The 138,441-nt window shown below is 44.6% G+C and overlaps 1 protein-coding gene across 1 annotated transcript; it reads right to left on the bottom strand.

The window, feature by feature from the left end:
* Positions 1-37,809: 37,809 nt before the first annotated feature.
* FERMT1 (FERM domain containing kindlin 1) lies at positions 37,810-135,923 on the bottom strand. Its single transcript, XM_073553872.1, has 15 exons — positions 135,793-135,923; positions 113,922-114,081; positions 109,634-109,867; positions 87,503-87,643; positions 81,192-81,402; positions 73,198-73,300; positions 71,092-71,199; positions 68,050-68,181; positions 65,791-65,840; positions 63,773-63,897; positions 54,012-54,118; positions 49,476-49,697; positions 48,393-48,517; positions 42,392-42,533; positions 37,810-38,305 (listed from the first exon to the last, which is right to left on the bottom strand). The coding sequence occupies exons 2-15, from the start codon at positions 114,070-114,072 to the stop codon at positions 38,132-38,134; spliced, it is 2,025 nt and encodes a 674-aa protein (XP_073409973.1). The 5' UTR covers positions 114,073-114,081; positions 135,793-135,923; the 3' UTR covers positions 37,810-38,131.
* Between the last annotated feature and the right edge of the window lie 2,518 nt (positions 135,924-138,441).

Here is a 138,441-nt window from a genome sequence, read left to right as displayed (position 1 = left end):
GCTGTAATCACAGCAAAAGGTGGCGCAACAAAGTATTAAGATAAAGGGGCCGAATAATATTGCACACCCCACTTTTCAGTTTTTGAATTTCCACAAAAATTTAAAATAACCAATACATTTTGTTCAACTTCACAATTGTGTCCCACTTGTTGTTGATTCTTCACCAAAAATTTACATTTGCTCTCTTTATGTTTGACGTATGATATGTGGGAAAAGGTTGAAAAGTTCCAGGGGGCCGAATACTTTCGCAAGGCACTGTATATACAGTCATGGCCGAAACTTTTAGCATCCTCGAAATTGTTCCAGAAAATGAAGTATTTCTCACAGAAAATTATTGCAATTACATGTTTTGTTATACACATATTTATTTCTTTTGTGTGTATTGGAACAACACAAAAAAACAGAAAAAAAGGTAAATTGGACACAAATGTCACACAAAATCCCCAAACTGGGTTGGACAAAATTGTTTCCACCCTCAACTTAATATTTGGCTGCACACCCTTTGGAATAAATAATTGCAATCAATTGCTTCCTGTGTGGGGAAGGTGACTTGACGGACAGACTTGACTGAAGGAAGAGGGGATGGTTTGTGCACTATAGACGGGGATTGGCAATGACAGAAGGGTAACAACTGAGGAAGATAGAAAAGGGAGTGAAATACTTGGATTTGAGCACAAGATGGCAGGGGGGAGTGTAGTTTAGGACTTGACAGCAGCTTAAGGCTATAGAAACTGCTTAGTCATGGGGGGCGGGGAGATAGGAACCCAGGAGGGGATTTCCCAAGGAGGGAGATAAATAGAACAGGAGTGGGTTCCAGAGAGTTCTTGTCCCGGGAAGCATGCGACGGAAGTACCCCGAAGAACCTGAAAGGACTTGAATTGCTCACCTGTGGATTACAAATTTGAGACTTTGTTCCGGTCATTGGCTGTCATTAGAGGAGCGACGACGGGCCCCGCTGGAACAGCCACCGAAGGAATCTTCAGGGAGTCTCCCCGTGGAATCATCGGGCCTGGAGGCTGGCCCTGCCGGACAGCAGGGTGAAGATCCACAGCTGTTGAAGGAGTTGCGGGAAAGCCTGCTGGGAGCCGTGGCACCGGGGAAGGTGAGAGATCCCCGGCCTTGCCAGCGGCACCCCAGGCAGATCCTGTTCCCATGCTCCATGCACCAGATAGGCCTTGGGGCCCCGACACCGGCGCTCAGCCTCCCTGCCCGGCATCACACTCTTCGGTGACCCCGGCTCCGGACGACTACATGGTCCCCGCCAGGCCGACAGTCGCCACTGACAACGACCCCGAGCCACCCCGCTGTCCGTCACCTCATCCTGTGTCGCCAGCGAGGAACCAACCAGCGGCCATCCCTGCCACACTTTACACCCCGGCGGTGGCCTACCTGTCTGCCCCTGCCGCGACTTTGCTCTAGTCCGCCACGGAGGCTAGGCCATTTGTCTCCGCGGCCTCCTTGCTGACAGTTGCTGCTGCTCCATCTTCGGCCCTGGCTGCGGCCTGCTCCACGGCCATCTCCGGTTCACTCGCAGCGCTGGCCGCGGCCTGCTCGGCAGCACCCGTGGCTGCTTCTGCCGCCATGTCGACCCCGCTCCCGGTCACCGCTGCAACTGGGCCGCCGGCCACCGCAGCTGACTCGCTGGCCTCTGCGTTTGCCGCTGTTCCATCTGCGGCCTTGGCTGCAGTCGACTCGCCGGTGCCAGCGGCCACCTTGGTTCCGGTTGCAGCCTCCCCCGCGGTTACTATGCGGTAGCCGTGATCGCCGAGCCCGAAGGCCCCGAGCCCCGTGGAAGGACTCACAGAGACATTTCAATCACCCCAGGGACCTCACAGCTGTGGGGTTCCCCCTGCTGGTTTGACGCAACATCAGCCGTCAGGAGATGGCCCAGACTACCGGGATTTCGGTGCACCATTGTGCAGCCTAAAGGACAGGTTCACGTCCAAGTTAAGAAAAATGTTTTTTTGTTTATTGTTTTCTCCTGACACAGCGGGGATACATGGGAGGAAGTGCTAATGTAAAAGGAAGGGGGAGCACTTACACTTTGTTTTGAAATGTTGTGTTGGAAAAAAAAAAAAAAAAAAAAATAAAAAAAAAAAAAAGAGGGGGGTTACCCCTGTTGGGTAACTCACACTGTTATTAAAGTAGAGGTAACTATATATATGGTAGATTAAAAGTTGAATTAATGTGTAGTATGTATAAAAATGTGCGACAGGTCCCGGGTACGAGGTAGATGTGACAAAAACGCCAACCATGACTCTTTTGTAAGTGAAGGACAAAGAGCTGAGAGATATCGAACCAGACAGTGGTCCGGTAGTGAGGTCCCCGACACCACGGACACCCCAAAAGGAAGGGTGGGCGCCAACGATGACCTGGTAAGCGAAAGGCCTCGGTCATGGCGTTCCGGATAGTTGAAGGAAGTAGTAGGGAAGAGTAGTGGGAGGTACACGCCGTAGAGTAGTCCGGGTGGACCTCGCCAACCTGAAAGAAGTTGTCACGTGGCGTGCGCGCCGGCGAGTAGCAATAGGCTGCTCGGAGCATGGTGCTCCCAGTTTGGTTCGTCCCCCGCATGTGGCGGGTTTGGCCCAACAACCGGTCCGACAACAGACGGTGGACAAGCTTCAGGATGACGTAGGTAGGGAGTACGATTGTCGGGGATGACAATAGACAAAGGAAGGGGGAGTGTGGGGAAGGTGACTTGACGGACAGACTTGACTGGAGGAAGAGGGGATGGTTTGTGCACAATAGACGGGGATTGGCAATGACAGAAGGGTAACAACTGGGGAAGATAGAAAAGGGAGTGCAATACCTGGATTTGACCACAAGATGGCAGGGGGAGCGTAGTTTAGGACTTGACAGCAGCGTAAAGCTGAAGTCACACATAGCGACTCACCAGCGATCCCGACTATGATATCAATGTGTCAGGATCGCTGGTAAGTCGCTATGTGATCGCTGGTGAGTTGTCAAGCGAACAGCTTCACCAGCAATCAGCACAGCGACGCCGAGCTCCTGGCATCGCTGTGTACGTTAGTTACCAGCCCGCCGATGCAGGGAGCTGGTAACTAAGGTACACATTGAGTATCTAAGGGATATGCATCCCTTAGATACCCGATGTGTACATTAGTTACCAGCTGATCACTGGTCTCCCGCCTGTCACATGCAGCAATGCGTGCTGGCCAGCGGACGACCAGCGACCAAAAAAATGTCCAGGGCTTTCCTACAGCAATCAGCGATACCGGCAGGGGGGCCGGTCACTGATCGCTGTCACACACAGCGATCTCGCTGGTGAGATCACTGTTGTGTCACAAAACTTGTGACTCAGCAGCGATCTCGCTAGCGAGATCGCTATGTGTGACTGGGCCGTAAGGCTATAGAAACCGCTTAGTCATCGGGGGCGGGGATATAGGAACCCAGGAGGGGATTTCCCAAGGAGGGAGATAAATAGAACAGGAGTGGGTTCCAGAGAGTTCTAGTCCCGGGAGGAGCTCAGGAGCAGAAGACTGACAACGGTGGAGAACTCGACCAGGGGACTGATGGGAAGAGAGAGTCAGGGGGGTGGCCCTGACATCAGGAACCGTAGGACAGACGAGGCCCCAGGGGTACCGATTGGACGACGACCTCGGGCAGATGAAGCGCTGGCGGTAGATAGGTCTAGGACAGCCCCAGCGAAAGATCCGCGAGGAACGTCACTACGACGGAAGGAAGGTGAAGTTACCCGGGCCTGAGTACGGAGAGCTGTAAAGGAACTGCGGTGTATAGCTACGGTCGTCAGGGGGACGGCCAATAAAACCCGGACCTGTTGCAACTGAAATCTGCCTCCATCTCGTCTCTGTGTCGGCTGTGCGTGGTAAGCAGTGGACCACCCCCCCAATCCGGGCCCCTACCACACCTATAGCCATCAACCAGCTTCTTATACCTCTCAACTGGAATTTTGGACCACTCTTCTCTCATATTTGAAGGGTTCCATCTCTCAAAAGAAATTTTAAGATCTTTCCACAGGTGTTTAATAGGATTTTGATCTGGACTCATTGATGGCTACTCTCGAGTTTTGTTTCCATCCATTTCTGGGTGCTTCTTGAAGTATGTTTGTGGACATTGTCCTGCTGTAAGTCCCATGACCTGGGACACAAACCCAGTTTCTGTCAACGGGCACTACATTGCGTCCCAACATCCTTTCGTAATCTTCAGATTTCATGATGTCTTTCACACAGTCAATGCACTCAGTGCTAGGGGCAGCATACAACCCCAGAACATCTTTGAACCGCCACCATATTTGTCTGTAGGTGTGTTCTTTTCTTTGTAGACCTCATTCCGTTTTCAGTAAACATTAGAATCATGTGCTTTATCAAAAAGCTCTATCTTGCTCTCTTCTCTTCACAAGACGCTCTCCCTGAAGGATTTTGGCTTACTCACGTAAAATTTGGCAAACTGCTGCCTAGCTTTTTAATGTCTCTGTGGGGTCCTCCTGGGTCTCCTGCAATAGCGTTTCATTTCATTCAAATGTGGATGGATAGTTCACACTGACGCTGATGAAACCTGAGCCTGCAAGACAGCTTGAATTTCTTTGAACTTGATTAGGGCAAATTATCCACCATCCAGACTATCCTGCGTTGAAACCTTTAATCAATTTTTGTCTTCTGTCCATAGACAGGGAGATTAGCTACAGTGCTATAGGTTATAATCTTCTTGATTATGTTGCGCACTGTGGACAAAGGAACATCAAGATCTCTGGAGCTGGACTTGTGGCCAGATTGCTCTCATCATAAGTGGCATGTCAGGCAGGAGGGGGGCCAGGACACATTTCTTGCACAGAGGCCCCAAGCTGTCAGTTTCCACCTCTGTTGTACATGATATAAAAGTTATATGGCCACTTCTCATTGGTGTTCTGAGTGGCTAGAAAACAAGTGATCAAATCCTCTGACACATCTCAAATATAGGCCCATAATCAAGTGTTTAAAAAGAACCAATTACCGCTTGGGAAACGTTGTTTGATAAAAGATCAAAATGTAACCCTTTATCAAATATAAACTATATGATAAGGAAAATAAAAAAACAGTGCCTTTATAATTTAGTGACAAAAACTTTGGCCATCTTAGAAAGGGATACTAAAGTCTGTGTCATTATTTTGACAGCTGTGTGAGATTTCCTTCTTTTGATCTGGAGGATAACCCTGTGTCTGGGGAAGAGTGTGTACAGCATGAAAGTGCAGGGGAGACCTGTGCTGCTGTTGTTATGCTGGATGTAATGACATACTGTATAAAGCAATGCAAGATTCCTGTTTATTATGAACAGTAGGAGGAATGATGAAAAAGGTAAAGAGGTTAAACCTGTCATATCTTCTCCTTAGCCATCTTCTCCTTTTAGGAGAGACTCTGATAAACCCTTTAGAATTAGAAACAGTGTCATCCCCTAGTAGATTATTCTTTTATAAGAAGCTATGTCCTCTTCTAATAGTTTAACCCTTTAGAAGCAGACATGTCCGTCTGTTTCAGATTAACCCCTTAGAAGCATCTATTTATTTCTTTATCTGGGCTGCATAACACACAAAAAAATCATGTTAAATGTCTGATAAATACATTTTTTTCGATAAAGCTCATGCTCTTGGAAGTGATTGTGAGCAAAATTTCATTTTTTCACCATATTTGTATTTTGTGGATTTGCTGCCATTTAAGATGCATTAGCAAGCTATTTTTATCAAACTTATACTTTACTTTTTGTGAATTTATGAGAAAAAAAAAAACAAATTCAATCTCACATTGTATTCTATAGACTATTTACCAATCAGATGCAGTATAGCAACAGAGAAGAGGATCTCACCATATTTCCTTTGGTAAAATGAGAGTAAAATATCCATCTCTCTAATACTGAAAGAAATCATCTGTTATGTCAATTAGATTTATTTCAGTAAGGTTTTGAAACATCATCTTATGTCACTTGATCTATTTTTCTCAGGTGTGATAGGTCCTCTATAAGAGAACAACGTTTTAATGACATCCTGCCAGGACTATTCTTCTTTGCAACAAACTCACTTTACCTACAGTTTCTTTATTGGTTCCATAACTGGCTTGTAAATTTCTAGCCCTTTTGTTAGATTACCCATTTACAAATATGGATCCTAAAACTGTTTGTTGATGTTAAATTCTCTTTAAAAAAAATAAATAAATATATATATATATATATACCTGTATATATATATATCTATATATATATATCTATCATATTTACATGTGTGCTGCAGGGACAGAGTGAAGGAAGACATCCGGCTCATCTTTGCAAATTTTAATTATTCACATTTTTTTAGATTGCTATGACAGATATTTGGATAGATAGCTAGAAAGATACGAAGGTGGGCTCAGTGCCAGTGCTGAAGGCCGGTTCTGACTTCTTATCACCCTGATACCTGTCTTCTAAGGCTGGTTTCACATTAGCGCATTTTCAGCGCGCGCACGGCCGGGGGTAGCTCCGCCCCCGATCCGGCTCTCTGCCCGGCGTGCCCGCCCCTTCCTTGTAGCGCCGCCTCCTAGCGGACAGCGGCGCCTGCGATCGGCGCACCCTATCTTTAGCATAGGGTGCGCCGATCGTGCGCAGGCCGTGCGCTAGTTGCGCTTTGACCTGCGCTGCGCACTTTTGACGGTGCGCCGTGCGCGCCAAAATCAAACTTTTCGGATTTTGGCGCGCACGGCGCACCGTCAAAAGTGCGCAGCGCAGGTCAAAGCGCAACTAGCGCACGGCCTGCGCACGATCGGCGCACCCTATGCTAAAGATAGGGTGCGCCGATCGCAGGCGCCGCTGTCCGCTAGGAGGCGGCGCTACAAGGAAGGGGCGGGCACGCCGGGCAGAGAGCCGGCTCGGGGGCGGAGCTACCCCCGGCCGTGCGCGCGCTGAAAATGCGCTAATGTGAAACCGGCCTAAATGGGAATTTCCCATATGTGTGTTGTGCTGTGGGATTCTTTCTTTACTCACTTGTTGTTCAGGAGTCCTTGTTATCTCCCCATCCTTGGGACCAGAAACAGCTGCACATATAACAGGAGACATCTTTCAATCTCGCTGTGACCTGAACATAGTCTTCCACTTAAATTGAACCTGTCAGCAGGATTTTGCTGTCAGATAGATGCTACTGCACAAGAGCTGCCAGTGGCGTTATTTTGTTGAAGGAAAAAAAAATTTGGCTTCAGAAAAATGGCGGTGGCGCTTGCGTAGTAGCATCTATTAGGAAGAGAGAGATGCTACTGCACAAGCACTGCCACCTGTGCCATATTGTTGGCTGTAAATCAGGAAGCGATAGATGCTGCTGCGTATGTGCAGTGCCCCCTAGGGCCAGGGTACTCGGTCCGGGTCGAACAGTTACTTCGGGGAATGTCACGACAACAGCGACCTGGTTCGTGGCCCTGGGCGTGCAATAAAATAATGATGGAGGAAGTTATAGGAGAAAGGTTTGTGACGCCACCCATGGTGTTCAGCAATAAGAAGATGGCTGACGCTGCACTTCAGATCCACTGGGGCTGATGGTGATGCAGCAGAGTTGATACAGCTCTCCACAGGTAGAGCTAGGCCCCAGGGCAGATATGGTGTTAAATATCATGGTATTAGTTGTAGTGCAAGGCAGGTGACCCAGTAAATAAATCTGAGGACACAGGTGGGTGCAGTCTTCACACTTTTACTCACGGTTTTTCAGCTACAATCCCCAGCCGGGGTGCTGTGTCCTCCGGGTCGGTGGTCCAGCCAGCTCTCTGGTAATTTGGGTACACTGTACCAGAACCCCTTCTGATGTTCATTCTCTGGCTGTCTCACTGTGCTGGCTCCCGCCTCTCCTGCCCTGCACCTCACAGGCTGTGTCCCAAGCCAGCAGCCTCGGATCCTGTCGGGCGACATCCTCTAGGTCCCCTTGATCCTATGTGGCTGCCTTTTCGACGATTGTGTGTGAATATGGCTGTTGCACGTACAGATGCTTCAGCCTCTGGTTTTCTAGCTGAGTCCTCAGTTTCTCCACTAGTCAGGGGCCGGTCCCCTACTGTGACCTGGTCCCTCCACCCAACTATGGTTACCGTGGATTTGGGCACCACGGGTGGATTCTTCACTTCCCGTGCTGCCCTTCTGTCTCTCTCTGGAGCTTTTCTCTCACTTCTCACTCCTCTCTAGTCTAGGGACGAGCTCCTCTCTCCTCCAGTCCCCAGCACCAGCTGACTACTCTCCTTCAACTGTCACTCCCTTTAGCTCCTCCCCTTAACCAATTTCTCCACCCACATCCTCTACCTAGTTAGTTCCTCCCTGGCCTGGAGAGGTCTGGTGTTGGGTGCTAGGGTGTGGGTTCTGGGTAGTGCCCAAGAGCGGAGTACCACACCTCTGGCTGAGGTGCAGTACCTCTGTGGCGACTGGACCCTCAGGGGCGCCACATATGCGCTGCCACTGGTGCCATTTTGTAGGAGGAAAAAAACATTTGGCTGCAGCAAAATGGTGCTGGCTGCGCTTGCGCAGTAGCATCTTTCAGTAAGAGAAAGATGCTACTGAACAGGCGCCACCGCCGATGCCATTTTGCTGGATGTAATTTTTTTTAAGCCTCACAATAGCCAACAATATTATATGCATTATCAACAATAATATAGCATTGAGTAAAATAGGAGGCAGGTCAGTGAAGGATCAGTGATCTGTCATAAGCCCATACAGATGTATATGTAAGCAGAGCAGCACCCACAGCCCCACCCACAGCACTACACACAGGCCACTCTGGAGCATGAGCATCTCATTAACTGAAAACTATAAATAAAGATTAAACAACAACCACAAGACAGATTTCATCAACACAGGTATCATTTTAATCAATATAACAGCACCAACCTGACACTGTCTGAAGTTTTCTGTGCACAATACTGCTGACAGGCTCACTTTAAGGGAGAAAAAGCCATGGAATTCATTGCCTCTTCTGGGTCCTAGGGATTTGCGCGAAACTGCAGATGTCTCCTTACGCTGTTTGAGAGACTTGAGACTGCCAGAACACTTTGGCGCCTATGCATCCACTGACCTTGGACCTGTTACTCCTCCCTGTCACTGTCTAAGGCTTCCTTACTACTCTCTACTTCACCTCAACTAGGAAGTGTTTCCTCTTTTTATCTGAGCTAACCCCTCTCAGTATATGGGCAATTCCCAAACTGTTAATTATATCTTACCCTAACTACTACTAACATATATTTCTATGCCTTTTCAATGGTTCTCCTATGGACAGACCTTCTCAATCCCTGGGGATGGCCTTGAGGTAAAACCTCTAGGAAACAAAGACACAAACCAGCCATAAGGATAAAATGCAGATTTATATAAAACACCAATAATAAAAAAAATTACTTCACATTACTATACAATTCAGCTCCATCTTGACACAACGTCTTCGTCTCTCCCCCTTACAGATAGATGGATATATAAATAGATACATCACAGAAGAGTAAAAGAGTAAATAAGTGAAACATTTATGGAATTCTATGATTTGAAATTTAAAGAAATTTTATGACTTCTTTGCTCATTACTCAATGGATCTGAACAATATATATTTTTGGATGTTTAACCCCTTCACTACCAAGGGTGGTTTGCACGTTAACTACCGGGCCAATTTTTACAATTCTGACCACTGTACCTTTATGAGGTCATAACTCTGGAACGCTTTCATGGATCCCGGTGATTCTGACATTGTTTTCTCGTGACATATTGTACTTCATGTTAGTGGTAAAATTGCATTCAAATAACTTGCGTTTATTTGTGAAAAAAACGGAAATTTGGCGAAAATTTTGAAAATTTCGCAATTTTCCAACTTTGAATTTTTATGCCCTTAAATCACAGCGATACGGCACACAAAAAACTTAATACATAACATTTCCCACATGTTTACTTTACATCAGCACAGTTTTGGAACCAAAATTTTTTTTTGTCAGGAAGTTATAAGGGTTAAAAATTGACCAGCGATTTCTCATGTTTGCAACACCATTTTATTTTTAGGGACCACTTCACATTTGAAGCCACTTTGAGGGGTCTATATGATAGAAAATGCCCAAAAGTGACATCATTCTAAAAACTGCACCCCTTAAGGTGCTTAAAACCACATTCAAGAAGTTTATTAACCCTTTAGGTGCGTCACAGGAATTTTTTGAATATTAAAAAAAAAATGAACATTTAACTTTTTTTCACAAAAAAAATACTTCAGGTTCAATTTTCTTTATTTTACCAAGGGTAACAGGAGAAATTGGACTGCAAGACTTATTGTGCAATTTGTCCTGAGTACGCTGATACCTGATATGTGGGGGGGAACCACTGTTTCGGCGCATGGCAGAGCTCAGAATGGAAGGAGCGCCGTTTGACTTTTTCAATGCAAAATTGGCTGGAATTCAGATCGGACGCCATGTCACGTTTGGCGAGCCCCTGATGTACCTAAACAGTGGAAACCCCCCCAAGTGACCCCATTTTGGAAACTAGACCCCCCAAGGAACTTATCTAGATATGTGGTGAGAACTTTGAACCCACAAGGGCTTCACAGAAGTTTATAACGTAAAGCGGTACAATTAAAAAATCATATTTTTTCCACAAAAATGATCTTTTCACCCCCAATTTTTATTTTTCCAAGGGTAACAGGACCCTAAAAGTTATTGTGCAATTTGTCCTGAGTACGCTGATACCCCATATGTGGGTGTAAATGACTATTTGGGCGCATAGCAGAGCTCGGAAGGGAAGCAGCGCCATTTGACGTTTTTGGCTAGAATTGAGATCGGACACCATGTCGCGATTGGAAAACCCCTGATGTACCAAAACAGTGGAAACCCCCCCACAAATGACACCATTTTGGAATCTAGACCCCCCAAGGAACTTATCTAGATGTGTGGTGAGAACTTTGAACCCCCAAGGGCTTCACAGAAGTTTATAACGTACAGCAGTACAATTAAAAAATCATATTTTTTCCACAAAAATGATCTTTTCACCCTCAATTCTTATTTTTCCAAAAGTAACAGGACCCTAAAAGATATTGTGCAATTTATCCTGAGTACGCTGATACCCCACATGTGGGGGTAAACCACTATTTGGGCGTATGGCAGAGCTCGGAAGGGAAGCAGCGCCATTTGACGTTTTTGGCTGGAATTGAGATCGGACACCATGTCGCGTTAGGAAAGCCCCTGATGTACCAAAACAGTAGAAACCCCCCACAAATGACACCATTTTGGAAACTAGACCCCCCAAGGAACTTATCTAGATGTGTGGTGAGCACTTTGAACCCCCCAGTGCTTCACTGAAGTTTATAACGTCCGGGCGTGAAAATAAAAAAATCGTATTTTTTCCACAAACATGATCTTTTAGTCCCCATTTTTTTATTTTCCCAAGGGTAACAGGAGAAATTGGACCCCAAAAGTTGTTGTCCAATTTGTCCTGAGTACGCTGATACCTCATATGTGGGAGAAAACTACTGTATGGGCACACATCGGGGCTCGGAAGGGAAGTAGTGACGTTTTGGAATGCAGACTTTGATGGAATGGTCTGCGGGTGTCATGTTGCGTTTGGAGAGCCCCTGATGTACCTAAACAGTGGAAACCCCCCACAAGTGACCCCATTTTGGAAACTAGACCCCCTAATGAACTTATCTAGATGTGTGGTGAGCACTTTGAACCCCCCAGTGCTTCACAGAAGTTTATAACGACCGGGCGTGAAAATAAAAAAATCGTATTTTTTCCACAAACATGATCTTTTAGTCCCCATTTTTTTATTTTCCCAAGGGTAACAGGAGAAATTGGACCCCAAAAGTTGTTGTCCAATTTGTCCTGAGTACGCTGATACCTCATATGTGGGAGAAAACTACTGTATGGGCACATGTCGGGGCTCGGAAGGGAAGTAGTGACGTTTTGGAATGCAGACTTTGATGGAATGGTCTGCGGGTGTCATGTTGCGTTTGGAGAGCCCCTGATGTACCTAAACAGTGGAAACCCCCCACAAGTGACCCCATTTTGGAAACTAGACCCCCTAATGAACTTATCTAGATGTGTGGTGAGCACTTTGAACCCCCCAGTGCTTCACAGAAGTTTATAACGACCGGGCGTGAAAATAAAAATATCGTATTTTTTCAACAAACATCATCTTTTAGTCCCCATTTTTTTTATTTTCCCAAGGGTAACAGGAGAAATTGGACCCCAAAAGTTGTTGTCCAATTTGTCCTGAGTACGCTGATACCTCATATGTGGGAGAAAACTACTGTATGGGCACACGTCGGGGCTCGGAAGGGAAGTAGTGACGTTTTGGAATGCAGACTTTGATGGATTGGTATGCGGGTGTCATATGCGTTTGGAGAGCCCCTGATGTACCTAAACTATTGAAACTCCCCACAAGTGACCCCATTTTGGAAACTAGACCCCCCACGGAGCTTATCTAGATGTGTGGAGAGCACTTTGAACCCCCAAGTGCTTCACAGAAGTTTATAACGCCTGGGCGTGAAAATAAAAAAACATTTTTTTCCGCAAAATTATATTTTTGCCCCCAATTTTTTATTTTCCTAAGGGTAACAGGAGAAATTGGACCCCAAAAGTTGTTTTTTAATTTGTCCTGAGTAGGCTGATACCCTACATGTGGGGGTAAAACACTGTTTGGGCACATGGCAGAGCTTGGAAGGGAAGGAGCACCATTTGACTTTTTCAACGCAGAATTGGCTGGAATTGAGATCAGACGCCATGTTGCCTTTGGAGAGCACCTGATGTGCCCAAACAGTGGAAACCCCCAATTATAACTCCAACCCGAACCTCAACACACCCCTAACCCTAATCTGAGCCCTAGCCCTAACCCTAGCCCTAACCCTAGCCCTAACCCTAGCCCTAACCCTAACCCTAGCCCTAACCCTACCCTAACCCTAACCCTAGCGGGAAAATGGAAATAAATACATTTTCTTTTAGTTTTATTATTTTTCCCTAACTAAGGGGGTGATAACGGGGGGTTTGATTTACGATTTATGGCGGTTTTTATGTTTGGCGGCTGTCGCACGCTAAAAGACGCTTTTTATTGTAAAAATAGTTTTTGCATCACCACATATTGTGAGCTATAATTTTTTCGTATTTTGACCCACCGAGTCATGTGAGGTCTTATTTTTTGCGGGACGAGTTGACGTTTTTATTGGTACCATTTTCGGGCACGTGACATTTTTTGATCGCTTTTTATTCTGATTTTTGGGACGCAGAATGAACAAAAACCAGCGTTTCATGAATTTCTTTTGGGGGGTGCGTTTACACCGTTCCGCGTGCGGTAAAATTGATAACGCGTTTTTATTCTTCGGGTCAGTACGGTTACAGCGATACCTCATTTAGGTCGTTTTTTTATGTTTTGTCGGTTTTTTGCAATGAAAACTATTTTATATAAAAAATAATTATTTTTGTATCGCTTTATTCTGCGAGCTATAACTTTTTTATTTTTTTGCGGATGATGCTGTATGGTGGATCGTTTTTTGCGGGACAAGATGATATTTTCAGCGGTACCATGCATATTTATATGCGTCTTTTTGATAGCGCGTTATTGCACTTTTTGTTCGGTGGTATGATAATAAATCATTATTTTTTGCTTCGTTTTTTATTTTTATTTTTTAAGGGGTTCGCTAAAGGGGTTAACTAATGGGACAGTTTTATAGGGCAGGTCATTACGGACGCGGCGATACCAAATATGTGTACTTTTATTGTTTTTGTTTTTTTTTATTTTGAAAAAATGGATTTATTGGGGAAATTTTTTTTTTTTTTACTGATTTATTTAGCGATTTTTTTTAAATTATTTTTAACACTTTTTTTTTTTTTTTACTTTATTACCTTGTCCCAGGTGGGACATCACTGTCCTGTGACAGATCGCTGATCTGTCACATCACAGATCACTGTGACAGATCAGCGATCTGTCACAGGCACTGCTGCAGACTTCCTCATGCCTGCGCTTTGCAGGCAGTGAGGAAGTCAGCTCCCTGCAGGCCCCCGTCGCCATCTTGGATCCGGGGGCCTGTAGGGAAAGAGCCCCCCGCAGCAGCGCTGCACATTGCGCTGCCGTGGGGGGCTCAGGGAAGCACGGAGGGAGCCCCCTCCCTGCCGATGCTTCCCTTTAACCCCCGGTACACCGCGATCGCGTTTGATCGCGGTGTGCAAGGGGTTAACGTGTCGGGGGCGGTCCGTGACCGCCCCTGACACATTGTGCCGGGTGTCAGCTATGATAATTAGCTGACACTCGGCCGCGATCAGCGGCGCTCACCACGTGGGCGCCGCTGATCGCGATGACGTAATATTCCGTCCATGGTAATTAGGTCCATGGTCACATGGACGGAATATTACGTCAATTGTAGGTAAGGGGTTAATATGTTGTTTTTCTTGACATTTTAGAAATGAGATATGGAACAGCTGTGATGAGGAATGATGGGTGTAGCGGTCTGGGTCTGGCGCCTCCCATCTTCTAGCGATGACGTCCTCTTCCTTGCTTCTGTCATGGCTGCGCAGGCATAATTCTCTGCTCTGTTGAGGGCAGAGCAGAGTACTGCAGTGCACAGGCGCAGGGAAAGGTCAGAGAGGTCTGGCGCCTGTGCACTGCAGTACTATGCTTTGCCCTTGACAGGGCAGAGAATAACACCTGCGCAGGAGCTGCTACAGAAGCAAGGAGGACGACGTCATCACTAGTAGATGGGAGGCGCCGGACCCGGACCACGATGCTCATCTGACCGGACCGCCCCCCCGGTGAGTATAATCTAACTCGCTTTTCTTATCTTTCAGGTTACATCGGGGGCTTATCTACAGCATTACAGAATGCTGCAGATAAGCCCCTGATGGCGGTGGCCGCATCTCATAGGGGAAAAATGAGGTGACAGATTCTCTTTAAGTCACATGCTGTCCATTTCCTTGTGATCCTCCTTAAGATGGTTCTACTCCTTCATTGGAGTCCAGCTGTGTTTAATTAAACTAATAAGAATTGATTTGGAAAGGCACACACCTGTCTATATAAGATCTCAAAGCTCACAGTACATGTCAGACCAAATGAGAATCATGAGGTCAAAGGAACTGTCCAAGGAGCTCAGAGACAGAATTGTGGCAAGGCACACGTCTGGCCAAGGTTACAAAAGAATTTATGCAGTACTCAAGGTTCCTTAGAGCACAGTGGCCTCCATAATCCTTAAATGGAAGAAGTTTGGGACCACCAGAAGTATTCTGACTATTCAAGGCAGTATGAGTCTCTAAATCCTTAGCCATCAATCCCTTAGATAGTACTCGCATGCCAGGTGTCCTTAGATAGCACCAACTCAGCCAGCACTGACTTGTAATAAAAGTTCAGGAGAAACAGAGTTGATATTCTCTGAAATCTTGTATTAAGTAAAATGCAGCAGGTAGAAAGAGTAATCCCAAGCAGAGGATTATACATGTGAATCCAAAGATAGCTACAGCAAACTGATAATGCAGAAGGGAGGAGCAAAGCTAACATCATCAAATACAGGAGAGAAAGAGGAACAAACTTCAGAGGGCAGAGCTTCTCCACAGCAACAGTAAAATGAAATGCATCACATAGAAAATACATATCAAGTTGTTCCCATTCATGTGACACAACAAGAAGTGTTCCTAGATCTGGCCATCCAGCCAAACTGAGCAATCGTGGGAGAAGAGCCTTGGTGAGAGAGGTAAAGAAAAACCCCAAGATCACTGTGGCTGAGCTCCAAAGATGTAGTAGAGAGATGGGAGAAAGTTCCACAAAGTCAACTATCACTTCAGCTCTCCACCAGTCGGGCCTTTTTGGTAGAGTGGCCCGATGGAAGCCTCTCCTCAGTGCTAGACATAAGAAAGCCCGCATAGAGTTTGCTAAAAAACACATGGAGGACTTCCAGACTATGAGAAGTAAGATTTTCTGGTCTGATGAGACGAAGATAGACCTTTTTGGTGATAATTCTAAACGGTATATATGGAGAAAACCAGGCATTGCTCATCACCTGCCCAATACAATCCCAACAGTGAAACATGGTGGTGGCTGCATCATGCTATGGGGGTGTTTTTCAGCTGTAGGGACAGGATGACTGGTTGCAATTGAAGGAAACATGAATGCAGCCAAGAACAGAGATATCCTGTATGAAAACCTCTACTGGAATGCTCTGGACCTGAGACTTGGACGAAGGTTCACCTTCCAACGAGACAATGACTCTAAACACACAGCTAAAATAGCAAAGGAGTGGCTTCAGAACAACTCTGTAACCATTTTTGACTTGTGCAGCCAGGGTCCTGACCTAAACCCAATTGAGCGTCTCTGGAAAGACTTGAAATTGGCAGCCCACCAATGTTCACCATTCAACCTGACAGAACTGGAGAGGATCTGCAAGGAAGAATGGCAGAGGATCCCCAAATCCAGGTGTGAAAAACTTGTTGCATCATTCCCAAGAAGACTCATGACTGTACTATCTCCAAAGGGTGCTTCTACTCAACACTGAGCAAAGGGTCTGAATATTTATTGTCATGGTTGTGGACAGGGTTCCTTCCCTGTCCTTTTGGGTTAATTTTGTATGGCCTCCTTTTGGTTTGGGGAGGGCTATATTTATCCGCCTTCGTCTGGGGATCCTTGTCAGTTATACATCTGTCTTGGCTGTGTGTCTGACCCCCTGGTGCATACTGTTTAGTCCGATTGCTTTCTTGTGTATGACCTGGTCTGTTTTCTCGCTCTGTGCATTGCCTTGTGACTCTGTGCTTATTGTCTGTTTCTGGCTCTGACCTTCGGCTTGGTACTCTAACTTCCTGCCTGTCTGCCCCGTTTGTACTGCACTGCTAGCTTCGGCTTCCCGACCATTTTGCTACGTCCTGACCACTCTTAGCGTCTCACCCTTTGGCACTTCATCTACCTCCCGGCTTGACATCGGCACGTTCAGACTACTCTCCAGCTTCTCCGGTCACCACCGCTACTTGGCCTCTGGTTTCGCCTCCGGCCACTCGACCGGTTGTCACGTGTTTCAGGTCCTGCGCTCCGGTAGGTAAGCTCACCGCAGCGCTCTTCACACACTCTCTGTTCTTCTGTAACATGTGCACAGACTCCTGCTGTAAGTCTGCAGCAGGGTTCTTGATACTTATGACCATGTGATATTTCAGTTTTTCTTTTTTAATCAATTTGCAAAAATTTTTACATTTCTGTTTTTTTTTCAGTCAAGATGGAGTGCAGAGTATACATTAATGAGAAAAAAAATGAACTTTTGAATTTACCAAATGGCTGCAATGAAACAAAGAGTGAAAAATTTAAAGGGACCTGAATACTTTCCGTATCCACTGTAAATGCAATTTAGATTGTATTTATGTATATATTTGAATAAAGCCTGGGTCCCACTAGCATATCACATCCGATGTGAGAATATGACACTTGGCTCCTGCTCTGCTGCGATTGCGACCCGAGTGTCAGTTTACTGTGCTCCGATCCTCTCACATGAGAGGATCACAGCACAGCTGTGGAGGTGTCGGCAGGAATTGCACTGCACTCGGGTGATATCCGATATCCGATTTTTAATCGCATTGCATTCATCCGATTTAATTGCAAGCGGGAGCAAGCCCTAATCATCAAAATTTTTCTGGTGGCTTTTAGGGATGAGTAAGCACTAAAATGCCCGGATGCTTGTTACTCGAACCGAACAATTCCTAATGTTCGTATACCCATTTTGATTAACGAGTATAATAGGAGTCAAAGGGAAATGCAAGCATTTTTCAAGTAGACTCTACAGGGAGGTCTTGGGGCAGTGAAGATGTTGAAATGGATGGAAAAAAGTGGTGAATGGAAGGAGAACAGCATGGTGAAGACTCCAGGAAGCAAGATCACTGCAGAGAACAATGGTTCACACCTTTTACTTCACTTTAAGGACTGACAATAAAATATTCAAAATTGAAGAGAAATTGGAGTTTACAGGGAAAAAAGTGTTAAGAAACATTCTTTCTTGTATAATAACTTGTATATAAGGCAAAATTTAAAAAGGATTTTCAAAAAATATTAATTTAAGTAAACCAAAATTGAATTTTTTATTATAAAATTGGAAATTTCAGTGAAATTTATGAAGGAAGAAAGAACTGCCAAAAATTTGATGGAAAAGTGACTCTGACTCAGATACGCCCTGTATTTAACATAAAGGTGGGCCTCATACACATTATGTTCAATTTGTCATGTAGTGGTACTTCTAAACTCATAAAGACTATGTACTAAATCCCAAGCCTGCCAAAAATTGCAAGTAAGGTCATCCATACACTCTTGAAGGCACCAACTGTAGTGCCTCATTCAAATATTGTGAATATAGTGTAGTTGTGGTACTCCTACATTCATAAAAGATTTTCATACAGTGCCTAGCCTGCCAAAAATTACAAAATTACAAGCAGGGTTATCCATATGGATCGCCCTCGCACCCAGGGCGGCGGGGTACTCGGAACCGGGCCCGTTGGTTTCAATGGGAGATGTCACGGTAGCTGTTACCTGGTCCGTGGCCCTGGGCGTCCATTGTAAAAGGGGAATGTTGAACGTGTGGATGATGATTAAAGTTTATAAGTGAATGGTTCGTGACACCAATTGTGGTGTTCAGCAATGAAGGTGTTAAGCCGACGCTGCAGGCAGATCCTCTGGGACAGATGGTGTGGTGCAGCAATGATGTTGTGGCCCTCCACAGGTAGGGCAGTAGTCCCAGGGCAGTGTAGGTGAAGAGATAGGGAGGAGACGTATGGGTCGCCCTCCCAGCGCTGTGGGGCACTTGTTACCGGGCCGGTTTCAGTGGGATGTGTCACGGCAGCAAATTTATGACGAACTTTGACATTCTCAGTGCTGGAATGAATGTGTTGCATGGATTTATGTCTTTTTACATCAATTAAGGAATTTCCTTTTAAAACCTTGCGGGGCAACACAGAACTAGACCCCAATCAGAGGACCATAAAACATCCAGACTCCTTATCTATGAACTGGTTCAATGTTTATATTTATGTTTCTCCCTCTCCCATATTGATAGTTCTGCTTCACGTCACTTGTCTTATCTATTGCATTTTTTCTAGGCTGTATTGTGCATAAATATGTGACTTCAGATTTTGTATTAGTCTAGCCTGATGAAGAGACCTGAGTAGTCTCGAAAGCTTGCAATGTATTACCATCTTTTCAGTTAGCCATTAAAAGGTATCAACTACTGAGGACTCTCAATCCTGAATATTTTTCTTCACGGCAGCAGTGACCCGGTCCGTGGCCCTGGGCGCCCAATCAATAGGGGAGATTGAATGGTGGAAATACAATAGATCTAGATGAATAGTTCGTGACGCCACCTGTGGTGTTCGGCAATTAAGATGTTAAGCCGACGCTGCCTGCAGATCCTCTGGGACTGGTGGTGTGGTGCAGCCAAGATGTTGAAGCTCCCCACAGGTGGAGCTGTAGTCCCAGGGCAGTGAAAAGTGGATGATAACGGGGAGACGTGGATGGTGCAGAAATGTAGCAGTGTTGAGGATGTTGGCGCCGGAATGAATGGAGGACACAAGGGCTTGTAGTTCCAAAGCTTTACTCACAGTCTGTAGTACATACAGGTGCCTGCCTCCGTGCGGTGTCCTCCGGGTAAGGGGCCCAGTCAACCTCCAAGCAAGATGGAATGCTCCCTTCCAACACTCCGCCAACATGTGCCTTTCTGAACATCTCCTCTATAACGCCTTTGAGTGAAGTACTCCCAGTACTGAGTTACACTGGAGTTCCTCCTGTCAGATGTTCCCAAGAACTATACTTGTACGGCAGACAGCTGTAGCCTGCTTCGGGGACTCCTTACTCCTAAGTCCCGGCTCACTATCAAGGTTGCTGTTGTGCCCTCAAGTCTTAGTCTGTCTCTCTTTCTTTCCTTTCCCATGCCAGCAGACCCAGGTCACTCTGATCTGCTGCAGCACTTCCTTCTTCCATCCCTCTCCCAGGGATCTCCTCTCCTCCACTCTCTGTCTCACTCACTCCGACTGACTCTGACTGAACTCCTAACACTTCCTGCTCTTTCATGTATTCTAACTCCACCCGCCTCCCAGCACATTTCGTGTTCCAAGCAGGGAGCCACCAAAGGTGCTCTGCTACACTCCAAGCAGGGAGCCGCAATGTGGCTTTGCTACACTACTTTGTGATGATAGGTGCAGGTGTTGGACCGTGGTCAGGAGCCTCCAACTTACCTGGATGGTGGCGTACCACACCTCAGGAGGAGGTGCAGTACCTCTGTGATGACTGAACCCTCAGGGGCGCCACACGTAGATGGTGCAGTGTCAGGCACAGCGATGTAACAGTGCTGAGTGTGTTGGCGCAGGAATAAGTGGCGGACACCAGGGCATGTAGTTCCAAAGCTTTACTCACCATCTGTTGTGCATACAGGTGCCCGCCTCGATGCTGTGTCCTCCAGGTCAGGGGCTCAGCCAACCTCCAGGCAAGATGAAGTACTCCGTTCCAACACTCTGCCAACATATGTGCCTTTTCTGAACGTCTCCTTTCTAGCGCCTATTTGAAGTACTCACAGTACTGAGTTACACAGGAATTGCTCCTTCCAGATGTTCTTAGAACTCTAATTGTACGGCAGACCGCTGTAGCCTGCTTCGGGGACTCCTTGCTACTAAGTTCCGGCTCACTCACGTTGCTGTTGTGCCCCCAAGTCTTGTGTGAGAATAAAGTGGTGACAACTTCTATTCATTATTATTATTATTTATTATTATTTATTGTTATAGCGCCATTTATTCCATGGCGCTTTACATGTGAGGGGGGTATACATAAAAACAAGTACAATAGTCTTAAACAATACAAGTCATAACTGGTACAGGAGGAGAGAGGACCCTGCCCGCGAGGGCTCACAATCTTCAAGGGATGGGTGATAATACAGTAGGCGAGGGTAGAGCTGGTCGTGCAGCGGTTTGGTCGATCGGTGGTTACTGCAGGTTATAGGCTTGTCGGAAGAGGTGGGTCTTCAGGCTCTTTTTGAAGGTTTCGATGGTAGGTGAGAGTCTGATATGTTGTGGTAGAGAGTTCCAGAGTAGGGGAGATGCGCGAGAGAAATCTTGTATGCGATTGTGGGAAGAGGAGATAAGAGGGGAGTAGAGAAGGAGATCTTGTGAGGATCGGAGGTTGCGTGCAGGAAAGTACCGGGAGACGAGGTCACAGATGTATGGAGGAGACAAGTTGTGGATGGCTTTGTATGTCATGGTTAGGGTTTTGTAATGGAGTCTCTGGGCAATTGGGAGCCAGTGAAGGGATTGACAGAGGGGAGAAGCTGGGGAATAGCGGGGGGACAGGTGGATTAGTCGGGCAGCAGAGTTTAGAATAGATTGGAGGGGTGCGAGAGTGTTTGAGGGGAGGCCGCAGAGCATGAGGTTGCAGTAGTCAAGGCGAGAGATGATGAGGGCATGGACTAGGGTTTTTGCAGATTCTTGGGTGAGGAATGAACGGATGCGTGAAATATTTTTGAGTTGAAGTCGGCAGGAAGTGGAAAGGGTTTGGATATGTGGTTTGAAGGAGAGATCAGCATCAAGGATTACTCCGAGGCAGCGAGCTTGTGGGACTGGGGAGAGTGGGCAGTCATTTACTGTAATTGATAGGTTCGTAGGGGGGGTCACGTGAGATGGGGGAAAGATGATGAATTCTGTTTTGTCCATGTTGAGTTTCAGATATCTAGTGGAGAAGAAGGATGAAATAGTGGACAGACATTGAGGGATTCTGGTTAGTAGGGAGGTGATATCTGGTCCAGAGATGTAGATCTGTGTGTCATCAGCATAAAGATGATACTGAAAGCCATGAGATTCTATGAGCTGTCCCAGGCCAAAGGTGTAAATAGAGAACAGCAGGGGCCCTAGGACTGAACCTTGTGGGACTCCGACAGATAGGGGGCGAGGTGAGGAGGTGGTGTGTGAGTGGGAGACGCTGAATGTCCGGTCTGTTAGGTATGATGAGATCCAGGAGAGGGCCAAGTCTGTGATGCCGAGGGATGAGAGGGTCTGTAATAATAGGGAATGGTCCACTGTGTCAAAGGCAGCCGACAGGTCCAGGAGGAGGAGGACAGAGTAGTGTCGCTTGCTCTTGGCAGTTAAGAGGTCATTGGTGACCTTAGTAAGGGCAGTTTCAGTGGAGTGGTGTGACCGGAAGCCAGATTGTAAGCGGTCGAAGAGGGAGCAAGAAGAGAGATAGGAGGACAGTTCAAGGTAGACGTGTTGTTCCAGTAGCTTGGAGGCGTATGGGAGAAGTGATATAGGGCGATAGCTAGATACAGAGGATGGGTCAAGAGAGGGCTTTTTGAGGATAGGTGTGATGGAGGCATGTTTAAAGCTTGAGGGGAAAACACCAGTTGTTAGTGATAGGTTGAAGAGATGGGTTAGGGTTGGGATGAAGACTGTGGTGAGGTTTGGGATGAAGTGGGATGGGATCGGGTCGAGTGCACAGGTGGTGAGATGTGATCTTGAGAGTAGAGTGGAGAGTCGATCTTCTGTAATGGTGGAGAAGTTGGTTTTGAAGGTGGAGGGCTGGGAAGTCGGGAGGAAGGGCTCTGGGGGTTGTTGACCAAAACTGTCCCTGATGTTATCAATTTTCTGCTTGAAAAATGAGGCAAAGTCTTCAGCTGAGATGAGTGGGGAGGGAGGAGGTGCTGGGGGGCGGAGGAGAGAATTGAAGGTGTTGAATAACTGTTTAGGGTTGTGAGACAGGGAGGATATGAGAGATGAGAAGTAGGTTTGTTTAGCTGTGGCGAGTGTGGTCTTGAAAGTAGTGAGGGACTGTTTGAATGCGATGAAATGCTCGTTGGAGTGGGATCTTTTCCATCTGCGCTCAGCAGCCCTGGAAGCTCGCCTCAGCTCTTTGGTCAGGCTGGTGTGCCAGGGCTGTCTGTTGATTTTGCGAGTTTTGGTATGTGTAAGTGGGGCAGCGGATTCCAAAGCTACAGCTATTGTGGTGTTATATAGAGCGGCAGCGTCATCCGCATTGTGTAAGGAACTTATATCTGTAAGAGGGAGGAGGGATTCGGAGAATGAGTGTAGGTCAAGGTGTTTAAGATTCCTGCGAGGGTGTGAAAGTTTGTGGGGTGGGGATTGTAGACATGGAGTGAAGAGGGAAGAGAATGTGAGCAGGTTGTGGTCAGAGAGAGGAAGAGGTGAGTTAGAGAGGTTAGATAGGGAGCAGAGGCGGGTGAAGATGAGGTCCAGTGTGTGGCCATCTTTGTGAGTGGCTGTAGAAGACCATTGAGTGAGGCCGAAGGAGGAAGTGAGAGATAGAAGTTTAGTGGTGTCTGTCGCAGGACCATTAGTATCCATACAACCTCGGGCACCAGACCCCGGCCATGCGTTGAGAACTTGAGGAAGGGCTCTGCTCTAACCCTAATCCTTAGTTCTCCTCTTCTCCTTACGTTCCATACAAATCAATCTTTCTTATGGAGAATTAGGCTTTCTGAATGTCTCTTTCCTGTGCCAGCAGACTCAGGTCACTGAAGTCTGCTGCAGAACTTCCTTCCATCCATCCCACTCAGGGGATCTTCTCTCACAGACTGACTGACCTAGTCAGACTGACCTAGTCCTAAAGAACTCCCGTTCTCTTGTGCAAACTAAGCAAGCTCCACCCACCTCCCAGCACTCTTTGTGTTCCAAGCAGGGAGTCACCAAAGGTGCTTTGCTACACTACTATGATGTGTGGGATGCAGGTGTTGGAGTGTGGTCAGGTGCCTCCACCTTACCTGAATGGTGGGGTACCACACCTCAGGAGGAGGTGCAGTACCTCTGTGGCGACTGAACCCTCAGGGGCGCCTAACATACACCTTGCAAGGCACCAACTGTAATAACTCATTCAAATATTGTGGAAAAAATTGTAGTTGTAGTGGTCCTACACTCATATAAGCTCTGAACACAGTGCAAAGCCTGCCAAATATTACAAGCATGGTCATCCATACACCCTTCAAGGTACCAACTGGAGTGCCTCTTAAAAAATTAAGAAAGTTTAGTTGTGGCACTTTTACACTCATAAAGACTCTGTGTATAGTGCAAAGTCAGAAAAAAATTCTAGGGAGGGGCATCCATACACCCTTGAAGGCACCAAGTAGAGGGCCTCATTAAAATATTAAGAAAGTGTAGTTGTGGAACTTCTACACTTATAATGGCTCTGCACACAGTCCAGCATGCTGAGTGGAACTCTCACCATAGTCGCCACTCCACCAAGCCATGCAATCACTTCCTGCTGACACCATAAACTGCGACTCCACCACGCTATGCCAGCCCTTCTTGCAGACCACATCGTTGGACTCCCCCAATCCATGCCAGCACTCCATGCAGACTCCATAGCTGACTCAACCCCTCTGATTGGGCTGCCTTGGACTCTCATTCAGCTCCTTCATCACCCAGGCTTGCTTCCCAAATGACGAACTATCAATATCACCAACCGTGATCAAACACACCTGACACTCTTTTATAGAGCATCACACCTGTTTTATAATTACGTGCACATTAAACCAAAGAAACTAAAGTGCACTACCGCTCACCACCACCGGGCAACTTAGAATGAACGACACCATGTGTAATAATTCTAATGGCCACCGGGGGCAATCAACCCACTTTGGCACCAAGCCAAAGGAAAAAACGTTCACTTTGTCCATTTACTTGTCCGATCCACCTTGGATCATGACAGGCATAAAGGAACAGCTCATGCCAGGTGTCCAGCTTTGAGTTAAAGGGCGCAAAGGAATTAGGGAGTATGTTGGTATTGTCGGCCAAGTATTACTTGACCATCTTTAAAAACTTTTCCCTTTGCCAAAAATACCTGGTTACCAGGGACGGAACGCTGGGAGGGTGTCATGAAACTGTCCCAGGTCTTTGACAGTGTAACCCTGCCTCTGCTGTACCTGGTGTGTGTCTCTCTCACCTCGTCTCCTTGGATGGACAAGGAGGCTTGCCCATAGCAGCTAGCGCTGTCTGATGGGAATTTTTTCAATGTATTTTCCACAATGGCATTCTGGTAAAGCACCATTTTAGAAGGTGTCACCGTCTCAGTAAGAAGAGATGCAAGGATCTTCTTGTAGTGTGTGTCTAGTAGGGTGAACAACCATAACTCTGTTTTTTGCCATGATTAATATAACACGAGGGTCACGGGAAAGGCAGCGGTACAGAAAGTCAGCCATATGTGCCAAGGTCCCTACAGCCAACACTTCCCTGCCTCCACCATGATGACGACTCTTCTTCTCCTCCTCCCTCTCTTTCTCATCATTCCCCTCCTCAGCCCATTCACATAGGGGAGATGGGACGAAGCTTATGTGAGTATTAGCCTCTGTTGCGCTAGCAACCAGCTCTTGTCCTCCCTCCTTCTCCTCCTCAGCCGGCAACTAAATTTTTGGTACAAAAAATTTTATGAACTGTAGTAGTCCAAGCTATTTTTATAAATGTTAAATCACGACACTTTTACACAAAGCACGTTAAACTGTATGGATGATTGACAATAGTTAATTTTTGGACAAAAAAAGAAAACAAAGTGTGATCACCTGCAGCAGCTATATATTTAGCAATGAACTGCAATGCTCTAAGCCTGGCTAAAGGCTGTATTCAGCCATTCCCTTTGCTCCAGCAGTTGTCCCTAGGCTAAATGCAGAATGTATGGCATAGAAAAAGAAAAAGAAGATGACTAGCCCTCAGAAGGACTTTTAGCATGATGGTCCAGCATCAGCACCAGCAGCACTACTAGAGGACTTTGATTAATGACACTGTGCACACACAGACCTGGACAACTACTTTCCCCTTCAATCACAACTGTCCCTGAACTGTGCAATTGTGTCAGTGAACCAAGCACAGCGGCACCACTCCTTTTATAACCTCTGATGAGGTAATGTGGTCAGCCAACATGTTACTATCACGATGGCTACGGCATTACAGTGACTGACAGGCAATCCCCACATGTTTATTGACTGTGTAACAGGCGCCAAACATGCGGGGCAGGGATCCGAGCATCCATTCCGATCACCGGCCGATGCTCAACGAGTGCTGAGCACCCAGATAGTTGACTGATATCCGAGATTCACAGAGCACGTTCACTCATTCCTAGTGACTTTATCACTCTGACTCTTCGTAAGGCAATAGGCATGTAAGAGATGGTCAAGAGATCCCCTTTCAAGAAAACAATCACAGAATATGTGGAAAAACAAATTACAGATGCAGAACGTGCTCATTGACTACCATTCACAATTAGGAGTACATTAAGCTAAGCTGTTACATTGTACTACTTTCACAAAACTAGTAATACGTCAGAAATTTCGACAGGTGAGGGCACAGGTGACAAAAATTCACTAAAATGAAGGCGCAAAAAATGAAAAAACGAGTGCAATCTTTCTTTCTTAGCTGAAGACAGTTTCAGTGACTTGCCATCGAGCCTGTCTTCTGTCTCAGAAGAGAGCAGTGCTTGACCACTTCTTCTGCTATTCCTTTTTAATGATCCTTTGGTCTCATCAATGACTCTTCTACTGATTAAAAATGTTTTCATATTGATGAAATGTCAATGGTTTTGTGAAATTTGGCTACTTCTAATGGTTGCTGATTGAATGCATTAGCACGAAACACCTGAACATGTAAAAACTTTCACAAAAATCAACTTCTTTGTCTTATACACGTCCACCTCTTTTATTTGTGCTAAATGAAATATGACTTATAATTCTTTAATTGTAGTTACATTTAGGAATAGGCTCACTATTTACACACGCGTCGCCCAACCCCTGCAGTTCAGTCATACAACTTCCCCTTATGCTCAAGGGCAATATTACGGTAGACTAAACTTTACAGAAAACATTCCAGGCCACAGCGCAGTCAACCTCATGCTACATGTTGGTCACAAACCTTTCCCAGGTTGAAGTCTTTTTTGGCCTCTATTGACCTAGCTATTGCCTTCCTCCAAATTAAAGCTTCATTCCACTAAAGTGACTTTGGCCCACAGGACTGGCATCTCTCACAGCCCACATAGGATACCCCCTCAGTCTACCCGCCGCCTCAGCAGCTCCTAAACCACTTAGCAAGTCCCACCCACAGAAACCCTTGATTCAGAGCCAAATACAGTCAGGGTGAAGGTCTTCTCAGTCACACCTTTAACTGCTGTGGACTCAAGCCTACCAACACCTTAAGATGGAGAGGCCAACTCCTAATTCCAGTTCACTGACACCTTCATGAATGACAGCACTGCTCCATCCTCCAGGACACCAACACCATGTTTGACGAGCCAAATTTTATGATTTACATAAGCCAATACAGGTTTTCCAAGCTCCTCAAGCAATTTAACCACACTGTGCCATTTGACATGAAACTACTCCCATATGTACATTCTTTGGCTCCTCTTACCAACACACAGGCCTATGTCCTGGACTTATGTGGACGCTGTCACCTCCTCCTGTATGACTAATAGAAGGGAAGCAGACATCTCTGCTGTCAGTTAGTATGGCTGCACCATTGTGTACTGCAGCTCACAAAGTTGACCAAACCCTGGACTTCATAATACTGAACTGGCAAAGCAAAATAGCTAAAATTGGAATATACAGGTATGGCAAAAATAAGAGACCACTTTCAAATGTTCAGTTTCTCTGATTTTTCTCTTTATAGGTATATTTTTTAGTAAAATGTAAATTGTTCTTTTATTCTATAAACTACTGACAACATGTCTTCGAATCTCCAAGCAATAAATTAACCCCAGTGCTTTCAGACCTGAAATAATGCAAAGAAAACAAGTTCATAATCAATTAGAATCTACAATACTAATGTTTTAACTCAGGAAGTGTTCAGAAATCAATATTTTATGGAATAACCATGATTTTTAATCATAGCTTTCATGCGTCTTGGCATGCTTTCCACCAGTCTTTCACATTGCTCCTGGCGCAGCAATTTAAGTAGCTCTTCTTTGTTTGATGGCTTGTGACTATCCATCATCCTCTTGATTACATTCCAGAGGTTTTCATTGGGGTTCAGGTCTGGAGATTGGGCTGCCCATGATAGGGTTTTGATTTGGTGGTCTCTTAATTTTTGCCAGAACTGTTTATCTGTACAAAGTTTGAATGTCTAATAGATGCAAGTTTCACTTTTTTGACCCACATCAAACTTGAGAACAGGGCATATCCTCTGGAATTTTTACTTCTTTAGGCTTCCTCAACAAATATTACAACATTTCAAGTACCGTATTTTTTTCTTTGGCTTTGAAGAAACAAAATTAGGCTATGGTGTATTTTTTGTACCTACAATTTTACCATGCTTTTTTGTGTTTTTTCAAAACTTAGATTAAAATGTATGAAAAAAACCACAATACTCAATTGACTATAAGTAAACATCTAGTTAAAGGTTTTTTTTGCATAAAAAAGACACATTACCGAGAAGAACACCCCAATAAAGTTTATTTTTTTGCTTAAAGGAATTAGGCTACGCGCACACGTAGTTTTTTGGGTGTGCGGATTTTGGAGAGAAAACCGCAGGTAAATCCGCAGGACAAAAGTCCTGCGGTTTATCTGCGGTTTTGCCTGCGGTTTTACACCTCATAATGGATAAGGTGTAAAACTGTAGCGTTTCTGCACCAAACAATTGACATGCTGCGGATTGTAAACCGCAGCAAAACCGCGTGGAAAAATCCGCATGTGCACAGCGGGTTTTTTTTCCATTGGAAATAAAGGCATTGTACAGCGCTGCAGAATCTGCTGCGTTTCCGCAGAGCCAAAACCACTGCGGAAGCGCAGCAGATTTCACTGCGTGTGCACATACCCTTACTATGTTTCTAATTCATCAAGATGCTTTCAGGACCCTTTCAACACCTCAAAGTATCTCAAAGTTTTGGTGCCGTTCAAAGTTGCAACAAAATGTTCCGACTTTTGTCATTTCTTACTCCAGTCCTTTCCAGCTTGGCCAATGTGGGGCAGAGCTTGGGTGCAAGGAGGCATGGCAAAGCTGGAGCTTCAAATTCATCATAATTTGTACCACAAAAGTTCCTTAAATAAGGCCAGAAACTTACACCAGCCCCTAGCTGAAGTAATTGTTCTGTCAGAGGCGCACAACATTTGTAAGATATTACTTCTTCATTAAAGGTAATCAGTCACCGGGTTTTAGCCACGTAATCTGAGAGCAGTGTAATGTAGAGACAGAGACCCTGATTCCAGCGATGTGTCACTTACTCGACTGCTTAGTGTACTTTTGATAAAAGTAGGAGATCATCAGTGGAGGACATATCATTATCAGCAGGAGATTATCACTAGAGGACTAGTAAACCTGCTATATGGGTCATCCTCCCAGGGCTGTGGGGTACTCGGTACCGGGCCGGTCTCTCACAGGGGAATGTCACAGCAGCGGTGACCCGGTCCGTGGCCCTGGGCGCCCATGTAAAAGGGGTTGAGTTGGGAATAAAGTTTATAGATGAATGGTTCGTGACGCCACCTGTGGTGTTCGGCAAGGAAGATGTTAAGCCGACGCTCCCTGCAGATCCTCTGGGACAGATGGTGTAGCGCAGCTATGATGTGGTAGCCCTCCACAGGTAGGGCTGTTGTCCCAGGGCAGTGCAGATAAAAGGGTTAGGAAGAAGGTGCAGTGTTTGGCACAGAGATGTAGCAGTGCTGAGAATGTTGCAGGAAGGAGGCAAGGACACAACAGGGTGCAGTTTCTTTACCTTTACTTGGCAAACACAGTCCAGGGTCCTGATTACAGATGGCACAGGAGCAGGCTAGCCTGGTAGCAACTCAGGAATCTCTCTATCAGATGGGTTGTGTAGTCTTCTTCCTAGCGCTGGCTTGAGGTACATGCAGTACAGTGTTACACTGACGCTCCTCCTTCTTATCTTCTCTTAGAACTACCTCGTATGGCAGACAGCTGTAGCCCTCTATCTCTCGGCTCACCCGTCGCTGTTGTGCCTCCGAGTCTTAGTTGAGAATAGAGCATTTACAGCTTCCCATTCCTCTGGTTTCTGTTGCAGGACCTTCAGTATCCATACAACCGTGGAGACCAGGCTCCAGATCATGCGCTCTCACTGGGAGGGAGCTCTCTATCCTCAGCTCAACCTCCAGCTTCTCTCCATGCGTCTACACACGTTGCCCTCCTCACACTAACTACCTATTTCCCTCCCCGGCCCTCAGAGAGCACTCCTCCCCCAATTCTGGTTCAGAGCTCCCTCTGCTGGCCTGGAGTGGGAACGTGTTGCATGACACGGTTAACTGTCAGAGAGACCCTTCCTTGCTTCCAAGCATGACATCACCCTCCCTGGAGGAAGGCAATGCCATTGTGGAGACCATACTCCTGGGGGCGCCACATTTACAACCCCAATCTGCCAAATCAGATTGCCAGCTCTCTGTGTGCATGGGCAAGAAAGCTGCCAGTCAGGATTATGGGTGGTGTTACACAAAGCTCATGATTTAGTTAAAGGGAACCCATCATGTAATTTTTAGCATCTAAACTGTCTCCAGTGCATTGATAGTGATGCAATGTGCATCACTATCATGCTTTTTGGGCAACCACCCAATCTGCCCCCCCCCAGTAGCTACGCTACTGCTTTAACTCATTGGTGGGACTCTGAATTGGTCATGTATTGTTTACTTTTAACAAATATCACTAATTTAGTTAAGCTGTACTAATAAAATATGTCATGTTAGGAGACCAAGACATTGTGGTTTAAACTTAGGAAAATCACAAAAATAAAGGGCTTTCACATCTTGCCGTACCAGCGTTTTTTTTCATCAAAAACGTTGCGAAAACTGATGGCAGAGTTTTACTGCACTTTTGCCGCTTTTTGCACTTACTCATTGCTTTATATATGAAAAAAACGCTGTAAACACGCTGAAAGAAATGACATGCTGCAGTTTTAAAAAACTTAGCAGTTTTCCAAATCAGTCAGAAGAACACCAATGTGTGTGTATGAGATTTCTGAAATCCCATAGATTTTGCTGGTACTGAATAAAGCAGCTTTTAATTTGCATAAAATACGCAGCCAAAACACAACGTGAGAACATGGCCTTACAGTTTTATGAATGTAGATCTTTACAATATGTTCTCATTTACTTTTATATCATGTAAGAAGCACATTAACCTTGCAGCAAGGTGGTTTCGTGTTCTGTGATTTATCTTACTGTTGTTTGTGGGTCGATACACTGTGACACGTACATTTAAGGAAAGCTGAATCTGTGGAATGTTAAGGATGAGCCGAGCATTCCCGACTGACAGGAAGGATAAGCAAAGCCTGATATGAAACATTTGGGTGAATGGTACCAGGTTTTGGCATCTCCAGTCTGGAATCCCCCAAGAGTAACTAGAGACAAGTATATTTTCTGAAATAATGTGCACTTACGCATGTTTTTCATTGGTCATTTTTAATAAGGAATAAAAAAAAAATAATATTTTAAATAAGGACAAAAATATAACGAAAAAAACCAAAACCCCAAGCATTTGCATGGTTGCAGCCATGTATGCAGCTGGCATAAAGGTGCAGTGTACAGTGTCGGATTGGGGTGCCAAGGGCCCACCAGTAATATTGACTTTGGGGGTCCCATTTTTCACCTTCATACAAATATTCCTTTTCCCCGTTCACAAATTTACCTTTATTGCTATATAATAATAAACTGGGCAGTTTAGTTAATGAATGAACAGAGGCTGCTTTTTTCTGAATAGAGTGAATCAATTGAATTATGACAAATACTGCTCATACAGTGGGGCTGGGGGCCTAGATCTGCACAGGGGCCCATCGGGGGATTGCCCTGTTCCCCTATGGGCCAGTCCGAGCCTGGCAGTGTACATTTACTGCATCAGATGTTTTAGGTGCCAATTCATTCATCCAGAATGGCGTTTGCACACCAATCATGGTACAGAATCTACTAGGACTAGATGCGTCAACTTCAGTAAGACGTGTGCGCCTTTTCAAAGGCTGGAGCACATTTCCAGTATAATTTACACCACCTCTGTGGAATCAATGATAAGAAGTTCCCCCTGTCTCCCAATAAGCTCCGCTCACTTCAAATGGTTGGGAGAACTAGTGAAAAAAGTTTTGCGTTAAATCTTCATCTTGCGCAAATATATTGCTAAATTTTCAATAGATTTACTACAGTTTTGAGGCATAAAACAGCCTTATATTATAAAGAATTGAACTGACACATGAGAGAACGTTGTCTTACTGATGATTTAATATGGAAAAGTTGTTAATGAAGCACCAGTGAACTGTAATAGAAAGTATAATTATATCAATGTAAATTTAAATTTCATCTTTACTTTCACAAGATGTCTTAAATTATTGCAATCATCTGTAGGGAACAGTTGGGAGGCCCCATACTCACTAGATGGTAGGACGATCCCGCTGAAATTAGTGGGTTCAGTCTACTACAATTTAATGTGTAAATGGGCCTTTACAGGGCCACGACAAGGAGTAGGCAGGGTAGGCACCTGCCTTGAGTGCTGCCTCCTGCCTACCCAAGGGGGGTGCAGGAATGGAGGTGAGCATTCACGTCTATCTCAGTTGCATTATCAACTCAGTTGCATTCGCGTCTATCAGACAGCAGGGAAGCTGTCATCTCCCCTGGTCCGCTGAGATCTCCAGCAAGATGCAGGCCTCTTCTGGCCTGCACTCTGTTGGAGGTGCATATAGGTGATGTTGGATGGCGCGGTGCAGTGACGTCATCGCGCCATCCAGCGTTCACTACTGCACGCAGGAGACCGTGGACGGAAGCTGGGATTGGGCGAGTATGATCTTTTTTTTATTCTTCTTATATTGCTGTGCAGGGGGGCATAAAACGAGGGGAGGGGCTGTGTATATGGGGATAATAAACTAAGGGGCTGTGTATATGGGGATAATAAACTGACATGCTGAGCTGATAGAAATAAACTGACAGGTTGTGAAGATGGAAGCAATAAGCTGAGAAGCTGTTCAGAGGGGGAAATAAACTGAGGGGCTGTATAGATGGGGAAATAAATTTATGGGCTGTGCAGATGGGGGAGTAAGCTAAGGAGCTGTGCAGGGGGATATAAAATGAGGGGCTGTGCAGATGGGGAAATAAGCTGAGGGGCTGGGCAGATGGGAGGAATAAACTGAGGGATGATGCAGTGAGGAGAATAAACTGAGGATCTATGTAGATGGGGGAATAAACTGAGGCGCTGTGCATATGGGGAATAATAAGCTGATGGGCTGTGCAGATGGGGGAATAAAATGATGAAGGGCTGTTCAGATGGAGGGAAAAAGCTGAGGGGCTGGGCAGAGGGGGATAAAATAAGAGGCTATGCAGATATGGGAATAAACTGAGGAACAGTGCAGTGGTGGGAATAAACAGAAGAGTTGTGCTGATGAGGAAGAATAAAACTATATACTGCAGATGGGGAAAAATCTGTGGGGCTGTGTAGATGGGGAATAAGCTGAAGGGCTGTGCAGTCTTGGTGGGCCTTATAAAGGGCTTAGATCATAATCGCATGGGAGCACACCAAGTCACTTGCAAAATCTACTTAGAGCACAGCATAGAGCAGGGGCCATAGAAGGTGAGGAAGCCCTGCCTAGTCGGAGAAGATGTGTAGCATACAGTGGGTACGGAAAATATTCAGACCCTTTTAAGTTTTTCACTCTTTGTTTCATTGCAGCCATTTGGTAAATTCAGAAAAGTTCATTTTTTCTCATTAATGTACACTTTGCACCCCATCTTGCCTGAAAAAAAAAAACAGAAATGTAGAAATTTTTGCAAATTTATTAAAAAAGAAAAACTGAAATATCACATGTTCATAAGTATTCAGACCCTTTGCTCAGTATTGAGTAAAACAACCCTTTTGTGCTAGTGCAGCCATGAGTCTATAAGGGGGTGAAATAGAATTACCGCCTTGCTCCCCTTCCTCTTGTTGTTCTTAATGTGTGATATCTTATATGCTGATAGTTACGCATACTGGTGTTACTGCTACATAAAAAATATGTATTATCACCCATTGTTAATGGTATTGCCACGCTGAATTATGTGTTACCATTGTATGTAAATGTAGTATGTTCTGTTGTGTAGACTGTATATTAGATAGTGAAAGTGCAGTGCTCCCTTTGGGACACTAGAGGGGGGAACTTTAGTACATCCAGTTTGTAGCAGATAGGGTTAAGAATATGAGGGGCTGCTGGGAGGTAAGGCTAAGTGAGTAGGAAGGTCAGATGGGGCCAGGGTGCCTGAAGTGTCCACACAGGCTATAGGCTCAGGACGGCTCGGCAGTCACGCAAGTGTTAGTCCCAGCTATCCACAGTTATCGATCATAGTACAGTGTGACGGGAAGATGGACAAGTTGTGGCAACTCCTTACCTGGGTGGACACTCGTAGGCCCGGAGCTAGGCGGGCTGAGGAGCAACCAGTACCAGTGACTGAGGAAGAGGAAGGCACTGTAGCTTCACTAAGAGCGGTACAGATGGGTGGGATGCTTTTCCAGAGGCAAATGAACCAGTTGACTGATGATCTAGAGTCTGGGGCAAAACATGCAGAGGGAATTGTCATCGTGGCTAGGTTAAGCCAGGAGGAAGCTGGGAAGCAGTCTAAGACAGTCCGATCCAGGTTCGTGCCACATGGAAGCGACAGCAAAGTAGGGAAAGCTGAGGAGCCATGTAAAAAAGGATGTTTAAAAAACTAATGTGTCATCTGTGGATATGCTGTGTGCAGTTCTAAGTAAATAAACCATTCTAGTTACCATGGTTTGTGTCTCAGTTAATGGGGGTCGCCCTGGAGAGGAGCCACCACCCCTTCGGAAGCACTCAGATGGATCTGAACCTGGAAATGCAGGTATGCCGAGTAGAGGACTTTACTTTTCTGTGGGGGAAGGCCAGGACACTGGAATCCTAGTGTCCGTGGCCTCGACTACAGTCCTGGCAATCCCTTACAAGTCTTCTTGGGAATGATGCAACAAGTTTTCTCACCTGGATTTTGGGATCCTCTACCATTCTTCCTTGCAGATCTTCTCCAGTTCTGTCAAGTTGTTTGGTGAACAATGGTGGATAGCCATTTTCAGGTCTCTCCAGAGATGCTCAATTGGGTTTAGGTCAGGGCTCTCAACGCAAGCAATGAATAGCTAGGTCTTTCCCAGGGAAGGAACAACCACGGGAAGGGCAGTCTCCAATGAAGGAAACCACCTATGCCAAAACATGGTATCCATCTACAGACAGCTGTTTCGGGGTATTGGCCCTCATCAGTGTGGAGTAGGAAACTGGCCAGTAGGAGCAATGCCTAGCAGAAGACTGTGAAAAAAGAGGATGAATGAACTCATGGAGATCAACATCCAACACTGCGGAGACACCATCACATGTTTCTCAACGCAGTGATTCTAGAGCAATGCCCCCATCCCTTATGGGAAATATGCAAAAATATACACAAGCCACGGAGACACCATGACATGTTTCTCAACGCAAGCAATGACTAGCCAGGTCTTTCCCCGGGAAGGAACAACCACGGGAAGGGCAGTCTCCAATGAAGAAAACCACCTATGCCAAAGCATGGTATCCATCCACAGACAGCTGTTTCGGGGTATTGCCCCTCATGAGTGTGGAGTAGGAAACTGGCCAGTAGGAGCAATGCCTAGTAGAAGACTGTGAAAAAAGAGGATGAATGAACTCATGGAGATCAGCATACAACACTGTGGAGACACCATCACATGTTTCTCAACGCAGTGATTCTAGAGCAATGCCTCCATCCCTTATGGGAAATATGTAAAAACATACACAAGCCGCGGAGACACCATCACATGTTTCTCAACGCAAGCAATGACTAGCCAGGTCTTTCCCCGGAAGGAACAACCACGGGAAGGGCAGTCTCCAATGAAGGAAATCACCTATGCCAAAAGATGGTATCCATCCACAGACAGCTGTTTCGGGGAATTGCCCCTCATGAGTGTGGAGTAGGAAACTGGCCAGTAGGAGCAATGCCTAGTAGAAGACTGTGAAAAAAGAGGATGAATGAACTCATGGAGATCAACATCCAACACTGCGGAGACACCATCACATGTTTCTCAACGCAGTGATTCTAGAGCAATGCCCCCATCCCTTATGGGAAATATGCAAAAACATACGCAAGCCACGGAGACACCATGACATGTTTCTCAACGCAAGCAATGACTAGCCAGGTCTTTCCCAGGGAAGGAACAACCACGGGAAGGGCAGTCTCCAATGAAGGAAACCACCTATGCCAAAACATGGTATCCATCCACCGACAGCTGTTTTGGGGTATTGCCCCTCATGAGTGTGGAGTAGGAAACTGGCCAGTAGGAGCAATGCCTAGTAGAAGACTGTGAAAAAAGAGGATGAATGAACTCATGGAGATCAGCATCCAACACTGTGAAGACACCATCACATGTTTCTCAACGCAGTGATTCTAGAGCAATGCCCCCATCCCTTATGAGAAATATGTGTTGCGTTGAGAAACATGTGATGGTATCTTCGTGGCTTATGTATGTTTTTGCATATTTCCCATAAGGGATGGGGGCATTGCTCTAGAATCACTGCGTTGAGAAACATGTGAAGGTGTCGCCAGAGTGTTGGATGTTGATCTCCATGAGTTCATTCATCCTCTTTTTTCACAGTCTTCTACTAGGCATTGAGGAGAGACATCTATGTGATTCGACATCACAACTGTGTGATTGGCAAGAGTGAGGAGTAGGAGAGGAGGAGAGGTAAGAGGTCATGAGCTCTCGGCGACTCCAGATCTAAAAGAACATTCATGAGTAGAAACTTCAGAAATAGAGACGAGTACATACAGTATACAGCGACACCCGAGGTCCACACTAGACTAGTTAATTATCTTTGCTGGGTTATAATGAAGTTTGATTGACTTAAATTTTGTTTTGTTTAATAAAATGTAATTGATGTATTAAAATTGTTAGTAAATTTAAAAACGGATTAGTCAGTCATTTGATGGAGGGGTCCCAAGATTTCGACTGCCTAGGGACCTCCATAGGGTACTGCTGCCAAGGCTAAAGCCCCCTTCACACATAGCGAGATCACTAGCGATATCGCTAAAGCATCACCGATTTTGTGACGCAACAGCGATATCGGTAGCGATCTCGCTACATGTGACACTTACCTCCGACCCGGCTCCCCGCTGGATATCGCTGATCGTGCGAGAATGGGATGGTCCATTTCTCGTCGTTAGCTTCCTGCTGGCGCCGACGAGCGACTCCATGGGCGCAGGCGGAAGACGTCACCCTCGCTGCGTGTGACAGGTAAGTATCGACCGCCGACCGCTGCTGCATCGCTGGTGAGATCTGCCTGTTTGGCAGCTCACTAGCGACCATTTAGCGATGCACCAGTTATCCTGACCGGGTTGTATCGTTGTCGGGATCACTGGTGCAACTCTAAATGTAACGGGATCTTAAGATTACACATCCTACTGTCTATTGTAAGCACAGAATGATTACCCACCAGAGACATGGCAAGTAGCCCCTGAAGTACACCCAGGTTAAAGACTGAATCCCGAGGCTACTGAATGAAGACATTACTTGGACAAGGTGCAGCATAAACTTCCTTGGATGGATATAGCATGACGGCACAGCTAACCATGACCTGAAATTCCAGGAGGATGATTTACACTTTGTCTGGTTTATATATGGCAGGAGGAGATAATTTGCCAGTGTTGGATATGCAGGGAGGGGATAGTAAACCATGTTTTGCTATTGCAATACAGGGAGAGTTGCCCACTCTTGCTGTATATTTATATGGATGCTTATTATTATGGCAGTATCTATTAATGTGATTGCTTCATTATCCATTTGCCACATTATTATGATGAGATATGTTTTGGATTGAGTCTAACGAACATTCTTCAGCCTTGATTCCTTGCATTTCTTTAGTGGAATATTATTATTTTTAATTTTAGTGAGTTTTTTCTTGTAGTTTTAAAAGTAAAATTAAACCAGAAAATAGAAAAAAAAATCAGTTTATTGAACATCAGATGATGAAGTAAATGTAACATCAAGACAAATGATTAAGATGCAGTGAAACACGAGTAGGGATTTGATAGCTATTGCTGTTATGTACAACATACTAATATTAATGTAGAAGCCACGATGCCACATTTGGTATCAACCTGGGAAATCCATGTTCATCTGTTTTAAAAGTCTTTTACATAGCAGATCTGAAATAATAGATTTATTGGTTTTCTCAAATATCACATAATTACACACATACAGCCACACACTTTCACACCTGCACAGACACAAACCCTTGTAAAAATATGTAGTAATTATTCTTGGCCTCCAGTGAGTTTGTGGAATAGTTCTTCATCCAAAGTTTCATTCTGGTCCTTTGATCGAGTAGAAAGAAAGATGTATCCTCCTATGTATTCATGTACGACTTTGCAGCTTGCACTATTACATGTAAATGCGATAGCAATGTTGGGGTCAAACTCAATAGCAACCTGAAAGACAAATCATATAATTATAAATCCAGTATGATGATTTCTGCTGAACTAATCTTATAAATTTGTATTGTTAAAGACAAAACCTATTAAGTCTGTAATTTCAGTGACAACTCTTCTTGACATTCATAGTGGTATTAGTCAAAAATAGGTAATAAATAACATTTACTACATGTCTACTTTACATCATCATCATTTTTGGAACATAAATTTTTGTTAGTAAGTTAAAAGGGTTGAAAGCTAATCAGCAATTTTTTTTTTCTCCAACTAAAATGTCACACTGTGACGGTCTTCGGTAAGGAACGATGGGGCCTCAAACTGTCCTTGAAACCCCAACTATCCCTGTCCCGGGGGTACTCTTAAGGGCATGTCACACTAAGAGATATCGCTAGCAATATCGCTATATCTAGTGACGTTATAGCGATAATGCTAGCGATATCGCTGTGTCTGATACTTGCCTATGACCAGCTCCCCCGCTGGTTATCGCTGATCGCGCGAGAACAGGCTGGACTGTTTCTCGTTGTCAGCTTCCTGCGGCGCTTCCTGCTTTGACGACGAGCGACGCGTGGAGCCGGGCGGGCGGACGCAGGATCGCCTGGTGTGACAGGTAAGTAGTGACCCCCGTCCCCAGCGATGTCGCTAGTTAGATCTGCCTGTGTGGCAGCTCACTAGCGACCACTTAGCGATGGTCGGGATCGCTGGTACATCGCTAAGTGTGAAAGTACCTTTAAAGGTAGAGAGGCCTGAGTCTCTGATCTTACTATGCTCCTGTTAAAGTCCTAAGCTGTCCCCACACCCTCCCTCAGGAGGCTTGGGACAGAAATGTTAGTGTATATACACGTAAGACAAACAGGGTTAACAAAAAACAACTTACATACAAAAACACTCACCAATGGTAGAGAGGAATAAAGGGAAGGATATGAAGGTACAAATCAAATGGGAATAAGATAATAGAAAAATCATACACCTAAAAACAACAGACAACAATCTCCAGTAGCAACTACGAACTCCAACTTCAGCCCACCAATTTCAGCAAACAAAACCTTAACAGGCAGGAATGAGAACGTCTGGCCAGTTTTTATATAGAAAGAAAACAAGCAGCAGCTGTGAGATGGAGCTGCATGTCTCTAGTCAGCATACAAAGAGTTGATAACTTCTTCAGGAAAAAAGGAAACAAAGTACATTTAATATGAAGAACAAAAATGGAAGATCTATGATTCACAGTACCTAAAGATCGCCTAACCCTAGATCTCCCAGGAGGACGTGCCATAAATTTACAAAAACAATTTTTTAGGGATCACATCACATTTAAAGTGACTTTGTTACAGCAAATACCTAAAAGTGACACCATCTTTAAAACTGCACCCCTGAAAGTGCTCAGAACCACATTCATGAAGTCTTTTAACCCTTTAAGTGCTTCACAAGAATTAAAGCTATGTGGAAGGCATAAATGAAAATTTTAATTTTTCCCACAAAATTTTAGCCACAAATTTTTCATTTTCACAAGGGTAAAAGGAGCAAATGGACCAAATAGTTTGTTATGCAGTTTCTTCTGAGTATACTAATACCCTATAAGTGGTGGAAAATTACCGACTGAGTGCACGGAAGGGCTCAGAAAAGGAACAAACGCCAATTGAATTCTGGAGCGCAATTTTGACTGGAATAGATTGCGGATGCCATGTCACAATCAAAGAGCTCCTGACATGCCAAAACAAGAGAAGCTCCTACAAGTGACCCCATTTTGGAAACTACACCTCTTGAGGAATTCATCTAGAGGTGTAGTGAACATTTTTTTCCACTAAAAAGTTGCTTTGGCCCCAAGTTTTTAATTTTCAAAAGGGTTAATATGAGAAAATGAATGGTACAATTTGTTACACAATTTCTCCTGAGTACAGCAATACCCCATATGTGGTCAAAAACTGCCTTTGAGGCACAGTACGAAGCTCAGAAGGGACTGAGCACCATATTGGAATTTAGATTTTGGTTTGAGGGTGTCATGTGACATTGTCAAAGCTACTGAAGTGCCAGAACAGCAGAACCACCTCTTAAGTGATCCCACTTTATAAAGTACACCACTCAATGAATTCATCTAGGGGTGCAATGAGCCTGTTGACTCCACGTGTGCCTCACAGAATTTTATACCATTGGGTCGTGAAGAAACAATAATTACATCTTTACCACTAAAATGTTGTTTTAGCCCCATGTTCATTTACATATTAAATTACCTTGGGTCTAAAGTCCTCCGCTCATTTACATATTAAGAAAAATGTAGATTTATCTGGAATAAGATACGATCGCAGATATCAAGGTATAATTTTACTAAACTTTCTATGACCTGCATGGCTTAGGAGGGTTGATCCTAATGACAAATTCCATTTAAAATAATCTCTACTTTTTGCAGCAGTATTCAGTCTGCAGAACCTAGCAAACAGTAGCCGGAATAACTGGGATAAAGCATATTGCTTTCATTCTTGAAAATAATTGGATGATTGCTGTAGAGAAAAATTAAAGTTCATAAAGACATCTCCAGAGAGGGGACATATCAATCTCACATTGAACATTTTGTAACATCCTTGTATGTTTTCTTTTATAAAAACTGCCTACCTTCTGGATTAAATATATAAAATGTAATAGCTCTGATCCTCTTGTTCTGTAAATTGCACCTCAGAAGTCATATGCTACCTGTAACGGGTGTCCAATCGGCCTGTATAAATGATTGGTGGTGGCAGCTAGCAGTTCTTTTTGTTATTGTGGAGCTGTCAGTGACCGCATGAGGAATATATAAATTGCATTCATTGGAATCGGAGGTGGATATACCATATCCTCACTGTGAGCTCCCTCACAAAATGGTGACAGGGTGGGATCTACGGCTCTTAGGCCTGTATCACACTTGCTTTTTTTTGCAGCGCGTTTTTCCCGCAAAAAAACGCATTGAAAAACGCATACAAAAGCATACAAGTGCTGCGTTTTTTTCAAGCATTTTTATGAGCATGCATGAAAAAAACGCAGCGTTTTTATGCGTTTGTATGCGTTTTTAGTGCGTTTTTACCGCGTTTGCGTTTTTTTCCAACATTAGGTGGCCCCTCACACTAACCCAAACCATGACTTTACTAACCCTAACCCTGACCCTAACCCTAACCCTTAACCAAACCATACTTAACCCTAACCCTGACCCTAACCCTAACCCTAACCCTTAACCAAACCATACTTAACCCTAACCCTGACCCTAACCCTTAACCAAACCATACTTAACCTTAACCCTAACCCTAACCCTGACCCTAACCCTAACCCTAACCCTGACCCTAACCCTTAACCAAACCATACTTAACCCTAACCCTGACCCTAACCCTTAACCAAACCATACTTAACCTTAACCCTAACCCTAACCCTGACCCTAACCCTAACCCTAACCCTAACCCTGACCCTGACCCTAACCCTTAACCAAACCATACTTAACCCTAACCCTGACCCTAACCCTGACCCTAACCCTAACCCTAACCCTGACCCTAACCCTTAACCAAACCATACTTAACCCTAACCCTGACCCTAACCCTAACCCTAACCCTGACCCTAACCCTTAACCAAACCATACTTAACCCTAACCCTGACCCTAACCCTAACCCTAACCCTGACCCTAACCCTAACCCTAAACCCCCTTAACTAACCCTAACTTTACCCAAACCCCTAAATTCCATTGTCTAAACTAATGGTAAAAAAAAAAACGCATGTGCAAAAAAACGCATACATAAGCATGCCAATGCGCACATATGCTCACCATAGACTTATAATGGGTGTCTTGCTGTAAAAAAACGCATTGCGCGCGCATGCGTTTTTTTGAGGCAAATCGGACGCACAAAAAATGCAACAAGTTGCATTTTGTGCGCCCGAGCGCATACCGCAAAAAAACGCATGCGCGGTAAAACGCATACAAACGCATGTGTATGCGCACATAAGCGCATCCCATGCAAAGTATAGGGAAAAAAAACGCATGCGCTATTTAGCGCTAAATTACCGCGAAAAAAAACGCAAATGTGAAACCAGCCTTATCCTTGACATTGGTTTTGGAAGAAAAATATGTTTTTGTACCTGCTGTATTTCCCAGTTGACATTCCATTGTTTCATATTTGAAAATCTCCAAGTTGTAACAGGATCTCCAGTCGCAATGTCTATTCTGATCAGTCTGTTATAAGAGACCCCAAGCAGTTCTTCTTTCTTGCCATCTCTAAATCTGGAAAATAAAAATTAATAAACTTATCAAGCTTATAAATGATGGTTATTGTTAAAAGTATATGAATATGTGTGTTTATTATGTCTTGGCTCTTGGTTGCTTTTTAGCTGTGCTTGATTAGGACACATCTGTGACCTGTAACTGCTGCGTCTTTGCATGGAATTTCTGAGGCACTCTAATATCCACCTGCTCTATCTCTTATGTCTTTTTCCACTGCAGATCCACCTAGCTAGACTGCCTGCTGTGTATAAAAGATCCTCCGCTCTCCTTTAATAAATCTCACTTCCGGCAATACATTGACCATTACACACCAGTAGTGATGAGCGAGTATACTAGTTAGGCTGTGTTCACACACAGCGTTTTTTTAGTGGTTTTTACCATGGTTTTCACTATAAAACCACTATAAAACCGCTAAAAATAAGCTTCCCAGTCATTTCTATGCATTTTGCACTTTTTGTGCACATTGATGTGTTTTTTACCGCAAAAAAAAACGCATCGCAGTAAAAAACGCAGCATGCTCATTAATTTTGCAGATTTTTCCACGGTTTTGGCTTCTTCCATGCGGTTTGAAACCGCTGCGGAAAAAAACGCATCAAAACCGTGCAAAAAACTCGCAAAAACCGCCGCGGAAAAATAGGTGCGGTTTCTGGGAAGGGATTCAGGTTTTTGAGCAGAAATTTTCTGGAAAGTGTGGTTTTCCTGAGCATGCTCGGGTGATCTCTGAGTATTTTGGCATGCTCAGAGATTTAGTTTTCGTCATCTCAGCTGCATGATTTGCGACTTGTAGACAGGCTGAATACATGTGGGAATTCCCTAACAAACAGGCATTCCACACATGTATTCAGGCTGTCTAGCAGTCGCAAATCATGCAGCTGAGATGACGAAATCTAAATCTCTGAGCACGCCAAAATACTCAGAGGACACCCGAGCAACGAGTATACTCGCTCATCACTACTCACCAGGTGTCATTGGACATATGGCTGATTTGAACAGCTATAATGGACAAAATGAAGTAAAATGTTATGACTGCACCAGCAATGCGATCATTTAACCATTCGATCAATAACTATTCAACCATCCACCAACTGCTATCTAAAGTGTATGGCCACCTTTACACTCAGTAAGCAGTCACCATCTCTTTCATGTGTTATGAATATACAGAGAAGAACATTGAACACCATATAATGGCACATTATCTCCAGGGAGAACAAAATTAAAAAAAATAGAGAGCTTAAATCCAAAATGTGTCATCCATTGAGGAGAGACAACGTTCCTTAAACAGCTTAGATAGTTTGTCAGTTTCACCAAAATTGATTGGTTCGGCCATCTTTAATGGGTATGGTGGCCTTAAGTCATTTTTCAGTTTATTTCTTCTATTTTGGACTATATATTTTAGATTGTTATACTGATGGGTTGTGACACAGCACCAGGGAGGACACTCGTTCTGGGAAAAGTCTGGGTTTCCTGTACATTGCTTATACAGTGAAACTGGGAAAAATGGGGGGGGGGCGGGAGGCATATCTACCGAGTGTTGTGTGCAGCACTGAGGAATGAGAAGGATAAAAAAACAATAGGATAGGAGTATTAGTCTGCGCTACTCTGCTAGATTTAAGAAATCTGGAGGACATAGAAGGGAATTATTTGTATGTTAGCTCTCTGACCGAGAACACCACCCTCCAGTCTGTGGCGGTTTTATTTGCAGCACGATCCAACCTATCCATAAATTCAGGCTTTAACCTAAAAGAGGTGTTCATACTAGATAGGTTCCCAGCAAACCGGAGATCGCCTTGTCGTTGGCTGCTGGGCATGCATGAATTTGCCAAATTATGTGCTAAGTATCTCCATTTTTTCTTATCTAGAGCAGTAGTGCTATTAATATTTCGTATATTTAGTATTTACATGCCTTAGCACTACAGAGTGCAACTTTATTTGTTTGAATAGTAGGGTATTAGATCATGTGATTTATTCTCAACACGCTTCGAAGTTGAACCAACTTCTTCATCAGAAGTACTGCAATATATATTCTACCCTCCTATCTATTGTTCTACACGGTGGGATCTCTCGACTTGAGGGTACTGCAGCAGCTGTCATGCTTTGATTCCTCAAAAGTTGAGCATTTCCTATACATCACAGCTAGACCATTTTCACTACCGGATAAGATCCTAATGCGCATGGTATTCCTCCTCTTTTAGGGCTAGAAAATAGACTTTAACCCCTTTACTCCCAAGGGTGGCTTGCATGTTAATTCCCGGGCCAATTTTTACCATTCTGACCACTGTCCCTTTATGAGGTAATAACTCTGGAATGCTTCCATGGATTCCGGTGATTCGGTGATCTGACACTGTTTTCTCGTGACATATTGTACTTCATGTTAGTGGTAAAATTTAATTCATATAACTTGCGTTTATTTGCGAAAAAAATGGAAATTTGGAGAAAATTTTGAAAATTTTGCAATTTTCCAACTTTGAATTTTTATGCTCTTAAATCACAGAGATATGGCACTCAAAAAACTTAATAAGTAACATTTCCCACACGTTTACTTTACATCAGCACAATTTGGGAACCAAAATTTTCTTTTGTTAGGAAGTTATAAGGGTTAAAAGTTGACCAGCGATTTCTCATTTTTACAACACCATTTTATTTTTACGGACCACATCAGATTTGAAGTCACTTCGAGAGGTCTATATGATAGAAAATACCCAAACGTGACACCATTCTAAAAACTGCACCCCTCAAGGTGCTCAAAACCACATTCAAGAAGTTTATTAACCCTTCAGGTGCTTCACAGGAATTTTTTGAATGTTTAAAAAAAAATGAACATTTAACTTTTTTTCACAAAAAAATTTACTTCAGGTTCAATTTTTTTATTTTTTCCAAGGGTATCAGGAGAAATTGGACTGGAAAAGTTATTGTGCAATTTGTCTTGAGTATGCCGATACCTGACATGTGGGGGGAAACCACTGTTTGGGCGCATGGCAGAGCTCGGAAGGGAAGGAGCGCGTTTGACTTTTTCACTGCAAAATTGTCTGGAATTCAGATTGGAGGCCATGCCACGCTTGGAGAGCCCCTGTCACTAAACAGTGGAAGCCCCCCACAAGTGCCCCCATTTTGGAAACTAGACCCCCCAAGGAACTTGTCTAGATATATGGTGAGCACGTTGAACCCCCAAGGGCTTCACAGAAGTTTATAACGTACAGCCATACAATTAAAAAAATCATATTTTTTTCCACAAAAATGATATTTTCACCTCCAAATTTATTTTCCCAAGAGTAACAGGACCCCAAAACTTATTGTGCAATTTGTCCTGAGTACACTGATACCCCATATATGGGGGTAAACTACTATTTGGGCACATGGCAGAGCTCGGAAGGGAAGCAGCGCCATTTAACTTTTTTGGCTGGAATTGAGATCGGACGCCATGTCGCATTTGGAAAGCCCCTGATGTGCCAAACAGTGGAAACCCCCCAATTCTAACTCCAACCCTAACCCTAGCCCTAAACCTAGCCTTAACTCTAGCCCTAGCCCTTACCCTAGCTCTGACCCTAGCCCTAACCCTAACCCTAGCCCTAATGGGAAAATGGAAATAAATAATTTTTTTGAATTTTATTATTTTTCCCTAACTAAGGGGGTGATAACGGGGGGTTTGATTTACTATTTATGGCAGTTTTTATGTTTGGCAGCTGTCGCACGCTAAAAGACGCTTTTTATTGTAAAAATAGTTTATGCATCACCACATTTTGAGAGCTATAATTTTTCCATATTTTGACCCACCGAGTTATGTGAGGCCTTATTTTTTGAGGGACGAGTTGGCGTTTTTATGGGTACCATTTTCGGGCACGTGACATTTTTTGATCGCTTTTTATTCTGATTTTTGGGACGCAGAATGAGCAAAAACCAGCGTTTCATGAATTTCTTTTGGGGGGTGCGTTTACACCGTTCCGCGCGTGGTAAAATTGATAAAGCAGTTTTATTCTTCGGGTCAGTACGGTTACAGCGATACCTCATTTATGTCTTTTTTTATGTTTTGGCGGTTTTTATGCAATGAAAGCAATTTTATATAAAAAATAATTATTTTTGCATCGCTTTATTCTGCGAGCTATACCTTTTTTATTTTTTCGCTGATGACACTGTGTGGTGGCTCGTTTCTTGCGGGACAAGATGATGTTTTCAGCGGTACCATGGATATTTATATGCGTCTTTTTGATCACGCGTTATTGCACTTTTTGTTCGGCGGTATGATAATAAATCATTATTTTTTTGCTTCGTTTTTTTTTTTTTTTTTTAAGGGGTTCGCTAAAGGGGTTAACTAATGGGAAAGTTTTATAGGGTGGGTCATTATGGACGCGGCGATACCAAATTTGTGTACTTTTATTGTTTTTTTTGTTTTTTTATTTTCAAAAAATGAATTTATTAGAGAATTTTTTTTTTTTGTAATTTATTTAGCGATTTTTTTTTTAGTTATTTTTACACTTTTTTTTTTTTTACTTTATTATAATGTCCCATGGGGGACATCACTGTCCTGTGACAAGTCGCTGATCTGTCACATCACAGATCGCTGTGACAGATCAGCAGTCTGTCACAGGCACTGCTGCAGGCTTCCTCATGCCTGTGCTCTGCGGGCAGTGAAGAAGCCAGCTCCCTGCAGGCCCCCTAAGGTCCCCGTTGCCATATTGGATCCAGGGACCTGCAGGGAAGGCGACCCCCGCAGCAGCGCTACACATTATGCTGCTGTGGGGGTCGCAGGGAAGCACGGAGGGAGCCCCCTCCCTGCTGATGCTTCCTTTAACCCCCAGTACATCGTAATCATGTTTGATTGCGGTGTGCCAGGGGTTAACATGTCGGGGGCGGTCCATGACAGCCCCTGACTCATTGTGCCGGGTGTCAGCTGTGATAATCAGCTGACACCCGGCCGCGATCAGCTGCGCTCCCCCCGTGAGCGCAGCTGATTGCATTAGACGTACTATTCCGTCCTTGGGACTTAGGTCCCAGGTCACATGGACGGAATAGTACTTCTAATGTAGGAAAGGGGTTAAAAGAATACCTATTGTTTTTTTTCACTTAAAAAAGGTTGTGTATCGCAGTACTCATCAGACTGAAGCCCTGAGCTCCTGAGTGCATGCACAGAGCAATGTATGGCTCATTAGAAAGTCTATGGCCCCATACTCTACTACAGTGTTCCCTAACATTTCTGACCTTGAGAGCCACATTCAGCTTAGAGAGAGGGTCATGAGCCTCATTCAGCACTGAGAGAGGGTCGCAAGCCACATCCAGCTCCCACCCCCCTCAAAGTAGTGTCAACCAAAGCTCCATTGCAGGTATAATCATAACCAAAGCTTTTCCACATAAATTACTCCAAAGAAGAACACTGAGATCCAGGGGTTCTTCCCACAATACCCCTATTCAGTATCAGGGGTTCTTCCCACAATACCCCTATTCAGTATTCTGCCATTAAGGACTTCCAACGCACTGTTGCATCCAGCTTCAAGAACCTCCTCTAACAGGTAGTACCATCCTCCAGCGTACCTTACCTATAACATCTCTAAACCCCAAGACAGTATATGTGCATCCAGATCTGAACTTCTGTGTGGGCTACTCACAAAATTTACCATTTTGAAAAATTCTCTTCATACATGTTTCCTAGACTTGGAGCTAATGCACCAAGCTGGCAGACAGTTGCGAGCCACAATTCATGGGATCGCAAGCCACATGTGGCTCCCGAATTACAGGTTGGAGACCCCTGCTCTACTCCAAATACATACTCAGAGACCTTCTATTGAGCCTTTATATGTGTGTTTAAACTGGAATATGCGTGCAGCAACATATAAAATGCCACTATAATTACCATGTAAATATATTTACCTGACAATGTAGTAGGCTATGCCAAACTCAGGAAGAGATTGCCATGCCTGAATAAACCTCATTTTTGCTTCAATAAGAGGCATCTGTGATATATTCTGTTGCGCCTCCAAAATGCGGGAAGCTAACTGTAAAAAAAGAAAAAAGTGTTAATATCCTCTGGATGTGTGATCAATAAAGGCAATGCCAATATGATTCATAGAAACTTCAGTCCTGTAACATAAACCCACAGTTCACAGATGACTTTGCCTTGGCCAGGGACATGCATAGAAATCGGGGGTCCCATAGCAAAAGTCCTAATTGGCTCTACCCTCCCCCCAAAAAAAATTCAGCAATTCAGTAGGGTTACTGAAGAACATATCTCACAACTTTGCAGCCCTTAAATGGTAATTGTGCACCTATTAACCTTTGTAAGTGTTCCCATGCACTAAGATACTCCTTTCATGGCCCCCATAAAGTATGATGTCAACAAATGTGCCCTCCAAACACAATAGGATATTCCCACAATGAATGCCTACACTGCACTCTAGACGCACAGTATGATGACCCTACAGTACCACTTAACCTGCACAGTATGATACCCCCACAGTCACCCCAACACAGTATGATGGTGCCCATAGTCACCCTCACACAGTATAATGGACCTGACACAGCCCTTCAAACAATGATGTACCTGACATAGCCTTTCACATAATGATGGCCCCCACACAACCCTCCATATAGTATGGTAGCCCTCACAACCCTCCACACATTATAATGGGCACCACTAGCCCTCAAACAGTATAATGGCCCCCCATATATCCCTGCAAAACGTATCATTGCCCCTACACAACCCTCCACACATTGCCTTGGCCCCCAATAGCCCTCCAAACATAACTTGCCTTCATACAGCCCTGCAAACAGCATTAAAACCTTCTGTCAGTCAGTGCTGAGGGGGCGGTTACAACCACTGCTCAATATGCACTAAGGGGTGACTGAACCCATGCTGGCCATACCCCTATGACTGAACGCCGAGGCTGCCAGGAGGGAATGAAGCATATGAGCAGAATATTTACATGTCTCCAGCTATGGCTCATGATGAAATACCTGTTTGGTTTTGTATTTCTTTGCATACTTCGGGGACACAAAGCACTCAGGCTTGATGTCCACGTTTTCGATCTTGGTATTTATTTGAGTTGTAGTGTTGGTGTTCTTCAACCTCAGAAATGAGAGGATGCTTTGTACTTCTGATCGATAGGAGCTGTCAGCCATTGTCTTTCCTTTTGATGCCAGTATACATGCAGCCATCCATTTGGAGTACTGGGATTCCTAGTGATCCATGGTAGAAAAAGTAGATAAACTATACTGAATATCTATGTCTTTAAGACGTACCATGAAAACTTACCATGGAAACAAAGAAAACCCTCACTGTTGTCCTGATCCACTCCTGCCTTGACTACTGTAATGCTGTATTAACTGGCCTCCCCGTCACTAGACTTTCCCTTCTCCAATCCATCCTTAACACAGCTGAACTGGATAAAGGGGATATTCCCATGGACTGGAAGAAGAGGATATTCCCATGGACTGGAGGAAGGGGATATTCCCATGAACTGGAAGAAGGGGATATTCCCATGTAATGGAAGAAGGGGATATTCCTATGGACTGGAAGAAGGGGATATTCCCATGGACTGGAAGAAGGGGATATTCCCATGTAATGGAAGAAGAGCATATTCCCTTCGATAGGATGAAAGGGATATTCCCATGGACTGGAAGAAGGGTATATTCCCATGAACTGGAAGAAGGGGATATTCCCATGTAATGGAAGAAGGGGATATTCCCATGGACTGGAAGAAGGGGATATTCCCATGGACATGAAAAAAGGGGTATTCCCATGGACTGAAAGAAGGGGATATTCCCATGGACTGGAAGAAGGGGATGTTCCCATGTAATGGATGAAGAGCATATTCCCATGGACTGGAAGAAGGGGATATTCCCATGGACTGGAAGAAGGGGATATTCCCATGGACTGAAAGAAGAGTATATTCCCATGCACTGGAAGAAGGGGATATTACCATGGACTGGAAGAAGGGGATGGTCCCATATAATGGAAGAAGAGCATATTCCCATGGACTGGAAGAAGGGGATATTCCCATGGACTAGAAGAAGGGGATATTCCCATGGACTGCAAGAAAAAGGGATATTCCCATGGACTGGAAGAAGGGGATATTCCCATGGACTGCAAGAAAAAGGGATATTCCCATGGACTCGAAGAAGGGGATGTTCCCATGGACTGGAAGAAGAGCATATTCCCATGGACTGGAAGAAGAGGATATTCCCATGGACTGGAAGAAGGGGATATTCCCATGGATTGGAAGAAGATCATATTCCCATGGACTGTAAGAAGAGGATATTCCCATGGACTGGAAGAAGAGGATATTCCCATGTACTGAAAGAAGAGGATATTCCCATGGACTGGAAGAAGGGGATGTTCCCATGGACTGGAAGAAGAGCATATTCCCATGGACTGGAAGAAGAGGATATTCCCATGGACTGGAAGAAGGGGATATTTCCATGGACTGGAAGAAGGAGATATTTCCATGGACTGGAAGAAGGGGATATTCCCATGGACTGGAAGAAGGGGATATTCCCATGGACTAGAAGAAGGAGATATTCCCATGGACTGGAAGAAGGAGATATTCCCATGGACTGGAAGAAGAAGGGTTATTCCCATGGACTGGAAGAAGGGCATATTGCCACGGACTGAAAGAAGGGGATATTCCCATGGATTGGAAGAAGATCATATTCCCATGGACTGTAAGAAGAGGATATTCCCATGGACTGGAAGAAGAGGATATTCCCATGTACTGAAAGAAGAGGTTATTCCCATGGACTAGAAGAAGGGGATCTTCCCATGGACTGGAAGAAGAGCATATTCCCATGGACTGGAAGAAGAGGATATTCCCATGGACTGGAAGAAGGGGATATTTCCATGGACTGGAAGAAAGGGATATTTCCATGGACTGGAAGAAGGGGATATTCCCATGCACTGGAAGAAGTGGATATTCCCATGGACTGGAAGAAGGGGATATTCCCATGGACTGGAAGAAGGGGATATGCCCATGAACTGGAAGAAGGGGATGTTCCCATGTAATGGACGAAGAGCATATTCCCATGGACTGGAAGAAGGAGATATTCCCATGGACTGGAAGAAGGGGATAGTCCCATGGACTGAAAGAAAAGTATATTCCCATGCACTGGAAAAAGGGGATATTCCCATTGACTGGAAGAAGGGGATATTCCCATGGACTAGAAGAAGGGGATATTCCCATGGACTGCAAGAAAAAAGGATATTCCCATGGACTGGAAGAAGGGGATATTCCAATGGACTGCAAGAAAAAGGGATATTCCCATGGACTGGAAGAAGGGGATATTCCCATGGACTGCAAGAAAAAGGGATATTCCCATGGACTGGAAGAAGGGGATGTTCCCATGGACTGGAAGAAGATCATATTCCCATGGACTGGAAGAAGAGGATATTCCCATGGACTGGAAGAAGGGGATATTCCCATGGATTGGAAGAAGATCATATTCCCATGGACTGTAAGAAGAGGATATTCCCATGGACTGGAAGAAAAGGATATTCCCATGTACTGAAAGAAAAGGATATTCCCATGGACTGGAAGAAGGGGATGTTCCCATGGACTGGAAGAAGAGCATATTCCCATGGACTGGAAGAAGAGGATATTCCCATGGACTGGAAGAAGGGGATATTTCCATGGACTGGAAGAAGGGGATATTTCCATGGACTGGAAGAAGGGGATATTCCCATGGACTGGAAGAAGGGGATATTCCCATGGACTAGAAGAAGGAGATATTCCCATGGACTGGAAGAAGGAGATATTCCCATGGACTGGAAGAAGGGGATGTTCCCATGGACTGGAAGAAGGGGATGTTCCCGTATAATGGAAGAAGAGCATATTCCCATCGACTGGAAGAAGGGGATATTCCCATGGACTGAAACAAGAGTATATTCCCATGCACTGGAAGAAGGGGATATTCCCATGGACTGGAAGAAGGGGATATTCCCATGGACTGGAAGAAGGGGATAGTCCCATGGACTGAAAGAAGAGTATATTCCCATGCACTGGAAGAAGGGGATATTCCCATGGACTGGAAGAAGGGGATATTCACATGGACTGGAAGAAGGGGATGTTCCCATGGACTGGAAGAAGGGAATGTTCCCGTATAATGGAAGAAGAGCATATTCCCATCGACTGGAAGAAGGGGATATTCCCATGGACTAGAAGAAGGGGATATTCCCATGGACTGCAAGAAAAAGGGATATTCCCATGGATTGGAAGAAGGGGATATTCCCATGGATTGCAAGAAAAAGGGATATTCCCATGGACTGGAAGAAGGGCATGTTCCCATGGACTGGAAGAAGAGCATATTCCCATGGACTGGAAGAAGAGGATATTCCCATGGACTGGAAGAAGGGGATATTCCCATGGATTGGAAGAAGATCATATTCCCATGGACTGTAAGAAGAGGATATTCCCATGGACTGGAAGAAAAGGATATTCCCATGTACTGAAAGAAAAGGATATTCCCATGGACTGGAAGAAGGGGATGTTCCCATGGACTGGAAGAAGAGCATATTCCCATGGACTAGAAGAAGAGGATATTCCCATGGACTGGAAGAAGGGGATATTTCCATGGACTGGAAGAAGGGGATATTTCCATGGACTGGAAGAAGGGGATATTCCCATGGACTGGAAGAAGGGGATATTCCCATGGACTAGAAGAAGGAGATATTCCCATGGACTGGAAGAAGGAGACATTCCCATGGACTGGAAGAAGAAGGGTTATTCCGATGGACTGGAAGAAGGGCATATTCCCATGGACTGAAAGAAGAGGATATTCCCATGGACTGGAAGAAGAGGATATTCCCATAGACTGGAAGAAGGGGATGTACCCATGGACTGGAAGAAGAGCATATTCCCATGGTCTTGAAGAAGAGGATATTCCCTTGGACTGGAAGAAGGGGATATTCCCATGGACTTGAAGAAGGGGATATTTCCATGGACTGGAAGAAGGGGATATTTCCATGGACTGGAAGAAGGAGATATTTCCATGGACTGGAAGAAGGGGATATTCCCATGGACTGGAAGAAGGGGATATTCCCATGGACTAGAAGAAGGAGATATTCCCATGGACTGGAAGAAGGAGATATTCCCATGGACTGGAAGAAGAAGGGTTATTCCCATGGACTGGAAGAAGGGGATATTCCCATGGACTGGAAGAAGGGGATATTCCCATGGACTAGAAGAAGGAGATATTCCCATGGACTGGAAGAAGGAGATATTCCCATGGACTGGAAGAAGAGGATATTCCCATGGACATGTCAATCCCTCTATACATAGGCAGAGATCTGTCAGGCTAGCCAGGTACTGCATTGGACTAGTGAGACAAGACACACAGTCCTCAGACTGCTTTCTGAAGTATATTTACTCTGAAATGCAGGAGCAATTGTGCAGCCAGTTTCTCATTCATTCTGCACCTAATATGGGCAGCAAGAATCTAGTAACAATTTCCCTTTAAATTATAATGCAGTAATGTTAATTGCTAATGTTATATACTTACATTATCACATCTTAGATGTACTTCATTCATTCCTTCTGCAACTGGTATTAACAGCTTTATCCCAAATCTTCTCTGCGATACATTGACATCTGGTACAACTTCACAGCCTGAGCATAAATAGTTAAATACACATGAAATCCTTCTTCCCACCTGAAATTAATGTATTTTGTAGCCAACATAAGTACATTCGGTGATTGCACTATTGAACTACCCTAAGCCTGTGGCATGCACGTATTCCTTCCCTTATAAAGTTTTGTCGCTCTCTCAGGTACACTGTATACACTATGAACATGTTAAGGGGATATTCTCTTCTTCCATCTTCAAGAGCACAGCACCTGCCTGCCTGGATAGTCCATAAAAATGGGGGACTTTGTCCAATGTCAGTAAAAGATCTTTACAGATTATTGCAGTTGTAATTTTCATGTTTTTCAGTTCACAGTTAATGACGCTAAAATATTCAGATCAGTAATTTAGGCCTCTTTCACACTTCAGCCTTTTTGCCATCAGTCACTGGATCGCCCTCCCAGGGCTGTGGGGTACTCGGTACCGGGCTGGTGTCAGGGGAATGTGTCACAGCAGAGGTGACCCGGTCCGTGGCCCTGGGCGCCCAAGTAATGGGGGAATGTAGTTAATGGAATAGTTTGTGACGCCACCTGTGGTGCTCGGCAAGGGAGGTGTTAAGCCGACGCTGCATGCAGATCCGCTGGGACTGGTGGTGGAGTGCAGCAAGGATGTAAAAGCTCCCCACAGGTGAAGCTATAGTCCCAGGGCAATGTAGAGGTGGATGGCATGGTGATGTAGCAGTGCCGTAAGGGTAGGAAGCAGACAAGACACAGCGGGGTGCAATTTCTGTACCTCTAATTGATAACTGCAGTCCAGGGTCCTGATTACAGATGGTAACAGAGCAGGCTAGCCTGGAAGCAACTCAGGAATTCTCTCTCAGCAGACGGGCTGTGCTGTCTCCTTCCTAGCGCTTATTTGAATGAAGTACTCCAAGTACAGAGTTACACTGAAGTTCCTCCTGTCAGATGTTCCCAAGAACCTTACTTGCACGGCAGACAGCTGTAGCCTCTCTCAGGGACTCCTCGCTCTTGATTCCTGGCTCACTATCCAAGCTGCTGTTGTGCCTCAAGTCTTAGATAGGAGTCGGGCATTTACAGCCTCCTACTCCTCTGGTATCTGTTGTAGGACCGTTAGTATCCGTACAACCGTGGAGACCAGGCTCCAGTTCATACGCTCACTGTGAGGGAGCTCTCCTTTCCAGCTCAACCTCCAGCTTCTCTCTCCATGTCTGCACACTTCACCCTCCGCAGACTCACTGACCACCCTTCCTCTTGTCCCTCAGAGGGCACTCCTCCCCTTAATCCTGGTTCAGAGTTCCCCCTGCTTGCCTGGAGTGGAACTGTGCTGCATGTATGGATTGACTGTGAGAGAGACCCATCATTGCCTCCAAGCCTGGCATTACCATCCCCTGGAGGAAGGCAAAGCCACTGTGGCGACCATACTCCTGGGGGCGCCACATTCCCCCCTAGTGCAAGTCAGCACTCCTGGGCTGAACAAAAAAAACAGGAAGCATGTAAACCGTTAGACAATAACAATTGTACAAGATTTAAAAATGAAAAAATGTACAAACACCAAGTGCTTCAAAAATGGTCCTATGATGATAAGTCCAGCATCAATGTCCATGGTCCATTCCTGGGCAAATGGTGAAAGTTTTTGATCACACAGAAGTACAGTGGTTCAGTGTCCATAAAACAAATTCCAAAGGAAACTCTTACAGGTTACCTGTAGGCACAAAACTTGAGAACAGTTACATATTTACATATACACAATTTCAATATTTACATTTATTTTGCTATATGCGATATCTAAGGGGTCGTATACCTTGTGTGGTGCAGGTAGACCTGCGTAAGACTGGTGTAGTGGGTAATGTACTGGATACACTACTGGGGGTTCTATGTAACACAGGGATACTAGACTGACTGTGACCTCTTAGACTCACCAAGGGCATAACAGGTTCACCACAGGCAGGGCGAGGGTTCTCTGGCTCCACTGCTGGTGTGGCATCTGCTACCCGATTTTCCTGATTCTCTTGAGTCACATCTTCCTGTGCTACCAATTGGGGAAACAGCAACACTGGCACCACTATAGCATTGTTTACTTTAGTCCAATTCGCAGGGAATTCCCCAAGCACGGTGCTGACCTTCTCTCTTCCACTATGGGTTGGATGTTATCTGGTTCTTCTTTCCTTTCCTTCAACTGGTCAGGACACAACTTCAAATGATCTCTCGATACCGCTGCCGAGGTCTCTCTTCCATCTTTACTAACAAGGCATATCTTAGTATTATCAAAGTTCGAGGGCAGAATGGTATAAGGTTCAGCTTCCCATTGATCATCCAATTTGTGCAATCTTCTCTTTCTTTTCAAGACTTGCTCCCCCGGCGACAAAGGAACAGCAGGTGCATTTTGATTGTAAAGCTTCTCCTGCTTTTGCCTGAGCCAGACTCCTTTCCACGCATTCTTGAACTCTTCTGTACTGTTGCTGCCTCTCCGTGTCCCAATCAGCATCTGGGGACGCTACTTCAGGTGTCAGTACTCCCATGTCTAGGTCAATAGGCAGCTTACCAGGTCTTGCTCTCATTAAGTAGACTGGGGTACAGTTGGTAGAGTTCACGGGAATATGGTTGTAGAGGTCTACCAGTTCGGGCAACTTCTCTGGCCACAGATTCCTCTCCTCCAAGGGCAAAGACTTCAGGAGATCCATCACTACCTGGTTCATCTTCTCGCACATGCCATTGGTCTGTGGGTGATACGGCGTTGTCCAGATCTTCTTACAACCATACAGGTTACAGAATTCTTGGAACACTTCTGCCTCGAAAGCTGGATCTTGATCTGTAAGCACTTTCTCCGGGTACCCATGTGGTCTACAGAAGTGCTGTTGGAATTCTCTGGCTGCTGTCCTGGCCTTCTGATCTTTGACAGGCACAACTACCAGGAATCTTGAGTAGTGGTCCAAAATGGTAAGTGCATAGATGTAGCCTGACCGGCTTGGAACCAACTTCACATGGTCCAGGGCTACCAGCTCAAGGGGCTGTTTGGTGATGATTGGCTGTAGAGGAGCTCTCTGGCTGTCTCGATCCTTTCTGCGCAGGTTACATTGTCCACACTCCCGGCACCACCTCTCAATGGCTTTCCTCATACCAGCCCAGTAGAACCTCTCTCAGAGAAATACTTCCAACTTCTTTCATCCGAAGTGTCCAGCTCCATTGTGGTATGCTTCCAGGACCATTGATGCTTCTCTCTTTGGGACTTTCACCTGCCAAACCAGCTCATGAGTGCGGGCATTGATACTCCTCCGACACAGCTTCCCTTCATAAATGAACAGCCGGCCTCTCTCCTTCCACAACTGCTGAGTTTCTTCAGGAGCATCCGACTCTGGACGTGAGTCACCTCGTGTCAGCAGCTCCTTCACCAGACGGACTGCAGGGTCACTATCTTGCGTTTCTGCCCAATCATGATGGGGCAATGGGTTCAGGGTGACCTCCTTCAAGCTAGGCCGTCTGTTTCTCACTCCTTGAGCATGCTGGGCCGCAAGAAGCCGGTGGAAGGGAGGTAGCTCTATCTTTTCCAGAGCCTCAGGGTCTTCTCCGGCATCTGGTAGGTTAGGCATTCTAGACAGTGCATCAGCATTGGCATTCTTGTGCCCTGCCTGGTACTTGATGGTAAACTCATAGTTCGATAGCCGAGCCATCCATCGCTGTTCCAGTGCACCTAGTTTTGCAGTGTCCAAATGCGTCAACGGGTTGTTGTCCGTGAAGATAGTGAACTTGGCAGAGGCTAGGTAATGTTTGAACCTTTCGGTGACAGCCCAGACTATGGCAAGGAACTCCAGCTTGAAAGAACTGTAATTATCAGAGTTCCTTTCAGTGGGGCGCAGCTTCCTGCTGGCATAGGAGATCACTCTTTCTTTCCCATTCTGTACCTGTGGCAGTACTGCTCCTAGTCCCACGTTGCTGGCATCTGTGTACAGCACAAAGGGTTTGTCATAATCTGGGTAGGCCAGAACTTCATCTCCTGCAGGTTGAGAGCATAATCCCTGATACTGTCCTGCGCCTTCTGTTTACAGCCAAAGAACCTCATCTTGATTTCAGCTGCAGTGCAGGTGTCAAAGGCAGCTTGGCCAGGATCTTTGCAACAGTCTCTTTATCAGTGTCCTGCCAGGCTTTCTCCTCTCTCTGTGCTGCACCCGTTAGCTGTCCAATCAGGATATTCACTTTGTGGCTTTCAGACAGAGGGCATAATTTAAACAAACTGCACAGTCTCTCTTTAAATTCACTCAGGGTATGCAACTCACCCGAGTACTGCGGTAGCCAGGCCGCTCCCGGTATGTAGGGCATAGACAGCGGCATTATGGAGACCGCTGCAGCGGGTGCTCCTCCTAGCGGTGTTGCGGGGTTGGCAACGGCGCCTGCCGCTGCATCGCCATTCGGCGTGGACATCCTCTTCCCCCCCTAGTTAACGTTAGCCTGGGCCGGGGGTTATGTGAGCTCACCGGCGGCCGCTTCACAGGCCCGACGCTCCGGGCTGTAGGCCTCAGCTCCTCCTTTTCTCACGCGCTGTCCTCTCTTCCCATGCGGCACTTCGCTTCTTCGCGCTCTGTGGCAGGCTCCACCCACAAAGGCCCGCCTCTTTCTTCCCACGCGCGCCAAGCAGTGCGGTAATGGCGGCTATTGGCGCCAATTTTCACACACAGTCTTTCTGCACATACACAGTCTATGGCACACAGGACCCGGAGGTACCGGGCTCTGTAATCCTGTTCGTGACGCCAAGTTGGATCGCCCTCCCAGGGCTGTGGGGTACTCGGTACCGGGCCGGTGTCAGGGGAATGTGTCACAGCAGAGGTAACCCGGTCCGTGGCCCTGGGCGCCCAAGTAATGGGGGAATGTAGTTAATGGAATGTAATAGTTCATGACGCCACCTGTAGTGCTCGGCAAGGGAGGTGTTAAGCCGACGCTGCAGGCAGATCCGCTGGGACTGATGGTAGGGTGCAGCAAGGATGTAAAAGCTCCCCACAGGTGAAGCTATAGTCCCAGGGCAGTGTAGAGGTGGATGGCACGGTGATGTAGCAGAGCCGTAAGGGTAGGAAGCAGACAAGACACAGCGGGGTGCAATTTCTGTACTTTTACTTGATAACTGCAGTCCAGGGTCCTGATTACAGATGGTAACAGAGCAGGCTAGCCTGGAAGCAACTCAGGGATTCTCTCTCAGCAGACGGGCTGTGCAGTCTTCTTCCTAGCGCTTATTTGAATGAAGTACTCCAAGTACAGAGTTACACTGAAGTTCCTCCTGTCAGATGTTTCCAAGAACCTTACTTGCACGGCAGACAGCTGTAGCCTCTCTCGGGGACTCCTCGCTCTTGAGTCCTGGCTCACTATCCAAGCTGCTGTTGTGCCTCAAGTCTTAGATGGGAGTCGGGCATTTACAGCCTCCTACTCCTCTGGTATCTGTTGTAGGACCGTTAGTATCCGTACAACCGTGGAGACCAGGCTCCAGTTCATGCACTCACTGTGAGGGAGCTCTCCTTTTCAGCTCAACCTCCAGCTTCTCTCTCCACGTCTGCACACTTCACCCTCCGCAGACTAACTGACCACCCTTCCTCTTGGCCCTCAGAGGGCACTCCTCCCCTTAATCCTGGTTCAGAGTTCCCCCTGCTGGCCTGGAGTGGAACTGTGTTGCATGTATGGATTGACTGCGAGAGAGACCCATCATTGCCTCCAAGCCTGGCATTACCCTCCCCTGGAGGAAGACAAAGCCACTGTGGCGACCATACTCCTGGGGGCGCCACATCACAATCCGTCAAAGTGTGTAAAAACGGATCCAGTGCAGAATGTAAAAAACTGATGCACTGGATCCGTTTTTTCGACGGATCCGTCGCAGCAGCCACTGCAGGAAATTTAAAGGAATAGGATTCTGGAGGAGAGAGAGAGCGAGAGAGAGAGACTTTTCTGTGCCAGAACGGCGTCTGGGGTTAAATTAAAGGAATGGAACCTCTTCCGGGCATGCTTAGTTGAAAACACGGAATCCGTCGCTGGATTCCGTCATATGACGGACCGCGACGGATCCGTTGCCCATAGGCGTCCATTCTAGCAGATGACGGATGGTGATTGGTGACGGATCCGTCGCTGTCCGACTTTTCGGCGGAGACAAAAAACGCTCCTATGGAGGTTTTTTCCGACCGACGGACACCGATTTTCCGACGGATCCGTCGCATGATGGACAAAACGGAAGGCCATCCGTCACAAACCGTCGCTAATACAAGTCAATGAGGAAAAAACGGATCCAGCAAAAATTGCTGGATCCGTTTTTTTTTTTAAAAACTACAGATTGTGACTGATGCAAAAAGACTGAAGTGTGAAAGAGGCCTAAGCTGTAGACCTAAATCACCTACAATCTTAATAATATACGGTATATTATAACTTTCCAATATGTTCATAAAAAATGTTGGCTTTCCCTGATTTTTAGATGTTATCCAGAAAAAAGAAAAAAAATCATAAATTAAGCTGACAACCTTGCCTCCAATATTGATTACGGTAATATAAGCAATTCTAGAGAAGAATCAGACAGAATTCCTCCATAACAGTGGTAAGAAATGAGTTGTAGTTGTTTGAAAGGATCTGATTGCAGTTGTTAGCACATCCGGGAATTACAGGGGCATAGTTACAGGGGATAAACGGGTAGTCAGCCCAATAGTATCTCTATCACATAGGAACATGCCAGTATTGTAAATGACACCAGCCACCAAGCCTCCTTTATGGCACTGATGAGGTGCAAATTCCCCTAATACAGCAGTCTGCAACTGAAGATTCAGGTTTGACATTGTATTCTAGGTTATGTGGCAAAGTATATTGACTTACAAAATTGGTCCATCTAATAGGTGTCAACGGAGACTTTACTCTCTTCCTCTGTGAAGAAGATATTTGCATATTTCATTTCCCAGGGAGCAATGCATGGCCTATTAGTCTCACTGTGCTTGCTTAGTGATCTCCTTAAAAGGGTTATCCACCACTTGGACAACCCCTTCTTAATCCATAGGTCTCCTTCTTTTAAAATAACTACACATATACTCTCGTCTGTTGCTGGCACCATTTCTGCGGTGTTGGCACTGTGTCTCCCCTTGATTGCTTAACAGTATGACATCACACGAACCCTGTGGCCAATTAATGGTTGCTTCGCTCTCCCAGCCTATAGACATATCACATACATCCGGAGGTAGAGCAGGAACAGCAGCGCTCACTTCTTCCAGATGTAGCGGCCGCTGATTGGCCACAGGGTTCTAATGACATCACACTTTTACACAATCCCTGGCAGAAACAGTGCCGACGCTGCTGGAATGGCGTTAGCACTGGAGGGGAGTAAAAATAGTTATTTTAAAAGGAGGAAACGTATGGATTGAGTTGTGAACAACCCTTTTAAGAGAAACTTTAAACCTTAGGATTCCCAATGATTTTTCCTTTAATAGAAAACTTTCTTTTGATAGAAAAATATTTTAATTGTACCAATATCGGAGTGGACATCTGATATTGAGATATATCTGAGAAATAATTTGCGTGCACTAGGATTCTCCTATTGCTTACCTACCAGCTATTTTTGCAGAACAAGTGATTAGTACAAACACATCATGGTCAGCAGGTTATGGGTGGACAGTCATTTGTGAGGAATGTTGAGTCCTTGTGGGAGTCGTGTGAAGCTTGGGATGTGCTGTTTATTTTAGAGACTCCTCTCGTATATTTTTGTAGATACAGCACATCAGTTTTTGTGTTTCCAGTTAGAGATGAGAGCAAATATTTTTAGCACAGCACGTTAAATGGTACTGAGTGACACACTTCTGGGTGAGGGTGGGGTCATACACATAAGATACAGAAATCCATGCACCTGCTGAAGGAATAACCCCATTCATGTGCTGCAACAAATCTGAATTGTGTAAATATACTCTGAGAGAAATCTTCTTTATGGGCTATTGCTGGATCTTATTTTGCATTATTGGGAATGTTTTTTGGTTTTGTTTGCATATCATGGTGGTATCTAGTTTTTATCTACAAGGATTGCAGAACTAGTAAGAATGGCCAATCACTAGGGACAGTCACTGAACCAATGACGCCATGAGAAAAGTGGGGCATCCTATTTACCAGGAGATGACATAGTTGTAAGAGGATGAGCCAGAGCAGAGTTGTTGGTTCGATATGTGCTTTAGGGCCGGAACTATCGGGACTGTCACCACTGTTGCCGGGGGATGATTTGCCTGGACGGGGAGGAATTGAGCACCTGACCGAAAGGGGTGTGGGGGAGATAAAAGGGACTTAGCGTGGAAACACGGGAGACTTGGCGGGAAGGCGACCAGAGAGCAGGGTAACGGTTGACTCCCTCTCCACCGCTTCGACTACAAACGCCACTGACACCAGCTCCCTGCAGATTTACTCGCTCTCTCAGAACGCACTTACTGAATTGTCCCTGGGTGTTTCCGTACAGGTCAGGTCCACATCGTGCAGAGCAGGAGACAATCCTAATCTGCCCAAAGTTAGCAAGTCCGTGCGAGGCCCTAACACCCCTGCGGCCTGTTCGGCAGTGTGCTCCCTGTGTACTGCGTCATTCCAGGGGAACCAACAGAAGGGACTGTATTCACGCACCAACGGACTCAATGCAAGCAGACCCGGATACTTCGGCACGATCAGGACACAGTGCATTTCATTCCTACGCAGCAGAGCTCGAGACTTTGTCCACGGATTACGACGCCGGCGGGAGTTGTTACAACTTCTCCCCAACATCAACTTCAACCGATAAGTCACCTCTCTCATATTCCCTTTTTTTGAATATTGTGTATTCTCTTGTGCAAGTTCCGTTATCGCACTCAGTGTTCCGGTGCCATCTCGTCGTTGGTTATCATCTCCCTGCATGGAGTATTCCCTGTACGTAATCAATCTGTTTAAAGTAAATCCTGTTAACCCCTTCTCTGCCTCCTGCTCTTTACTGCATCCGACGAACCTTTACATAGTCATAGAGGTGCCACAAGGGAAGAACAGTATATGGGCCCTTTGTAGTCCAATAGCTCATCATAATTCACCGATCCTGCTGCTTTGGAGATGGAAGTGGGTCCAATACCTCTTATGCCCATGTGTGGTGGCACAGGCACTAGCTGCACCAGTGAAATGTCCGCCCCTGCAATTTATATACCCACTCTCATTTGCCACTATATTGTATGCTCTTTTGGTATGCTTATATTGGATTTACTCTTTATATTCTGACCCGGCGTCATTCCATATTCACTCTTTTGCTTAACTGCTGAATGCTCTTCTAAATTAACCCAGTAGACTGCGTGCTGTTTCCTCTTTTGTCTTCTGTCTCTGCCTGACCTTCTAGCGTTTATCCCAGCTATCCACTTAGCTTTTAGCGTTTTGTCATTGTCTGCACCTCTCTGGTTCTAAGTTGGCTTTCTGACAGCTCTTACCCAAACTCTTGGCTACTATATAAATGCAACCTGGGAGTCTCTACACTGTAGGCCAGATCCTTGTACAATAGTAAAAGTGTGAAAACCAGGTGTGCCAATGGGACTTAGTAGGTGGCTTGTGCCAATTCTGTCAGTGGTAGACTTTTTGAGTTTATGGTTTTATATTCGAGGACAGCTAGGACTCATAGTGCACACAGCTTACATCCAGCAGATGACTCCATACTTCCATTGAGGGCATTATTTTTGTTTTATTTCTTACCTCTCAGGTTCAGTTTTTCAGCAGGTTCTCCATGAGCAGCTTCTTTATTCTTAAAATAAGATATGGAAGTATCTTTAAAAACAAACCAGTATTGCTTGTAAGCTTTGAGCGTTAGCTTCTTAGGTCTGTAAGGCAAACAGAAACAGGCTATCAGCTCCTTGTACAAGCACTATAAGACTTGGCCAAACCGACTATATTGATTGATCATCATAATCACACAATGTATTTCTATTAACACTTAAACATTGTCCCCTTTTTATGGTCCTTAAATATAGTTTTAATGTAAGAAGCTTTTTTATAAAGATAAAGATCTAATATTTTAGTCAAATCTCTTTCAGATTACATAATCCTTCAGATTACAAAATCGCCTAAAGGTGATCGATACAGGCTGTTTGCTCATTATGACATGTTAGTAACAAGACTTACAGCTAGGGGCTTGCACAATATGGGTAGGTACAGGACTAAAAGAACCTCTTGCGCCCTGAATTCTCCCAGTTCATCAGTGCAACTCTCCTAAACAGTGTAAATTGTATATCATTATTGATAATGCAGCTCCTCTACTGGTGAAATGTTGACATTACATGGGAGTAATTTAACTTTCACCTGCCAATATAACATAATTTGATATGCCAGTTTTCAAATCCTTAGCGCTGATCCATTGCTTTCAACCTTGCTTTCAAATGTTGAATAAAAGGGTGCTCCGAAGTCCAAAATAATTTTTCTCCTAAATCCCTCTATTTAATGCCATAATCTCAACTATTTTCTAATATACAAAACTTAAAAATTCCCTAACCTTCCCCAACTACACTATTTAACTACTTTTGTTTGTGTTTTTTCCCACTTTCTTTTTGATAGCACTTCGTTTGAGAATCCCAGTACTAAAACAAAGCGTCTTCAGGGAGCAGAGGCAGCGGTCACCGCTGCAGCCTCATCCCTCTCCCTGAAATGAAGCGTCATCAGTGACACTCGTTTCCGTGGCTGGACTGGTCCCTGCGCACTGTGCACTGTGTTATGTGCACAATGACAGCGCGTGCTGTGAGGCCAGATCAGATCAGCAGGAATGAGCTAGCAATTGAGTGCAAATTCAGAATAACCGGCATGCAGAGACTAGCGCCACCCCCGAAAGGAACGGTGGAGAAAGAAGCAGCGTTCCGATACTCCACATCACATCTGCCGCAGTGTCAATCAGTGATGCAAGAAACTAGTGAGCAACTGTAGTGCCGCACCCTGTGACGTCCTGTTACAGAAGTAGCGATAGATGTTGTGGGAAGTGAGTGCAGCACCAGCCTCCTGTGGCATCACTTTTGAGACTCCACTCAAATGAAACATCACAGGAAGTACAGTAAAAAAAATGCATTTAGAGATTAGGGGGATAGGGAGAATGTAGAATGTTGTGTGATAAAGCTCATTACAAAAGTGTTTGGTTGTAAAGATAGTTACAAATTACATTTTAAGTGCCACACCACCTAAAAATGGTAAAAAAATAAACAGCATTTAGACTTTGCACAAACTTTATGAAAAATTAACATAATTTTGGGTCAAAAATATAATTGAATGCAACAAGACAAAAAAAGGAAAATTGACATAAAAACATTGTAAATGATGACACTATATTAGAAGTTGCAGAACTTTTAATCATACAGCAATTAAGGTTGATGAATGTAAAGAATATTTAATCAATAAGTTATTAAAATAATAAAATGTTTCAAATAATAAATTTATAATAAAACATTGTACTTTATACTAAATTGAAAATTATTAATGAAAATGTGACTTATACTAATAAACCATACCATGCTTGGCTAGGCCGCATAACATTAATGTGAAGCTGGGCTTGGTCAGGAAGCCCAAATGTTTACTCAGGTTAATGATTAAACTGGTGGCTTTGAAGTTTGCAGAGTTTCTACATGTGGTGAAGTGACTGATGTAACTATTGTTCTATAAAGATTAAGAAAGTTGGAAAAAAAAATGTCTGAAATGGATGGAGAGACTAAATGTGTGATGATGCGACTACAAACCTGAAAAGTTTAAGATTATCAGCAAGTTTCGGAATGTCTGTGATATCCTCCTGTAAAATAGGTAAAAACACAATTATACATTTTATACAAGAATTAAAGGCACATTCCTTCAGTAGCCAATTGTAACATATCCTCAGAGGATAATTTTGAAAAAATATACGTCACTCCGTGAGGTTGGATGCCAGAGTTAAGGCCCCGTCACACACAGCGAGATCGCTAGTGAGATCGCTGATTTTGTGACGCCACAGCGATCTTGCTAGCCATCTCGCTGTGTGTGGCACGCATCAGTGACTGCCCCCCCCGCCGGGTATCGCTGATCGTGCACGATCATCCTGGGCCGTTTTTTGATCGCTGGTCTCCCGCTGGCCAGCATGCATCTCTGCGTGTGGCAGCGGGAGATCAACGATCAGCGATGCTGGGAGCTGGTATCCAATGTAAACAGCGGGTAACTGAGAGCCGCGTGGCTCTTAGTAACCTGCTGTTTACTTTGGAAACCAGCATGCACGCTGGTCCTGATCGCTGGTGGGTCTGTCTATGTGACAGCTCACCAGCGATCAGCTATGTCCCAGCGATCCCATCCATGTCGGATCGTTGGTGGCATCGCTGGGACATTGATGTGTGTAACGGGGCCTTAAGAATTCACTCCATATAACACTAGATAAGTAACTCGGCCAGGGCTGGGACAACTTATTTTGGTGCCCTAGGCAGATTAGATAAATTGCGTCCCAACCCACCTTGAGTCAATTGATTATTTTAAGGGTATGTTCACAGTGTTTTTTTGCATTATGCTGGCAGTAAAAACATTGCATACATTATAAGCATTTTTGAAGCTTTTTTTTAGTTCTAGTTTGTATGGTCTTTACTAGTGATGAGCGAGTATACTCGTTGCTCGGGTGTCCTCCGAGTATTTTGGCATGCTCGGAGATTTAGTTTGTGTCGACACAGCTGTATGATTTGTGGCTGCTAGACAGCCTGAATACATGTGGAAATTCCATAACAAACAGGCATTCCTCACATGTATTCAGGCTGTTCAGCAACTGCAATTCATGCAGTTGCGTCGACAGAAACTAAAAACACACCAAACACACCAAAATACTCGGAGGATACCCGAGCATGCACGGAAAATCCGAGCAACGAGTATACTCGTTCATCACTAGTCTTTACCAAGTGTGTGTGTCTCACAGGATTCTCTGGGGGTGCGTACTTATCATTCTGTGAGCCAGGATGCCTTAGCATAGACCATACAAATTAGCACTAAATAAAAAAGACCATATCTCTGGAATCATATGAAGAATTTAAAAAAAACAAGCAAATAAAAAATGGAATAATGGAAGCAGCGAGAATATAAGATCAAAAACTGGCCACTTTTGACTTAGTGGCATGTCCTCTTTAATGATGTTCACCTTCCACATAACAAGAGAAGCAATTGGAAGAAAGACACCAATAATTATATTCCATTTCAATGGCTCCACATTTATAGGTAGTCTGTCATCAGGATTTCCCCACTATTTATATGTGCATGTAGCGCTTTCAAATAATATTCCAAAAATACCATTACATGGCCAGTCTGTTCCTCCGTTACCGAGAAATCAGAGTTTGAATTTATATGCAAATGAGGCTGAAGATCTGAAGCTTCTGTCACTCCAGCTCTATTTCTGGCCAGTGATGCGTCTTCCTTCTTGACTGATGGCTTCTTTGCCTAAAGTCACAGAACACAGAGGCCGTTTGTCCAGCGGGAGGAGGCGGCACCGGGAAGGGTATAGAGCTGGAGTGACAGAAGCTTCAGATCTACAGCCTCATTTGCGTATTAAATCAAACTCTGATTTCCCAGAAATGGAGAAATGGACAGTCTTGGTAAATGTATTGTTGGATTTGTCTTTGTAAGAGCTACATGTGCATATAAATAATTTGGGTTGTGAAATCTTGCTGACAGATTCTCTTTAAGTGTTTAAAATTATAAGTGCCACATCTAGCTACCTGAAGCTTGTCAAATAATATTTAACTGACCTATTATGCGGCTATACGTCAGTGACAGTGTGTACGATGTTTAGCATGAGGGTTTGGACATATAACATAAACTTAGTAATTATCACAGATGTAATCCCATAAGTAGTGATGGTGTCTATATCCTATACTGCTGATATAATGTGTCAGGGCTTAAGAGGATATGGTGTCTAGATCCCATAGTTACAAAGTTACAAGTCTGTCTAGCTTTTACACATATAAGAAAACACGATACGCATCAAAATCAAAACCTACCAAAATTTTGTTGGATTTTCCTCCTTCCAGGGCCACTTCCAAATTAGAAAGAGCTGCTTCAACTTCATCTGTATCTCCTTCTGTTGTTAGCTCAATTGACTCCGCTGATAGTGATAATTTGCTTATGTGGTACTATTGTAGATGAAAGAGAAGTTATGCTTATTTATGGTTTACTGTTGCACTGTTAGTACAGTACTCGTTAAATCCTTACATTACAGATTTACTAAGACAGGTGAAGTAAGATGTACCAATTTTTTTTTAAGAGTAGCATACCTCCTAATAAATTTGACCAACCTTAAATGAACCTGTGCCAGAAATTGAAATCTATGCAGGCATACAATTGAACTACAAATTACACCAATTCTTGATGCAAGATTTCATCAATTTGTCAACAATGGTGTTACAAAAAGGGCATAACACATTGATAGGAGCTGTTCTGCAGTACCCAGGATGGGTTACTACACATTGAATAGAGTTGTGCAGTGCAGCATCATGTGTTTACAACATGTGAGGTAACATCTGATTGGTGGAGTGTCTGATGCTGGACCCTCTCCAATTTAATATTAATCATCTACCCTATGGACACGTCATCAATATTGTCATGATCCCGGTTGGATCTGACAGAGTAAATGCACAAAGTAATCTTTTTTTTTCCCTTGGCTGTGTGCCAAAGGTGGTTTTGCCCCGGTCACTATTAGGGTCATTACACTCTGGTTATCTTAGTTTGTGCACTTAATTATGTATCAGGTGTGATAGCTCTATAAGAGAGTATCAGGTGTGTTAATCACTGTTGGTGATAAAGTATCCATTTGCAAGCAAGCCTGGGTGAAGGATGGAGCTAAAGGATAGTCACGGGCAGCTCAGAGAGAGTCCTAGAGTGGATTGGTGGAGTCAGCTATGGTGTCTGCAAGGAGTGCTGGCATGGCGTGGTGGAGTTGCAGTTATGGTGTCAGCAGGGAGTTCGTGCATGGATTGGTGGAGTGGCAGCTGCTGTGTAGAGCTGCACTCAAAATGCTGGACTTGGTTGCTGAGAGCTGGACTCAAGCATGCTGGACTTTTTGGCAGAAAAGCTGGACTCATTTGCGGGACTCTGTTTCTGGACAGCTGCACGTAGGTGTGGATTCTGTTTGCTCCAAGGCTGCACTATGGTGCTGAGAAGATCCGTTTCTGGACAGTGCACCCAGAAGTCGGACATGGTGGAGGAAAAGATGCACGCAGGTGGTGGGCTCTGTTGCTAGGAGCGTAAGCAACAGAGCAAAGCGAGGGTTAAGGTGCAGGGCGAGTCAGGGTTTTGAGGTTCCTGATCGTCGCCTGGTGCGGAACCGGCCTAGGGAACGCTAGGAGTGTAGAGACAATGACTCAGGGGAGTGCAGGAGGTCTCCACTTCCCCGTTTCCCTATCGCAGGGCCACCATTGTAATTGTTACCCAGGTTTTCCCTATTCCCTTTGTCTTATTGTATTAGGGCCGCGTCACATAGGACAATCACACGTGCCGCGTCCTGTTGTATCAGTTACCGGCCTGCTGGCCGTGTCACTCAGGATGGGGCACGTGACAAATATATTATGGCCAGACGATAAGGTCTAATTTATCTTAAACTAGTTAAAGAGCCTGGCGATGCCTGGGCATAGTAACTAACTGTGGTTAGTTATAAGAAATTATAATGATTTTATTGCACATAAAAACATTTCACATCATATATTCAACACTACAGATTTGCAACCCAAATTAACTAAATGATTACCCAAATATTGATAGAATTAACGTGTGAATGTGGCCTTATACACAGCCTCCACCTGCAGCACCTCACTCTTCTCTATACAGAGCCTCATACTGCAGCAGGACCTCATCTCTCTCATTTACCCATCAAGCCTCTCATTTTCCCACTCACATCTCTCATTTTCCCCTCACTCCTCTCATTTTCCTCTCACACCTCTCATTTTCCCCTCACACCTCTCATTTTCCCCCTCATTCATCTTATTTCCCCCTCACACTTTTCATTTTCACCTCACACCTCTCATTTTCTGATCACTCCACTATTTTCCCTCACTCCTCTCATTTTCCACTCACACCTCCTCATTTTCCCATCATGCCTCTCATTTTCCCCCTCACATCTCTCATTTTCCCCTCACTCCTCTCATTTTCCCCTCACTCCTCTTATTTTCCCCCTCACACCTCTTATTTTCCCCCCTCACAGTTCTCATTTTCCGATCACTCCACTATTTTCCCTCACTCCTCTCATTTTCCACTCACACCTCCTCATTTTCACCTCACACCTCTCATTTCCCCTCGCTCCACTATTTTCCCCTCACTCCACTATTTTCCCCTCACTCCACTATTTTCCACTCACTCCACTATTTTCCACTCACTCCACTATTTTCCCCTCACTCCTCTCATCTTCCCCTAACTCCTCTCATTTCCACCTCACTCCTCTCATTTTCACCTTACTCTTGTCTTCCCCTCACACGTGCACAGCAACTTCTTGTTATGAGCACAGTGGTGTAATCCATGAGGCTTCTCCCTTTCCCTTGATGTCATGCCTCACAGGAGCAACTCCATTCTAGACACGAAGGAGCTAGATGTGGCCTCTGCCTGCTGCGCACTGATACTCTGAAGGCGGCAGCCCTGATTGTAGCTCGCAGTGGCTGGGACTTTGCAGCCGGTGAGTTTCCGAGGGTGGCTTTCGAGGGCCATGTGGATGGGGCTTTGTGTGTAGACTGAGTGTGGCTATGCGGAGTAGGCGGGGCTATGTGGAATAGGCGTGGCTTCATACATACACACACACATATATACACTCAGCTTTATATATATACTGTATATATAGATTAGTGTTAGCCAAACCAAATGATTTCAGCTGAGTAACTATGAAATGCGTATAGAGGTATCCTGACTACCCCAATAACAAATGTTTGAAAAGAGAAGGATGGGGCATGCCATCTTCCTATTGAAAATGCATGCATATTTTTCTGGGCTAAGCATGTATGCGTACAGTGGTGGGGGTTCCCAAATGATAGAAAGAAAACAATGTAAAATGTTAAACTTACCTGTAGTGCTGCAAACATTAACATTTCTTCCTCAGTGCAATCGATTTCTCCTAAGAGGATAGCCCAACGTGCTTGTTCAAACAGCTGGTTTATACGGACAGCATCATACTAAAAGATCAGAAAGGTTAAATTAGATTTATGCAAAGCTCAACAACAGAGAAGATGCTTTTTAAAAGTAAGTAGCTATATTATAATGTCCTAAGAACATTTTCAATATTTTCAATTTCAGAAATGAAATATACAGTGGTCCCAAAGTTTCAATGGCATCAGGAAACATTATCTCAAATTTAATGTCTGACAAGGCCACTCTTAGCTTCTCATACCATATCACTCCAAATAAGCAAATCACTCAGTAGCACAAAGAAAATATAAATTATCAAGTTATCAAGCAGGTACCGAGGCCATGTAGAGGAGGTGGCCATAGCAGACTAGTGAAACAACATGAATCCCATTGGATCCATAAATTACAAATCTTGTTCCCTTTGGGTCTCAATTGGGAGCATGATATATTGAACTGATATGATGTCTACATATTACCTACTCTCACACCCGCAGGTGGCGCACGTGGTTCGTGGACCCACTGTATCACAGGGCAAGACCTGCCTAGGTAGGGATGTAGCTAAGCGGCTACCTGGTGTTCGCAGGAACGTCTGATGGTGGAGAAAGACTGGGCTGCAGGTAGCCGCCAGATACCCCTAGGCAGGTGCCGGTACTGAAGCTACTGATCCCAGGAGTCAGGTTTGTTGACGTGGGGGAGATGTGACCGAGGTTACTGACTAGCAGAATATGGACATTGACAGACTGTATGGACAACTTCAATATTGAAGATAGGTTCTTGTTCACACTCGTTTATATTGGTAAACAGTTCTGGAGATGGCCACACTAGGACCCGGGTCAATGGAATCAGGACTAGCAGCACTGGGACCAGGAGATCGGGCATAGGTATCGCAGATGTGGTTTCGGGATTAGGATACCACCGAAGAGGTCACAGGAACATGGACAAACTCTTGTAGACTAAAGAGAACACAGGATAAAGGATAACTTTAACAGACTAAGGTCGGGGAGCTGGCAACATACAGTTGCACACACCAACAGTACTAAGACTAACTACGGGGTTTCGCAGGAAACTCCCTATTGTGCATGGTTGTGTGTTGTAAGGTCAAGGTGATGTCAAGACGTGCACTGCGACCTTATGACGTGCAGTGACCTTCGAGGCCCAGAGGTCTTGGCATGAAGTGGCCTGTGATGCAACGCGATGGTGTAAAGGAGAGAACTGGGTGGCAGGGCAGCCAGAGAAATGAGCGATAATGTGAATAATAGGGTTTTGTTTTGCTTATTTTTTAACCATTTGTTGGTCATGTACCTATTCCAACTTGCATACAAATTCATCTTAAAAACAAACCTACAGAACCTTTCTACTTCGTAGTCTGGGGACTGCCTGTGTTCCACTCTCACCTTGGCCATAGGACTAATGTTTTCTTTATTGTTCATTTACTTGTTTATTTATTCTATTACTGTTTGTTTTCTGTATTGTGCAAGTATTTTTGCTTATGATCTTTTTCTTATAGCAAAGCTTTGACCTACGGTGCCATCTCCTACTTGTTCCCTATGATGTCATACATAATTACAAAATGCAGTCCTTTTTCCGTTCTTTTGACATCTTGAAACTTCTGAATATAGTACCGTATGTTATGTACCATATTTAACATCACAATTTGTATATATTACACATTTTCATACAGTACACTCACTTTTTATGCAATGTTGATACTTTATAACAAAACCTATGATAAAGTCATGGGTGGGTCAAAATGTCCAGCTTGATTTGGTCGCTGAAGACGACACAAGGAGAACATATCAACTCATTGGAGATACTGTTCTTGATGGAATTTGAACCCAAGCCCTCGTGAGCTTCCTATTATTTTTCAGGGCAACACTAACTGTACATATCATCCTACAACAGTATAGTATATAGAAAATATATAGAGTGTGTGCAGATGAGAATTGTAAATGTCAGCTGACTTCACATCTACATTGTCATTGTCTCCATAAATCTCAGGTGTATGGTTACACATGTTTACAGATTATAACCATGTATTTTCCTACCTTTGGATTCAAGTCATAGAAGCAGTAATACTTAAATCTCAGTAAAAGTAGCTCATCTTCCTGAATGCCTTGCTCCATAAGAGACCTAGATGAATCCAACCACCTGCAAAAGATGGAATACACGGGAAGATTAAACACATTTACTATTCTCTGTTATAGGATGAACATGAGTTATTTGTCACTACAAAATGTCTGTAGGCCCTTCTATAACCTTTAATATGATGGACCCCTAAACAGTACTGCCAGTGATTGGTGACCATAGTTACGTGGTAATAATTGCTGGGCCCTTCTGTGTCCTTACAATGAATGATTGAAACATTACTAGTGTAGTTAGGAATTGTTTACAGCAGTCACTTTATGCGAGATGGAATTGCATGAAAACAAAGAAGCAGTTGGGAATATTAGAGGCTAGTTACACTAGAACGGTTCTGTATTCAGAAGATAACAACCACGAAACCACAAAAACACTAGTGCACGCTCTTATCATCTCCCGCCTCGACTACTGCAACCTCCTACTCTCTGGACTCCCCTCTAGCACTCTAGCACCGCTCCAGTCCATCCTACACTCTGCTGCCCGACTAATCCACCTGTCTCCCCGCTATTCCCCAGCCTCCCCCCTATGCCAGGCCCTTCACTGGCTTCCTATTGCCCAGAGGATCCAATTCAAAACCCTAACCATGACATACAAAGTCATCCACAACCTGTCTCCTCCATACATCTGTGACATGGTCTCTAGGTACCTACCCGCACGCAACCTTCGATCGTCCCAAGATCTCCTTCTCTACTCCCCCCTTATCTCTTCTTCCCACAACCGCATACAAGACTTCTCCCGTGCTTCCCCCATACTCTGGAACTCCCTACCGCAACACATCAGACTCTCACCATCAACGGAAACCTTCAAGAAGAACCTGAAGACCCACCTGTTCCGACAAGCCTACAGCCTGCAATGATCCTCGGTCAACTGAATCACCGCACATCCTGCTCTACCCTCTCCTACTGTATCCTCACCCATCCCTGTAGACTGTGAGCCCTCGTGGGCAGGGTCCCCTCTCCTTATGTACTTGTGTGTCCCTTGTCTTACACTTGTTTATTACTCTTGTATATATTACACTTGTCTATATTTCCCCTTTTCACATGTAAAGCGCCATGGAATAAATGGCGCTATATAAATGCATAATAATAATAATAATAATAAGTATTTTAGAATGTTTTTAATCATTAGAAGTAGTATTTGCATGTCTCCATCAAACTTTGTTATGTTCCAGGTGCATTTCTCAGCCCAAAAGGCATCCGGTTAAACTCAAATAGGCCGATAGGGGGGTGAAGGCCATCTTTGGAAGATCTTCTTTGGTGACCAGAACTTGCCACTAGCCCCTAGCTAGGTCAAGGGAGGAGATGTACTTTGCCTTTCCCAAAGCGGACAGGGATTCCTCTAGGGAATAGGAATCCCATACAGTGCAGGCATTCTGCCATCTGTAGTCCACGCAGAATCTCAAAATACTGTTTTTTTTCCGAACCAACACAATAGGCACTGCTCAGGGACTCTGGCTTTCACAGATCACCCCATTGTGCAGCATGTGTGCCAGCAGTTCTTTCACTTCTTTGTGAGATGTGCCGATACCTCTCTCGAATGGGAGCAGCAGTCCCTGTAGGGATCTCATGCTGTATATACACCCAAAGTCATCTCCGTATCATGCAAACGCTCCCCAATACCGCTGCAGTAGCTGTTTCTACTTGTCCAACTTGTCTAGAGGAGAATTTTGTGAGATTAGCCTCCATTTGCTCCAAGAGATGAAATTTGGTTAGTGGTTTGCTTTTGTCCTTTTGACCACTGAATGAGACCGCCAAGGTCCTTGAGTCTCCTCCTACAGGTGTTAATTCTAGAGCATCGGCTCTAATGAGATCTTACTGTGTTACACAAACTTGGGCTACTTCTTGTTGGGGCGCCAATTGCAAGCTTGCTCCACTTAAGTTTATACAACGCATGGGTACACATCCCTATCGTACAGTGGCCAAGATGCAGGCAACCAATAGTCCGGAAATCACTTATTCCCCCTCTATTGGCTCAATTTGGACATCCACACTATATTAAGATACATGAGCCAGTACTGACATAGTGAGTACGGTCTGCACCTCTACCAATGTCACCCGGCTTCTGGAGTATCAACACTTTGCCAAGGAGCTGGGAGGCAGAAAGTAACTTCTGGATTTGGCTGAATCACATAAGCTGTTGGAACACCTACTTGCTGGCTGGATCATGAGTGGCACGAGTCCAGCTGTTTCTATCTTAGCCGTCAGCCAAGAACTGCCCCACCTCTTTTAAAACATCTATCCCAGGATTACAATGGGCATGTCTCCTGCGGACTCTTTTATGATCCCTATACCTTTTCGGCCCAGATCTTTTTTTTTTTTACTTTTTTATTCCAGGATATTTGTTTTGTGTTTTGCTTTTGGTTTTCTCTGTGTAAAGGTCATGTGTTCATATGCAATTACATTTTGCATGCACATTAATTTACTTTTTCTGCTCAGACCCAGTTTCTCATTTGTTTCATTGTGCATTCTGTGCATATAAGGGTGTGACCGCCCTGTTTCTGAGTTGGAAAATCCATCCTGTCTGGCCTGTACTATTACTGGTGGTTCAGTCCCTCTGTCCTTGTTCACATTTATGTCACTTGACAAGTGGAAAGGTTTTAAATACAAGAGTTAGGACTGTCCCACAAGGGTTGCCGTGACGTGGCGGGATGGCTTCTACATTATTTTGATCAAAATTATGTTAACTAAATACCCTTATTATTACTATTATTACTACCTTCATGCAATTTTTGCAATATATTTTTTTACTTTTTTATTCCAGGATATTTGTTTTGTGTTTTGCTTTTGGTTTTCTCTGTGTAAAGGTCATGTGTTCATATGCAATTACATTTTGCATGCACATTAATTTACTTTTTCTGCTCAGACCCAGTTTCTCATTTGTTTCATTGTGCATTCTGTGCATATAAGGGTGTGACCGCCCTGTTTCTGAGTTGGAAAATCCATCCTGTCTGGCCTATACTATTACTGGTGCTTCAGTCCCTCTGTCCTTGTTCACATTTACGTCACTTGACAAGTGGAAAGGTTTTAAATACAAGAGTTAGGACTGTCCCACAAGGGTTGCCGTGACGTGGCGGGATGGCTTCTACATTATTTTGATCAAAATTATGTTAACTAAATACCCTTATTATTACTATTATTACTACCTTCATGCAATTTTTGCAATATATTTTTTTACTTTTTTATTCCAGGATATTTGTTTTGTGTTTTGCTTTTGGTTTTCTCTGTGTAAAGGTCATGTGTTCATATGCAATTACATTTTGCATGCACATTAATTTACTTTTTCTGCTCAGACCCAGTTTCTCATTTGTTTCATTGTGCATTCTGTGCATATAAGGGTGTGACCGCCCTGTTTCTGAGTTGGAAAATCCATCCTGTCTGGCCTATACTATTACTGGTGGTTCAGTCCCTCTGTCCTTGTTCACATTTACATCACTTGACAAGTGGAAAGGTTTTAAATACAAGAGTTAGGACTGTCCCACAAGGGTTGCCGTGACGTGGCGGGATAGCTTCTACATTATTTTGATCAAAATTATGTTAAATAAATACCCTTATTATTACTATTATTACTACCTTCATGCAATTTTTGCAATATATTTTTTTACTTTTTTATTCCAGGATATTTGTTTTGTGTTTTGCTTTTGGTTTTCTCTGTGTAAAGGTCATGTGTTCATATGCAATTACATTTTGCATGCACATTAATTTACTTTTTCTGCTCAGACCCAGTTTCTCATTTGTTTCATTGTGCATTCTGTGCATATAAGGGTGTGACCGCCCTGTTTCTGAGTTGGAAAATCCATCCTGTCTGGCCTATACTATTACTGGTGGTTCAGTCCCTCTGTCCTTGTTCACATTTACGTCACTTGACAAGTGGAAAGGTTTTAAATACAAGAGTTAGGACTGTCCCACAAGGGTTGCCGTGACGTGGCGGGATGGCTTCTACATTATTTTGATCAAAATTATGTTAACTAAATACCCTTATTATTACTATTATTACTACCTTCATGCAATTTTTGCAATATATTTTTTTACTTTTTTATTCCAGGATATTTGTTTTGTGTTTTGCTTTTGGTTTTCTCTGTGTAAAGGTCATGTGTTCATATGCAATTACATTTTGCATGCACATTAATTTACTTTTTCTGCTCAGACCCAGTTTCTCATTTGTTTCATTGTGCATTCTGTGCATATAAGGGTGTGACCGCCCTGTTTCTGAGTTGGAAAATCCATCCTCTCTGGTCTATACTATTACTGGTGGTTCAGTCCCTCTGTCCTTGTTCACATTTACGTCACTTGACAAGTGGAAAGGTTTTAAATACAAGAGTTAGGACTGTCCCACAAGGGTTGCCGTGACGTGGCGGGATGGCTTCTACATTATTTTGATCAAAATTATGTTAACTAAATACCCTTATTATTACTATTATTACTACCTTCATGCAATTTTTGCAATATATTTTTTTACTTTTTTATTCCAGGATATTTGTTTTGTGTTTTGCTTTTGGTTTTCTCTGTGTAAAGGTCATGTGTTCATATGCAATTACATTTTGCATGCACATTAATTTACTTTTTCTGCTCAGACCCAGTTTCTCATTTGTTTCATTGTGCATTCTGTGCATATAAGGGTGTGACCGCCCTGTTTCTGAGTTGGAAAATCCATCCTGTCTGGCCTATACTATTACTGGTGGTTCAGTCCCTCTGTCCTTGTTCACATTTACGTCACTTGACAAGTGGAAAGGTTTTAAATACAAGAGTTAGGACTGTCCCACAAGGGTTGCCGTGACGTGGCGGGATGGCTTCTCCATTATTTTGATCAAAATTATGTTAACTAAATACCCTTATTATTACTATTATTACTACCTTCATGCAATTTTTGCAATATATTTTTTTACTTTTTTATTCCAGGATATTTGTTTTGTGTTTTGCTTTTGGTTTTCTCTTTTAAAAACTCTGTAGAGACATCTACACCCCTCCAGCCATTTGAATAGACAGTTGGTTGGCCGTCACTGTGAAAAATGAGGATGAATGACCTCATGGAGATCAACATCCAACACTGCGGAGACACATCACATGTTTCTCAACACAGTGATTCTAGAGCAATGCCCCCATCCCATGGTGTCTACGCGGCTTGTGTTTTGCATGTTTTTACATATTTCCCATAAGGGATGGGGGCATTGCTCTAGAATCACTGCGTTGAGAAACATGTGATGGTGTCTCCACAGTGTTGGATGTTGATCTCCATGAGGTCATTCATCCTCATTTTTCACAGTCTGATACTAGGCATTGCTCCTACTAGCCAGTTTCCTACTCCACACTGAAGAGGGGCAATACCCTGAAACAGCTGTCTGTGGATGGATCCCATGTTTTGACATAGGTGGTTTCCTTCATTGGAGAGTGCCCTTCCCATGATTGTTCCTTCACGGGGAAAGACCTGGCTAGTCATTACTTGCGTTGAGAAACATGTGATGTTGTCTCCGCGGCTTGTGTTTTGCATGTTCTTTCAGTTTGGGTCATGAAGACAGACGGGAGGATATTAGCGTCAGTCCCCTTGATATTGCACAGCTCACCTGTGATATTCCGTATTTCCGAGGCAGCTCCCGAGCCCAGTCATGGTTCGTGTGCATTGACAGAGGCGTGGCCACATCATGGCTCCTTACTGTGATCATTAGTATAGAAGATTCTCATTCTAGAATTCAAGCTTTGGTTCTGACTTCAAAGAAACCCAGATCTGGATTCATGCACAGACGCTCCTTCAAGGCCTGTCTCAGGTAGGGGTCTTTCTGTTCAGCAAATAGTTTGTTTCTGCAGCACTTCATCCAAAGGACTCAACCCTATGTGCTCGTCTTGGTGATATGGGCCGTCACTTCCTGCAATGCATTAGCATGCTAAGCTACAGCCGTAGTGTCATCGTGCATGTCCTCTAAGATTTTTAGCACTTTATCCACAGTATCACGGTCGCTAGGCAGGCGGTACATGACCATCTGCTGGGCCTCCCCATCAAGGGTCAAGTGTGCTAGCTTAGCCTGAACGGAGGAGGTCAGGATGTACATGCACAGGGTGCTCTTTAGTCTGTCTACTCAATCACACAGTGATACACTGCTCCCCGTGAACTTGGGAAGGTTGCCGAGCATAGCCCGAGGGATATATTTCACCTGATGAACTTGGTCACTGACTTGTTTGCCATCTCCATGTTTGAAATTTTCATCCTGCTGACTACGCCAAATATAAAGGAGGGGACTGGATGCAACTCACAGGAGGCCCGAGGCAGAAACAGTCAATGAACAATTCAATTCTTTCAGATGCAGATGGGATTTTCAGTGGTTAAGAGACAATTAATGACATAAAACAATGCAAATCAACAATGGATCATAAAACAATACAATTATAATAACAGGGAAAGCTTTTCGTTCTATTATGCTAATGTTCTCCTTACAAGGGTGGTATGCCCATTGATGGGACCTGCCATGTTAGTTCTTCCTGAAATCTTGGCCCTAGTGCGGGTCACCGCATTTTCCTGCTAGGCCGCAAGTCCTACTGATAAAGTGTATCTGAGATTGTTGAGCCTCCAGTTCACCAATCGTCCCCCACCTCCTCTGTTGTACTAACCCAGGCAAACCCCTGTATCATGCATTGTAACTGGAACTGATGGCACTACTCACTTGTGACATGCTCCTCTGATTGCTGTTTCCTCATGAATCTTCTGTGCTTGACTGTTGGAGGGTGTCTCCTAGGCTGGGGCGGACAGGATTGGATCCCGACTCTTGACGCGTGTTGTCTGGCATCTGGGAATTGACGGGCGTAGGGCGACTGTTCTGGTCTTGACCAATGCAGTCTGAACTCTGGGTCTTAACTGCCATAGTTCGGTTCTTGACCAGTATAGACCGGTCTGATGACTGGAACCTTGGTGGAGTACGCTTCCCTCTGCGAACTGTCACGCTGGCCCCAGCGCCGTCCCTAGTGTCTGTCTGTCCCCGCTCTCCTCCTTGGTGCCAAATTCTCCTGCCGTTTGACGTGCAGGGCTTTTATATCCGTGAGTTCTGTCATGCAAGGCACCTGACCAGGTCTTGGACAAGAACTGGCTCCCCCTGCAACTCTGCTGGTGCAAATTGGTTCTGCTTGACTTCATCCAGCCTGCAGATGGAAGTCTTTCTTCACTAATGCCACACCATGCAGGGACTCTTCAAGGGTAACATCGCTTCTGCAGATGGAAGTCTTTCCTCACTAATGCCACACCACGCAGGGGCTCTTCAGGGGTAACATCACTTCCTCTTACAGTTCTGTATCTTTGTTTGGCTGTATCTGCTTACTAGTAGTAATTGGGCTTGCACCGACTAGTAACTTTTTCTGTTTTGGGGTTTAGGATGCTTTTCAGTTAACAACTGTCAGAGTGTATTTGGTCAATTAGATGTGAAGGGAGTGATGCCCTGTGGATTTAATGCATCTTACAGTTTCTGTAGAAGAATATAATATAATAATATGTTAGTTAACACGTCATGTTTTTGCCGCATTTTCTTCGCACTTTTTGCCATGAAAAATATGCCATTTTATTTTCCACCTTCTTTCTCTAGATATGCTGACATTTGATTAGGTTTTTCTGTCAAGACCTTTTCTTTTCTATTGCTTTGTTTTTGAAACTGAAAAAAGTTTTTTTTTTATCAACTAGCTTCTTATGCATATTGCAAGATCCAGTTAACCTGAGTTGCCTTTTTTATTGCTTGTTATGTTTCGTGTATGAGTACTTTTGATGGGTATCTTTAACATTATATTTTCTGGTTATGTTCCGTGATCATTTTATTGTTTACTTGCTAATGGTATAAAAAGTCATATAAACCAGGTCAAGATAATCTAAATTAGGTAATCAATCTAAATAAATAGTCAGAAAAATTAGCATATAATGGCAAGACACTTACCCAGTGTTAAGTCGTGCCTTATCAATCAGTGTCCTGGGCTGATGCATTTGAGTCAGGATATCAGAAGAGATTGGCTGACTAAGAGCTAAGATGTTGCAGTTTTGATCGGCTAATGGACTATCGGTAAACCATGTTATCGTGGAAGAGGCAGGGGTACCATTGACAGGATCATACATGGGTGTCATTGTCTTGCTGTATAATCCAGGACTACCTACGGAACAAGAAGTTCGTCGGCCATCAGAAAAGAATCAATAAATCAATTAAATATATTGACTATCAACTAAAGCATCTAGTAGATTAATACCCTTCATGTTTAAAATATTAGTAAATTATTTTGTTTAACCCCTTAACCCCCAAGGGTGGTTTGCATGTTCATGACCGGGCCAATTTTTACAATTCTGACCACTGTCCCTTTATGAGGTAATAACTCTGAAATGCTTCCATGGATCCCGGTGATTCTGATTACTTATGACAAATTGTACTTCATGTTAGTGGTAAAATTTCATTCAAATAACTTGCATTTATTTGTGAAAAAAATGAAAATTTGGTGAAAATGTCGCAATTTTCCAACTTTGAATTTTTATGCCCTTAAATCACAGAGATATGGCACACAAAAAACTTAATAAGTAACATTTCACATAAGTTTACTTTACATCAGCACAATTTTGGAACCAAAAATTTTTTTTTGTTAGGAAGTTATAAGGGTTAAAAGTTGACCAGCGATTTCTCATTTTTGCAACACCATTTTATTTTTACGGACCACATCACATTTGAAGTCATGTTGAGGGGTCTACAGTATATGGTAGAAAATACCCAAAAGTGACACCATTCTAAAAACTGCACCCCTCAAGGTGCTCAAAACCACATTCAAGAAGTTTATTAACCCTTCAGGTGCTTCACAGGAATTTTTTGAATGGTTAGAAAAAATGAACATTTAACTTTTTTTCATAAAAAAATTACTTCAGGTCCAATTTTTTTTATTTTACCAAGGGTAACAGGAGAAATTGGACAGGAAAAGTTATTGTGCAATTTGTCCTTAGTATGCTGATGCCTGATATATGGGGGGGGGAACCACTGTTTCGGCGCATGGCAGAGCTCGAAGGGAAGGACCACCGTTTGACTTTTTCAATGCAAAATTGGCTAGAATTCAGATCGGACGCCATGTCATGTTTGAAGAGCCACTGATGTACCTAAACAGTGGAAACCCCCAACAAGTGACCCCATTTTGGAAACTAGACCCCCAAGGAACTTATCTAGATATGTGGTGAGAACTTTGAACCCAAAAGGGCTTCACAGAAGTTTATAATATATAGCCGTACAATTAAAAAATCATATTTTTTCCCTCAATTTTTACTTTTCCAAGGGTAACAGGACCCTAAAAGTTATTGTGCAATTTGTCCTGAATGCGCTGATACCCCACATGTGGGGGTAAACCACTATTTGTGCGCATGGCAGAGCTCGTAAGGGAAGCAGCGCCATTTGACTTTTTTGGCTGGAATTGGGATTTGACGCCATGCCGCGTTTGGAAAGCCCCTGATGTGCCTAAACAGTGGAAACCCCCCACAAATGACACCATTTTGGAAACTAAACCCCCCAAGGAACTTATCTAGATGTGTGGTGAGCACTTTGAACCCCTAAGGGCTTCACAGAAGTTTATAACGCCCGAGCGTGAAAATAAAAAAATCATATTTTTTCCACAAGCATGATCTTTTAGTCCCCAATTTTTTTATTTTCCCAAGGGAAACAGGAGAAATTGGACCCCAAAAGTTGTTGACCAATTTGTCCTGAGTACGCTGATACCCCATATGTGGGAGAAAACTACTGTATGGGCACATGTTGGGGCTCGGAAGGGAGGTAGTGACGTTTTGGAATGCAGACTTTGATGGAATGGCCTGCGGGTGTCATGTTGCCTTTGGAGAGCCCCTGATGTACCTAAACAGTGGAAACTCTCCATAAGTGACCCCATTTTGGAAACCAGACACCCTAAGAAACTTATCTAGATGTGTGATGAGCACTTTGAACACCCCCAGTGCTTCACAGAAATTTATAATGCCCGGGCGTGAAAATAAAGAAAATCATATTTTTTCCACAAACATGATCCCCAATTTTTTTATTTTCCCAAAGGTAACAGGAGAAATTGGACCCCAAAAGTTGCTGTCCAATTCGTCATGTAAGGTCTTATTTTTTGCGGGAAGAGTTGACGTTTCTATTGGTACCATTTTCGGGCATGTGACATTTTTTGATCGCTTTTTATTTCGATTTTTGGGACACAGAATGAACAAAAACCAGCATTTCATGAATTTCTTTTGGGGGGCGCATTTACACCGTTCTGCGTGTGGTAAAATTGATAAATCGGTTTTATTCTTCGGGCCAATATGATTACAGCGATACCACATTTAGGTCGTTTTGTTATGTTTTGGCGTTTTTATGCAATGAAAACAATTTTATTTAAAAAATATTTATTTTTGCATTGTTTTATTCTGCGAGTTATAACTTTTTTATTTTTCCACTGATGATGCTGTACGCAGCTACTTTTTTGCGTGACAAGATGATGTTTTCAGTGGTACCATGGTTTTTTATATGTGTCTTTTTGATCGCGCGTTATTGCACTTTTTGTTCGGCGGTATGATGATAAAGCATTATTTTTTGCTTTGTTTTTTATTTTTATTTTTAAGGGGTTCGCTAAAGGGGTTAACTAATGGGACAGTTTTATAGGGCGGGTTGTTACAGACGCAGCGACACTAAATATGTGTACTTTTATAGTTTTTTTTTTTATTTCCAATAAATGAATTTATTAGGGAATATTTTTTTAAAAAATTTATTTAGCAATTTTTTAAAAATTATTTTTACACTTTTTTTTAACTTTATTATACTGTCCCAGGGGGCACATAACTGTCATGTGACAGATCGCTGTGACAGATCAACGATCTGTCACAGGCAGTGCTGGAGGCTTCCTCATGCCGGTGCTTTGCAGGCATGAGGAAGCCGCCTCACTGCAGGCTCCCGAAGGTCCCCGCTGCCATATTGGATCCGGGGACTGTAGGGAAGGAGGCCCCCAGAGCAGCACAGCACATCGCGCTGCTCCGGGGGGCTCAGAGAAGCACGGAGGGAGTCCCCTCCCTGTCGATGCTTCCCTAAACTCCCGGTACTCTGCGATCGTGTTTGATCACAGTGTGTCAGGGGTTAACTTGTCGGGGGCGGTCTGTGACTGCCCCTGACACATAGTGCCGGGTGTCAGCTGTGATAATCAGCTGACACCCGGCCGCGATCAGCGGCGCTCACCCCGTGAGCGCCGCTGATCGCTATGACGTACTATTCCGGCCCTGGGAATTAAGTCCCAGGGCACATGAACGGGATAGTACATCATATGGCAGAAAGGGGTTAAACTTTTCCTAATTATTTGGCTTTATTAACTAAAAATGTGGAGACCAAATATGAGTCATAAAAGTAAGAAATGCATTAAGGAAATACTTTTTATTTGATCACTTTTAGTTCTGGTTAAAACATACTAGGAGCAACATAGTGGCATAGTACACATCATCAACCGTGTCAAGGCTCTGAACGAGGTGCAATGCACTGTATCTTTGAATGACTCTCATTTTATAAAGAAAACACCACTTTTTTTGGTCTTAAAAGGGTTTTTGGGCAGGTGGAAGTTACTACCCATCCACAGAATATGTGAGACCTACTAGATAGTGATCGAAAACAGCTGACAAATCGATCTTATTTCAGGAATGGGCCATGGTTGAGCATGAGCATGGCCCCAATCTTTCTCTAGACTACTTCCTGTCTAGTGTCTTCCACTTCCTGTCTAGTGTCTTCCACTTCCTGTCTTAGAGCACAGTTAGCAGAGAGGAGATGCTTTGATAACTCTCTGAGGGCTCAGAGGTTGTGACTTAAAATATTACTTCTTCATTGGATTATAGTTCTGTGAGGACCACACAGCTAATTCATGTATTCAATATACTTTCTTTATTAATTCCTTATGGTTCTCAAGATATCTTGTTGCAGTCATTCAGTAGGAACCTTTAGGGCTGATTTTTGAAAACTGTCTAAATAAAAAAACTATCTCTGTTGTCCACAGCAACCAATCACAGCACAGCTTTCATTTCAGGTTCTGCTGTGGAAAAATAAAAGCTGTGCTGTGATTTGTTGCTATGAGAAACAGGGACATTTTTTTCTTTGAGAGATAAGATAATAATGTCTCCATGGTCATGTGACTGACAAACCAATAACTGACTTTCTATAGTACAGTTATCCCACATAAGTTTTGTAGTGTACCAAGCATAACGTTTCACTGTACAAAAGTAGCATTTATTAGTCATAACCAGAATACCCCTTTAACGATCTACAAATCCATACATCTTTTACAATACACGTGCCAATTAACTCAAAAGTATCTTGCTACCTGGTAGATCCATGTCCAACATCAATCCTTGCTAATAAAAATTCACACACAATTAGACCCTTGAAAGCTGCATCAATGGCGTCTCATTCATGCAGGCAAACCTTGGTCTTTACTGATGAGAGGCACAGGGGCGGACGTATCATTGGTGCAAGCAGTGCGCCCCCACAGGAAGAGCCCAAGAGGAAAGGGGGGCCATTTCTACCTTCAAAGCAGGCACAATTTTGCATTTTTAGGAGCTTTTCAGCTGCAAAGGACCCCTATATTATTCTTGCACAGGGGCCCTTTTCTGTCTTTGTCCGCCAGTGGAGATGCAGCAAACTGAAGTGACGCTGTGCAGGTAGATACCTAAATTGGTTAATGACCTAGGTCATGCTCATTAAAAGAAATCTTTGCTACCTTATCTGAGAGCAGCGTAATGTAGGAAAAGAGAAGCTGATTCCAATGATGTATTACTTAGTTTACTGGGTGCAGCAGTTGTGACACAGAGTTCTAAGGTCTTGTTCACACATTCAGTATTTCATGTCAGTATTTGTAAGCCAAAACCAGGAGGGGAACAATTCGAGGAAAAGTATAATACAAACATGTCACCATTTCTGTATTTATCACCTACTCCTCGCTTACAAATACTGAGGTAAAAAACTCACCGAATACTGCACCTGGCCTTAGATGTAGAATGCAGCAGAGCTCAGGAAGCTAACCCCACCCACACCACAGATTTCTGTATACATTGTCTATAGACAGTAAGCTGCTTATCAGAGGAGGGGACATGGTCTGTCTAGCAGTCTCGTAAGCACCAGTCCTGGCAGTGATAATGTCTTAGTGATAAAGCCTTCATTATAAGTAAACAGCAGAACACAACTTAATAAATGACACATAGCTGAATTCAGTGTTTTACCCCCTACCTCATGCTGTCGTCAGATTACATAGCAAAACCTGCTGACAGATTCCCTTTAAAGAGTTGAACATTAAAGTTTTTCCCATGGAGCATTGACCATATGAAACCACTCACAAATTGTCACCCTAATGAATGCCAATACACCCCCAAATCTGCATTAGAAAGGTTTCTAATTCTGACAGTCAAACTCTGCTTTGTATTAATGAAGAATTATTGAGGAGAAAGCATCCTGGCTACAGATGGGTCTTTGGCGTGATTGAAATCCCTAGTCATATTGCAAAGCTCCTGAGAGGGAATCTGTTGCCAGTTTTTTGCTATGTAATCCGAGATCAGTATTGTAGGAGCAGAGACCCTGAGTCCTGCGATGTATCTCATACTATTCTAATAAAATCATTGTTTTATCTGTTGCAGGTCTAGCAGTTCTCTGAATGCTGAGCTCTGTATAACCCACACCATTGATTGGCTGCTTTCTGTTTGCACTGTGCATAAGCAGAAATCTGCCAATCAGTGGTGGTGGTGGGGTTACACAGAGAAGAAGACTCTATGGCACGAGACCACAGTTCCTCTAGTGATAATTTCCTGATGATAAAGCAGTGGTTTTATTGATACTGCAAATAGCAACCCAAAAAGTGACACATTGCTGGAAGCAGGGTTTCTGCCTATACAGTACGCTGCTCAACAATTACATGGCAAAAACCTGCTGACAGATTACTTTTGATATACTTCACAAAGAGAGGTACAAGTGAGACACTGTCCTATCTTCTAGGAGAGGGCTAGTTTGCCGACTTTTTTTCTAAGCGAGCTTTGGTAATTCTCCTTCTCAAATACAGTATCCGATAAAGATGATAATTAACAAAAACACACCTCTTATCTATAAAAAAAGTATTACTATGTACTACTTAGTACAACAGAGCAGACACAAGACATATTCTATTACAGGAAATAGAAACAAACCCAATTATTTACAGGAACTCTTTATTATAATGATGAAATGTTCACTATCTTTACCTAATGGTCCGGAGTTACTCGTTGGACAATCCAAGTTTATAACTTCTTCCAGCATTGCTTCCTTGACGTCTTTTTTCTTTTTCTTCTTCACAGAATCTTCCAAAGGTTTTAACAAAGAAAGTTCTTCAGGTCTTCTAATATCTAAGATCGTAAAAACAGTTTGATAAAGTCAATAACAGTCACAGTCGGTTGCACTGATGGCCATAAACCCAACGATAAGACTACCGCCATAGAGACATTACAATAAGGCCTTTTTCACACATTTGTGTCTCCAGTACGTGTGGTGACAGTTTTCACACGTAGCGGAGACACTGACACATGTAGACCCCTTCAAATGAATAGATCAGTGCACATGTCAGTGTGTTTCTGGAGCGCCCCGCGCAGGGCAGTGGGGTACTCGGTACCGGGCCTGTTGACTTCAATGGGGGACGTCATGGCAGTGGCGACCCGGTCCGTGGCCCTGGGGCGTCCAGTAATAAAATAGGGGAAAAGTTGTGTGAGGTTGAAGTGTGGTAAAAATAAAGATAAAGTTTATAGATGAATACGTGATGCCACCTGTGCTATTCTGGTCAGAGATGACCAGCGCTGCGGTGTTGTTCTCCTGAGACCGTTGGTGTGACGCAGCTGAGGTGACAATGGCTCTCCACAGGTAGAGCAAAAGTCCCAGGGCTGTCGAGTGTGATTTCAGGGGTGATGGTGACAAGCAGATGGGAGGATGTAGCAGTGCTGAGTGTTGGTTGTAGAAAGGAGACAAGGACTCAGTTGAATGCAGTTCAAAAGGGCTTTACTCACTGTCTGGTGCGCACAGAAGCCCACTTCAGTGCTGAGTCCTCCAGGTCAGGGGTCCAGTAAACTCCCGGGTAGATGAGTACACCCCTCCAACACTCCCTTTCAGTATGTTCCTTCCTAGGCCGTCTCACTGTACTGGTTTCCTCTCCTTCCTCCCTTTCCAGCACCTTCACTGTCAGTGTCCCAGGCTAGCTGCCGCGGATCTTGTCAGAATTCGTCACTCAGGCGGTTTCCTGATCCTATGTGGCTGCCTTTCTAGGAAGATAACTGTGGGAATCGCTGTGGCCCATACAGCAACCACAGCTGTCAGCTTGCTAGTTAAGTTCGTTGTTCACTTTGCTAGGCTAGGGGCTGAGACCCTTCTGCGACCTAATTTCTTCCCCCATCTGATGGCAATCATCGTGGGACTCTAGAAATTCCACTTTTTCCTCCCGGGAGCTTTCCTCCCAAGCCAATCTATCCGGCAGCTCCTCCTGACAGGAGCTGCTCCAAGCGCATCCTTTCTCCAAGCTCCGCCCACTCGCTGTTCCCATTGGCTGCTCTACATCACTCCACTTTCTAAGCTCCTCCCCTTTTCCTACCTTCCCCACTAGCTCCCCAACACCCTTTCCTAGCCAGCCTCGGATGAGGCCATCCTCCCGAAGGGTACACCCAGGTGCCCTGACTAGCTAGTGTGTGTTGAGTGCAGTGTTAAGAGTGTGGTGAGGTGCCCCCATCTTACCCGGTCGTGAGATACCACACCTCTGGATGAGATGCAGTACCTCTGTGGCGACTGGACCCGCAGGGGCGCCACATTTCCACGGACAGTGTGTCTGTGTGTCCCACACATAGCCATGTCCATTTTTTTACCGTCAGCACGGGTGGCAAAATGTCCTTCACACGGAGAACACACATTGATGTCATCCGTGTGACATGCATCGGCATCGGGGAAGAAGCACTACAGTAAGTGCTGTTCCCCGGCGGCAGGTACTGAAGACGGCTCTCATCATTCTCACCTGCTCTGCCGGTGATTGGTGTGAGCAGATGAGAATGATGAGAGCTATATTAAAGTCTGAACCATGACAGCAGGTGGAGGCTTTTGGGACTATTACTCCCATCATCAGACACCTGCTGCCGCTAATAACAGAGACAGCAGGAGCGGATGCGATATAGCTAAATAAATGAATAAAAAATGCTATTTTTAGGCTGGGGGGCCTATATCAATGGCCCCTTACCAGCCTGATAATATCAGCCCCCAGCAGTCAGCTTTAGCAAGGCTGGTTGTCAAAAATGGGGGGACCACACCATTTTTTAAATTATTTATTTAAATAATTAAAAAAAACAACGTGGGGAACCCTCTATTCTTGATAAACAACCTTGCTGAAGCTGACAGCTGAGGATTGCAGCCCCCAGCTGTGAGTTTTGCCTGTTTGGTTAAAGAAAATACTGGGGGAACACACGCCAGGTTTTTCATTCATTTATTTAGTTATATCGCTGGTGGCGGGTGAGGAGTACCCGATCATCTGCTCCTGCTGTCACTGTTATTAGCGGCAGCAAGTGTCGGATGATGGGAGTAACAGTCCCAAAGGTCCCCACCTACTGTCATCGTTCAGACTTTAATATAACTCTCATCATTCTCCTCTGCTCACACTGATCGCAGGCAGAGCAGGGGAGAATTCTGAAAGTCGTCTTCAGCACCTGCCGCCGGGGAACAGTGCTTACTGTAGCGCTTCTACCCCGGTGGCCATGGGTGTGATACTGATGCGGCACACGGTTGCCACATGTGTGCCACAAGTATTAGACACACGGACACACAGACATCTCCGGTACTGTTTTTTCCAGTACTGGAAATAAAGGACGTGTCAAACCGGCCTAATGGGTAGTGTTGTGAGTTCATTTTCCCCTCCGTCACTGAGGCCTGGTGAACTCCCTATTCTAGTGAAGGAAGGTAGTGAGCCTGATTATCAGGCACCTGGGACTAATGAAGACGATTAGCTGAGTTGAGTCACTGACTGGATTTAAGGCAGCCTACGCCCTTTCTGCCCTGCGGGTGATTTCTCTGTGGACTCTTGGACACCAGTCTGATTCCTGCTCTCCTAAAGCTAAGTTTTCTGTTTTGCCTTTTTGCATTTAAGATTTGTTTTTGTTTTTCTTGCTTTTTGGATTCTGCCACTCCCTGCTGGAGTGTGCAGTGTTCCGTGAGCTCTGTCTTCTGAAAGTACCTGAGTGCTGATTTAGTTTTTGAAGCTTAGTTGCTTCAGGGCCATTTTTATATCAGCTTGTTGGCTTTTGTCTCTGATAGGGTTTTGGCAGATTGCAGACAGCAGCCTTCCTATCCGTTCCTATCTAAAGTAGTTTTTGGCCCCGTCTTTGCTCAGCCTGTCTTTCTGTCTGTGTAAGTGTTTTCATCTTGCTTCACCGTCATTATATGTGGGGGGCTGTCTATTGCTTTGGGGTCTGCTCTGGGGCAGTTAGATTTCCCCTTTCCTTCTTTAGGCCTATGTATCTCTCCGGCTGTGATCGAGGGGTCTAGGTCATCGTAGGAACCCCCCACGGCTACTGCTAGTTGTGTTCAGGGGTCTGCAATCTGATAGTTGCCAACTTCTCTGGTTTTCTGGACTTAGCTAGCATTTCTGTTTTTGCCTCCTACGGTGACTCAATCATAACAGAATCACCCGCCAAACCGCAGATCCTGGGGTACTCAATAGCAGGAAAGAATTGTGTTTAAAAAAAAAAAAAAAAGTGTGTATATTCTTTCCTCTATATCTCTGAGGCCGTAGGGGGAATTTTTTTTTTCTCTCAATGGAGATAAAGCAAGTGTCTGATCGTGTGGAGCAGCTCGCTGCTGAAGTGCGAGGAATTTCCGCCTATCTTGCTCGTTCACATGCTGTTGAACCAAAGATCCCCACACCTGATGTATTTTTTGGGGATCGATCTAAATTTTTGAGATTCAAAAATAATTGTAAATTATTTTTTGCTTTGAAGCCTAACTCGTCAGGGAGCCCCACGCAGCAGGTTAAAATTGTCATCTCTTTGCTGCGCGGCGATCCCCAGGATTGGGCGTTTTCTTTGAAACCAGATGACCCTATTCTGACTAATGTGAATGCATTTTTTCAAGCCTTGGGGTTGCTGTACGACGAACCTAATGCTATTGATCAGGCTGAAAAGACCCTGTTAGCATTGAACCAGGGTCGAGAATCTGCAGAGTTGTACTGTCAAAAGTTCCGAAAGTGGGTGGTCCTTACTACCTGGAATGATAGTGCCTTGGCTGCTCTCTTTCGGAAGGGTTTGTCAGAAGCCGTAAAAGATACTATGGTGGGATTTCCTGTTCCCTCTGGTCTGGACGATTATATGTCTTTAGCCATTCAGGTAGATCGGCGTTTACGTGAATGCAGGATTACACGAGAGGTGTTGCCACCGGTTGAACAGACGTCTGAACCTATGCAATGTGATAGAGTTTTGTCTAAGGCGCAACGTCAGGGATTCAGAAGGCGCAATAAGCTGTGTTTTTTCTGTGGAGATGCCTCACATATTATTTCTGTTTGTCCTAAACGTGAGAAACGCTTTGCACACACGTTTTCTGTTGGTGGGGTTCAGCCTAAGTTTCTTTTAGCGATTACTCTGATCTGTTCCCTGTCCACATTTTCCACCAAGGCTTTTGTGGATTCGGGAGCAGCGCTAAACCTAATGGACTTGGATTTTGCTAAACGTTGTGGATTTCCGTTGACACCTCTGCAGACGCCTATCCCTTTGAGGGGGACTGATGCTACCCCTCTGGCTAAAAATAAACCTCAGTTTTGGACCCAGTTGGTCATGCGGGTCGCCCCAGACCACCAAGAAAATTGTAGATTTTTGGTGTTGCATGGTCTGCATGATGCCGTTGTTCTGGGGTTTCCCTGGTTGCAGATTCATAATCCAGTTTTGGATTGGAAGTCTGTGTCTGTGGTGAGTTGGGGTTGCCGGTGTACCTTTAGTGAGGTTCCGGTTTTTTCCACCTCTCCTCAGTCGCATGAGGTTCCTGACTATTTGGCGGACTTCTATGATGTATTTAGTGAGAATGAGTCTGCGTCCTTGCCTCCTCATAGGAGTTATGTGCAATTGAACTAAGCCCGGGGTGTAAATTTCCTAAGGGTCAGCTCTTCAATTTATCTGTACCCGAGCATGAGGCTATGCGGTCCTATATTAAGGAGGCGTTGGAGAAGGGTCATATTAGACCATCCTCTTCACCCTTAGGTGCCGTTTTTTTTTTTGTGGCCAAGAAGGATGGTTCTTTAAGGCCGTGTATTGACTATCGTGCCCTCAATAAAATTACTATTAAATATCAGTATCCGTTACCCCTGATTTCGGATCTATTCTCTAGAGTCAGAGGTGCTTGCTGGTTTACCAAGCTTGACCTCAGGGGGGCGTATAATCTTATCCGCATTAAGCAGGGGGATGAATGGAAGACGGCGTTTAATACTCCGGAGGGACATTTTGAGTACCTGGTGATGCCTTTTGGGCTCACTAATGCCCCTTCTGTCTTCCAGTGCTTCATGAACGATATTTTCCGAGACTTTGTCGATAAATTTTTGATTATCTATCTGGACGATATTTTGATCTTCTCCAAGGATTGGGATGCTCATGTGGAACATATTCGGACTGTGTTCCGGATCTTGAGAGAGAATTCTCTGTATGTCAAAGGATCAAAATGCCTTTTTGGAGTACAGAGGATTTCTTTTTTGGGATTTATTTTGTCTCCGTCAACTATTGAAATGGACCCGGCCAAGGTGCAGGCCATTTATGATTGGGTTCAGCCCACTTCTTTGAAGGCCCTCCAGAAGTTTTTGGGTTTTGCTAATTTTTATCGGAAATTTATAGCAAAATTTTCTAGTATTGCCAAACCATTGACTGACCTGACCAGGAAGGGTGCGGATGTGTTGAATTGGTCTCCGGAGGCGGTTGCTTCCTTTCAGGAGCTGAAGCGTAGATTTACCTCCGCCCCGGTTCTGCGGCAACCTGATGTCTCACTCCCGTTCCAGGTAGAGGTGGATGCTTCTGAGATTGGTGCAGGAGCAGTGTTGTCCCAAAAGGATCCGGTAACATCTAAAATGAATCCCTGTGCTTTCTTTTCCCGAAAGTTCTCTTCATCTGAACGTAACTATGATGTGGGGAATCGGGAACTGTTGGCCATGAAATGGGCATTTGAGGAGTGGAGACATTGGTTGGAGGGAGTCAAACATCAAGTTGTGGTCCTCACTGACCACAAAAATTTGATTTACTTAGAGTCGGCTAAACGCTTGACCCTAGACAGGCTAGGTGGGCCTTGTTTTTTACACGTTTTGATTTTGTGGTCTCTTTCCTTCCTGGAACTAAGAATGTCAAGGCAGACTCCCTCTCTAGGAGTTTCTTTGCTGATTCTCCTGTGGTGACCAAGCCTGCTACCATCTTAGGCGAAGGGGTAGTTCTTTCTGCCATCTCGCCCGATTTAAGACTTGCTCTGCAAGAGTTCCAGGAGGACAAACCTGAGCGTTGCCCCAGTGGAAAGTTGTATGTTCCTGACCAGTGGAAGAAGAGAGTGATGTCTGAAGTTCATTGCTCTGCATTGGCTGATCATCCGGGTATTTTTGGTACTAGAGATCTGGTGAGTCGCTCTTTTTTGTGGCCCACCTTGTCTCATGATGTCAGGAATTTTGTGCAGTCCTGTGGGACTTGCTCCCGGTCTAAATTTTGTTCTCGCTCTAGTGGGTTGTTGATGCCTTTGCCGGTCCCCAGGAGGCCATGGACCCATATTTCAATGGATTTCATCTCTGATATGCCGATCTCTCAAAGAATGACTGTTATTTGGGTGATTTGTGATAGGTTCTCTAAGATGGTTCATCTTGTACCACTCCCTAAGTTGCCATCTTCCTCTGAGTTGGTGCCCCTGTTTTTGCAACAGATGGTTCGCTTTAGAGTTGAGCGACTTTTGGTTTTTTAGGGTCGCGTTTCGTTTCGTGAAACCCGACTTTTCCAAAAGTCGGGTCGAGCAAGATCGTCCGATTATAGGGAAAAGTCGGGGGTCGTCCCGAAACACGAAACCCAATGTAAGTCAATGGGGAATAAAAGTCGGCAGTGAGAGGAGGACAGGAAACACACCTACAGTGCCCATTTGAATGCCAAAAGCATCAATTCTTCTTACTTAAGCTTGTCAACCTTAATTAACTTCATAATACAAGTTACGCACTGAAAAATGGGGGTTATTTGGCTAAAGTTGTGGGGGGGGAGGGCTGGCTGCAGGTTTTCATGTGCCCTGGGTGAAAGAGCGCCCCTTTAACACATACCACAACTCATCATGCTCCGATACGGCAGATAAATAGCGGTATAGTACAATGAAAAATACCTCACTTTTTACATCTCATGACGAGGCCCATCTATTTCTCCATACAGAATCATTGGTCCCATATAATGTTTGAAACAGTATATGATGAGCTCCACATAATGCTACAGTATATGTTGGTCCCCATGGATGAAGCTCCACTGTCTTATGGGCCCAAATAATGCTCCAAACATAATGGGCCCCATTTCTAATGCTCTAGTGTATAATGGGCCCTGTAAATGCTGCTCCAGTGTCTGATGTCCACCTTTGGAATGTTCCAGTGTATGGTGGGCCCCATCTATCATTCTCCAGAGTATAGTGCTCCCCAAAAATTGCTGTCCCAACATTGAAAACAATCAAATAAGTCTCCTCGCTAGGGAATCCCTGTACTTGTCTGGACAGGTGCTGTAGCTTGCTTAACAGCTCGCCAGCCGTTCTCACGCCCAGTATGGATTGCACGTGATTGCACAAAGGTTAGAAAGGGTACCGTATCCCTGGATAACATGTATGGATAGCGTACACATTCAAAATATATGTCTCAGGAGGCAGGCTCAGACGGTGTCAGGCCCAGTATGGATTGCACGTGATTGCACAAAGGTTAGAAAGGGTACCGTATCCCCGGATAACATGTATGGATAGCGTACACATTCAAAATATATGTCTCAGGAGGCAGGCTCAGACGGTGTCAGGCACAGTATGGATTGCACGTGATTGCACAAAGGTTAGAAAGGGTACCGTATCCCCGGATAACATGTATGGATAGCGTACACATTCAAAATATATGTCTCAGGAGGCAGGCTCAGACGGTGTTAGGCCCAGTATGGATTGCACGTGATTGCACAAAGGTTAGAAAGGGTACCGTATCCCCGGATAACATGTATGGATAGCGTACACATTCAAAATATATGTCTCAGGAGGCAGGCTCAGACGGTGTTAGGCCCAGTATGGATTGCACGTGATTGCACAAAGGTTAGAAAGGGTACCGTATCCCTGGATAACATGTATGGATAGCGTACACATTCAAAATATATGTCTCAGGAGGCAAGCTCAGACGGTGTCAGGCCCAGTATGGATTGCACGTGATTGCACAAAGGTTAGAAAGGGTACCGTATCCCCGGATAACATGTATGGATAGCGTACACATTCAAAATATATGTCTCAGGAGGCAGGCTCAGACGGTGTCAGGCCCAGTATGGATTGCACGTGATTGCACAAAGGTTAGAAAGGGTACCGTATCCCCGGATAACATGCATGGATAGCGTACACATTCAAAATATATGTCTCAGGAGGCAGGCTCAGACGGTGTTAGGCCCAGTATGGATTGCACGTGATTGCACAAAGGTTAGAAAGGGTACCGTATCCCCGGATAACATGTATGGATAGCGTACACATTCAAAATATATGTCTCAGGAGGCAGGCTCAGACGGTGTCAGGCACAGTATGGATTTGACGGCCCAGATTGCACAGCGGAGGAGCAGGGAGAGGTAAAGATTGCAAATGCTGGGGCCCTGCCCAAGCAAGGGGGGCCCACTCGTGGGCGTCGGTACTGGCACTGGGCCCCTCATAGTACAGCGGTGTGTCTGATGGCGGGTGTGCACCACCGCCGTCAGAGACACTTGATTGCGCTATGAGGGACCCTGTGCCAGTGCCCAAGAGTCGGCCTACCCACCTGTCCAGGGCAACGGCACTCGCACGGTGTCGTGCGGTAGGTGGTGACCCCGGCCATGGGGGGGGAGGCAGCACAGTTAGGGAGTTTTCGAAAGTGGCATATGTTGATGTTGGACATTCAGCTGATGCAAAAGGCGAAATAGGTGAAGTACCAGGAAGAGGTGGACCAAAGCAAGCCATTTTTCTGTCACCCTATGTGTCATCAGGGGAAGGTGGGACAAAATCCTTGGAAACCCATGCGTGGTTCATTTTAATGAAGGTTAGATCATCCACATTTTGGGTTGACAGACGGGTCCTTTTTTCTGTCAGGATTGATCCAGCTGCACTGAAGACTCTTTCCGATAGCACACTTGCAGCTGGGCAAGCGAGCTCCTGTAAGGCATATTGGGCCAATTCAGGCCAGGTGTCCAGTTTAGCGGCCCAATAGTCAGAGGGGAATGACCTGTGTGGGAGAACATCGATATGGGAGGAAAAGTAGTTTGTAACCATAGTTGACAACTGCTGTCTCCTGTCACTTTCCATCGATGCAGTATTACCAGTTGTGTGAGCGGTATTTGAAAAATCAGTCCACAACATTGTCATGAAACCCCTGTCTCTAACGCCACTTCTGCTGTGTGCACCACGAACACCTCTGCCAAGCTGCCCCCGGCCCGTACGGCTCGTGTGAGAACCATCACCGCTGCTGTGTGCTGGGAATGCCTCAAGCAACCGATTTACCAGAGTTGCTTGTTTATTAGCCAATATTAGGTCAAGGTTCTCCTGTGGCATGATGTTTTGTAATTTGCCTTTATAGCGTGGATCCAGGATGCTGGCCAACCAGTAGTCGTCATCGTTCATCATTTTGGCAATGCGGGGGTCCCTTTTTAGGATCCGCAAGGCATAATCTGACATGTGGGCCAATGTTCCCGGTGTCAATGATGCACTGCGAGTGCTGGGTGGAGGAGCACTTTCTGGCAAATCCACATCCCTCCAGTCACGCAAAAACCCTGTACCAGACCTTGCCACGCCAACATTTTCACTTGCCCCACGAGATGCATCCTCCTCCCCTAAGTAATCATCCCCATCATCCTCCTCCTCCTCCTCTTCTTCCTCCACCTCGTCCAGGAGAGGTCCCTGAGCAGACAATGGCTGAATGTCATCAAGGATTCCCTCCTCCTCTTCCTCCTCATCAACATTGGCTGCAGACGCCTGCTCCTTAAGGTGCGTCAAAGTTTGCATGAGCAGACGCATAAGTGGGATGCTCATGCTTAGGATGGCGTCGTCTGCGCTTACCAGCCGTGTGCATTCCTCAAAACACTGAAGGACTTTACAAAGGTCTTTCAGCTTCGACCACTGCACGCCTGTCAACTCCATGTCTGCTCTCAAAGTGCCTGGCCGTGTATCCTCCCACAAATGCATTATGGCCTGCCTCTGCTCGCACAGCCGCTCCACCATGTGCAGGGTGGAGTTCCACCTTGTTGCAATGTCGATAATGAGGCGGTGGTTGGGAAGGTGGAGCAATCGCTGCAGCTTCTGCATACGAACGGAGTGTACAGGCGACCGGCGGATGTGCGCGCACAGTCTTCGCACCTTCTGGAGCAGGGCTGTTAACTCCGGATAATTTTTGAGGAAGCACTGCACCACCAGGTTCAAGGTGTGAGCCAAGCAAGGTATGTGGCTGAGTTTTGAAAGGGCTATGGCTGCCACAAAATTACGACCGTTATCACTAACTACCTTGCCTGCCTCAAGATGTACACTGCCCAGCCATGACTCAGTTTGTTGCTTCAAGTACTCGGCCAGCACCTCGGCGGTGTGTCTGTCGCCCAAACACATCATCTGCAACACAGCCTGCTGACGCTTTCCACTAGCTGCTCGATAGGGGGACACATCGTGTGCAACAGTGGCAGCTGCAGATGGAGTGTTTGTACGACTGCGCTCTGTGGATGAGCTTTCGCTTCTGGAGGAGGAGGAGGGTCGAACGCCTACAGCCAACTCTTTCCTATACCGTGGGCTAGGCAGCACTGTCCCACCACCGCTGTCCCCTGTGGACCCTGCATCCACCACATTAACCCAGTGCGCAGTGATGGACACGTAACGGCCCTGGCCATGCCGACTGGACCATGCATCAGTTGTGAGGTGCACCTTTCCGCTCACTGACTGCTTGAGTGCATGGACAATGCGGTCTTTCACATGATGGTGGAGGGCTGGGATGGCTTTGCGAGAGAAGAAGTGGCGACTGGGTAGGTCATAGCGTGGTACTGCATAGGCCATGAGTTCGCGGAAAGCTGTGCTTTCCACCAACCGAAAGGGCATCATCTCAAACGAGATTAGTTTGGCAATGTGGGCGTTCAAACCCAGTGTACGCGGATGAGAGACTGAGTACTTTCTTGACCTACTCATAGTGTCTGGGAGGGTGAGCTGGACTTGAGAGCTGCATATGGTGGAAGTAGCAGTGGACAGGGCGGACTGAGAGAGGGTTGATGATGGTGATGGAGTTGGTGTTCTTTCTGATGGCCTAGAATCAGTCTTTCGTTGATATAACAGTGGGATTCCCTGACTGCTGTGGCCTTGCAACGACACCTCAACATTTGCTGCTGTGCTAACCGGTGGGCTTACAGTGGGGGAAACAATGTAGCGTTGCTGACTACCTTCGTTGTGATCAGTTGCACATGTGGCACTTGAGGTTTGGTGTTGTGTCCACGCTTGCAAGTGCATGCTGGTTAAATGTCTAAGCATGCAACTGGTATTCAAATTTTTCAGATTTTTCCCTCGGCTAAAGGTCTTTGCGCACTTCTTACAGATAACCTTGGCCTGATCATGAGGATTTTGTTCAAAAAAGTGCCACACTGCACTCTTCCTACTTTGGCAGACATTTTGCGGCCTAGCACGCTGTGATCATTTGACCCTCTGGACAAGCTGTCCAGCAACTCTTTTGATGTTTGGAACCTGTCTTTGGAGTGCTCCGGGCCTGCCAGATAACAGCTGTTGCGATGTCGATGTCTGCTGTGGATGCTCCTCATCTGAGCTATTGGAAGCAGCACCCTCTTCCCCCAATGGATGCCAATCTGGGTCAACAACTGGGTCATCCATCACCTCCTCTTCTATGTCATGTGCACCTTTCTCTGTGTCACCGTGTATGGTGGTATAGTGTGCGGGAAGGGGCACCTGAGTCTCATCAGGGTCAAAATCTGGCTCTGTACACTGCGAGGACAATGTAGTGCTCTGAGTGAATGTACCAGCAGAATCATCCATCAGCGGCTGTGCATCAGTGCACTCCATGTCAGATTCATCTTGGCCTGGGTAATTCACCATTTCACTTGATAATCCAGGCATGGTATGTGAAAACAGCTCCATGGAGTAATCAGTAGTATGGCCTGCGTCATCCTTCAATCTTGGTTGGGGTGAAGGACACAAGGAAAGGTGTGGTTCATGAACATGAGCCTCCAATGACGACTCAGTGCTTTTACTTTTTACAACTGAAGAAGAGGAGGCGATAGAGCTGGAGGCTGAGTCAGCAATGTAAGACAAAACTTTTTCCTGATGCTCTGCCTTTAAAAGCGGTTTGCCAACTCCTAGAAAACTAAGCGTTCGAGGCCTTATGTAGCCAGACGATGACGCAGGGTCAGCACCTCCTGCATTCGGTCCTATTTTGCTCTTGCCACTACCATCAGATCCACCACCAACACCATCATTACCAGCTGCCAACCCCCGCCCAATTCCACGGCCTCTTCCACCAGCCTTCCTCATTTTTGGTAGAAATGTAGACAAAATCCAACAAACTATATAGTAATGTAAAACAAGGTACAAGGTGTCTATAGGACAGGGGAGATTTAGAATTTCTGCACACACTTGTGGACAGTGGACACTTTTGGATTGTGTGAGGCCCACTGATATCTGAGCGCTATGTGACAGGCTCGATGGCACAGCTGCCTGTGACCAAAGTGACGAGAGGATAATGGAGATTTTGAATCTCTGCGCACACTTTTGGACACTGGACACTTGTGGATTGTGTGAGGCCCACTGATATCTGAGCGCTATGTGACACGCTCGATGGCACAGCTGCCTGTGACCAAAGTGACGAGAGGATAATGGAGATTTTGAATCTCTGTGCACACTGGACACTTGTGGATTGTGTGAGGCCCACTGATATCTGAGCGCTATGTGACAGGCTCGATGGCACAGCTGCCTGTGACCAAAGTGACGAGAGGATAATGGAGATTTTGAATCTCTGCGCACACTTTTGGACACTGGACACTTGTGGATTGTGTGAGGCCCACTGATATCTGAGCGCTATGTGACACGCTCGATGGCACAGCTGCCTGTGACCAAAGTGACGAGAGGATAATGGAGATTTTGAATCTCTGCGCACACTTTTGGACACTGGACACTTGTGGATTGTGTGAGGCCCACTGATATCTGAGCGCTATGTGACACGCTCGATGGCACAGCTGCCTGTGACCAAAGTGACAAGAGGATAATGGAGATTTTGAATCTCTGCGCACACTTTTGGACACTGGACACTTGTGGATTGTGTGAGGCCCACTGATATCTGAGCGCTATGTGACACGCTTGATGGCACAGCTGCCTGTGACCAAAGTGACGAGAAGATAATGGAGATTTTGAATCTCTGCGCACACTTTTGGACACTGGACACTTGTGGATTGTGTGAGGCCCACTGATATCTGAGCGCTATGTGACAGGCTCGATGGCACAGCTGCCTGTGACAAAAGTGACGAGAGGATAATGGAGATTTTGAATCTCTGCGCACACTTTTGGACACTGGACACTTGTGGATTGTGTGAGGCCCACTGATATCTGAGCGCTATGTGGCAGGCTCGATGGCACAGCTGTGACCAAAGTGACGAGAGGATAATGGAGATTTTGAATCTCTGTGCACACTTTTGGACACTGGACACTTGTGGATTGTGTGAGGCCCACTGATATCTGAGCGCTATGTGACACGCTCGATGGCACAGCTGCCTGTGACCAAAGTGACGAGAGGATAATGGAGATTTTGAATCTCTGCGCACACTTTTGGACACTGGACACTTGTGGATTGTGTGAGGCCCACTGATATCTGAGCGCTATGTGACACGCTCGATGGCACAGCTGCCTGTGACCAAAGTGACGAGAGGATAATGGAGATTTTGAATCTCTGCGCACACTTTTGGACACTGGACACTTGTGGATTGTGTGAGGCCCACTGATATCTGAGCGCTATGTGACAGGCTCGATGGCACAGCTGTGAGAAAAGTGACTAGAGGATAAGGGAGATTGGATTGCTTTTAAAAAAGCAGTTTGCGGAGCAGTGGGTAAACAGCAATGCCAGCGTGTCAGGAAGCCTTAAAAGGCAGCCCAACAACCAACACCACTGATACACCACAATATAGCCTCCCCTTGCACTGCACACACAGTGACTTGTGTGTTGTGCAGGCCAAATCGCTAGCAGCAGAAGCAGTTTTTTTGTCTTCTTCCCTGCCTAACGCTCTCCCTACAGAATCAGCAGCAACCTCTCCCTATACTAAGATCGGCAGAAGTAAGATGGCGGTCGGCGTGCACGCCCTTTTATACCCCCTGTGACGCCCACCAAAGCAAGCCAATCACTTGCATGCCCTTCTGAAAGATGGTGGTGACCCGTGCCTAGGTCATCACGTTGCCCACAGTGTCCGTGGATCCTGATTGCCTGAAAAAGAGCGCAAAACAAACTTTTGAAACGCGACTTTGGCGCGTAAGTCGCCGACCTCGTGGCCGACCTCATCCTAGGGTCGGGTTTCGTTTCATGAAACCCGACTTTGCCAAAAGTCGGCGACTTTTGAATTTTTTCGACCCGTTTCGCTCAACTCTAGTTCGCTTGCACGGGATTCCTGAGAACATTGTATCTGACAGAGGAGTTCAATTTGTGTCTAAATTTTGGAGGACGTTCTGTTCCAAGTTGGGAATTCAGTTGTCCTGCTCCTCTGCTTTTCACCCTCAGATCAATGGGCAGACAGAGAGAACAAACCAGACCTTGGAGTCGTATTTGAGATGTTTTATTTCCGCTGATCAGGATGATTGGGTTTCATTTCTGCCCTTGGCCAAATTTGCTTTAAATAATAGAGCTAGTTCTGCCACTTTGATGTCACCTTTTTTTGTAACTTTGGGTTTCATCCTCGATTTTCTTCAGGGCAGGTGGAGCCCTCTGCCTGCCCAGGTGTTGACACTGTGGTGGAGAGAATGCACCAGATCTGGGACCAAGTGGTGGATAAGTTATCTCTCTCCCAGGAAAAGGCCCAGCGGTTTTCCAATCGTCATAGGACCATTGGTCCCCAGTTTAAGATTGGTGATATGGTGTGGTTATCATCAAAAAATATTGCTATGAAGGTGGCTTCTCCTAAGTTTAAGCCTAGATTTATTGGACCTTACAAGATTTTGGAGATTATTAATCCGGTCTCTTTTCGTTTGGCTCTTCCTGTCACATTTAAGATCCATAATGTGTTCCATAAGTCCTTGTTGAAGAGGTTTGTTGAGCCAGTTGTGCCTGAGGTGGCACCTCCGGACCCTGTATTGGTTGAAGGTAACTTGGAATATGAGGTAGAGAAAATTCTGGATTCCCGTCTGGCTAGACGGAGACTCCAGTATTTGGGTAAGTGGAAAGGTTATGGTCAGGAGGATAATTCCTGGGTCTCTGCCTCTGATATTCATGCCAAAAGATTGGTGCGTGCCTTTCATCGGGCTCACCCTGATCACCCTGGTAGCGTTGTTGAGGGTTCGGTGACCCCTCCTCAAGGGGGGGTACTGTTGTGAGTTCATTTTCCCCTCCATCACTGAGGCCTGGTGAACTCCCTATTCTAGTGAAGGAAGGTAGTGAGCCTGATTATCAGGCACCTGGGACAAATGAAGACGATTGGCTGAGTGGAGTCACTGACTGGATTTAAGGCAGCCTACGCCCTTTCTGCCCTGCGGGTGATTTCTCTGTGGACTCTTGGACACCAGTCTGATTCCTGCTCTCCTAAAGCTAAGTTTTCTGTTTTGCCTTTTTGCATTTAAGATTTGTTTTTGTTTTTCTTGCTTTTTGGATTCTGCCACTCCCTGCTGGAGTGTGCAGTGTTCCGTGAGCTCTGTCTTCTGAAAGTACCTGAGTGCTGATTTAGTTTTTGAAGCTTAGTTGCTTCAGGGCCATTTTTATATCAGCTTGTTGGCTTTTGTCTCTGATAGGGTTTTGGCAGATTGCAGACAGCAGCCTTCCTATCCGTTCCTATCTAGGTAGTTTTTGGCTCCGTCTTTGCTCAGCCTGTCTTTCTGTCTGTGTAAGTGTTTTCATCTTGCTTCACCGTCATTATATGTGGGGGGCTGTCTATTGCTTTGGGGTCTGCTCTGGGGCAGTTAGATTTCCCCTTTCCTTCTTTAGGCCTATGTATCTCTCCGGCTGTGATCGAGGGGTCTAGGTCATCGTAGGAACCCCCCACGGCTACTGCTAGTTGTGTTGATAGGTTCAGGGGTCTGCAATCTGATAGTTGCCAACTTCTCTGGTTTTCTGGACTTAGCTAGCATTTCTGTTTTTGCCTCCTATGGTGACTCAATCATAACAGGGTAGATTTTGTGATACCTGTGCACCGAGATAAGAAGTTACATATGGTAATTCAACTCATGTAAAGTTACATTTTGAAGATACCCATACAATAAAGGAAATAATTATTTGATCCCTTGCTGATTTTGTAAATTTGCCCACTGACAAAGACATGAACAGTCTATAATTTTAAGTCTAGGTTAATTTTAACATTGAGAGATAGAATATCAAAAATAAATTCCAGAAAATTGCATTGTATAAATTATATACATTTATCTGCATTTTGCAGTGAGAAATAAGTATTTGATCCCCTACCAACCATTAAGAGTTCTGGCTCCTATAGACCAGTTAGACGCTCTTAATCAACTCATTGGGGCTTGGAAGGGAAGTGGTCACGTTTTGAAATGCAGACTTTGATGGAATGTTCTGCGGGTGTCATGTGCGTTTGGAGAGCCTCTGATGTACCTAAACTATTGAAACTCCCCACAAGTGATCCCATTTTGGAAACTAGACCCCCCACGGAACTTATCTAGATGTGTGGTGAGCACTTTGAACCCCTAAGTGCTTGACAGAAGTTTATAACGCCCGGGCGTGAAAGTAAAAAAATCATTTTTTTCCACAAAAATGATATTTTTGCCCCCAATTTTTTATTTTACTAAGGGTAACAGGAGAAATTGGACCCCAAAATTTGTTTTGCAATTTGTCCTGAGTACGCTGATACCCCATATGTGGGGGTAAAACACTGTTTGGGCGCATGGCAGAGCTTGGAAGGGAAGGAGCACCATTTGACTTTTTCAACGCAGAATTGGCTGGAATTGAGATCAGACGCCATGTTGCATTTGGAGAGCACCTGATGTGCCCAAAGAGTGGAAACCCCCCAATTATAACTCCAACCCTAACCCCAAAACACCCCTAATCCTAGCCCTAACCCTAGCCCTAACCATAGCCCTAACCGTAGCCCTAGCCCTAACCCTAACCCTAATGGGAAAATGGAAATAAATACATTTTTTTATTTTATTATTTTTCCCTAACTAAGGGGGTGATAACGGGGGGTTTGATTTACTATTTATGGCAGTTTTTATATTTGGCAGCTGTCACACGCTTAAAGACTTTTTATTGTAAAAATAGTTTTTGCATCACCACATATTGAGAGCTATAATTTTTCCATATTTCGACCCACTGAGTCATATGAGGTCTTATTTTTTGCGGGACGAGTTGACGCTTTTATTTCTATCATGTTCAGGCATGTGACATCTTTTGATCACTTTTTATTCCAATTTTTGGGACGCAGAATGAACAAAAACCAGTGTTTCATGAATTTCTTTTGGGGGTGCGTTTACACCATTCCATGTGCGGTAAAATTGATAAAGCCCTTTTATTCTTCGGGTCAGTACGGTTACAGCAATACCTCATTTATGTCTTTTTTTATGTTTTGGCACTTTTATGCAAAGAAAACAATTTTATATAAAAAATAATTATTTTTGCATCTCTTTATTCTGCGAGCTATAACTTTTTTACTTTTTGCTGATGATGCTGAATGGTGGCTCATTTTTGCGGGACGAGATGACGTTTTCAGCGGTACCATGGATATTTATATGCGTCCTTTTGATCGCGCGTTATTGCACTTTTTGTTTGGCGGTATGATAATAAATCATTATTTTTTGCTTCGTTTATTATTTTTATTTTTTAAAGGGTTCGCTTAAGGGGTTAACTAATGGGACAGTTTTATAGGGCGGGTTGTTACGGACGTGGCGATACCAAATATGTGTACTTTTATCATTTTTTTTTCTAGAAAATGAATTTATTAGGGAATTTTTTTTTTTTTTTAATTTATTTAGCGATTTTTAAAAAATTATTTTTACACTTTTTTTTAACTTTATTACATTGTCCCAGGTGGGACATCACTGTCCTGTGACAGATCACTGATCTGTCACATCACAGATCACTGTGAGAGATCAGCGATCTGTCACAGGCACTGCACAAGGCTTCCTCCTTGCCTGCGCTTTGCAGGCATGAGGAAGCCAGCTCCCTGCAGGCCCCCGAAGGTCCCCGTCGCCATCTTGGATTCGGGGACCTGCAGGGATGGAGCCTCCCGCAGCAGCGCTGCACATTGCGCTGCTGTGGGGGGCTCAGGGAAGCACGGAGGGAGCCCCCTCCCTGCCAATTCTTCCCTTTAACCCCCGGTACACCGCAATCGTGTTTGATCGCGGTGTGCAAGGGTTTAACGTGTCGGGGGCGGTCTGTGACCGCCCCTGACACATGGTGCCGGGTGTCAGCTGTGATAATCAGCTGACACCCGGCCGCGATCAGCGGCGCTCACCACGTGGGCGCCGCTGATCGCTGTGACGTACTATCCCGTCCCTGGGAATTAAGTACCAGGGCACATGGACGGGATAGTACGTCTGATGGCAGAAAGGGGTTAAAGATGATCTGCAAAGAGGAGTGGACCAAAATTCCTCCTGACATGTGCGCAAACCTCATCATCACCTACAAAAAATGTCTGACTGCTGTGCTTGCCAACAAGGGCTTTGTCATGAAGTATTAAGTGTTGTTTGCCAGAGGGATCAAATACTTATTTCTCACTGCAAAATGTAAATAAATTTATATAATTTATACAATGTGACTTTCTGGATTTTATTTTTGATATTCTATCTCTGAATGTTAAAATTAACCTACCCTTAAAATTATAGGCTGTTCATGTCTTTGTCAATGGGCAAACTTACAAAATCAGCAAGGGATCATATACTTATTTCCTTCACTGTATATAGTTGTGAGATGAATGCTGGTGTACCAGATATCTCTCACTATCCGCCATACACATGCATACACAGTCCAGCCAAGCATACATGTGATTTCAATGAGGAGAGGGGTCTGGCAGCTGCATAATTCTCTTAGGAAGAAAAGCTTTAGAGATTAACATTACTAATAACTTCGAGAAAACTCACAAACATATTAGATGGTTAGTCGATCCTGTCAAAAATATTGGGTTTGCTTGACATTAATCTAATGCATATAAAAGATTTAAAGGGGTTGTCTTCTACTGGAACAAAACATTCTTAAATGTTATATTCCCCTTTGTAAATAAAAATACCCTATACTCATCTTCAACGCTGTTCCAGCGATTTCAGTATTGGGTCTTCGGAAGGTCATGTGACACTGTCCTGCCACATGAGCTGAGCAGCCAATAATCGACCGCTAAAAGGCTGGAGTTCTAAAAGTCCAAAATTTGACCAAAGGAAGTGAGAGAACAGAAGCCCAATAGCGTCTGCTCATTGGCTCCAGGGCTCATCTGGTATAACAATGTCATCTGAGCTTCGGGAGAGGAGGCTCTGACATAACTGAAAAGAGCAGGAAGTGGGTATAGGGTATTTTTATTGAGTAAATGCCACTCCAGAGGGTTTTTTTTTTGCAGTGCTGAAGTGGTGTCATTTACCTAAGTCCCTTGCACCTAGTCTCATACTTACCAGCCGTTGTCTTCCTCTGTTCTCGGCACCACTCCCGTAGACTTCTACACTTTTTGCTGGGCGAGCCGGAGTCGCTACTCAGTGTAAGTCTGTGTGAGCAATAACGTGGCCAGAACGAGGGTCTCATAAACTTACACTGAGAACTTGTGACAGTAACCTCTGAGTTCCAGTCAGTCAGAAGTTGCAGACACAACATGGCGGAGAAGGACCGGTGTTGTGCTGGGAAGCGCTGAAGACAGCGGCTGATGAGTATAATTCTTGGTCACGGAACTTATGTTAGTGACACCACTCCAGCCCTGAGAAAAGGAAAAAACTCTGGCGTGGTGCTTTAAAAGGGGGAATATACTATTTAGGAAGGGATTACCTGAGTAAATGACAACACCTTTAACTTATCTTTTCATTACTTAAAAGGGTTCATTGACAGATCAGTAAGGAGGCTAAGGGAATGGAATTTCTTTGCCGGTGTCATCTAAAATACCGTACTACTGAATATTGCTGGGAATCCTCTTTAAATCCTAACAGAATTTTCTCTTTTTTGGGTTATGTTAACCGTAATCTCGCACTCCCTAATGCCACGCTTACTTGGTTCCTAGGTTGTGCATATACAATTTTTTACAATAGGGCCCAATATGTGACATATGCCAGAGTACATTCTTTTGACAGACCTAGTTTTATTCACATCCCAATTTTCCCACTTTTTTCCAAGCAGGTGGAGCTGGTATACTATTGCAGTCATTGACTTCTTTTTTACTTGCTGTATTTGCCACTCATGTCTCATTTAAGTATGAATATGCAATCAGGAACCTAGAAAAAAAAAGCTGAGTAGATATCCTCTGCAGGACACAGAATAAGTCATTTAAGTCAGTGTTGGGAATAGAACAAGCATGGACGTGCACGGTATCCACTGTACTCAATGGCATTCCTGATCCCGCAGGGTATCTGTCTTTTCTCCCAGACTCTGCTATGGGTGCAGCATGCCTTCATCCTAAGCTTACATTGGCATGCAAAACAATAGAAAATATTATATGAAACAATGAGCCGTTTTATATTGTCTGCATGCTACAGTAGTTTCTTATGCAATCATAGCTTTCAAGAATTTGCTTTTTCATTTCGAAAAAAAATGCTGGTGCTAGGAATCTTACGTGCAAAATATTACCCAAATGTCATATGACATTAAGGATTACATTAGGACAAAAAATATGCGTTTATTAATTTCTTATTATATATTTATGTTAGCTTGGGCTTTATTTTATTATTCAAATGTTATGCAAATGCATAGATTTAAATTATAGCGTTTTGTCTACTTTCAGCCTCCACTAGAGGGAGCACAGGAGCTTACTGCATACTGTGTCATTGTTGTTTTCATTGTATAACCGTATTCAGTAAGCTCCTGTGCTCCCTCTAGTGGTGGCTGTGGCCAGAATGTTGCATTTTAAAGGGAACCTGTCAGTATAATGAATAAAAACAGCCTGATATGTATGTGAGCAGATCGTTTAGCTTTTCTTTCTAGTCCTGTAATGATCACAAGCAGGCATTCTCGATGGAAAGAAGGCTTAATCATTATCACATATGATGATTCTTTATTGAGCGAGCAGTGAGACTGGCTTTTTTACTGTATGAGCAATGAGATTATGCAGCTCTCTGCCACAAAATGTGTTAATGGATTCACTAAAAACTAAAAAAAAAAACAGACTTAGGGTATAGAACTACGGAGTGTGAAAACATAAAATAGTATAATATTACAGATGAAGCCAATTCTGCCAATCTCTACAATATATATATGCACACAAATGAAAGATAATTATGTGGTTATAACACTATTACTCCTAAACATAGGGTCAATATACCCCGAGTACTAAACAAGCACAAGAGGGGATGTCTTTTTTGAAAAATATAATATTTCAGGTTGTGGGTGCTAGATTCTGTGATGGGACGTTAATCAAGGGAACTAGTCTGATTTCCGTATGTGGAGTCGGGAAGTAATTTTTCCTTTACTATGGGGCAATTAGCATCTGCCTCATGGTTTTTCTTTCTTTCTCTGGACCAGCATGTTAGGTCATAGGTTAAACGCTATAAATTTGTGTCTACTTTCAACCTTAAAACTACAAAACTATGATAGGTGTTTCCCAGTAGGTGAAGTCCGCCTTTGTGTGCCAATGAAGCAATAGCACAGTGGTCCCAAATGCTGCATTTGCCCGTAATTTTTGCCTACAGTAGAATTCGATGAGGATTTTACAAGGTCATACCTATTACTTCAGGTATAAAGTAAGAACGTAGCATTTAGCCTAAGTTTTTGCACCTACATCCACATGTAATCAGAATATCCTATATATAAAAGGAATCTAAACAAAGTATATGTTTTTGTTACTTACTTAGTGTTTTACAGACTTCTGTGACTGCTTTGAAGACCAGAGATGAGAAACTAACTTTAAGTCTGACAGTTTTCATATTTGGTAGTCGGAGACGAAGAACCTTGTGCTGAGGGGTGAAAAAAAGCTTTGCGTTGGCTTGTACTCCACATTTGTCTAGAGTCCAGTGAGTCTTTAGTAACCAGCAGTTTTTTTGTTCCCACCATAGTGCGTAGTCGGACCAGTCCCTGGCCACACCTAGACACACACATAAGAAAGTTTATTTGAGTTAGGACAGAAACTCTCAAATAGAAGACAAGAGATGCTGTCATATATATATCCATTTTATTCACAGATGATTATGTCTTCAATGCTTTAGGTCTGTGTTTTTGAAACTTACCATTAATGAACGCCAACAACCCTTTGTCTTGAGGATTTTTGTCACTTAGGTCAGCAGACAGATGGTGAACATACTAGATTTCTAATGGCTTTGATGTGAGACTATTGAGCGTTATCTCTGACGACTGGTCAGCCAGAAGTTGGCGGCACAGGAAGGGAGCGGTGCCGGGAATAGGTGAAGATGGTGGATGGTAAGTATAATACACCCTGCTGGAATGATGCTTTAATACAATTATTCTCTCTCCATTAAGCACAATACCCTCTTCTGCTCATTCGACTGATGATTGCCGGCAAGTTTACTTGAGCTGCTAGTAAGGAACAAGCATTCTTATGAACACTTTTTTGATGACTTTCGGCCCATCTAAATGTATTATTAGAGAATATCCTTTCTTACCCTTTACCGTCAAGTCAATATTTTATAGAATTTAATTTATTGAGTATTTGACGCATACTCAAATTTAAGAGCACAATAGCTTAATCCAAATATGTCAAACTCTGGCCCATGGGACAAGTCTAACCCGCAGGGTGAGTATATTTGGCCCGAGACACCGGTCTGGTCCTTCAAGTTTATTTGGCGCACCTGACATCAGACTTTCAAATACAGGTGCTTCTCACAAAATTAGAGTATCATCACAAAGTTAATTTATTTCAGTTCTTCAATACAAAAAGTGAAACTCATATATTATAGAGTCATTACATACAGAGTGATCTATTTCAAGTGTTTATTTCTGTTAATGATGATGATTATGGCTTACAGCCAATGAAAACCCAAAAGTCATTATCTCAGTAAATTAGAATACTTTATAACACCAGCTTGAAAAATAATTTTAAAATCCGAAATGTTGGCCTACTGAAGAGTATGTTCAGTAAATGCACTCAATACTTGGTCGGGGCTCCTTTTGCATCAATTAGTGCATCAATGTGGCATGTCATGGAGGTGATAAGTCTCTGGCACTGTTGAGGTGTTATGGAAGCTCAGGTTGCTTTGATAGCAGCCTTCAGCTCATATACATTGTTGGGTCTGGTGTCTGTCATCTTCCTCTTGACAATACCCCATAGATTCTCTATGGAGTTAAGGTCAGGTGAGTTTGCTGGCCAATCAAGCAACATGATACTTTTGTTTTTAATCCAATTATTGGTACTTTTGGCAGTGTGGACAGGTGCCAAGTCCTGCTGGAGAATGAAATTTCCATCTCCATAAAGCTTGTCGGCAGAGGGAAGCTTGAAGTGCTCAAATTTTCCTGGTAGACGGCTGTGCTGACTTTGGTTTGATAAAACACAGTGGATCTACACCAGCAGATGACATGGCTCCCCAAACCATCACTGATTGTGGAAACTTCACACTTGACCTCAAGCAGCTTGGATTCTTTGTCTCTCCACTCTTCATCATACTCTGGGACCTTGATTTCCAAATTAAATGCAAAATTTACTTTCATCTGAAAACAACACCATGGACCACTTAGCAACAGTCCAGTTCTTTTTCTCCTTGGCCCAGGTAAGATGCTTCTGACATTGTCTATTGGTCATGAGTGGCTTGACACAATGAATGCGACACTTGTAGACCATGTCCTGGATACGTCTGTGTGTGGTGGCTCTTGAAGCAATGACTCCAGCAGCAGTCCACTCCTTGTGAATCTCCTCCAAATTTTTGAAAGGCCTTTTCTTAATAATCCTTTCTAGGCTGTGGTTATCCCAGTTGCTTGTGCACCTTTTTCTACCACACTTTTTCCTTCCACTCGACTCTCCATTAATATGCTTGGATACAGCACTCTGTGAACAGCCAGCTTCTTTAGCAATGACCTTTTGTGGCTTACCCTACTTGTAGAGTGTCAATGACTGCCTTCTGGACATCTGTCAAGTAAGCAGTTTTCCCCATGATTTTTTTTGTTAACTATGCTAATTTACTGAGAAAATGACTTTTGGGTTTTCATTGGCTGTAAGCCATTATCATCAACATCAAAATAAATAAACACTTGAAATAGATCACTCTGTTTGTAATGACTCTATATAATATATGATTTTCACTTTTTGTTTTCAACAACTGAAATAAATTAAACTTTTTTCATGATATTCTAAATTTGTGAGAAGCACCTGTATGACGGCATCCTAGATGCTGATACAGTACACTGCTGGTTTTGTATTCATATTAAAGATCCCATATGTGGTTTCAGGTCATCTATGTGGTTTTATCGCAACATGTTTCGAAGTTAGCACAAAATGGTTGGGGTTCTCCTGATGAAGAAGTGTACTAACTCTCAAAGACGTTGAGATAAAACCGCATAGATGATCTGGAACCGCATTTGAGATTTTTAATATAGAAGTAGCAGCTCATATTTAACAACTTTTTTCCTACAACTTGAATGCTCTAAGACTAACATCCCCTATAATCTGAACCTCCGACATCCATTTCCAGGACTTTTTTCATGTGCTGCACCAGATCTTTACAATGTATTGTCCCCAGACAATATGGTTATTCCCCAGTGTTCACAGTTTAAAACAGGTTAAAAAAACACTTCTTTAGGCTGAACAATCACATCACTACACTGATAAAACTTTTCTATCTTTTCTTTTCCTACATTTTCATAGCAATTCGGCCCTTATATCATCTGTTCACACACATTAACTGCTCTCAGTAGCACTTGTATCTTGACAAACACAGATACTGTCTGGTAACCAGTTCACGGAATAAATGCCCTTATTTATTATAAAGATGTCTGGACCATACACTACAAGCACTTTTACGTTTTGTGTCACCCCTACTTCCTCATAGACTGTAAGCTCTTGTGAGCAGGATCCTCACTCCTTGTTGGAATTGCTGACTATTGTGTCATTCTGTAATGTCTTATGTTATTTGTACATGTTCCCTCTGAATAGTAAGCTGCTGTGAAACATGTTGGTGCTATAGAAATAAAATGATTATTTTTATTAATATTATATTTTGCTGTAACACATAGCTGTGGAAATTACTAAAAGCTCAAAATGAACATTGAGTGATCAATGTAAGAAACACGAGCAAACACCTGGATAAAGTATACATGACATATAACAATAGTATATGACATTTAGTAGGTTTACATGTCATTTCTTTTCATGCCTTAGGCCCAGAGAGATTAACTAACTTCTAAAATACAAAATGGTATTAAAAGCTGTCTTTGTTGTGTGGAAAAAAAAATTACCTTGAGGCCACAAATTCCTTGGTAAAACAATACTAAGAATACATAAACTTTGAGACACTCAACGAGTACATTGTTATTCTACATATAAAGACTCAACATGGTCCATCGTGGTATTGATGAGTCTCAATCCATTGTGAACATATAACCCCTAAAATATATGTTTAATAGAAATTCTAAAATAACACCTAAGGAAACCCTCAATGCACAAAATTAGTGATAAACATACAGAAAATTTCGAAATATACTAAGTTAATGACTTTCAGTAATCCTTATTTTGAGACAGTCACAAGAACTTCCATAGGGAGCCACTATCTTTCCTCCTACATACACCATAAAATATGGGGATGAGTTGAAGGGTAGCAGGAGGAACAAGTGGACTAGATAAGCTCTACAGGAGATATCCCAGGTACTACCACACACGGCCTAGGATGCCCTACGTGTCCACTAAAACATCACTGCCTACCAGCTCCTGAAAAAATGTTAAAATAATCATTGTTGCAGTTAAATAATTTTGTTAAACCATTGAAGTCAATGAGAAATGATCAATTTTGTAGTGGATATCAAATAGGTTTAGTTCCTCTTATGAGTAGCACAAAACATTTTTTTACAATGTAAAAATTAAAAATAAATATACAAATCCTAAATGGCCAACATTGGTCTTTTATAGAAATTTTGGACAACCACCAGTTCTTACGTCATCCAGAAGTAAATGTGGTATAGTGATACAATATACTTACCAATTTGTTCTACTAGTTTGAACATTACTCCACCAATATGAAGATCTCCAGACACTCTTATTGTGACATCAAGATTCTCGAATTCGTTCTGTTGGTCCACGGTCACACATAGTTCCCATGATGCCGGTCCAACAGCAGCTGTGTGAGTCATTATGGAAAGCTCAAAGGGGGAGAAAGAAAAAGTGTTATAAGCCATATGTCTACATTAAGAAGAGTCTTAGGCCACGTAGACACTAGAAAAGTTGTTGCATGGCATCACAATACATATGGATGATCGTCTTAAAACCTTATGTATGAGTGCGAAATTTCATTGCTGTGAATTTACAGCTCATTCAGATGATAAGATTATACGGATGTGTGCTGTCTGAAAATCAGACAGTGCACTGATCAAGTGTAATTCAATAGAGCTGTTCAGATAACAGCTTTTCACACTTGTGCTGTGTGAAAAAAAATTGCAGCATCACTGTGCTCTTCCAGGAATAAGACGAAAGTCGCCTATGCAAATCTATTGGTGCACAAAAACAATTGACACTTCCATTTATGGATCATCTGGGCAGTATCCGATATTTACGGATACATCGCCATTATTTACCTAGGAATCTGTACTTGATCATGTACATTTTAAAATGTGAAGGTATAAAAACCAGCCCAATTCACATTTCTGCACAGCAAAAGCGTTGGACGATAATAGAAAAAACTAGAGGACATGGAGGTCACCCACTCATACTCCATGGAGATGTTATTCTTGGTCAGCTTTGGATTTAGGACACCAGTGCTGTAAAGCAACCAAGATGGCAATGATATGTGGTCATAAGTGCCCACTAAAGTAGATCAAACCCATGTCTGACAGTTGTGTGATGTGTAAAACTCACAGTTCACATCACTGTACACTTTTGAACACCAAATCTGTGGAACCTGTCAATAATCTACTGTAATATTTTTAGGCCCGACAGATCCCTATGACTGTTTCCTGAAAGACTGACATGACAATTAGCCCAGTTGTACCTTTTGGGGTTGAGGTACATGCCTGTTAATGAGTTTGTGTATCTTATGATTCTCCATAATTCCTTGCAGCTATCACCTCGCATGTTCTAATGCAGTCAATCACAGGGGACTGTATCATGGACTATAAATGATGTGGGCAGGGAATGCAGCAGCTATTTTAGGATTTTACAGCCTATGGACAGGAGGTCAGAGTGCTCTGCTCATTACACATAGGGATAGAAAAAGACCTATATTTTATTGCTATGTACTATTTCATTGTTGAAAAACATTTAAAATGGGAGTTGTAGTCTCAGTCTGTGATAATAATACAAAGTTTTAAGTGATGGGGAGGTGCTGGATCTGCAGAGTCTGGGTGACTGTGCATTGATTGATATGTGATATTCTACAGTAACAGCACCTTAATAACACCATTTTTGTTCTTCACACACACTGTATATAATACAGCTGTCCTAATTTTGCTACAAAAAAAATCTTGAAACCAAGGATTTTTTGTCAGAGGAAATATGCTTCTTGGCTTGTGAGAAAGACAAGTCATAAACTCTATATTTTTTGTGTTTATTGTCTTTCTTTTAAAAAGCAAAGACAAAAACCCTCCACGATCCAGAAATTTAAATACACTTGTCTACCTCCTAAAATGTGTGTGCTGTAAAAACAAAATTATTTTGTTTGTCAATTTCCTTATTGTAACAGCACAATTTTCCCTTCACCCATGACAGCACCACATGAGAGAGGGATCCGCCCCGCCAGGACAGGAACCTACTGAGACATAAGGGGCGGCACCTCTCCCCCGCTTCAGTTGGGTTCCTGTCCTGGAAGGAATCCCACTGTGGCGGTGCCTGTCATGGGCGAAGAGAAAGAAGACCCAGGCCCGTCCCGGCGCGGGAAGAACAGGTAGCTTACCTGTAGCGCCGGCCGTCGGGTCCTGGAAGCGCAGTCCCCGGGGTCCCTGGGGCTCCGGGTTCGTGCGGGCGTGGATGGGATCCCGGTGGCTCCGGGAAGCCCCCACCGCGCCGCCCTCCCCTCGCGCACGCCGCATCTCGATCCCCGTGGCAGGGGAGAGACGCTGGCGTCTTCCGGCCGCTGACGTCAGCGGCGCTTGGAATGCTGGGTGCGCCGGCTGACGTCAGCAGAAGGCGACGGTGTAATGGCGCCGGGTGCGACGCCGGCCGGCTTTCTGAAGCGCTGGGCCGGCGGTCGCAGGGGGGAGGGGAGGAAGACGCTCACCAGGCGGAGGCATGCAAATTAAAAGGGGAAGACAGCGGTAGATCGGCGGTGCAAGATGGAGTCCGAGCAGGAACGTTCAGCGTCCCTGCCTCCCTCACAGCCCTCTGGCAGAAAGCATGGAAGCCATTCAAGCAGCAGTCGCCCCAGCCGCAGGTCGGGGCACTCCTCAAGGTCCAAAGAGCGCGGGTCAGGTGCTCCGACGCAGCCTCCAAATCCGGTACCCTTGATTACGGGTGGTGAGTGATCTTCGTGAATGTCAGCAGTATATTAATAGGGGGTTTTTCTATTGTATGCTTCACCCTGTAGGAAAGGCCCAGAAAAGCAGGAAGCAAGAAGAACAATAGGGATTGTGCTATATGTAAATCTCCCCTAGCAAGAGACTGGCAAAAAGATCTCTGTGCTTCGTGCATTCAGCGAACTATGGCGGAGGAAGCGCCTAGTTTCGCAGCCAATCTAATATCTGCCCTCAGGTCAGAAATGGAAGGCTCAATTAAGTCCTTATTGAAAAAAGGGAAAAAAAGCAGGAAGGATTTCCCTAGTTCCCCCTCAGATTCCGCATCAGTATCATCTCAGGCGGAAAAATCATCCTCCTCAGACTCCTCAGATAGTGACACAGGGGGTAAGCCATGTTTCCCTGTAGAAGATACAGATGCCCTCCTAAAGGCCATTAGAACCACAATGGGCCTACAGGAAGAAAGGGCGGCCAAAACCCTAGAGGACGTCATGTTTGGGGGGCTTCAGGAGAGGAAAAAACGAACCTTTCCAGTAAACGCGAAAATCCAGGCGCTTATTGAGAAGGAGTGGAAAAAGCCTGAAAAATCGGGGGCCCTTCCATCCGCTTCTAAGAGGCGATACCCCTTTGAATACAAGGATACGGAAATATGGGACAAAGTCCCAAAAATAGATGCAGCGGTGTCCAGGTCTTCCAAAAGGTCGGCCCTGCCCTTGGAAGACGCAGGGGTTCTTAGAGACCCGCTAGACAAAAAAGCGGACTCATATTTGAGGCACGCATGGGAAGCAACAGCAGGAGGTCTTAAGCCGGCGATAGCGGGCACCTGCACGGCACGCTCCCTCATGATCTGGCTGCAGCAGTTAGAAGAGAAGCTGGCGTCAAGGGTCCCAAGAGAGAAGATCTTATCAGACATGTATCTCTTACACGGGGCAGCGGCTTTTCTGGCGGATACCTCGGCGGACTCTATGCGATTAACAGCCAGAGCAGCGTCACTATCAAATGCTGCTAGACGCGCGTTATGGCTTAAAGGCTGTCCGGGTGACCTTCAGTCCAAGGCCAAATTGTGCTCTCTCCCCTGCGATGGCCGATTCCTGTTCGGCAAAAACTTGGACGATATTCTGGAGAAAGCAGGCGATAAGAAAAAAGGCTTCCCCAGATTCCCTATGGATCAGAGGAGACAGCCCTTTCGGAGGGGAAGATTCAATAGAGGACGTCCTCCCGCTGACAGGAGAAGATGGGAGGATAAAAAGAAGAAAGAATCAGGGTTTATGTTTGGTGGAGGCACCTCCACCTCCAAAAAGTCACCACAGTGACGCCAGTATTCCAGTAGGAGCGAGATTGGCACTCTTTTTCCAGGCCTGGGAAAAGATCTCCTCCAACACCTGGATTCTGAGCATCCTAAAAGAAGGCCTGAAAATCCCCTTTATTCGTCAGCCAAAATCCGTGGTCGTCATCACACCTATCAGGAAGATGACCGAAGAACAACTGGCCTTAGAAACAGAAATCCTGAGCCTGATAGACAAGCGGGTACTGTCCGAGGTGCCACGCTTACAGGAAGGAAAGGGGTTTTATTCGCCCCTTTTCCTAATAAAAAAACCGGATCAGTCATTCAGGACAATCATAAATCTCAGACGCCTGAATCTATGGATAAAGAACCCGACCTTCAAGATGGAATCAGTAACTACGGCAGTGAAGCTCCTACATCAAGATTGCTTCATGGCCGTAGTCGATTTAAAGGATGCGTATTACCACATCCCTATCCATCCAGATTACCAGAAATACCTGAGGGTAGCGCTTTATATTCAGGGCACACTAAGGCACTTTCAGTTCAGGGCTCTTCCGTTTGGCATATCCATAGCCCCGAGGGTCTTCACCAAGGTCATAGCGGAAGTGACAGCCTTTCTCCGGATTCACGATACGGTCATAATACCATACCTGGACGATTTTCTTATAGTGGGCAGTTCAGAGGACCACTGTACAGCACAGCTGACTCAGGTGATCAACACCTTGCAAGAGTTAGGGTGGATAGTCAATTTCAAAAAATCAAAATTACAACCCCTAAAGAAACAGACCTTCCTAGGATTTATACTGGACTCAGAAAGGCAAGAGTGTCTGCTCCCAGAGTCCAAGATAGAGAAGGTGCAAAATCTGGCCTTGGCGGGCCGAAACCAACCATGTATGACATTAAGAAAAGCAATGTCCCTGCTAGGTACCCTAACATCCTGTATTCCGGCGGTCAGGTGGGCTCAGTTTCACACCCGGCAACTCCAGAGGGAGATACTAAGAGCACAAAGATCGCTAAGAGGGCGTTTGGAAGGAAAGCTGGAGCTTTCCTTAAAAACCAGAGACTCTCTCAACTGGTGGTTGAACGAGACAAATCTGACCTTAGGAATACCATGGGACAGACAGGCGACAGATATAATTTTAACAGATGCAAGCTCCTCGGGGTGGGGGGCACACCTAAGGGGCCTCATAGGTCAGGGTTCCTGGACACCTCAAGAAAGGAAGGCATCCTCCAACCTGAGAGAACTGTGGGCAGTGGGCAAGGCCCTAAACCACTTCATTCCGCTACTCCAGGGTCAAGATGTACGCATCATGTCAGACAACAAGGTAGCAGTGGCATACATCAACCACCAAGGAGGGACAAGATCACACTCCTTAATGGAAGCAGCAACAAACATTCTGAGCAGGGCAGAGGATCACCTACACTCCGTGACAGCCCTACACATAAAAGGGGCAGAAAACATAGAGGCAGATTTCCTGAGTCGCAATACCCTGAGGCAAGGAGAATGGGCACTAAACCGATCCATTTTTCAAAAGTTAATTCAGCTTTGGGGGGAACCGGTGATAGACCTCTTTGCAAACAAGCACAACAGGCAAACAGAAAGGTTCTGCTCTCTAAACCCAAGGGAAAACCCATGGGCAGTGGACTCATTGCACATCCAGTGGAACTTCAGACTGGCTTACGCGTTCCCCCCAGTAGCTCTGATCCCGACTGTGGTAAGAAAAATCAGAAACGATCAAGCCAGGGTGATTCTAATAGCTCCATTTTGGCCAAAAAGGCCCTGGTTCGCTCTGCTACGGAAGATGTCCCTCTCCGATCCTTGGGTTCTGCCAGAAATCCCGGACCTACTAGTTCAGGGTCCAATATTACACGCTCAGGTCAAAGGATTCCATCTGACGGCGTGGAATTTGAAAGGTTGCTTTTAATAGATAGGGGGTTCTCCCCTGGGCTGGTGGCCACTCTGCAAAAAAGCAGGAAACCGGTGACTACTAACATCTACGGCAGAACATGGGTTAAGTTCCTACAGTTCTTGGGTAAGCCGTTAGGGAAAGAACCTCCGATTAGTGACATCCTAGAGTTCTTACAATCTGGGTTGCAGATGGGGTTAGCAGTAAACACACTTAAGGTTCAGGTGTCGGCACTAGGGGCGCTCTACAATTGCAAACTGGCATCAGATAGGTGGATAGCCAGATTTATTAAATCCTGCCATAGAGCTAGACCTATTCCAATACCTAGAATAGCCCCCTGGGATTTAAACCTGGTGTTAGAAGCCCTTACAAAAGAACCGTATGAGCCATTACATCAGCTACCCCTAAAGTTTTTGACCCTAAAAACGATCCTGTTAGTAGCCCTCACATCAGCTCGCAGGATAAGCGACTTACAGGCTCTCTCAGTAAATCCTCCTTATACGCAAGTCTTTCAGGATAGGATAGTGTTAAGAACAGACCCCAGTTATCTGCCCAAGGTAGTGTCAGATTTCCATCGGGGTCAGGAAATTGTTCTTCCATCCTTTTGCGAAAATCCAAAAAATCTGGGGGAGGAAAAATTCCATAGTCTGGATGTTAAAAGAGCTCTTGTAGAATATATATCTGCCACTAGCCAGTGGAGGAGGTCACAGTCCCTATTCGTAGCTTTTCAGGGTGCCAGGAAAGGCTATGGGGTTTCAAAAGGGACTATTGCTAGATGGATCAGGGAAGCCATTAGTGTAGCCTATTCAGCTAGTGGTATCCCGATTCCTGACGGCATCAAGGCTCATTCCACCAGAGCCGTGGCGACCTCCTGGGCTGAAAAGGCAGAGGTATCAATTGAACAAATTTGTAAGGCCGCTACCTGGGCCTCACCTTCAACCTTCTTTAAGCACTATAGATTAAATCTATCCTCCTCTGCTGACTTAACCTTTGGTAGAAGGGTGCTGCAAGTGGTGGTCCCTCCCTAAGGTGTTTCGAAGTCTCCAAAAATCTCTCATGTGGTGCTGTCATGGGTGAAGGGAAAACCACCATGGTTACTTACCGGTAGCCGGTTTTTCCGGAACCCATGACAGCACCCGTACATTCCCCCCCTTTTTCACTGTATGGTGTGCACAATTAGTAGGGTGTTTTGAGTGTTGTGGTGTTGGATAAACATGTAACTAACCGGGAAGTCCTCTCAATGCTCTGTAACCCAACTGAAGCGGGGGAGAGGTGCCGCCCCTTATGTCTCAGTAGGTTCCTGTCCTGGCGGGGCGGATCCCTCTCTCATGTGGTGCTGTCATGGGTTCCGGAAAAACCGGCTACCGGTAAGTAACCATGGTGGTATTACACCTGTACATGCCACCCAAATACAGTGGCTTTTGGGACGTGAACTTTCGTGAAAAACTTGTGATTTTTTTCCGTTTACACCGCCAAGCCAGCTATCTGCCCCCGAAAAGGGATAATTTTAAAACTGTTTTTACAATTTAAGTAGCCTAAAAAATCTGATACTGCAGAATATTGTTATTTGCCACTGGCTATCATCACTTTTCAACTAGTTAGATAGATTGAGGTAGTGGTGGATATAAACAGAAGAGGGCCCCTATAATAATATTTGTCCCCACTTGCAGTCCAATAACTCAATATAATGTGCAATTCCACCTGCTTTGGAGGTGGCAGTGAGCCCCTTTCCCTCTTGGACCCCTTTGTGGCTGCATAGGTTGCACCAATGTCCACCCTTGGATCGAGGTCACTTGGACATGTTTAAGGCTGTGTTTGCATTAAAGAACTCAAGATGAGGTTCAGTACTCTCCTAGGAGAACTCAATGTGTAATTTTCTGAGAGGCATTGCAGTATTGAGAATTGCATCAAATTTGGTGAATTTGAATGCTAAAAGATTCGCTCATCTCTGTCCGCTGTCTCCAACATCATGTACGCTCTCTATCTGAAATGCAACCTTTCCAAAACTGAACTTCTTCTACTCCTGCCGTCTACCAACCTCCCTAAATCTGAAATTTCACTCTCTGTGGGGGGGCACCATATTAACACCCAGTAAACAGGCGCACTGTCTGGGTGTTATGTTTGACACCAATCTCTCCTTCACCTCCCATATACAATCTCTTGCCCGCTCTTGCCGCTTACACCTAAAGAACATCTCTAGAATCCACCCTTTTCTCACCATGGAAACAACAAAAACCCTCACTGTAGCATTGATCAACTCCCGCCTGGACTACTGTAACGCTCTATTAATTGGCCTTCCCATCACTCAACTGTCCCATCTCCAGTACATCCTTAATGCAGCAGCCAGGGTCATCCATCTAGCTAATCGGTACTCTGACGCTTCCGCTCTTCGCCAGTCATTACACTGGCTGCCCATTCATTATAGGATCCAATCCAAAGTGCTTGTTCTCACCCACAAAGCTCTCCACGTTGCTGCACCCCATCACATCTCCTCCCTCATTTCTGTCTATCGGCCTAGCCAATCTCTGTGCTCTGCAAATGACTTTCGACTAACCTCTGCACTAATCCATACCTCCCACTCTCGACTCCAAGACTTCTCCCGCGCTGCGCCAATCCTCTGGAATGCTCTACCCAAAGAAATTAGGACCAGCCACAACTTGCACAGTTTTAGGCACTCCCTCAAAACACATTTGTTCAGAGCAGCCTATCACGCTCCCTAATCAGTCATTTTATGTATAAGTGTGTGTGAGTAGCCCATTCACTATCTCTGTCTATCCCCCACTCCCTCAAGATGGCTTGGCCATCATTGTAAATACACACTGTTGTGAACACTTTTGACCTAACTTCTAAGTTTGGGCTCCCTCTGGTGGTTGCTGCGGATAATGGAGCTGGTCGGGTTGACAGAAGTCAATCACCTGAAGAGGATGATTGGAGGTCAGGTGTTACAGACTGGGAAGATTTAAGTCAGCAAGCTTCCCTGAGTTATTGCTGGTAATTTGGTTTTCTTCCTGTGCATTTTGAAGTCCGCTTGCCCCCTGCTTGGTACTGCATCGTTCAGATAAGTTGTTTGTTTGCTGGAATCTATTTGCATTTGATCCAGTTTTTGCCTTTCTCTGCTTTCTGCTTTGCTGTGTCGGTTCAGCATTGTTCTCTGCTGGAACCAGTGCTGGACCCCGTTCCATATGCCACAGCTTATGTCAGTCTGTTCAGTATTGCTAGTCCCCTGTTATATCAGTATCTTTTGCTTTGCTTCCAGTTCACACCAGAATGCTGATCTAGTGGGGGAGAGGTCGTGTGGCCTCAGTATTTTTGCATATCAGACGTGTTGGATTTTTCTTAGGATTTTTTGCGTGATTGCAGACAGTACCTTTCCTGTCCTATTCTATCTAGACAGTTTGGGCCCCATCATTTGCTTACTCTATTTTCTGCCTGTGTTTGTGCCTCATCTTGTCTCACCGGCAATATATGTTTGGGGGTTATCTATTCCTTTGGGGTTCTACTCCGGGGCAGTTTAGCTTTCTCCTTTCTTGCTTTAGGCTTAGTTAATTGTTTGGCTGTGCCGAGGCATCTAGGGCATCGTAGGTACGTCCCATGGCTAATTCTAAGTGTGTTGTTAGGTTTTGGGGTCTCCAATCTGCTTAGTTACCAACCTTTCTGGTTTTCTGGTTGCCTAGCTTATTCCCCGGCTATCCTCCTCGGTGACCTAATCATAACAACACACCTGCACTTTGTATCTCCCCCACCTCATTGTAGATTGTAAGCTCTCACGAGCAGGGTCGTCTTGTTTAGCTTTAATCAATGTATTATTGTTAAAGTTGTTACTTTTGACTGTTATGTTTGAAATTGTTAAATTGTAAAGTGCTGCGGAATATGTTGGCGCTATATAAATAAAGATTATTATTATATTATTATCTCTAGTTAGGACCTTTTGTGTTTTTTTCTTCAAAGTTTGCAACATTGGTTTGCCTGAATGCTACTTTTCCTGCATGTTATTCCTCGCCTTATGAATTGGCTGAACTCACAGAGGAATATAAGAGTTTGGGCACCCCTGGTGAAAATTACTGTTATTGTGAACAGTTAAGCCAGTTGAAGATGAAATGATCTGTAAAAGAGCTAAAGTTAAGGAAGACATATTTCCTTTGTATTTTAAGCAAAAAACCTGAAACAAATGTAATGTGAACTGTATTCATCCTCATCAACCATTTACATATAGTAGCATGTAAAAGTTTGGGCACCCCTGGTCAAAATTACTGTTATTGTGAACAATTAAGCAAGATGAAGATTAAATTATCTCTAAAAGAGCTAAAGTTAAGGACACATTATTCTTTGTACTGCTTGGCTACAAAAAGAGTTTACAAACTGTGATACTTGGAAAAGGGGTGACCAAACTTTTGCATTCCTTTTTTTAATTTTTTAAATGTAAAAGATAAAATAGGTTCACCACTGTTCCATGTTTTCGCCATTTGTGGGTAATGGCTCTCACAATGGTTCGCTGGAGTCCCAAAGTGTTAGGAGTCAGATTTCTGCCCTGACTATGCAGGAATCTAGACCCTCACATTCTGCAGTCTCCTGCTCTCTGTCCACTGCAGAGGAGATTGCAGAGGAGATTGCTTTGCAGCAACTCTCTGCGGAGGCTAAGTCCTTCATCCCATCCTCTGAGCATGCTCGTGGGACGATCTCCCATTGGAGTTCAGGAGTCAGGTGCTCAGGTCCTGCTCCTGATTCCTTGATCCAGCTCAGGGTTCTGGAGACTTCCGGAAGGTCCCGTTCGCTATAAAAAGTGCACATGGCGGTTCCGCCATGCGCTAGAATAGTCATACTTGTTGCTGTGTGTTTGTTGATGGATGCATGATCTGGTGAATGACTCATTTGAAACCCCATTCCTATGATATTACGAATGTGTGAGGGAATGAGTTAGCCAGTATTAGCGCCAGCGCGCGATAGCTTCACAGCAACACCTGCTAGCGTCTGACATCGCACCTGCGATTTAGCGGTGTCTCTCTGCGGCACTTTCCTCACCGCGTTGCAGTTGCAGCCTATTTGTGCATTCGCGGTTGCGACGCTTTACACACAAGTAACTACAGTAGGTCTTTGTGGATGTAGTGCCGTTATATTTAACTACTCCATTGACCATTTACCGTTTGTGTGCTGCTGAGTTCCTGTGTGTCTAACAGGCTCAGCACTGTTATATTTATTATTTACAATTAGCAGCTCTGTGACTTCAACAGAGCTTGCCTAGTGCACCTGGGTGATATTTAACCCCGTGCACACTACCGCCTTAGTGCTCTGTCATCACCTAGCTGCGGTTTTTCCATCCACCGCACGGTGGACCCCGAGCGGTGAACACACTTTATTTATAATTTTATTTAGTGTGTTCCACCATTCATAACATTATACTAGCGCCAGGGTCTGGCTAGTGATGGCAGATCAGCAGCAACTCCTGCAGTGTGTGCGGCAGCTCGAGGGCCGCGTGGCCACTCTTGAGAGGGCTCTCTCAGCTGCACAAGCCACTGATGCTGCTGTACAGGCACTCACAGACGCGGTAGGGCGTATGTCCATGTCCGCCCTTGCGCCGACAGTTACTCGCCTCCCGTTGCCCGATAAATACTCTGGTGATAGCGCCTCCTGCAGGGGTTTCATCAGCCAGTGCTCAATCCACCTGGAGCTGCTGGCTGCGCAATTCCCTACAGAACGGGCCAAGGTGGCCTTTATTATTTCCCTACTGTTGGGCAAGGCATTGGAATGGGCTACACTTTTATGGGAGCGTGGTGACCCCGAGATTCGGACCGCTGCCCACTTGCTAACAGCCATCAAGCAAGTCTTCCTCGGTCCACGGGTCACCCACGATACCTCTCTTCAGTTGCTTGCCTTGTCCCAGGGATCCCTCTTGTTTAGCCAGTACGCCATCCGTTTTTGGACACTGGCGTCCTAGCTGAAGTGGTCCGATAAGGCACTTATCCCTGTTTTTTGGAGAGGTTTAGCGGAGCACGTAAAGGATGCTCTCTCTACTAGAGAGATCCCTACTACTCTGGAGGAGTTAATTTCCATCTCTTCCCGTATTGACCTCCATTTTTCGGAGCGCGGTATGGAGCGTGCTCACTCCAAACGGATAGGTACTCCGGCTCCCAACTTTTTTGAGTCTCTGGAGCTGCCCGAGCCAGAGGTTCTACCACCAGAGTCCATGGAGGTGTCTCACGCCATTTTTGTCACACGCCCGGCTCAAGAGTCCATGTGCGGTTGTCACCATCTACACGCTGCTTCCCAGGAAGACAGCACTCCGCAATGGTCTGACTGTGAGTCGGTCGGCGAGACCTTTACCCCTCCTCGCTTATGGGCTAAGATTCTCGCGTGGGCACACGCGTCCAATGCGGACGGCCATCGTGGCTATATGCAGACCACGAAGTCTCTGGCCGGATCGTATTGGTGGCTGCACAGGGCTCGGGACGTAAAAAAATTTATTCGGGCATGCACCTCATGTGCTCGGGATAGCCTTCCCAGATGGAGCGTGGCGACGGCCGTCGATACACGGCGGCATTCCCCTGAAACTCCCGCTCCCATTATCTCCCGGGTGTCCCTCCTGAAACCTGGCGACCTGGCCTCCGCTGATACCTTCCGTGTGTCCCGGTTTTCTGTTTCACCTACCAGGACATCAGGCTCGCCTTTGGATGAGTCTGAGGCCTGTGCCACTGTCGGGCACAGGCTGGTGGATCGGAGGGTTCAGGGGGGGGCCCTAGGAGGGGGGGTAATGTTAGGAGTCAGATTTCTGCCCTGACTATGCAGGAATCTAGACCCTCACATTCTGCAGTCTCCTGCTCTCTGTCCACTGCAGAGGAGATTGCAGAGGAGATTGCTTTGCAGCAACTCTCTCTGGAGGCTAAGTCCTTCATCCCATCCTCTGAGCATGCTCGTGGGACGATCTCCCATTGGAGTTCAGGAGTCAGGTGCTCAGGTCCTGCTCCTGATTCCATTGGTCCAGCTCAGGGTTCTGGAGACTTCTGGAAGGTCCCGTTCACTATAGAAAGTGCGCATGGCGGTTCCGCCATGCGCTAGTATAGTCATACTTGCTGCTTTTTGTTTGTTGATGGATGCATGATCTGGTGAATGACTCATTTGAAACCCCATTCCTATGATATTACGAATGTGTGAGGGAATGAGTTAGCCAGTATTAGCGCCAGCGCGCCATAGCTTCACAGCAACACCTGCTAGCGTCTGACATCACGCCTACGATTTAGCGGTGTCTCTCTGCGACACTTTCCTCGACGTGCTGCAGTTGAAGCCTATTTGTGCGTTCGCAGTTGCGACACTTTACACACAAGTAACTACGGTAGGTCTTTGTGGATGTAGTGCCGTTATATTTAACTACTCCATTGACCATTTATGTTTGTGTGCTGCTGAGTTACTGTGTGTCTAACAGGCTCAGCACTGTAAGGCCATGTGCACACGCCGCGGTTTTGCTGCGGTTTTGGCCCTGCAGAACTGCAGCAGTTCCGCAGACATGGTACAGTACCATGTTAGCCTATGGGTTTTCAAAACCGCAGTGCTCACGCTGCGGTTTTTTACTTGCCGAAAAGCTGCGTTTTTTTTTCCACAGCATGTCAATTGTTTCTGCGGATTCTGCTGCGGTTTCACACCTTTCACATAGTAGAGGTGTGAAACCGCAGGCCAAACCGCAGCAAAACCGCAGGTAACTTTACCTGCGGTTTTACCTGCGGTTCCGCGGGAAAAAACCCGCAGGTGAATCTGCAGTGTGTGAACATACCCTTATATTTATTATTTACAATTAGCAGCTCTGTGACTTCAACAGAGCTTGCGTAGTGCACCTGGGTGATATTTAACCCCGTGCACACTACCGCCTTAGTGCTCTGTCATCACCTAGCTGCGGTTTTTCCATCCACCGCACGGTGGACCCCGAGCGGTGAACACACTTTATTTATATTTTTATTTAGTGTGTTCCACCATTCATAACACAAAGCTTGAGAAATGGCTCAATTACTTTGTTTCTCATTTGTTCCGTAATTTCTTTGTATCTCGGCATGATGTCTAGCTTTTTAGGGTCTTTTAGTCTACTTCATTTTGTCAGGCAAGTCCTATTTCTTGATTAAGAACAGGTGTGGCAGTAATCAGGCCTTCGTGTGGCTAGGGAATTTTAACTCAGCTTCCTGAATATGTGATAAACCACAGTTAAAGAGAACCTGTCACCCCCTCCAGGCGCATTTTTGAAAGTCTGGCACCTGCGCGGTACCGTATGTTAGGGGGCATGCGCAGTTTGCGCTACTCGACATGACCAGGCTGTCAGATAACATCTTGGCCTTTGATCTCGCGCGGCCTGAGATCCCACCCTGCAGTCGTTTATGATTTATCCACACTGTGGGGCTGGGATTTTCGGGCATGCGCAGTGGTGATCTGCGGCGCTCCACCTCTCGGAAATCACTCCGCCTCCTTCTTCCTACATTGCTTCATCAGCCTTGTAATCGTCTGCCCGAGAATCTCAGCCCCGCTGTGTGGATAAATCATAAACATAAACATCTAAAATCATAAACTACTGCGGGGCGGGATCTCAGGCTGCGCGAGATCAAAGGCCAAGATGTTATCTGACAGCCTGGTCACGTCAGGCAGCGCAAACTGCGCATGCCCCCTAACATACAGTACAGCACAGCCGCCAGACTTTCAAAAGCAAACTAAGGAGGCGGTGCCAGGTCTGAGAGGAAGGATGGATGAGAGGCGTCTGGCAGAGGAGGAAAGTCCGGCCCACCTGACAAATTTCAGGTATTTTGGAACAACTTTATAAACAATTATTTCTGCGGTGGAACAGAGGCTAAGGAAAAGAGCCACCTTGACAGAATGCAGGATTAGTGCTGCACAAGGTGGCTCTTTTACTTAAAAACGCCTGGAGGGGGTGACAGGTGCCCTTTAATTTATGTTTTAAGGGGAAGGCAAACACAATTTCACACAGGTCCCTGTAGGTTTGGATTTTTTTTTCCCTTAATAATAAAGATCTTCATTTAAAAACTGCATTTTGTGATTATTTGTGTTATCTTTGTCTAATATTTAAATTTATTTGGTGATCTGAAACATTTAAATGTGACAAACATGGGAAAGCATAGGAAATCAGGAAGGGGGCAAAGACTTTTTCACACAACTGTATATTAGCTTACAGCAGACTGTGGCTCCTATTGTTAGATAAATGTGATTTCTACATATTTGCACCTCTAATAAAGTTTATCATTGACTGTTGTTTTTTTTTTCATATGACAGCATTACCTGTATGCACGTTATACTAAATACAAGATTACTGAAGAAAAATATTGTTACGGCTCTTGACATCATGCGATCTGGAATTTACAGCTAAATTATGCACAAAAGCCATTCCTCAAGTTTATCTACATTCCTTTTAATATCGCTCTCCTGAGGGCAAGCATTGTATGCTCCGTCTTCTAAGGAAGCGTGTCTGTGCTTGTGTTTGGAAGCAGCCAAACCTGGAGTCTTGCAGCTATAGGTAGTTCTGAGAATAAAGAGAACGACTCCGGAAACCACAGCATGAGAAAAGATATGTGTGCAGACAAAAAGCAGCGAAAAAAACAGTAAAATAATGAATCTTAGTTTTAACCAAAGGGTCTTTAACCAGATTTCACAATAGGATCAGCATTTAATATTAAAAGGTTATTCCCAAAATAATAAATTATCCATAGGAAAGGGGACTGCTTGCTGTCTGCTGAGTATCTGACTGCTGGGACCAATGGTATTTCCTGGAAGGGGTCTCTGAAGCCCCATACTGAGTTGGAGCGCATACTCGTCTTCTGCTCCATTAATTGTCTATAGGTCTCCCAGAGAAAGCTGAGAGCTGTACTTGGCAGTCCCACTGACAATGAATGGAGCAGAGGCCGAGCATGCACCCCTCCGCGTCACTCCAATGCCACAACCTTGGAATGGCTCAATGTACCAGCAGTTGAACCCCCAGGATCTGCTATCACATAGATATTGGACAACTTGTTTTTGATTGGAAAAACAATGAAATAACTTTCTTATTACATGTAAGAGGTACGCGATCGCCGACACTACATAAAATACGTTTTAAGGGGGCTTGTCATAATTTCTTCTCTATTATGACTTTAATTGAAAAGCAGGAATAATGTTTCCAATGTGATTTCATTCTCCTGGGAATTAGCAATACATCCGGATCTATATTCTCCCTTCTGGGAAAGCAGTGATCTTCTCCATGAACATATGTGGCTGCTTGGGAATGAGCACAAGTATTAAATCCGCAAACACAGACAGGAAGTTTGAGTATTTATTTCACTTGTTCATAGGAAACACTTCCTTGTATTTTTGTGTCCATGGATTACTGCCTGCCTAACAGACATGAAATAAGTAATTATTAGCCTTTTCTGAAAGAAGAGGGCTCTTTAGGAACCCATTTTTTGGGGGGTTTACATAATACTAGTAGTAATAAGGACCTTATAAGGTGTAGCCTGTAATAGACTCAAAGGCCATATTGAGGCCCTATATTGGGGAGATGGGACTCTATAAGCCTGGCCTGCTGTGATTGCTGTCAAGAGAGGCACAAGTCAAACTGTTAAAATGGAGTCTCCAGGACAAGTATGACCAATCTGGTTGGAGGCAAAACTGTTATGGATCACCTAGCTCAGAGGTTAGCATTGTAGCCTTACAGCACTGGGGTCCTGGTTTTAAATCCCACTATTGACAACATCTGCAAGGCGTTTGTATGTTCTCCCTGTGTTTTGTGGATTTCCTTGGGGTTGGGGTACTCTGGTTTCCTCCCACACTCTAAAGATATAGGGAATTTAGATTGTGAGCCCCAATGTGGACAGTGATGAGGATGTCTGGAAAGTGCTGGATATGTTGTGCTATGTAAGGAAGCTTAAAGGGAACCTGTCAGTAGTTTTGCCCCCGGTCCGATCTGAAAGATAAGAAAAATAAGTTTTATTATACACACCCGATGCAGTCCGGTCCGATGGGTGTCTCAGGTCCAGGTCCGGTGCATCCCATCTTCTTACGATGCCTCTCTCCTGTTGCTTCATCACTCCCCGGCATCACACTCCTGCGCAGGCATACTTATCTGCCCTGTTGAGGGCAGAGTAAGGTACTGCAATGTGCAGGTGCTGGGTCTCTCTGACATTTCCAGGCGCCTGCGCATTGCAGTAGTTTGGTCTGCCCTCAACAGGGCAAATAAGTACTGGGGAGCGATGAAGCAACAGGAGGGTGGCATTGCAAGAAGATGGGAGGCGCCGGACCAGGACATGTGACACCCAGTGGACAGGACTGCACCGGACCGCCCCCGGGTGTGTATAATAAAACTTTTTTTTCTTATCTTTCAGGTCGGACCAGGGGCTTATCTACTGCATTATAGGCAGGTTCGCTTTAATAAATAAATTGGTGCTTTATGGACGTTGCTGATTTTCTTGATACTAGTTGTAACTTCAGTACTTTATCAACATTGGGCCTAATAAAGTAACGATTGTAACCCTAGATGACATAAACTAGACTACTCATTGCTTAACATACTGGGAAACATGGTCATCTCCGATTGACCATCTTGACCGCTCTAGTCAGGCAGGCTGTAGTGTGTCCACAATCACTGATAATACTTTGCATTTAGATTTTCAGTAGATGTTATTTTAGGTTCATAAGCATGGAAATTATGAGGCTGCCTTACAATCTGAGGAGTATCTCTATGCAACTTGTCTTGACACTAATCCTAAACTCATATTTAGACATTTAGTGGCAACCCCTTGGGCTGGAAAGTCACCCTGACAATACTTTTGCTGCAACCTCTAATATTACATGATTGTACATGCACATATGTGGCGCCCCTGAGGGTTCAGTCGCCACAGAGGTACTGCACCTCCTCCTGAGGTGTGGTACCCCACTATCCAAGTAAGGTGGAGACACCTGACCACACTCCACACCTGCATCCAGCACAAACACTAGTAGTGTAGCAGAGCACCCTTCATGGCTCCCTGCTTGGAACACGAAGTGTGCTGGGAGGTGGGTGGAGCTTAGACTGCACAAGAGAGCGGGGGAATGTTAGGAAAGGGTTGGTGAGTGAGAGAAGATCCCCAGAGAGGGATGGAGTGAAAGCAAGTGCTGCAGCAGACTCCTGTGATCTGGAGCTGCTGGCATGGGAAAGAGCAAGAGAAAGCCTAATTCTTCAGAAGGAAAATAGTTTAGTATGGATCGTGGGGAGAAGAGAACTGAGGACAAGGGTGAGAGCAGAGCCCTTCCTTAAAGTTAAAGTGCATGGTCTGGAGTCCAGTCTCCGAGGTTGTATGGATACTGATGTTCCTGCAGCAGAAACCAGAGGAATAGAATTTGTCATCACTTTTTTCCCACCTAAGACTCGGGGGCACAATAGCAATGTGTGTGAGCCAGGACCTGGGAGTAGGGGTCCCCGAAGCGAGCTACAGCTGTCTGCCGTATGAGTGAAGTTCCAAGTAATATCTGGAAGGAGGAACTTGAGTTTAATACACAACTACAAGTACAAGTTTGAGCGCTAGTGAGGAGACATTCAGAGAAGGCACATGTTGGAGGAGTGCTGGAAAGGTGTACTTCACCTTGCCTGGGAGTTGGCTGAGCCCCTGACCTGGAGGACACGGCACCGAAGCGGGCATCTGTGTGCACCAGACTGTGAGTAAAGCCTTGGAACTACATGCCCTTGTGTCCTTCACTTATTCCTGCGCCTTGCACCTGGCTCTGCTACATCTACTTCTCCACACTATCTCCCCTTTTTACAACCTCATCTACACTGCCCTGGGACTGTGGCTACACCTGTGGGAAGCTTCAACATCATTGCTGCACCACACCATCTGTCCCAGAGATGCAACCCTGCAGCGCTGGTCAAACTGACCAGAAACCACAGGTGGCATCACGAGTCATCACAATAACTTTATCCCCATCGCTCTACCCCTTTTACATTGACTGCCTGAGGCCACGGACCGGGTCACTGCCACTGTGACATCTCCCATTGAAATCAACGGGCCCAGTACCGAGTACCCCACTGCCTCTGGGGGCGAGTCACATATGTCCTTGGTGATCAATGAAAAATCTGTAGAAGCAAGACATTTTTAGGGACAGGTAATGAAGTTATTACCAGCTTGTAAGGATGACTTTTCAGGAAATATAAACTTTTACCATAGCAAAAACTACATACTTCTGATGCCTGTCATACCATGGTCTTATGGAGTGTACATGGCTAGTAGTGGGGTCTCATAAAAGTGCTATATCATTAAAACCAAATTTTTTCATTAAACTCAAAAAGGTATATAAGGGTATATTAGAAAATGGTCAATTCTAGATATATTGGGTTGGAGTAGAAAGGACATGCACAACACTTCACAAGACATGATGAAAGTATTGGATTCAATGTATTGATAACTGGATATTTAGTTCTAGGTTTATGGATGTCCAAATCTTATCTCTGTGTTCTGTTTGACTGACGCTGGGTCCCTCCTAGAATCCGAATATGTGTCTATGAGCAGGATCATAGATCGTGTAAGGACACATTTTGTTGTGCACCAGTAAGCATTATTCTTATGTCTTCTTCTAAGAAAGTTTTTACGAGGCAATGAATTACCAGGTTTGGACTAGTATTCTCACATTCTTAAGGTTCACAGCTCGATCAGCTGTTCAAAACTTGTTTTAATAAATGCAAGATAGACCCCCGGCCCACTCATCTCAGTAGACGTCCATGCCATCCACTATTTGCTTACAGCACAACTGCAGTTTCCGGTACAAATGCCCCAATAGGGTATATAAAAATATCTGACAGTACACAATGTGTCATGCTCGTGTCATCAATGCTACTCCATAAATCCCAGCTTCCACAGAAATTTTTCTTTAGTTGAGTAATAAGGTAAGCAGCACATACAAGGTCCTGACTTGGAAATAAGATATTGTTGGGTAATACAAGATTTAATGTTTATAATCATGTCTACATTTCCTATCCGTGTAATTATGATAAAGGAGCAGCTATAGCCTGTTTTATAGATATATCTCAGTCAATGAAGAAAAGCACTTAAATGGGAGCCTCAGTCCACAATAATTTCACTGACTACCTGAAAAGTGGAAGCATAAAATTACAAATATACCCGTATGCTATAACTACAACACTACGGTATGTATCCCACCACTCTTTTCTTAATACTGTATATATAACAGGGTATATATAGAATAGTAAAAATGGAAATGTTTCCATCGATGGTATATGCAATTACTTAGTGATCACTGGTGGTCTGACTTGTCGGACTAAACCTGAGAGTTTTGGCTTCCAGTCACCTATGTAAAATTAATGAGTTATCCTTAGAGCAGGGGCATGTAGGGAAGGTGACCTGACGGATGGACGGACTAGTCAGAGTGAAGAAGGAAAGGTTTGCACAGTGTAGGTAGGTGTCAGTTATTACAGTGGGGAAACAGCTAGGAAAGTGTAGTGGACGTGCAGTACCTTGGGATGACCATTAGATGGCAGGGAGGAGTGTGAGCAAAGGACTTGACATCAGCTTAGGGCTTTAGAAACCGTTGGTCATGGGGGGCGGGGTTACAGTGACAGGGGACCGGGAGAGCTATAAATACTGAGAGAGGCTTCCAGAAGGTTCCAGTCCCCAGGGGGAGCTCCAGTGACAGGAGGACTGCGACAGTCTGTGCGCTGTGAGGAGAAACTAAACCAGGGGGACTGAGGAGAGAGAACGTCAGGGGGGTGGTCCTGACAGGAAGGACCGCAGAAGGGACGAGGCACTGGGTGTGAGACACCATATTTGACACGACGACTGATCAGTGGAAGCGCTGTTGGTTTACGGGCCTAAGGCGGCCACAGTGATGGACCTGTCAGGAGCGTCGGCGAGTGAAGAGGGGACGGTGTACGCACACGCGTCCCCAGTACAGAGTGAGCGGCCCTGGAAACAGAGGGCCGTGAGGGAAAGAAAGTGCGGTGTGCTCTGAGGCCGTCAGACGGACGGCAAGTGAAATAAACTTGGACCTGTTGCACCCAGAATCTGCCTCCATCTTGTCTCTGTTTCGTCTCTGCGCGGTAAGAAGAGGGACCATCCCCCGGCTTGCCCCCACCGAACCTACAGGCACACGACCGTAAATTCCCTCATCTGAGAGAATCGGGTCAATTATGTAAATATCACTTTCATCAAACTCGAATTAGCGTTTGATCAGATTGTGATCATAGTAAGATCTGATTTTCTCGAATTAGAAGATGGAGAAAATCATGTCTTCATCTTCTCCAAGCTGTCAGACTGCACAGATAGGACTCTTTTTCCATATTCCTGCTCCATGGACTCATTGACTTGGATGGATGACTGTGATGTGAATATAGGACCAAACTCAGACATGCTGCAATTTTTTCCTTGGACAGTATCTGTCCAAGAAAAAGATCGGACATGTGCATAGCCCAATGGACTAACATTGGTCTGAGTGTGATCCGATACTTTGTCAGATTGCACTCGTACAGACAATACGATCATCTGCACCTGCCCATCAATAGTCTAGTCCTGCACACCCCCTTTAGCTTCTAAATGGGAATGCTTCTATAAAAAGGAAAAATAGTAAGGGTCACCGAGACATTACTGTGCATCAGTGGGGGTCTAACGATCATACAATGATGGTATATTCTGGTGATATTCTACAACTTGCACAGATTGGAAAATCCATGTAAATGAGCTGCCCTACGTACTGTATGAATGAGTAATAATTTGATCATTTCTGTAATGATGATATGATGTAGTCACTGCTCCATAGAAACTACTATTCAATGTAGTCAAAAGATACCCCTTTCTCGCACCCTCTGCCAGCCGTCAGAACTTACCCATCTAACATTTATCACTTTTTCCATTATTGACTGGAATAACCCTTTAGATTAGGCATTCAACTCAGTCTAAACATTACCTAAAAATACTTCCTCCTATATTAATTTCAGAGGAAATTAGTAAATAGTAAAACCAAATACAGAAATAAATGCTAAACAAGACGTATAGATAGAATTAAATAAAAGAAGCAGTAACAAATACATATAAATTACCACCGCGACATGTCAAGCAGCGGCGACCATAGATTACAATCCTAAGGCACCACTGACAATAAGTACCGCAAGTGATATATTTGTATATAAGGTGACCCTCTCACCTTAATACTAGTTCTTTATACCTTGCAGACATTGATTCCGGTATTGTATGATTAGGGTTATGTATAAAGTGGTCTCACCTTGGTTGCCCGTGTTCTGTACGGTGCCCTTCTGTGTCCACCTGAATTCCAAAGAGAACAGGCACAAAACACTTCAGGTAAGCAGCAATAATCTCCACCCAACTGTGACGAGGACAAAAAGAGCGAAGGGGGCAGGTTATGAGCTGAAGAAGTGCCCTCCAATGTCCCGCCCAACTTTTCTGGCAAAAGCAAGCATTTCTGTATCTGCAGGTAACAGCATGTCAAAGATGAGACTCGCAGCTTTACCGATACAGCAGACTATGAATTCTTTGACCGCCTTGATATATTTATCTGCTTTGGTTTAAGCACTAATCGCGAATAGTTGTGAACATTTCACAAATTCCTTCCTAGCATTAAACCAATGCCAAGCTTTTAGGAGGCACAAACAATGTTGTGTGTGACTTACTAAGAGAACAAAGCTGTATCCTGAAGGCAAAGGATTTACAGATCGGACTTTAGCACCTGCGGGCTGCGTCCCTTTGTGTATTTAACTCTTTCCCCTGGTACGTCATCACAATGCAGCTCTCACTGCCTGCTGGAATTACTTTCATTTCGTTAAAGGGAAGCCATCATTAGAAAATGACCTAGATTTTTTGTGTTAAATATGTATTTTAAAAATGTTTTCATTGTATTTTTTTCACGTCACAATTTGTATAAAAATATATGATATAAATCGTTTAGTTTTCACACTGGCCACTGAGTTTTTTTCTTAGACACTAATTTCTTGTTGTTTTAGGAAACAACACATGCACATAGCCACAATGGTCAGACACTGAATGTATCCTTTGCATTGAAGCATATAATGATTGTGTGCAATGTCACTATGAAGAGAGGGGAGCAGGTTCAGTTATTACATTGCCTAATGGGATTTTTGGATCTTGTGTTATCAGCTATGTATAGAGGAGTTTCCTGTCATTGTAATCCTTGCAATAAGGAGCTTTGCTTAAAACTCTTCCTGAACGGGACAGGAAATACACGGTGGGTCAAATGTCATTAGACCATTTAAAAATGGAATAACTCTTTTATGTATTAAAAATTCACATTTATTCTTTTATAAACAATAAAGGTACTTCTTGGAAATTATTTTTAATTAGTTTTGTAGCTTATGTCCATAAGGCTGGATGAACGTAGAGGTCACTTCAATTCATAATTTGGCAAAATTATCCTAATTCCAAAAATTTGCCTTACGAGTTACGAGCGTGTTGTGTCTCATTCTCAAAGGAAAAAGGACCAAGAACTATTTCTCCACTTACGCCACACCAGATCGTTACTTTTACAGGTTGCAACACCTACTGACAGAGTATTCTTGGGTTTTCTCTCAACAAAATAGCATATTTTGTTTATTAACAAACCCATTTAGTTGAAAGTAGACCTCATCACCTGCAATGAGATTGTTAATGAAATTATCTCTTTGCCCTGCAAAATCTTGGATCTGGGCGGCATACACTAATTGTGCGCGATAATCTGCTGGCTTCAATTCCTCACTACTACCTATATTTTATCTGGGAATAAATTCAGCATGCTTTGAATCCTCTGCAGTGAGCTTCGGGATATGTCCAGCTGCTGGGATCGCCTTTGGGTTGGTGTTGAAAATAACAAATGTAACACAATTGACTGTTTATATTGTAGATAAAATTGGATTACCTTAAGGGTATGTGCACACGTTGCGGATCCGCTGAGGATTTGGGCTTGCGGATCTGCAGCAGATTCTGCGGTGTACAGTACCATTAAAGTCAATGAAAAATGAAAAACGCTGTGCAGATGCTGCGGATTTTTCCACGCAGATTAGCTGCGGATTGAAATCCGCAGCATGTCAATTCTTTGGGCGGAATCCGCAGCGGTTTGACACCTGCTCCATTATAGAAATCCGCAGGTGTCAAAGCGCAGGGGAAATCCGCACAAACTCTACACCAAATCCGCAGTTAAATCTGCAGGTAAAACGCAGATCCTTTTACCTGCGGATTTAGCCAAATCCGCACGGAAAAATCCGCAGGGCAATCCGCACTGTGCGCACATACCCTTACTCGTTGCCCTGCAGTGAATTTCTCCATAATTATTTTCCAAAAATTACCTATAAATAATCTAAAAAAATAAATTTGAACAAATTGGTAGCAAAAAGTTTGGTGGGCACTGTACTGATTAAGGAGAGTGCCCCTGACTGTGGTGCCTTTCCTCCCCTCCCCTTCCATTATGGGTTAAAGTTGAACTCGCCCACCCATGTCATGCTGGGGCGGAGTATTATGTATGGGGGCTAATGGGATTGGGTAGGGATTAGCACAACCCCTTCCTGGGGGTTATATAGCACCAAATCCGTGGCTACCCTCCCTCTTTCCTTTTGACCGGATCCCGGAGGTGCTTGTCCCACCCTCCCTCCCCCTTTTTGTTATGATGATTTCCTAATGTTCATTTTGTTCTGTTTATTATAGTTTTCAAGTCACAGCGGCGGTGAAACAAGGATTGGCACAAAGTTACGGCTCGCTGGCCGACTTGCCTGCGAATACAGAGCAGGGCATTTGGTAGCGAGCGCGTTCTTAAGAGAAGTAAAGTGCCTTTAAAATGATTGTTAAGAAAACATTCAATAAAGCTGTGACCGACCTTCACCCATCATTTGGTTTCTGAGTCTGTTTATTATGGTTAAGTGGGGCAGAG

This window comes from Dendrobates tinctorius, unplaced genomic scaffold, assembly GCF_039654945.1.
Source record: "Dendrobates tinctorius isolate UK_male_01 unplaced genomic scaffold, ASM3965494v1 ptg000203l, whole genome shotgun sequence".
In the NCBI taxonomy this organism is placed as follows: domain Eukaryota; kingdom Metazoa; phylum Chordata; class Amphibia; order Anura; family Dendrobatidae; genus Dendrobates; species Dendrobates tinctorius.
The sequence above is the reverse complement of the archived record's forward strand: the minus strand, read 5'-3'. Positions and strand labels throughout refer to the sequence as shown.

Excerpts from the sequence above, each read along its gene's own strand:
- FERMT1 (XM_073553872.1), bottom strand. The coding sequence starts at position 114,072 with ATGACTCACACAGCTGCTGTTGGACCGGCATCATGGGAACTATGTGTG. Across the intron at positions 81,403-87,502 it reads GAGTAACTCCGGACCATTAG|GTAGTCCTGGATTATACAGC; the intron begins GTAAAGATAGTG and ends CTTGTTCCGTAG. Across the intron at positions 54,119-63,772 it reads TGAAAAACTGAACCTGAGAG|GCTGTGAAGTTGTACCAGAT; the intron begins GTAAGAAATAAA and ends ATTTATGCTCAG.